A 144,179-nucleotide genomic window follows, 5' to 3' on the forward strand; every position below is an offset into this window, starting at 1 on the left:
ACAAATGGGCACAAACGTAGCAATAACCAATCCACCTAGTCTTGAAATTTGTGCCGCCAATGTTCTGCTAACTTCACGGACCCAGCAATTATTTATCAACAACCAATAACACCGAAATATTTAACATAAATAGTGGTTGACGCTTGTAGATCGCCACTTGAAAGTTTAGATCTTAAAATGGGTAGCATGATTTAGTGCTTTGTGGAGATTTGTGTTGGTAATTGTTTTAAAGTTACGGACATATTAAAAATTTAAAATGGCGCCTCGATTTCATACTTAGTGCATTTTAAGCTAATCAAATTGTTCCTTGATCTACCATGAACTTCTTCTTAATGCCTGTCAAGTAAGTCAAGTTTTCCTAAAGTTCTCGTCAAGTTCCTCTCCAGTTTTTGCTCAAGTTACTTACGTTTCCCCACGTTTCCCCAAAGCTTTCAACTTCCTCTTAAGTTCCCCTATAGTTTCTACCAAACTTTTTTAAGGTCTCCTCACCACTGGAATATTCGCTTCGAAAAATTTACCCCCGAAAGATTCTCCCCCGGAGAATTTGCATCGAGAATGTTAGTTTAGGAAAACGCGCCCCTGAAAATTCGTGCAAGAAAGATTCACTCTCGGAAGATTTGTCCTCGGAAGATTCGCTCCTAGAAAATTTGCTTATAGTCCATCCGTTATTACTATTCCTATATGTAATTAACCCCACTAAATGCAGAGTTAACTTTTTTTTACTTCACGTCGTCGATTTAATATAAATAATTCTCTCAAACAAATTGCAACGCGTTATTGTTGACGTGCAGAATAAGAATTAACAAAGTAAGATACCGCAACGGTTAAGCGATTCTAGCTCGTATCGCTTACGTTAAAGAATGTTTATTGAAGTGAATTTCGCTTGCATGGCATGGCATCAAGTAGGCGTAAACAACATTTCTGTAAACCAAAACTGGATGCAAGCGAAATTCAGTTCAATTAATATTATTTGACGTAAGCAATACGATCTAGAATCGATTAACCGTTGCGGTACTTTACTTTGTTTATTATGTACGTCAACAATAACGCGTTGCAGTTTGAGAATTGTTTATGTTTAAATCGACGACGGGAGGTAGAAAAAGTTAAAGCTGCATTTAGTGGGGTTAATTACATATCGGAACAGTAATAACGATACACTCTCATCGGAAAGATACGCACTGAAAAGTATTCGCCATCAAATTATTTGCCCTCAGAGTATTCTCACATGGACAATTTACTCCCGCCGGAATATTCTCGCGACAAGAACTTAGGGCTGCCCGTAAAAATATACCCTCCCCAAATAAAATCCAAAGTGAAAACGCCCTTTGAGTATAAAGGATCGAAACCGCTGCAAATTTTCTGGGACCACGTACTCCAGGATTCATTTTTCTTGGAGGCCGGGCGAGTGTTTTCTGGGAACCAAACCTTCCTCGCGAATAATGTTCTCCGCGCACATATTCCGGGGCCGAACTTTCCGGGGGCGAATATTTTGCGAACGAATCTGACAAAGTTTCCATGAGCACATTTTTTGGGGCGCATTTCATTTCCTGAGGGCGAATATATTCCGGGGCGAGGGGGGTTGGGCAGAATGATCGCACACGTTTCAAATTCCTCTCAATTCGCTTCGACCTTTCGCGTCAGGTCAACTCTTTAAGTTCATATTAAATATTATAAGTTTCCATAAAACTCATTTCTCCTCTCAAGTTGATCCTCATGTTTTCTCCCAGTTCCCCTTCCTGTTTTTAACTTTCCCTTAAATTCCCACTAAAAAACTTAAACTCAATCCATAGTCCTATAAGCTTCTCTCATTTTCCTCGCGAGCCATCCTCAATGTGCACTAAAAAAAGGATCCTTAAGTTTCCCTCAAGATCTCAAGTTCTTTTTAGCGCATTTTTGCAAATTTATTTGTAAAATGTAGCTTTTAATCTCACTTTGGCTGGCTGACTGGCCACGGTGAGTGATTGTATGTTTTAGACAGTACATCGTAGGAGGATTAGGGGTGCATGTCGGTGAGTTGGGTTAAAAAGTGCACAACATTTACAATACGTTTCATTTGTTACACTAGTAGCAAATGGACAAATGGGGACTAAAATTTAACAAAATAGTGTGAGTGACTGAGGCAAGTTTGCTGATAGCACTGTCAAGTGATAATGTCACTCATGCTGGAAGAAAATTCAGAACCGATCTGAACTTGTGAGAAAATTTCCCCAAAGGTCTCGTATACCTACGTTTCGACTAACAACGTTGTTTGGAACTTGCCAGTCTATTCGTGCCTTTAGAGTTTAGACAGTACTTTAAGCCTCTTGAAGTTCTAACAATGAAACCTTCATAAGCCGTTTCCGCTGTAAAGTTGACCATTATGGTGTAGATTCGGAAAGTTAGCATTTGAGATAAAGCAAAAAAACTACCCCTGCGGTTAAAAAAAATTTGACGCCGCGAGGGGGAGTATCCTCCTAATACAAGGTACCTGTGAGAGCCTTTTTACTTAATGAACGAGACGGATACACAAAACCCCCTGGAAGTAGTCACCATCGGAGAGGTTCCTGTACCTTATGCTGCGTCATTTGAGAAAGGACCTTATTATTCCGCCATTAAAGCATATAATGCTACCACTGCCACTTAAAAAAATAATACCAACGCATCGTTTTAAAAATGAGTTGAAACTTTATTTAACACGATTAACCCTATACAACGCACATTTCGTATATTGTTAAATGTTAAAATTACCAATCTTTATTTTTTCTCTCCTACTCTGACAATGCTGTTTACAAAATGTAAAACTTATGGCAATAAATTATTATTATTATTATATTATTATTATTACCTTTTGGTAATAACCGAATTTTTCCTTTGTGCAATCCCCTAGCTATGTTTAGTCAATACCTTCTCTAGCTGTGGTTATTCTTTACCTTGGTTTCTACGACAGGACACGGAGGTGTAGCTTTTTGGAAAAAGTCCTGTTTTTGAAGATTTGTCACGGCTTAACCGCAATGGCGCTAGCTTTAATTCAAGTGGCGCAATTGAGCGCATAACCAAGAGTATCAGGAGACCTACTTACAAGCGACAAAATACGTCCGGGGGCGGGGGCTACGTTCACTTGCCCCCCCCCCCAATGTTTTTTCGGATTTCTAAAAAACGATAATGGCGCAAGAGCAATTATCAGTGGCGCATATGGGCGCATAACGAGCGCATTCATTTGAAAATAATACGACTATCAAATCTAACAGGGGGGGGGGGAGGGCAAGGTAACGGACCCATGAATAGGATAGGACAAAGGGGCGAAGTTACTTGTTAAAAGTTGTGTCCGACCTTCAGCGTGATTAGGATCAATATCTGCACTTGTTCCTGATGGCGAACGGTTCTGCGGTACAGGAAACTACCGGACAGAGCCCAGTTTCCGTGTTGTTTGGTAGGGAACTCCGGTTATCGTGTGATTTAAAATTTGCCACAAGATCCGGCCACGAAGAAACTGTGGGGAACGAGCCCGAGGAACATCCAGGAGCAGAGAAAGTGATGCAAGTGAGAACTGATGAAAGAAATAATGAGTCTTCAATATGTAAATCATGAAGTATATTGGAAAAGAGCCAACTGTAGAGTAGTCTTCAAACAAAGGATACCTGTTATCAAGAGCATCGACTTCTCCATTCCTCAATTTATATTCCTCTCTAACTGTAGGTTGAAGCCATACTTCGTAATGAATTAACTGGGGAGTGGACGTTCGATCATTGTAGAGAAAACTGTGTAGACCGACTCCGCTTTCGATTACTCTAGAAACCCTTCACCGCGTTTATAATGGTTTGCAGATCTTTCATAAATTTCCTTTTAACTAAATCCCTTCTAGAGTAAGAAAAGCGTATACGGACATGAAATCTATCTAGAAGGCGCGTATAATGTCCATGAAAGATTTAACTGGCCCCTACGACCTTTTGAAAAGCATTTTGAAGAATTTCTAAAACTTTCCCGTGACCTTTAAATCACGTTGAGTCATCTTGTCCTTTTAGCGCGTTTGAGGGTCAATAGAGGGCATATAGATCTTTGGTCTAGTCACTAGGAAGCTCTGGCGTAGTCTGGAAAGGCTCCGGAGGGACCTGACACATCCTGCAAATGCTTAGCTATAAAATTTTAAGAAGGGCTGTAGAATCTTTGCCGTTCGACTTTTAACTTAATCTATTTATAATAAATAAAACTTAATTAGCGTAGCACTTCATGCTTGTTTAATTTTTCACTTGCTAAATGATAAATACATTGTGACTACTTTAATGTTTATTAGCACTACCAATACAGCAATTGTTATATACCGGGTAGGTGCTGAGCGATTTGAGTGTTTGGTAATCAGTTTCATAAAGACAAAAGGGAACTGCGCAAGTACCTATTTACCGCATTTAACGTCACTGAGCATTTGTTAACTTACCTAAGATCGCTACCCCAATAAGGCCTTATTCCGTTAGCCGTCCAATTTTAATTGTCGAGCGTCAGACTGCAAATCACTTGTGTGAGATTTGTATTTCAAACTATATCCTTGCGAGGTTGTTACCCTATAAGTTACTAACTATTTTGCATCCCCTACTCAAGCCGTGATGTCCCTCCTGTACCTAATTATAAAAAAAATGTCAAAGCCTGTGACTATTGCCTAACTTTAATATACGAACCGTTTAGTGTGACTGGTTAGTTTATTGCTCCAGCCGAGTACCCACGACCCCTGCCTCCTATATTCGAGCTGCCTCCTTTGGCAATTTGTGCCGTTGTTGCACGAGGCAACGTAGGTCACAAGCCGTAACATCTTTTAATACTGCTTGGGTACTTCTCGAAAGGGTTTAGACAGTCAAAAAAGACCTTCTGACGGTTTGTGGAGAAGCTAAAAGGTTCCACACAATTGCTCTGGAGGGCCACCTCAGAACGTCATTTCGAGAGATGGACAATTCGCCACAAAGCTATTTAGATGTAATGTATAACTCTCGCCAGGAAAGATTGCCGGTCACAGCACACCTTGTGTCAATTTACAATCTAAGTTTTTTTAAGATGCGAGCGACTTCCGGAATAGGATCGTGCCAATGTTGAACAAAAAGGCTTTTCGTTCAACATTAGCACGATCTTATCCCGGAAGTCGCTGACATCTTTAGAAAAACACAAATTGTAGACCGGGATCAGGTGTTCTGTGACCGGAAATCTTTCCTGGCGAGAGGTTTATGACATTTAACACGTGAAGAACAATGAAAGTACAATATTGTAATCATTGATTACGGCGCTCTGAAAAATTGAAACACGTTGTTGTGTAGTGTCGTAGTGTCATGCAATTTCACGTAGCTACAACCGTCATTAGCATGTTATGATTAATACTCCAACAATTATTTCAATTGGTTATCGATTACGAATTAATCGACGTAGTTGCTCGTCAAGTGCACTTTTGTAAATATTTCACCGGCTAATATTTAACGCTTACCTTGTCGTTGTGTAAACTGTTTAAATCGCATATATTATTAACAAGTACGAACCAACTTGAACAAAGTACTTCTTCCTTTATAAAGCTAAAATTAATCAGCGTTGTTTAATCCTAGATCACCGCCGCAGTTCAGTTTGGATTAGCAAAGAGGATTAAGTAACTTGCTTCCTTAGTTTACTTCCTTTCAACTCTTGAGATCATAAAATGTTACTCACTCAAAATATTTATTATATCCGCGTAAGATTTAAAATAAGCCATCGTCTGAACAATCTAATTTCCAGCGGTTCCCTTTTTTCATTGTTCGGAGGGTGTCCGCGTGCTTAATTAATTTCTAATTTCTGACGTGGTAGTTTTAAAAGCAGATAACATTTTTAATTCTCGCTTTAAGTGACTCATAAGGCCGTAAAGTATAGTTCTTAGTGCTTTTAAGAGGGTGGTCCCATATGCACGAGAGTTTTTAATGCCTTTTACCTTCATTTCAGAATGTGCTTCCATAAATAGAGCAATCCTAAATTACATTTTATAATTAGCGAATAAATAAAATTTCGGGAGCGTTATTTTATTCGCGCGCGTTAATGCTGTCGGGGTCGGGGGAAAAAACAATACTTGTCCACTTTTGTCTCCTGACAGTGTGACAGGTGGATTCATATATTATGCATATCCGCAACCCCCGAGTCAATCAGTGTCTGGTGACGGATACCCTAGATACTGTGAACTATGACCCTAACGTCTATCTGAACGTAAACCTTTATCAAAACGCAAATTTCATGGAAGCGATCAAAGTAAAAATAATTAGTTCAATAAGGCATTAACATGGAACCACGGGGGAGAGGTCACGGATTATTGGCATTAAAATGTAACGGGTCGAGTTTACTATTTAATCCGTGACAAGTGTTTTTAAAATGTCTTCTCGTGCCCAAATTAATTTTTCACCTGCGATCGACGTGCAATAATGATTGGTTTATAAGATCGCACCTTTTATTATTAAAAAAATCGAGATAGGTTAAAATGCACGATACACAATCCAAAAATTGTTATTCAAGTTCTCCCTTGATTTTTTGTGACAGGAACATTGCGGGTGTCATGTACACTGCTGATTTTTCAGTAAAACAAGCATTTCCGTCTCTGATCACTTTTAACACTTTTATAAAGTACCTAAATATTGAATTGTACTTGATTGGGCTGTTGTAAGTCCCTTAATGTTGTATGTTGGGTGCAAAGCCCGAAAACGGTCAATAGTCGTTTTTTTCCCAATATTAGGATGGGACTATTTAAAATGACTAAAGCTCGAATTGTAATTTAATTTCGAGATTTGGTCGTCTCCAAACAGCCAAATCTAGGATCGTGCAAATATTAAACGACCAAACCAAAGCTTCATAATTTCGGTTCGGCAACACTGTTAGTATTGGCAAAACGTTTTGGTTAGAATCCCAGATGTAGACAGAGGGTGTGTTGAACCAAGAAACCTCTAATCAGATCAGTTATAGGAACACCATCAGGTGTACTTGAACAAGTTTACGCTAGAAACGAATTCCAAGTAGTTGATCACAGTGGCGTAACTTCATTTTCAGGGCCCGTCTTTAAAAATATTTAGGGGCCCTTTGCCTTACGCTTAATTTAGCCACTTGGATTTCTAATGACAGCCATCTTAAAAATACATAATTTTACTAGAAATACACCCCAGAAGATTCGGATTCTTTAATAAAGATATCACTCTCATTTCGATCTTCTGACGTTACTCGACTCTGAGCTTAAAAAAAAACTTGATGTTTAGGGCTAGCTGCAGGTATTGCTTGTGAAGGCTTTAAGGAATTTTAGCTAATTTATTGTTTCGCTGTTCAGTGTTTTTTTTTGCTTTTCTCTTGGAGGTTCCACTATGGTATTTTCGTCCATTCTGAGCTGTCTGATTTCAAAATTTCAAACGACAAATACCGTTGGCGTATCTACAGACGCCGCTGGAGATACATTTACTACATTATACATCTGCTTTTTTTGAACGTCTTTAACTATTTCTTCCATGCAGAGGAAAATGGAGTGTTAAAATTACTTAGCGACATTCACCTCGAAATACGAGGATTGTTCAATAGAAACACGTTTAGAGGCTGTACAACATTTTTTATTCAACGATTTCAAAAGAAGTCTCCATTAACATTAAGGCATGAATCCCACTGTTATACTAATCTGTAAATTCTGTGCTGGTAAAATTCTTGAGGCTGCTTAGGGAACCATTCTCTAACCGCAAACTCCTACCTCAGCGTCCGATTTGAACCGCCGTCCTTTTAGTAATTGCTTTATTAATGGCCCAAAAACATGGTAATCGCAAGGTGACAGGTCGGGACTGTAAGGCGGATGTTGTAAGACCTCCCACTTCATGCGACTAAGCAGTTCTTGAATCGGCTGGGCTACATGTGGTCGGGCATTATCATGCAGAAGATTGACACCATCTGTGAGCTTCCCGGGACGTTTATTCTTGATGCTGACCCGTAAGCGTTTTAGAGTGTCTGTATATCGCATATACAGCTTTTATTCTCGTATAAATTTTCGTTGTCTGACGTCCTTCAGCGGCCAAAAATTAAATAACCGCACGCAAGTTGTCTTTGGATGGATTTTCTACCATGGATGCCATTTTCAAACGCAGTCCCAACGCTTAAAAAAGAGCAAACTGCAAATAGTTTTGTCAGACGCTTTACTAGTATGTAAGCAAACAATTTAAACAAATTAATTCGGTTGCAATGACGACCAGGTCATGGCTGCATATATCAAACGTGTTTCTATTGAACAATCCTCGTACATTCAGTCTAAGGTTACCGTATCCAGGACCTTCAGATGCCTTCTGGACTGCAGAAGGTCCCGCTAATTAATAAAGTATTCCATGCACTATAATATATACAGGGTGAGTTTTTTTTCATTTTAAGCATTAGGATCTCGGAAACCGTAAGACATAGAGATTCGGTTAAATGAGGAAAGAGTTGTAGTTTTAATAGTTTATCCAAGATATGCTTTTGTTTTTTTAAAAAAATCCACAGTTTACTAGATATGAGCAAAAAACAGATTTAGTGATTTTTCATTTAACTGTTGTAGAATCGTTAGTATTAGAAATACAGAAATATGCAAAGAACAAAAAGTGTAGATTTTTTTCCGCTTAATAAGATACATTTATTAATATTTATTCTTTTTTTATAATTTTCGAGTTATAACGCAAACTTACATTTTTTTAAATGGTAATCATGACTGTGACATTTTTAAAAAGTGCATGTTTTTCTGTTTACAATGATATTAGGTTCATTATACTTACTTTGACAAATAAACATGATACACAACTGTTTGCATTATTAAGAGTAGTAAAAACAGAGTTTGTCTTGGGAAACATTTTTGTTCTCTTAATTACTGTCTATTATAATATTTAACTTGCAGTTAGTTGTGTGGCGGAGCACCGTTGTGTTGAAACCAGCGTAAATTACGTCGTGTTTCCAAATCTAACCCATCCTACATATCTTGAAATTCATTTGGTAGCAAATGAAGATAACATTGGCCTGTCCAATTTTCGTCGTAAATGGAAGGTACCTATCTCACTAGATATTGTTTTCCATGGCCAATTCTGTTTACTTACCTCTCAATAATACGAAAATTACTGCAGGGCGTTTATTTATTAAAGTACATTTAGCAAGCCTTATATCGTTATAAAGAGAAAAATTTGTCCTTTTTAAAAATGTCAAAGCCAACTATGACTACCATTTAAAAAAAATTAAAGTTTGTATTATAACTCAAAAATTGTAACATCTAAAAATAAATTAGTATGTTCATCATTCGTGTCATTTGTCATTTTGTTGTATTTCTAATAATAACGATTCTACAACAGTTAAATGACACTAAATCTGTTTTTTGCTCATATCTAGTGAACTGTGGATTTTTTTCAAAAAACAAAAGCATATCTAAAATAAGCTCTTAAAACGACAACTCTTTTCTCATTTAACCGAATCCGTATGTCTTATAGTTTCCGAGATCCCAATGCTTAAAATGAAAAAAAACTCACCCTGTATATAAGAGACTTCGGATTGATATTTTTCACCAATGGGAAATGAGGTGAGTTTCTTTTTAATCTATTTGAAATGGCTACTTTTGAGCATATCAAATTTTAAGGTCAGATTTAAATTATTAAAATTCAAGAGTTACTTCCTATGATTGTTAATTTTTGTATATTGTGGATATTGCTTCAGATTTTTCACCCTCTGTGAAAAATGATTCGGAATTTTCTTCGACTGAGTTCTAAGGGAACACGGATTTAAATCCATTCTGTCTAAATTTGTAGGAACTCTTTCGGCCTTTTTGATTCATTTTTCACTTTTGATCAATTATTCAAACTTTTTCTTGTTTTTCCAATTCACTAAGTGTGTTATTTGCGTTTTACCTTACCGATAGTAAGCTTGGGTACGAATGAACGCGACCTACGAGTACATAATGAATAAAAGCATAACATTGAAGGAGTTCGAGAAATTTTCAATTTCTTTCAGATTTTTTAATAAATGAATTAAATTTTTGTCGGGGCCCGTCCTCATTACGCACATTTGAGACATTGCAGTTACGCCACTGCACTGACTGATCATAGATTCATAGACATAAAGGATAGTTCCAGAAACAAAGTTAACACTAAGAACTGTCGCTGTTAAAGACTCTCAATGAAAGCAAGGTTTTGTGAGACGTAGTTGTAAAGAAGATGCAATTGTTTAAAGAAAGAAGTGAGATGCAAATCAAAATTCCATTCATTATCGGTGACCTCTCCATACAATATTGCCAAATTTATGCCAAAAAATTTCTCCGGAACTATACTTTATAATTATTTCTTTAAATGAAATCAAAATTTAAAAAATTGTGCACTACTTTTTGCACATAAAGGGAGGGTTGGTTTTTAAAGTGTTAATGCAATTTTAGTAGGGGGTTGGCAAAAGTGTTACATATAGGGGAAGGGGGGATCAAAAATTCGAAATAATTGCGTTACGTTATTTATGGGTTGCTCCTCATATCCACCGGTTAGATTCGTTCCGCAGATTTTTCTGCTGCACAAAAATATTTTTTTAATTCAGGTTTCAAAAAGGAGGCAAATTTGTCAAGAGCTTTTAGGTCCATTTTAAATAATGAAGCAGCATACTCTGCGAGAGGTTTCTAGGCCATTTGCAGATATATATGGGCCACTAATTACAGAGTTTTAGGAGTCGTCTTCCGGAATTTCTGACCGAAAGATAACTAGAAAGGCCTTCAAACATTCTCAAAATAGTGTCTGGAAAGCGATTAAGCGCCAGAGGCTTATGTTTCGTGCCCACTTCCAAACTGTAATATTGTTTAATAAAGGCAGGACACTTCACTTATACTTTAAAAACATGTTTTTTTCTGAAATCGCAGTCGAAGTCGAGTGATTTACGTCTTTCAACGATTTTTAAAGGTTGCCAAAAGTAGTGCGGACAGTTTGAATTTCCCGCAAAACAACAAATTTTTAATTCTTTTAAGTTAAGATAATGAAATAATGAAAACAAATAAAGATGTTATCGTTTCTATTACCAAACAGTATATATCGTATACTCTTTGGTTATATCTACCAGCCTGATTCAATAGTTTGCGAATCGATTTCTCAGGGTCAGGATCAATCGGATCTTATGTAGGTGCTGTTCTGTAGTTTTATGCAAACGTTTTCTGTGGCACAGTTATTGATTGGTAAGTACTCTTTAAATGCGCAACTTTTCCGTAATTTGACCATCTTCGTATATTCTATGGTTTCCGAGATCCCCATGATAGAGATCCTTATCTTGGACGCAGTGTACATTATTTGTGTACAATTTATTCTATGTATTTCAAAGGTTATAGCATTATGATCACTATCTACTTCCACTTACAAACATTTCATTAAATTTTGACTTGTGCATGTTACGCTGATGTTCGTTAGACCATTTCCGATGTGAGTGTGGGCGTTTCCTGGTTTGTTAGAAAACACTGTGTCTGAGATAAGCATGCACACTTGCACAACATAGCGAAATCGGAGATAAACAGTCGGTTAAATTAGAAAAAAGTTACCTACGTATTTTAGGGCTTAGTCAAATGATGTTTTAAAAATTCGGAAATTCCGATCAATGAATTATTTTAACATCTTGTTAACGCCTACTACACCAAAAAGATTTAATAACAAGCCTTTTTTCTAACTTAAATAATTAACAATTTTTAAAATTTTGGTAAAACTTCATTTTACTAAGCCCTAAAATATACAACTTTTTTCTTATCTTTTATGGTTTCCGATTGGTTTTATTCTACAAACATGGTACTCTAATGAAACGTCTCGATGAAAGGAATTAATTTCTACCAACCATACTTCTGTTCCTCCACCCCTTATCGTGATCGGTTATAATTCCTTATATTTGAAAAGCGGATTGTCGGAGGAGGTTACTCACAAAGGTTGATTGGGACGTTTACAAAAATATTTCCATTAGTGATGTCAAAATTTTAAAAGCGAATATCTCGAAAACGGTTTGTCGGAGAAGAGTACCCAAAAAGGCGAAATTAATCGTCTGGACGAGAAATATCTATTGGTGAAGTCGAACCGAATACCTGTCGGAACAGGGCACACATAAAGAGCAAGTGGAACGTTTGGACGAGACATATCTACTATTACTAGTGATGTTCAAATTTTAGTGCAAATATCTGCAGAACGGGGTGTCGGAGGAGGTACTCGCAAAGGGCGGAAGGATCGTCTAAACGAGCGAATCTACTGACTATTTCGGTTTAAAAATGCGCTTTATCTACCTGCACGAGATTTGGGCTTGTTTTCCTTTTTATTGGTTGTTTCGCTGTTCCAAATAGTATTCTTAGTATTTCTGTCCATTCTAATAAATTTTAACCGCGTGGTCTGTGCAGAATTGTTTTAATCTTATAATTAATAAGATATATGACAAGAAATCGTGACTAAATCTTAAGCTTAAATTAGGATTGTAGCTCAAATTCGTTTTCAGTCTACTTTCATTTTTTACGGCACCCTCTTGTGCCTAATTAACATACCTCCTCCCCCTGGATCGAGAAAATAGGTAAATGTGTGTTCACCTCGAAAAAACAGCCTCAATAGCTGAAGATGAAATTAAAGCAACATCGAATCTTATTGAAAATGACACCAATAAGGATTGAAGTTAATGTTATTGTATAGGATCAATATTGTAATAAGAAACAAATCGGTATCAAAATGCAATTACGTCACATGTCAACATCTAAAACTATACACGAGCCTCTATTGTGATTCATGAATTCAGCTATTTGTAGATTAATTTTTAATGACATTAGATCAGATGGTATGTTTAAAATTAGTATAAATCAAAGGGCACGCCAGTGTCTCGCGAGACAAGTTTATACCCAAGAGACAGCCGGTGCATTATCAAATTACCACCACCCGCCCCCTGGTTTTCGTTAATCTGTTTTCAATGAACTCGATGTTTTGAACACATGATACTATATGTATACGTTGAAGCACCCTAAATAATACTAGTATAATTTTAGGGATCGTGAGGGTACGTATCTGGGGCGTTCGATGGAGATGAGCGGGTTAAATGCATTCACATTTTTATTCCACCTCATTCGCTGATTTTTTTGTCATACAATGTAAATCTGACCCTCACTACATTATTTTTATTTTTGGTCAGCATTGACAAGAGGCGTTTACAGAGCAGAAGCATTGCTTTCTCAGCTTTGTTGTCTATTCGTTTCCTTTGCGCTTATTGTTCTAGATAGAGAAAAAATGAGCATACAACAAGTTTAAATTGTAACTTGAATTGAAACGCAGTTAAGCAATCCATCAATCACCCGCATACAACTGTACGGCCCCAGACCTCCAAACCCCATCACCAAAACCCCATTCTTGTCTTGCATGATGATCCAAGTGGATTCCGATTACGATTAATAAAATCCCGCAAGCCACCAACCATCTCAAAGGCATCCGCGCCGTGCTCCATTTCTCCCCTGTTTCCCACCGACCCAGCTCTTTCGTCCGTTTCACAAATCACCAATCCACCATTGACATCCCCTTTCCAAGGATGTTTTCCTACTCGCAAAGGTCTACAACTGAGAACTTCCCTGCACCCTACTTCCCGTTGGCAAGTACTGTTCCACTTGCGCGTCGGTGAGTCACACTTTTGAAACCTGCTCTTCCCGAACTCCCGTATCCATCTCGCCTCCCAATGCACATCAAGCGCAACAATTACTTTGGTTCCCAACCGACTTAATACTTCGACTGCCTCCAACGCCGCCAACTACCCAAAATCACTGGATCTTCTCCACCATGCAGCTGCGACAAACTAGGAATCCTCCGGTTCCGATTTTATCGAAATCGAAAAGATCATTTCTGTTGACGAATTCCTTACTCCTCAACACATTTGTGACGCATCCTCAAATATCCGAGCCATGGATCTGAATTCTCAATAGTGTAATGAAAATTATTCAAATCCGAGTACCTATTCGAATCAGAGCATTCGATTCTTTTTTTGAGATTACGACTGCATAATTCTTTTCGATTTCAAACTTGAAGGCCATATAGGGAGCCTGTCACTTCCAACCATCCGCTTTTTGTCGTTAAAACCTCCTTCCGCAACCCACCCGCCTCATTCGAAAAGGTCACAAAAACTTCGCCTAGGGATGCATTCGTTGAACACAGTTCACAATCTTCCTCCAAATTCCCCTAGAAACCCGAATTCGTCCGCCTCTCAGATCTTAACGGTGATCAAACGCTGTCGCAATCCCGGACAAAACCATACTTTTATGCTGTAAATTTCATCATCCACGAATCAATAATTCGTCACGAAATGAGTAAATTAGACGAGAAACCAACCGGTTTACCGACTAAAAATGGATACGGGCGACCTCCAAACTGCATTTCCATCCTCATCAAATGTCCCCCACCCACTTCTATACTCATTAGATCCCCAATCCCAAATTATTTCCATCGGCCAAGAGAAAGTAAACCCTTTTGGTCTGCATTTACAAAATACTTTCGTCTAATCCCCTAATTCCCTATCGACAACCCCTAGGGGGAAACAAGTACCATTTTTGGTGTACACCAAAAATTCAAATTCAAATTAATTCACGTTAATTCAAAATAATTCACGTAAATTCATGTTAATTAAAGTTTATTCAAATTAATTCATGTAAATTCAAATTAATTCACGTAAATTCAAATTAATTTATGTTAATTCAAATTAATTTACGTTAATTCAAATTAATTTACGTTAATTCAAATTGAATCACGTTAATTGACATTAATTCTCGTTAATTCTAATTAATTCCCGTCAGTTCAAATTAACACAGATGGGTGTACACTAAACATTCAAAGGTGTTTCCATCTAGAATTTTTCCAAGGCAAATTTTTACCAGGACTAGAGTTATCGAGTAAAATATTTCAACGGCGGATTTTTCCTGGGGACTACCAGGGAAAAATTTTCCAAGAGCATTTTTATCAACCTTAAATTTTCAAGACGAGAATTTTTCCATAGAGAATTTCACCAGGGCGAATTTTTCGGAGCCGAGATTTTAAGTGCCAAATATTCCAAGGCCTGTTTTGTTGGAGGCTAAATTTTCCGCATACGAATTTTTTTTCCACGACAAATATTCCCAAGACGAATTTTGAGGGGGAAATTTTTGTGGGTCAAATATTTCAAGGGCGATTTTTTTACGTTTCTGGAGACAAGTTTTCCACGCAAGTTTCCGGGGCGAGTTCTTTAAGTGAGTATTCCAGGGCATAAACTTCCAACGCAAACTTTTCTTTGACGATTTTTTGGGGACCAAATATTCGAAATATGATTTTTTCATTTTCTGTAGATGAATTTCCTTTTCTGGACGTTTCAATGGCAATTTTGGGAGCCTACATTTTCCATAGGTAAATTTTTCGGAAGCGAGTCAAATATTCCATGGACGACTTTATTCGGTAGGCGAATTTTTTAGGAAAGAAGTTTTCCAGGAAGAACCCCCCGAAAATTGTGGTGGTGAAATTTTCACGCAAATATTACGCGAGGAAAATTCGTAGAGGCGAATACTCTCTGTATGAATTTACGGGTTGCACGGAAGCATTTTAAAAGGGCGATTTTTTCATAGCGAATTTGTCTCGTATATTTTTTTCGGATGAAAAGTCTTTAGGGGTCAAATATTCCAGGGGCGATATTTAGAGCGCATCAAATTTTCTGCAATTAGTCACGCAAGTATCCTAGCGAAGGTAGATTTTTACGAGCCTTTTTTTATAAGAGCGATTTTTCGTAGCGAATTTTCAGGAGATTTCTAAGGGCGATTTTTTACAGGAATCGACGATTTTCGAGAAACGAATTTTCCAGGGCAATTTTTGTCAGGACAAGTGTTTCTGGGTAAAATATTCCAACTGGGGGCAAATTTTTCACGTATTTCAGGGAAAAGTTTTCCAGGAACAATTTTTTCGTGTTTTCTGAGGTGAATTTTCTGGGGATTTATAAGGGAAATTTTTTCAGAAATCGATGATTTTTCAGAAACGAATTTTTCTTATGGAGAACAAGTACCACTTTTGGTGTAGGTACACCAAACATTCAAATTCAAATTAATTTACGTTAATTCATGTTAATTCACCCTAATTCAAATTAATTCACAATAATTCAAATTAATTCAAGTTAATTGTAATTAATTCAAGTTAATTCTAATTAATTCAGAGGGGTGTACACCAAAAATTCAAAGTTGTTCCTCCCTAGCTAGGACAACCCTTTACTGACCTCCTTGACCTTGACGAAGGGAAATACTCTTCCTATCCCGACTGTTTAACATTATATGCTTCCATTATAATAATTCCGGAACCCAATGCTGCTCGCATCAACCCTTCCTCCTCGACCGACCATCCTTAAACCTAGGAAAATGTATCCTCGCGTATTCCTTGATATAAAATAAGCTTTCGACAACTTATCCACCAGAACCGCCAGCGCCATCTCGGATTCTTCAACGTCTTCACTAGACTTATCTTTTCTTAACTTCCCGATCAAAAACCAAAAAAATTCCAAAGCACCCACTACGCAGGTATTTGATCGTACAGCACACTATCAAACTTTCAAAATCAGGCATAAGGCCTTTCAACATTATATAAGGTTGCACATAGCTCTAGATTCTGAGTGTAGAAAAGCGCTTTTGGCGTCCTAACGCTATCTTCTGAACTATTCATTCGATTTCTAAAAATTGAGATATGATGAAATGTAATTACGATAAATAAGATTCAGAGTATAGAAGTGCCCTTTTGGCATCCTAACGCTACCTGCTATAGTACTGATTCTTATCCCCTTCACCAAGGTCAATGGTTCGTCGGGGAAATTCCACCATAAAACAAGGTCACGCCTTAGTTACGTAACCGGACAACCCTCCTCTGCACTCTCATTTCCTGGCGACGACTCTTAAAGGAAACCTCCACCCAGTTCGACTTCTTATCAAAGTCAGTTGAATCGGACAGCAAGCACGGAGACGATGATACTTGGGTTCAAGTCCGATCTACCGAGCGAATGCATGAACGCAAGGTACCAGGTAGCGTAAGTCCGGAGGGTTTTAACCCTACAAGGATTAACATCACCAGTAACACATTGGCAAAATAAAACTAATTATCAAATTAACAAGTTTGGAAAAATAATAATGAAACTAAAAAGGAAAGCTCTCGGTAAAATGAAAACAAAACGGAAAATAAATTAGGACTTCTGGTTTTCTAATCGGGATATGGAATCTGGCTCTGGTTCTGGGTTCTGGTCGGTTTAAGAGGTGAAGGAATTCTCTCTGGAAGTATTGACAATCCCACTTTTATATAGACAAGGAGAAGCACAAAACAAGTGGAGAAATGAAAAGAGATTTAAATACAAAGGATGGGGACGACAACAGGCGACATCTAACGGAGGAATCCTATAGCACATACTACAGGATGTTTCTAAATAAAACTTCTAAGTTACCTGCACTTTTATATTTTCCTACAAGACCCCTTGAATATATCTAACCTGAATAGTCTATTGTAACTGGAATGAACAGGTATTTAGGTCCCGTGGTTCATCTTGTTTTAATGCTTTAATGTTTTAATTAAAGGAAATTCGCTACTTTCGGTATCACGCCGATTAACAAAGATACTAATTTAGTTATCAGTTGAGTTGAGATAATTCTCAATTACTATTTACCAATCACAGGTTACCATATCGCCATATCGGAGTTTAATCTGTACACGCTACTGTCATTTCGTAACTAGTCATTTTTACATATAAAATGGGCATTTTTCTGAGATGAAAATGCATTTACCTCGAAAGGTAAGGATTCATGGTAAAAATCAAGCATTGTTTGTAATTTTGTTAAACAATTTCACTTTATATCCATTTGCTAACATAATGAGAGCCGAGAACACACGACTCCCTTTTGCACACAAGGTACTCTAATCAGTAGTTCATATTTGTATATAATTTGTTCATATAAAAGCGGCGATCCCCTCGTATCGTTTACAATGTGACAGGCAGCCCTGCGAGATTCTCGTCACAAAGGAACTCCCTGCAGCAACTTCGAACCGACGGGATCTAATGTTTATACAACCATATGTATATCGTACGCATGAATACTTTCAAAAAGGTTACTTATTTTTACATTCCGCCGGTTCTTTTCCTTTTTTCCACATTTTTTACGCGTCACCGACCTTTTTTGTCTGGCCGTGTTTCCTTTGACGTGTTTTCGAGTGGGGGCGTAATTGCCGCCATTGCCGGATAAAATGGGAAAGCGGCGTTTCCGATTGATATTTCCTCAACGGAAGCCGAAGTGTCACGCTATTGTGTATATTACGGAGGGTCTCGCGCATACGATTGAGATATTGTAATTTTACTAAAACTTTACGCATTTCAGCTTTCCCCCTGTGCGTAATGAGGTTCTCATTAGTAAGTTTTTAGGCGCTTGTCGTAAGAGGGAAGTTTTCGGGTGTGAATTTCTATTACTTTGTACCGGAAACGTTAGCAAAAGTTGTTCGATCCTTTTAAGAACCTTAATTCGTCCACCATGTCCTCTTTTCAACACCCTTAATATTCTTATTTGTGAAAGTTCGTTTTATGGTGTGCATTTGTGAGATTTTTATTGTTTAGGGTTTACCAAAGTGTCTGATTGAAATACTCAGAGGCGGACTGGCAACCCTAAAGCGGCCCGGGGCAAAATATTTACCGACCAATTTCGTGTGACTTGTTTCGCGGGTATACAAATAATACCCTTAATAGTGCAAATGGTCATAAAGAATGAAACCAATGTTATACAATATTATATACCGATTTGAAATCAGGATATACGGGGCTACTCAAAACTATCAAAATATACAAGGTGTCCCATTAAAGATATTAAATATGTATTTTGTTGGACACTCCCTGTATATTGAATTCGATCAGTTACCCTATTTTTAGCTGAATTAATGAAAATAATTGGGTGTCAAAATATACGGAGAACCACTGTAGACGTTAATCTTATACCTTCGCAGTCCACAAATAACACATGTATTTAATTCTCCGTCAGGAATTAAACCATGCTAAATGAATTAATAATGATAGGAGAAAAGGCAAGATGTACCAAAAAGGCTAGGGACTCCACCAAAGTGGAGTAGCTCGGCGGAATGTGCGGTTTTATGTGGCCTATTGTTAAATATACCAAGTGATTCATTAGAAGTGATGATCGCTTGAATTTCGCTCGTAAGATTCTAGTATTTTGCATTACTAAATTGATGGTTTGAATTTCGTTAGTAATTTTGTTCTGTCATAACTCTCATTTAAGAAACCAGTGTCTCCGTTAATTGTTGTGTGCCATTTCCGGTGGTTCATTACTTATTCCATTTTGAACAATTTTTACAGTCGATGCACTAAAATATGGAAGAAACGTGACTGTATCTACCTAGTGCTAATTTATAATTTGTGGTAAAACAGAAGCAGTATTTGTAGATTATAAATAAGTAAACAATTTACTGAATGCATGATGATACACCAACTGCAATTATATAAATGATCATAGGTTAGTACCAACTTCAAAATTTTTTTGATTTGCGGGAAATTCAAATGATCATCACTTCTAAAGAATCACCCGTTGGTTTTTAAGTATAAGTATGCTATGCGTAAAAGTTCCGACACATGCTTCTTACTAAGATAGTAAGGGAGGTATTGCAATAGGGTAAAAATCACCTTTTTGACGGAAATTGCCTGTAGGTCTGTCTGTCAGTACTTCCATTTCCGGCTGAACTGATTGGCTCAGTTGTAGAGGAAATTGGAACAGCAGGTAGATTACCTAAATAAACTTGTGCATATCTTGAAACCTGCGATTATAAGGAGGATTGTATAATAAAAATCGTGATTAACTGTATGTTATGGTCACAAACTTTATTAAAAGTATTCATTTCTTAAAAACGTCCATAATTTCCCAATTAAAAATTCGACTTATTTTCGAAAAGCTAAATGGACGGTACCTATTATCATATTTTGCCCGATTTTTACAAACACTCACATTGCCTGTAATAAAAAAACCAGAAATACTCTGTGAGACATCCTACATCAACGATCTAGCTTAATGTAGAAATGCTACGACATAAAAAATTTAAAAAAATTCTGAATCGGTTGGGAATCGAACCCCAGCCGCCCGCGGGGCAGCTGACGTCGTTTAGACGACATTACTAGAAATACCTGCCCCTATGGACGCAGTTAGGCGAAATGTAGAAATGCTAAATAATATATAAAATTTAAAAAAATCTGCATGGATCGGGAATCGAACTGGGGCCTCCCGCGTGGTAGCTACAACGATTAGAGTTAGACGACGGCGACGACTAGCATCAGAGAACTAATGACAGAAACTGTTAAATCAACTTACCAACTGTCAAATTAAAAATTATCAAATTAAAACGTGATAGGTGTAGGGTATTTTACAACCAATCTTCAACATATGTTCTGAAACGACAGTTCTTAATACATAAGTTTTCAAAGAATTTAAAATGTGCCCATTGTCATAATATCAAGGACTACTATACCCGGCACGTAAGAAGGCGAAATATCACGTATATTCATATTTTAATGATTGCACATATTGGTGCGCCACAGAGCCAGTTGGATCCTCCTGCAGACTCTAATTAGTCATCTGCGCATAGTCCGCTTCTTACGTGTCGGTACCAGTACAAAATTAAGTACTTACGTTAACCCACAATACTTTCAAATATTTAAAATGTGCACAGTGTGATTTTGCAACACATCATCGCCATGTCCCGAAACGGCATTTCTTCTCACAAAACCTCGAAGGATTTAAAATGTGCACACTGCAATGGCATTATATGGAAATGTTAGGCAATGTCAAGGTAAATAGGTATATGCGAGGTTCTCCGGGATAGGCGATAAAACGTTCGTCGGGTCTGCTATTACCTAAATAAAAATGAATGTTTGTCTGTCTGTCTGTCTCTTATGCGTGTCTAAATCGTTCATCCGATTGCGGTGAAACGTTGGGGAATAGTTGGACGAATGCCCGCAGAAGTTTTTGAGTAAAATGCTATTCTAAATTCAGACGCAAACGGGAACACAAAAAAACAGGATTTTATGTTTTACAGTAGGAAAGAGACTTGAGATTTAGAACATAGGTTTCTTCGAAGGGGTGAAGGTGTACTCCGCAATAACGGCGAACACAGAAACGGGGTACGGGATTTCCCAAATGTCGTATGACTATTGGCAATAAATAAACCTAGTTTTTTCATTGGTTTAATTTTATTTTGGTAATCGTTAACCTTTTCCCAGTGGTTCCACTGAGGAAGGACAGCAAAGTGCGTCCGAAATATTTGGATTACCAAATAAAAATACTAAACGAAGTCTGACTTTTGAGCCTACTCACCCTACAAACTTTCACTTCAACACCACCTACGGCCGAAAGAAAAACCTTTTAATCAATAAACCTAGTGTTCCACATGTGCATACCAAATTTTAAGCGTTATCGAGTACACGTTTGCACTTACTGAAGTATTTATATTGCACACGCCCTCGGCCATTATTGCACAAAAATTGCACACATTACACAAATATTGCACACTTTACACAGTGATTTCATTCATGGCACATGCATTCCGCATATTGCACATGAATCGCACACACATTGCAATACTACCCGGCCACCTATTTTATACAGTGATTACCTACCCCCTTGCGTTCATCATATCCAAGGTGAGGATAATGTATAGAAGAGGCCCTAGAATAGATCCCTGAGGGACACCAAATACCGCCGGAGGGGTGTCAGAGGAATCGCCACCCAGCAGAACATATTGACTTCGGCTCGATATATAGTTTTTATTTAGTTTAAATATTTATGTCCCACCAAAAAAAAAGGCGGGGGTTAAGTATAGAACCCGTACGAATTGAGATCGCGAGCTGTTATTTTTGTTTGGAACACTGGAATAGAGATTCTTGATTGAACCGTCCGAGAAATCGTTCAATACACCTTCCAAGGGTGGCCTGATTTCCCCAGTCCCAATAACTATTGCAACTACGTCGGGGGAAAATTGTAGTAGAAACTGAGAGGTTCTGTCCCGTATGTATAACCGACGACGATGAACGCATTTTTGAGAGCTGGCAACCGCGCGACTTTTTAAGAGAAGGGGAAAGCCGCTGGTGGAGTCTGGAGAGCACGAATGGTTCTTACGTTACGGCGATCTTGGTTTGAGTTGTCGTTGAGAAAGGATCGTGTAGTGTAGGTTTGCAGTTTTTTGTGTTATTTAATGCCGAAGTAACCTTTAGATTTCTGTGCATGGAAAATTCTGCTTTTATGGTTTGAATTTTTTGTGTAGATAAATGTTTGCTCAATGCAAAATTGTATTTGGCCAATCGCTCAAATTTGTCGATAATTGTTCAATTGCGTCATGTTTGTATGGGCTTGTATGTAAACTAGCACTTTTCGGCGGTAAGAGACAATCCCAGGGAGGGGAATAGTAACCAAATTAGTTATGACGCTGGTACATTTCTAATCTCAACAGTAGCCTTGCATTTTTCGCACGAGGGACAAGTTACAAGTACAGGGGGTGGAACCCTGCTAATAAAAAAAATTTCGTTTTTTAATGGATTATTGAATCGCAACTCATATCGCAATTTGCACGTGCATGTAATAAAAGGGTTATTGCATCAGAGATGAGTCACATATTGTAGGTTTTGTGTTCGTGCTGCTGCTACTTTTAGGGGAATGGTCCTAGAGTCCTGCCATTTTTTGCAATAGGGAACCTATACCTTGAAAGTATGCCAAACGGCCATCAAATTTCGCTGCCTTAAAGGGGGGGGGGGCATGTATTATTTCCCGAGTTGCTATTGATGATGAGTGCATAATTTTTGCATGTAACAACCAATTGGTCTCACATTCTGCATACGCATGCTTTTAGTGGTGCCAAGTAAAACTCCTGAAAATAGGGGGGGGGGGGCGTTATTCTAAACAAAAGGAACACTTAGGTATCTACCAACTACCGCCCTCCTGTCTGACCCCTTGTTTTAAGAGGGGGTAGGGGGGACTGGTTTTATCCTTTGTGGTACTCTAATAAAAGGTTTCATTAATTTCTGACAATGCTATGACGATATACATCGATAAATATAGAGCAACCACAACATACTGTTACAGTTTTGGCATACCGACGCTCTTACGAGATCACCTGAAAATAACAGTAGTATTTATGTCCCACTAGCATTGTTTATGCAAAACCTATTGGGCGTCAACGTCTTGTTAGGGTAATCAAATGGGTGGCGAATAAAACAGTTTAGTTATAAACGAATGTTTATTATTCTTTTACCTTTATTACATGATTGGAAAATGATGTACATAAGGGCATTCAGTATTGAAATTAAACAAATAGACAACTTCAGAGTAACTAAAAGGGTTTGAGCTTAACGTATCGCGGTTACCTTTGTACTTTTTAAATTCTTTACATTTAAGCAACTTCTGAATGAAGAAATAACAAAGAAAATAAATAATATAACAAACGAGGCAACGAAAAGGACTTCTGCTTTATTTATGTACACCTTCTGTAGGAGAAATAAACTTATCCTACCGTAAATTGATATGTATGCGATAGTTTGTTTTCTGTTTCTCTCTAGATCTATTTAAGTGATATGTCCTCTTACCCTGTTCTATGCTTCTTTTTGAAACGTTTCTTGTTTTCACATGTATTTGCACTTGTTATTGCTCACTTTACATATAACTGTAAAACAAAGTAGAAAACTTCTTATGTACATATTAAAAATGTACAAACAAATAAAAACATAATATTGCCTAAAATATATATTGCACTTTTAAATAATTTCTTTATATACTACAAATAAATTGATATATCACTTGAGATCGTTTAGTTGTCGAAAATACTGTTCATTTCATCTTAATACTGCTGTGCTATGGGCCATCAATATTGACTATACAATGACTAGAACGTTGCTCACTTACTACATTTAGTATTTACACGTTTTGTTACTTTTTACATCGACTAGGAGACAGTTATGTGATTAAAATTGTATAAAAGTTGTACTAATTAGTATTTACAGAGGATTAATTAGCATCGATCGCACAAATTGAAGCAAAAAACGCTGAAATTTGGCGAACGCGCTTTTCTCTTAGAACTTAGGAAGTGATCACAATTTTATCATGTTATATTTTATATATAGTGCTTTGAGCAAAATAATGACGATGGAATGCAAAATGGTCCTTTCATTTAAAACTAATTTGTACACGTCCCCCACACATCATTTACAAAAGGCTTTCTAATTGATGGGAAATCCCGAAAAATTCACGTCATGTCAGTGTTGCGCGGCAAATTTCATTCTTTTCTGCTTTTGTCGTTGATTACAAAACCATACGCGCACCACATTCTTTTTTAAGTCTAACTTTTCGGCGATCGCCGCGATTTTTTCTCCGGAAGGTCGCGGCTGCACCGCGAAGTACGCCTCCAGGCTTCGCTTTTCGGGCGCCGCTATCGACGTTCGTTTCCTCTTCTTTTCTCCGGCTGGAAGCACACTGGGAGCGTCCGGATCTCTTCGCTTGTTCTTCGCCTGCGCCTCCGCCTCCTCCAGCCACGCTTGCAGGATCGGCTTTAACGCTATCATGTTGTTATGCGATAACGTCAGCGATTCGAAGCGACAAATCGTCGACTGCGATAACGCACCGACACCCGGTAACTTTAAATTAGCTAACGCCTTCCCAACGTCCGCCTGCGTCACACCTAACTTTATTCTTCTTTGTTTAAACCTTTCCGCGAACGCCTCTAACTCCCTAGGGTCCGTGTCTGCGTCGGGATGCAAGCCCGCGACCGCCGCCGCGGCGGCAGCCATTGCAGGATGATGGGGTCCGGGATGACCGGTGTGATGACCCGGATGGTGACCTGGTCCGCCGTGGCCGGAAAGTGGGCCGCCGTGGTGATGGTGGTGATTCATTACGTGGTTCATGCCGTACGAATGCATGTGGGTTGGAGTTTCGGACATCGGGGTTAACGTTGTCATCGATGAGGTGGATATAGGGTCGAGCATCTCTAATCCATCCATGTGCCCCATCTATAAAAAATTTACGATATAGTTGAGAGATTTATAAAATATAAGTTCATAATAGTAGCGTACGTGCTGGGTACAAACGTTTCTATCTAAATTGTTTTTGAGTCATTTTTATTGGTTTTATATCAAGAAATTCAAGGCAGTTTTCAACCAATCCTATCTATACTAATTTAAAAAATTAAAAGAATAAAAAAAACAGTTTTCGTCAATAGAAGACCACAGAATCAAAAATAAAATTTTCGGTGAAATGTCCCCACGGGCATGTAAACGACCTTTTGGTTTCATTTTGTGCATGGTTTAGCTTTATAGTTTTTCTTCTTTACATGTTACAAGTTTTGAAACGTACTTTCAAATATCTTCTGAAACTTAAAAACCTAAAAAATTGTAACGTTATTTTCTTACCAAATGATATTACCGATTTATAATTCCGCTTAAGTGACTATTTGAATTGAACTCTTATTTACAGTCTATGTTCTTTGTTTCGCCGACCGAGGTCGAGCAGTGTTTGCCATGGTATTTTTGGTTATCCTTCCTTTTTATCCTTATTTATCTTGCTCGCACAGTTGTATTTTTTTACCCCTTAGTGTTGGTTCTGCTTTCGCATTGATTAGATGCAAATGTTTTCTTTTTGTTTTTTTTTTTTTGGTTGATATTAGTACCGTTGTTTTACGCCCGAAACCGATATCTACAATTTTTTGTTACGTTGTTCGTTTACTTCGAAAAATTTGCTCATATTAGCTTTGTTTACATTTTGAATTAATTAGATTGGATTGCTTTTAACTCGTGGTTAATCCAAATTTTGTTTTTGCTAGAGTACAGTTATTCGAATTATTGATTCTATTTTAATAGCCCGATTGCTTCCCTGTCAGACGTTAGACATTTCTTACGCAATATTTTATGTGCAGCGCGATTCATTATCCCTTTTATTTGTTGGTTGTGTTATTGTCTGTTACAGATTTGCAGAACGCGCCCTTCTGATTTCAGACGGCCACTACGACCAGAATTCAAAGGTAAATTTTGTTATTTTCAAGGACCGTTTGATTTAACATTTGATTATATACTGGTTTTCAATACAATCGAATTGCATATATTACATTGTTGATATTCACTTAATCATTATAACTCCGTTGTTTTCCGCGGAAATCTATTTTGATATTAATCTTTTTTTTGATGTTTTTGTGTTGATCCCTCTTTTATTAATTTGAATTCAAATAATTTATATTCAAATATTATATATATCCCCCCCCCCCCATTTTTGGTAAGCGTTCCCCCCTCTTTTGACATTGAGAGTGCATTAAATTCCAATAACTGGAAAAAAGGTTATACGTCGGGTAAGTACAGAGATTTCATTGTTGAACGCTTTGCCTTGCTTTTATTCGCACTAATCCATGGAACTAACACTCGCATAAGTATCTTTTTTTTCTTTAGTCAATTTCAAATGAATAATGTGTCATTTTTTTAAGAGCAACATTGCCGATTTGGCAAACTAACGCTATTAAAGTATTCTTCCGATTTTGAAAAAATTTAAGATAATTATGTTGAATTGAAATTAAGTTAAATGAGATTCTGAGTGCAGAAAAACCCTTTTAGCATCTTAACTCCTGAAGTACTTATTCGTGGGGGAAAATTCCAGATTACGACCTTGCTCTGCAAAACAAGTTACGCAACTGGAAAGTCTCAAGTCACGACCTTGTAACGTCATACAAAGTGGTAGAGATGAGACCGAACTTCAGAAAGATCATTTTTGTACGAAAAGACGTAAAAATTTTTTCTTTTTGCTGCCATATTAAATCGTAATATAACTAATAAATGGCGCAAAAGCGAGGTCTACTACGACTCTACGATAGGCAAAAAATAGACAGTCATAGACAGTATGCCCCCAAAGGGGGCTGATGTAGTAAAACACCTTCCGAAATTCCCACGGAAACGGGAACAGGAAAAACAAGATTTTATGTTTTACAGTCGAAAAAAGACTTGACATTTAGAACGAGGTACGGGAAAAAACGGGATTTTCCAAAGGCGGTACGAAGTTCGCCGAGACTACTAGTTACGGATAACAAAGGATATAAAAATTGGAGCACTATGTATTTTTATCCTGATCGTTTTATGCTGTTTAGTTAAGTGCGTATTAATTATTTCTGATTCACTGCATTTATTGTTTGAGATTCGCTGGCATATCTAAATTTTAACTGTCATTGTGTTATGGCGTCACCTGTCGGTGGATTTTTTCACACAGGCACTCCAGGCTTTTCGGGACGTTAAGTAGTGTAGGGTGAAAAAGGTTCTTAATCTATAATTTATTAAGGATCCTCAGATCCTTTATAGTTTTGTATTGTCGTCCGTCCGTCCGTGTGCGCTCTAACTCTTTTTAAAAGTGGCCGATTGTGTTGAAATTTGGTGTACGGGTACTTTGGACATTAAGGACGGACGCTATTGATTTTCAGGAAGCTGGTTCAACAGGAACAAAAGTTATAGGGCTTCGAGTGAATCGAGAACAGGAAAATCTGAGGGCTCAATATAATAGAAATCAACATATTTCATTCCCTAGGTCATGTATCGAGTTCGGACTTTCGCTATATTATTCCCTGACTCTTAAGATGTGTAATAATTCGATATAACTCTTCTCTGTGATATAGGTCAAAAGTTTTAGAGCAAAATGTACCCAAAATTATTCTTTACACATAAATTTGGAGTTGTAAAAGCTTTCAAACGCATTATCTTGATGCTGAAAGAGTACATCATCCACATTTGATAACCGCATGTGTGTGATTCAAAGATGTTAAATTATTTTTTTGAGGCCACATGGATTTTGACCAAAATATATCAAAATCGTTATTTATGCACCATGATCGTTGCGAAAAAGACTAGGGGCATTATCTCAATGCCCAAGACATGAATGTGATGCATTTTTGGCAACCACGTGGACTTTGATCAAACATGTCAAAATCGTTATTTATGCACCAAGATCGTTGGGAAAAAGACCAAGAGAATTATCTCAATGACCAAGACATGAATTTGATGCATTTTTGTGATTGTAATACTGAGGGTCCTTCGATATGTCGTTGTATCGGTTTATTATTCTGGCGATTGAACTTAATTTTGTGCATCGCCGATTCAGTTTAGACCTTTTGCGGAGGATATTTTCGGTTTCACTAATTACGGGAGTACGACCATTTTGTTTTATCCGCCTGGTTAATGTATGCATTCTTTTTGGGTTTTGCTATTGAAGTTGAACAGATCACGTGCCAGTCGTTGTTGTAATTTCATTGTTTTATAAGTAATCCTGTTATTGGTTTGAGGGTTAGAGGGGATAATGTTGTTACATGTTTTTTTTTTAATTTATAGTGCAAGCTATAGTGTCAGTTTTGGGTTCGAGTTTAAATTTTTGTTCCATGTACTCTTACATTGCGATGTTTCTTATCAAGACCTGCAGATCAGATAGCGACCATTTTGTTTGGAGGTTAATCTCGATCTTTGGACATAGAACGGAACTAGGGCAGTGGGTCAAACTGAATAAACTGCTAGAATTAAAAAGAGTCGTAATTCTTGGATAACTTCCTCTTCAAGGAATCTGATAGCGATTACTTACGTAGGTATTTAGATCATTGTTTAATTGCAATTCATAATTGGGTCACCTCTTTTTTAATTTTTGATTTGAATTGGTGCTGAATAAAAATATATCAATATTTCTTTATGGATTTTATTGGTACTTCGCCAGTATCTTCCCAGTTTTATTCAGGGCGAGTTAAAAATTTAAAGAAGCTGGGTGGTGCTCAACTCTGTGGTAAGTAGCAAGGACCTTACGAGATTTATGCCCAACAGAAATGAAGAATTTCACGACTTTTTTCTTTTACAGCTCCGAGCTAGCTAACCGTTTATGCGGCGGGTTTGAGTTAATGCAGCGCCATCTTAACCTACCGTTATAAAATATTCAAATTTGTTCTGCTCTGGTACTAATGCTGGGATATTTTATGCGACATCGTTATGGATATTCCTAATTGTGAGATCAAATTAATACGCGATTTTTCAAAGTGAAGATTCTGTATGTTTGCATACTCTTTCTTACTATTTCCGCTTCAAATCTGTTTCAAGCTTTAGACTTTAACTACAAAAGCAGCATTTCATAAGAACGTTTGGCTGTTTTTTTCAAATATGGCGGATTGACTATAATTAAAGAGGGGCCGTAATGCATTATTGGGTGTATGTACTTCGAAGATCTTGAAGGAATTAAGGTTCTTGGTATCTAAATTATTTCAATTCCATTGGTAACTGTGAATTCGTATCTTTGTAAAAGCTGAGAGTGTTATTTTCAATTTACCAACAAATTAACAGTAGGTAAACGAACATTAAAGAAAGAGCGTCCTTTTTTTTACAACTTATCCGTTGCGAATTTTGCTCCCCATTTACAACAATAAAGTAAATATAATATATCGAGTAGATCAGAAGGGGCCATATGCGATCACATTTCAAGTGAACCCTAATCCTCAACGGTGTGCTAAATTAGACCATGAAATTTTGGTATTATAACAAAAAGTCGTTTGATGCTATATTAACATGAGGGGTGTACGTATCGCATTTGCAGCTTTATGTCATATTAGTTATAGATATAATAAGGATCACGTCCACCCCACGCATCCTTTTTATTTTAGAAAGGCACTTATGCATTTTATTATACATATTTTTACATTCTCGTCATAAAGATGTATATCCATTATGCATTTTAATATTATGCATTTATTCGCTGTTATTGGCAAGTAATGCGCCTCTATCATAAATGCCTTTCGCCGTAGCTTTGTGGTTGCACTTGATATGAATGCGATCCTTTGAGATGCGTAACAAACGCACGTATGCTTCTTCAAGAACACATTTTAGTCGACTTTTCCAGAATCATTGGGTGGTCTGTGTCGATTTCATTTCCCCTCGCGTTGCACGCACTGATTTTTACCCTCTCCTGGTTCATATAATTTAAAAAGAAGTTTGTTAACGTACATTACTAAGACTAATACTCATCCCCCCCCCTCCACCTCTGACTCAAAATGTGATTGCGTTTGTGTTACCATTGGCAAATACCGTGCCTTATTATTGATGGAACACTGCCATGGGAAAAGAGTACAGAATATGCTGAAAACCGCCCATATAATACTCTCAAAAATATGGTGTTTTGATCAAAATAAAAAAGCAAAAAATGGCTACATGCATATTTTGAACCGTGCTAACTGTTAGATAGAGTATTCCTATAGCAGTACATAATCACATGGTATTTTAGAACCGATTTAATGCCCGTTTGCATCGACAAAACTAAGCGGAGCTTAGCTTAAGCGTAGCTTAAAATCCATGGCAACCATTGTCTCAACAATCATTGCCATGGATTTTAAGGGACGCTTAAGCTAAGCTCCGCTTAAATTTGACGGTGCAAACGGGCATAAGACAATACTATTGTAAAGTTTTTAGTTCAAACAGAAATTCCAGTGTTGTCTTTTATTAACCAAGCTGTACTATGGAAGTGCAGCTTTAGACTATGACGTTTCGGAACATCATATGTATTGTGTAAGGAGGAGGAAGATACATAGCACTTACATCTGAGGGAGGACATTACTTTTGACCACGATTGTACATACCATTCTTCTGTGTACTTCTAACCGGATCACACCAAAGCATTTGCGAGTTTAGCAAAAAAATTATTTCCAGCGTAGCATTATTTGTAAACACAACAAAATATTCGGAAAAGAGGAAAATTGTTGCTGTTTGATTGGTACAACGAACTGGGTAGTCACTTAAGAAATGTACGTGACTATTATTATATATTTTATTGCTAAGTAAATAGTACCTATAGCGTTTGCCAGCATTCCACTGTAAAGGATATCAAGGCGCCATCGAGTCGATAAAGTTTTAATCACCTCACCAGTGATAAGAAATGAAGGCGGATGTGAGTGATTCATTCCAATTTCATTTAAAAAGTGTAAACTATAACAATTGGTTTCCAAACGTTACAAATTATATATGAGTACCCAAAAGCAAAATTTTAATTGAAAAGTACTTTATAAAAAGGGATCAACTCGTAGTACGAAAATACTTATCTGGAATATACGTTCGTAGGAATAACCGAGTTATAATTTTTAAATGACTGTTTCAAAATATTTATTTACATAAAAGTCCGGAAAATGATACATTACTGAATACTGGCGATGAAATATTGAAGAACGAGTACTTAATTTCCGAGTCAAGTAGTGTCATTTTAGTGACGAGTTTTGTATCAAATTTTACCCGAAATCGTATTTTAATATAACATTTCAATTTTTATATAGAACTTTTGATTAGGTAATGTCAATCTGGTAGTGATGACAGGAGTCATTATAGACATTTGGAAATGTCCAAAATGCGGCCGGTAAAGTGACGATGCGGCCGGTAAAGTGACAAGTGCGCCCATTAAAGTGACAGGTGCGGCCAGTAAAGTGACAAGCGGTAGGAAACGTAGTCTGCTCTGCCTCTGTCATGGAAACTAAACTTTCCTGACAGAAAGCAGGCATGAAAATGAAGGTGTCAGGACGATTTTGGCTAAAATATATTAATCACAATTCGGACATATCGTTAACCAAGATGCAATCGTTAAGCTCACGGAGCTTCGACGATATTAAAATATTACTTTTGAAACGCGGCCACAACCGTCTGAATTCAGAAGGGTGCTTACTGCCAATAATCTGCAACCAGATAAAACACAACAGAAGACAAGAAGGGGTCGTGATAGCGCGGCATATAAAATGCGAGGGAAATTAACGTTTGTTACGTCGGATAATTCGGAAACAAAAATCGTAACAAGGTGCAAAAGCAAATTGACCCGACTCGGTACACCTCAATAATATATATCATATATATAATTGTTACCACCAAGGCGTAGCGTCTGGTACGAGATCATCATCTTCATCACCATCAAAGAGGTAGGCCTAGAAATCCTACAATATATTTGTGAACGGGTTCTTGCGCACCACCTTTTCTGACTGAGTGACTCTATACTAACCTCGCGTCTGTATATTTTTTTCTTCTGCCGTTCTTGTTCGTTTTTTGTAGGGTTCAGGGTGTCCTTCTTTGTAAATTATATTGTAGCGTTAGGTATACATATATTGCTAGTAATATACGTAAATCGAATTAGATAGTTGTTCTTAATTATTACTTATTAGCCCACTGGTCCTGAGAGAAAGAGATATCCGCTCGTGCAGAGCTAGTACTCCGGCGCATTACAGTAGGTACTTTACCGCCCAAATAATTAGAGTCAATTAAAAAAGCGACACACCAAGATTCAGGGTGTTGCACATGGGAGCATAATCTTCTCTGAAAAGGAACAAGTACAGCTTGTACGCAAGTCAGGATTAAAAAAAGGATAGAAGGATAGCGTGACCTCCAGCGGAAGAATCAGGAACTACAAAATAAAAACTCTAGCCGATCTTGCTCATTACAGACCTTTTCAAAAGCGAACGTCACTTAGGTTCAGTGGATGCCGCCCGCGGCATCTTGGTTAGCGTCGAGTTTTTAAGGCGGCTCTGCAGTGAATTAAGGTTTAGATCGTGCGCCTAGATACAAAAATTTGTAGGCAACTAACAATACAAATTATTGATGTTTTCTAATGTAGATTCTAAAACACTGCAGGCTATAGGTGCTATTCATTCACAAACATAGCAATTAGCACCTAAATAAATATGAATTGAAATACCCCTTATCTCTTTTCTTTCTTTGGTAATTTTTTGAGTTGGATTTATTTTGAAATGACTACATTAGTCGTAGACAAATACCGTTACCGCTACCTAGAAGTATTCAATTTAAATCTGAACATACCGACATACTTTTTTATGATCTATCGAAAGAAAATATTATCATGATTTATTCACTTCCGGTTCTACCGGATGTCGATAGCAACTTTCTTATTTTAAATAGAACATCCTATATTTTATTACATTTTCGAAATCTACATGAAAATCTATGTCGTTTGATACCATATTTTCCTATACCCAGCATCAGAGGTTTTAAAGTTATTCAAGATTTTTCAAAATTCAAAAATGGACAGTACTGACTTGATTAGTTGATTCTCCATGACAATGATTTAGATTTTGATCGCCCTTCTACAGGGTGTTTTAAAACTAATGGTCAACTTTATTAACTTCAACAACAAATTTTACATCAATCTAGTATTGCATTCCGTGTACCTATCTGTTATGCTTTACGTTTTATTTTAGATTTTCTAAAATTGTGACCCTTATGCATAATTTTCCTAGGATGCCTTGAAATAAATGCTTTAGAAGACCTGTCCGACCTTTTTATAGTTATAGTTGATAATATAATGACAGATAATAAAAAGTTAAATAAAGATGACTTAATAAACAGAAACAGGTAATAATAACAAACGACAAAATAAAAAAAGCCATCAATTTAGGTTTTGTTCTACGTGGCCACCGTTTTTTTTTCAATACATAATAGGATCCTTCGATTAATCCCGTTGGTAGTCACCTCTTTAATGTCTACTACATCCATTTTACTGAAAGCTCTTCTCAGCCTAACTTCCAGTTCTGCACGTAAAGCAACTGGTGTGAAGTAAGCATCCATCATGGATATAATGAGCCGGCGCTCCGTCATGTTGAAATCAGTTTATTTGAAGGCCCCCTAAGAAAATTATGCATAACGGACGGTCACAATTTTTAGAAAATCTATAATAAATAGGAAAGCATAATAATAAGTAAATGTAATTCTAAATCGATGTAGAATTTTTTTAATTGGAAAGTCCAAAAAAATAAAGCACTATTAGCTTTGAAACACTCTGGAGAGGAGCGATCAAAATTTAAATCATTGTCACGCAGAATCAAGTGAGTACTGTCGATTTTGGAATACTTTTTGAAATTCAAGTCAACGGAGTCATAAATACAGCTCAAAAGAATAGCAATCAAACATCAAAAAATTTGAAAAGTCTTGAACAACTTGAAAACCTTCTGGGTATAGGGAAATTGGTATCAAACGGCGTAGATTTTCATGTAGATTTTGAAAATGCAATAAAATACAGAGTGTTCTATTTAAAATAAGAAGTTGCTATCAACATGCGGTAGAACCGGAAGTGAAACGATCATGGTAATGTTTTCTTTCGATAGGCCAAGAAAAACTATGTTGGTATGCACATTTTCAGATTTAATAGATCAATGAAAGCTTGAATACTTAACGGTTTGCGTGAAACAGTAATACTTGGTGTAATTACGGAAAGAGGTATCCACAAGAATCTCATCATTACAAACTTCTAATCAATGAAACCAGCAAAGAAATAAATTAAATTACATTATTAGCTAATTATACGAAGGTGTTAATGACGCCGGACAAAGCCCGAAGAGGTGAATTTTATTACAGATAACAATGAATAACCTAATCTCTAATGCTATTGTTAGAAAAATAAATAGGATTAATTCGAAATTGCCAGTTAATGACAATTTTGCCGGGAGGCGTATGGTGTAATTTAAGTTGCCTAACTGTGTTTTTAATTGGTGGAATACTTTACGATGTCATCAAAATATTTTCACAAATTTTTTTTCTTAATTTAAGGGATGAAAAAGATATACCTATGTACAATCATACAATTTTGTTATAGCTGGTTACAAATCCCCAAAACCCATATCTGTATGTTCACAAATTCAGCACAATATTTTGGACATGTAACAAATTGGGATGCCGATTTAGTCCACCCTGTGAAAGGATCTAAGTTTCAGAGATACCTATTTGTATTTGCCATGTATGTAAGTAACTGTATACTTATCTGCAATTAACAATATTTTCGAGACATATTTGTTATTCTTCTATTAAGCATATTTTAGTTTTTGCACACACTTATTGTATACTCGTATCCCATACTGTTTGACAACTTAAGGAAAGTGATTTACATTCGAAACGCCACATGCAGCCAAAAGGTTAATCGTACTTTGGTTATTTGTACTTCGATGAAATATGTCCCCTGAATCTGAAACAATTGTTATTCCAAAAAGTTATTGCTTAGCAAACAACTCTAGACATGTTGATGTTTTCCTTTCCTTAATAGAATTAAGCTAGAGCAAAGTGACAAATGATATACGAATATGTGTGTCATGGCTAGTCGATCGATATAACGCGGGGTAAAAAAAATAAATTTTTCCCCCGTTCCGATGGTCTTCGGAGAAGCTGTCATTATAAGAAGTGCGCGCGGTGGCCGTTCCTTCGTCATTTATGTGCCAACTATAGATTCCAATGATTCAACGCGTCCCAGACGTAAAATATTTTATCATTAGGCCTCACATTGCTGTAAAGTGGTCATTTGACGTGTAGTACATGAGCTAGGGGTGCCCGAAGTAGGGGCACGGACACGGCACCCACGGGAAATGTTATATGTGACCTGGGGCCGCACTTGTCGCATGTTTGCCAACTACACGGCTGCCGTTTGTCAAACGTTACACAATATATACATTTGTTTTTCAAGTATTTGTTTTGTTTTCAAGTCTATTGTCCCTTTGTTTTATATTTTTGGAAGATAATAATCGCTGTAGATTAGAAATTGTGTTTGCGTACGTTCTTGTTTGTTCGTACTAGCCGAAGGGTTTTTAGCTATTGTAAAAAATCAATAACGCCATTTCACGCAAATGTTTTTACTTCATTATATTAAAGTCATTTTTTTTCTGTGTGTGGTAATAGAAAAAAGTTACCACAGATTGTCGTGTTTATGCGGTTGTTATTATAATTAACATTAACGTTCCACTAGAATTACGATTGCCTCTAATTTCATGTGTGCATGTCGTAACAATGTTTGTAACAGAATTTTATATTACTTCGCTATTTTCTGTATGTGCCACATTGTCGATTGTGACAAATAAAATCTATACACTGACATTATGGTAAATGCACGACGCAAATGGCTTTCAATTTACCAGTTCGCTTAAAGCTACGGAAAAGTGAACCGCAAGCTCTCATTAATAGAGCTTTATTTTCAGTTATGCAATTCGATGCTTTTTATTGCCGGTGGTTGTAAATTACTAAATTATTAGGCGCCCTTGAAAAGCACAATAATGCAACGTTCGTTGTCTCGGAAAACTCCCCCGAGAGAATAATCGAAACAAAAAGAGTTTATAAATTATAAATGCTGTGGCGTAGGAGAGTTCAATTTCTCCCAACGTCTTTTAGTGCATTACCACGTTTCTGGCAAATTTTTTTTGTAAGTAGGTAAAAATTGTAAATATTCCGATGTGTTATTACTGTAATGTAAACAGATGTAAAAATATCGCTCTCCTTTACACGAATCAAAAAAGGACATCATTTCGCTTTATCGGAAATAATCAATCACATCAGATAGCTGATCACATATGACGAATGTAAATATTTAATAAGCTGCGTTATTCATTGGTAATTGCCGAGGGAACACACGCATTTTGATTGAACAGTACCGTCTGGTCTACCTATCTGCCCAGTTATTTTTATTATTTGGTTTAATATTGCATGGTGCTAGCACAGAGTTTCTATTTCCTAGGTATGAATGGAGGCCACCTGGCTTCGTTGTTTAATTACTATTATTGGAATTACGAGTACCTGTTCATCCAGGGCAGTCATAGTTTACAATGAATATGCAGGAGTACGTACAACAAGAATAGGTACTAAATTATATCTTCCGCTTTAATAGTACGAAAAATGTTTTCGGGGCAAGTCTCGAATGAAACACAACTTTTTCTCAATCCCTTTCACATATTTCGTAAGATCTACGCAACTTACCTCTAAAACTTGATGACCACAGTTTGTTTTCTGTTTGACAGTTCATTTTATTGGGGTAACCTCTTTAGGTACGTGTTTAAAGTAAATGTCACAAATATCGAGACAAATATATATATTTATTTGAACGAATGAAATGTGTTTATTTAAAAAAGAATAGGTACGAAATATCACACATTCGGCAAGGTAAATTAAGGAAATGTTTTTTGTTCTAAAATTTTCTCAAGTATAGGTAGACAAATCCGAAAGCCCTACGAACCTGCATCAACTTCCCCATCTACAATTACAGAAATATCTTGGATTGCACTTATCCAATAATAGTACAGTAAACATAGCAGCTTCTTGAAATAGATTTTGTTTTGTTTTTTTTAATTCATCGTAGCCTGATTAAAATATAAAAACCGTTGATAACTGGTATCTTATTTTCAATCTTATGCTATGATAGCTCGTTGAAAAGAGAATTAAAAAATATATCAAATAATCTAAAAATCCAATATGGCGCCTATTTAACTTTAGGAAGTTGGTAAATGTTCCTCAAAGGTAGCCATCTTGAATTTTGTTTTGACATCAATTTCTAAATAGGCGTATCAATAAGACAGACTTTTTTGTATATCTCTTATACTTTAGACATTATAGACATTAAAGGAAATGACCAATTTTAGTTTTTTTGAATTTACGTCGAACCTATTCGACATTTTAAATTTTTACAAGGAAATTTTAAATAAGCATCTAAAACTGCAAAACATTGTCCATTTAACCAATTCTCTATCTTTAATAATAAGAAAGTTACCCATCTGGGACCCTCTGTATACAGTCTGTTTCAAATTAAGTCGGCACAATTGCTAACTTTCTTAGTTGTAGAGTTAGAAAGACCATTAAATTGCCAAAGTTGTGTATTTTTTAATACTACTTCAAATCTGTAACTAAAAAAAACAAAACAGCTTGGCATTTTTCAATAATAACAAAAATGCGACTTTTTTATATGGAATACACCTCGGAATACACTATTATATTATTCCCTCATTGAACAGCTTATTAAATTCTCCAAAAAAGTTCTGAATGCATCATAGCCAAAATACATCAAATAACTAAGATTTTCCAATTATCTTAATTTCGATCTAGTTATCCATGAAAATGATAAAAATACATAATAGTATTTAACTGTGATGGAGAAATAAGTAGGTTAATTTATTGTGACTGGAGATGATGAATTGATTGGAAGGAGATGAGCAAAATGAATCGAGGAATGAATAAGTAGAAACGTAAAAATTAAATATAATTAATAGGAAATAAAGTTAAGTTATTAAATTTTGGTTACATTATTTCGTACAGGAGACATTATAGGACAATAACTGGTAATAGAACTTATTGATACAGTAGATTGTTTACAATACAAGAATAAACGTACTGATTAAATTTTAATTTTTCTTGTAGCTATTTTTCTCGTAGCGATCGATTTCGGGGTGTGACCCCCATCTTCAGGCTTAACGGAAATTGTATTATATGCAAAATGTGTACAGAAGTGAATAAAACATTTACTGTCAATGAAATTTACAATTATATAGCGATGGGGAGAGTGGTGGTGAAATGACACCTTATGTATTTTTTGTCTCCATCAAATCATTACTAGGATGTGCTATAAGTAGCCTAATTTAGACTGAAATGAATTGAAAATGATTATTACCGCGATATTAATCTGTTTAATTATAATTTTTCTTTACATCTACTAAGGTAGTTTAAATTAACAAGCAGTTTAAATTAACAATTAAGATTGTTAATTTAAACTGAGTGGATATGGAGGTACATAAATTTCATATAAAATATAATCTGTACCAAAAGCGCCGTCCACGTTCAACTGAAGTTCTCCTCCAATTCCCCTCGATGCCCCAAACCTCCAATCAAATTCTTCTTAAGTTTTAATCAATTCTTATTCCTATCCTATTAAATATACACACCTCTGAATGCTAAACAAAATTTTAATCGAATTTTAAAGGAACTGAAATTAAATGAAAATTCTCAATTAATGAAACAAAATAACCAACAGTTCTTTGTTTGGATTCGATTCTTATCAATGAATACAGTAAATCTGCTTCATGCAAATAATTTTCATGGGTCGGTTCTTTTAGGAATGTTAAAATTAGTTCAAACAAAATCATTTCTGCAAGTTCCCAAAAATAACCGACCATTACTTTACACAAATCAAAAAATTTAATAGTATACTGTTTACCAAGGATGAGGTGAGTTTTCGCTAACAAGTGGGAAGTTCTATGTACGAGGCGCCTAATTTTTTTAATAGTATGCTGGAACTTCTTGTATATAAACGGCTAGTCAACACAAATTTAGAAATCAAAAGAGAAGCGGAAAAGAGGTAAAGAATTGGACTTTCTCTGCCTCTTTTCCGCTACTTTGCTCCCAGTAACGAAACACTACTTTGAATATGATCGGCGAAATGAAACACTAGCTTGTACCAATAAAAAAAATCACAGATTTCGCAATCCTTGCAACCATCGGAGACATTGGAAATGACAACCGTATAACCTATAAAGCCATAAATAACCGTTATTCACACGGAATAATCTTCCTCTACTCGCTCGCAACCTCGCTCGTGTCGCAAACGTAAACTTTCTGAATAATAAGCGGCGTAACATGCTTGTAATACTATCACGGGCGATGTGCATGAATTTTAAATTCGAATTAACAAAACCCCTGCGCACTGTTAAGTAAGTACCGTATCGACAGTATCCGCGACTTTTCCTGAATCTACCGATTGCAGTCGAGTACGGTACAATCAACACTAGACGCGACACCACTGTCTAAGGAATAGAATGCCAATGTTCCGCTGTGTATTTATTTCGCCCAATTTACGCCCAATTTATTGATTAGGTCTAGTTGCAGGTAAAATTCATCGATTAACTGTCTTTAAATTCCCTGCCGTATGCCGTTGTATACTAAATTTTATTTATCGCACAAGGCGCTATTCAAAGACGTCACTCAACTTTAAGTTACTGATAACGATCCGAAAAAAACTTTTTTTTCTTATCACAATGAGTTTAGTGTCAGTTTTTATCTGAAAGCGGTTCTCCGATTAGAAAATGTTCCTTCGCGTATATTTTACCACTCTTAATAAAAAGGCCGCTAACAAGTTTTTTTGTCGTTGTTTAAGATTTCAACAACCTCCCACGAAAACTTGTATTTTTGTACCAAAACCGGTATTGTAAGAGTACCTAAAGGGACAGGTAAATAGACCAGAAGCGTATTGCTACTCAAGGTAAGCAGTCGTGTTTGCCACAGTATCGCGTCTACAGTCCACTACTAATAAATATAGTTTAACTTCTATATATTCGTTTTATTCAACGTCAGTAAAAAATAACCAACATAATTTTGGTCCAATCGAACCGTATCGTAACCATCACGCGGAAATTAAATTCATTATTATCAAACTTCGGTATTCGTTATTTAATTATTGTGACAAGGCATTGGAAGATCACCACTCGTTCAGGAGTACACAAGCAGGTACCTGAAAACAATTACTCATCGAATTCCTACCTATTGTATGGACCGGTATGCAGCTCTCGAGGTCAAATATTTTTGGAAATCCCGTCCTGGAATGCACAAACAACAACCATAATTGCAAGTAAGTCATCCTTTAAATATTTCCATTTATCCATTATTCTTTCGATTTTTTTGCGCAGTACTGTTGTTTGTTTGTATTTATTTTATTTGCATTACCTGTTCATAATTCATTATGGCAACTCCGGAATCGCAGGAGGAATTAAAAACACAAAGAAAAAATCGTACAAATTTGAAATCCGCATTGACCCGTTTTCAATCATTTTTATCGGATTTTAATGGTTCATCAAATATTTTTGAATTAAAAAATCGCCTATAGCTAAAACAGAACCATTATTACAAGAATTTGCAAGGGTTCAAAATCTAATTGAGCGTTTGGAAAATTCGGAAGATTACGAACAATTAGAGGAATTTGAAAATAATTATTTTAGAATCACGTCGAAGGCTCAAGAAATTTTAGAGCAGCACCAAACAAATGTCTCTTCCACGACTCCAAACATTAATCAAAGCCATTTATTGCAATCACAAGGTATTATTAAATTGCCTACTATTCACCTGCCGGAATTTGACGGTAGCTATTATAAGTGGTTGAGTTTTTATGATGCATTTGATGCTCTCGTGAACAAAAACGATTCGTTAAGCAGTGTTCAGCGTTTTTACTATTTAAAATCGGCCTTAAAGGGTGAAGCCGCTCATTTATTAAATTCATTAGAGGTAACGACGGCAAATTACGTAATAGCTTGGAATCTATTAAAGGAACGTTATGAAAATAAAAAATTGATAATCAGTACGCATATTAAGGGCATTTTTGAATTACCTTTAGTGGTCAAAGAATCTCATAAATCGTTACGTTCATTGATTGACAGCTTTAACAAACATTTAAGGTCATTAACAAGTTTGAACTTACCCACGAACCAGTGGGATATTTTATTAATTTACATAATTACAACCAAACTTGATAGTGCTACTAAACACGAATTCCAAATACTTGAAAAATATTCTAGCTTAACCAAGTTGCAACGAGTGGTTGCATATTTATTGCGCTTCCTACAAAATACGAGCACACACAAGGGGGAAAAATTAAGCGGCGAATTAACCAATAAAGAGATTAACAACGCAATGCGCAAATTAATTGTATTAGTGTGTTGAGAAATGACACATTTTCTTTTGTACACAGTATTTTTATTTTCTGTATTTGAGATCCAGTTTTGTTATCATATTTCGTTCACGGTCAAGTTGGATAGAAAATTGTAACAACAGTTGTTGACGTAGAGTGTGTGCGATTCAGCTTTCAATTTTATTTTCGTTTTGTTTGTTTTTGTTAATAAATTCCGCCGTAATTCATGTTAGTTTTTTGTCACTCACCTTTATTACAGTCCATTAAGCTTCCCTGACATAGTGCAAGGACAATATTTTAGCCAAGACTTAGAACAAATAAAAACATCAAAAACACTAAGCAAAACTTCAAAAATTTTATCCCTTCATCGGCACAAATGGCATACTTCATGTGGGGGGAAGATTGTCAAAATCATTATTACACTCTGATCACAAGCATCCCATTATTTTACCCTCCAATTGTACATTCACTAATTTAATCATCGATTTCGAGCACAAACGAAATATGCATAGTGGAGTTGAAGGCACGTTAGCTCTTATCCGTACCAGATTCTGGCCGATTCATGGTCGTAGCACGGTAAAAAAGGTAATTCACAAATGCGTAAAATGTGCTAGGTTTAGATACATTTCGGAAGCACCCTTTATGGGGGACTTACCACATGAACGGGTTCAGCCAACAAGGCCATTTTTGCACACAGCTGTTGATTACGCCGGCCCTTTCCTGATTAAAGACGGGAAAACGCGTAATCGCAAAATTGTAAAGGCGTACTTGTGTTTATTTTTATGTTTTGCTACCAAAGCTGTTCACTTGGAGGTAGCTAGCAATTTATCCACGTCTGCGTTTCTAAACGCATTTAAAAGATTCGTCGGTAGAAGAGGCATTTGTAGGTCGTTATATTCAGATAATGGCACAAACTTTGTAGGTGCCAACAGAGAATTAAAACAAGTAATCCAACTATTATCAGACAATGAATTTTCCGATTTTTTTAAGCTCAATTCGATCGAGTGGATATTTATACCAAGCCGTTCTCCTCATTTTGGAGGTTTTTACGAAGCGGCCATTAAATCCGCAAAATCGATTATGAAACGGATCGTAGGTAATGCTCATCTAACTTTTGAACAATTGACAACAGTATTTGTGCAAATTGAATCTGTCCTCAACTCTCGTCCTATTACACCCATTTCCAGCGATCTTAACGACTTGCTTGCATTAACACCGGGACACTTCCTAATTGGAGACGTACTCAATTGCATCCCTCAAGAACACGTAATCGACACACCGGAGAACCGATTGAACCACTACAAGAGGCTGAATCAAATGTTCCAGCAGTTCTGGAAAAGATGGACGAGTGAATACACCCATACTCTACAAGCCAGGGGCAAATGGAACAAACAGCGACCCGACATAAAAATTGGAGCGATGGTGTTGTTAAAAGGCGAGTCAACACCTCCGTTGTTGTGGCCGTTGGGCAGAGTTGTCGAGCTACATCCCGGCTCCGACAAAGTAACCAGAGTTGTGACAGTGAAAACCGGAAGTGGGCTTGTGAAAAGAGCCGTTGCAAAATTGTGCATTCTTCCCATTAATGTGGAATAGTATTAAGACGTGTAATTAGTTAACCCAATTAATGACAATTAGTATTTTTGTAACAATTCATCATTGTATATAGTAGTTATATTGAAATTTAAATTAGCTCTTCATTTGAATGGAATTGTTTGCATTGTAATTAAAATCAAATCATTAGTTTATCTTTAAGCTACACTATTATGTATCATTGTATATATTGTTAACGTTAAGTATAATATGTATTGTATCTTATCATAATCATTTGTTATTGAAGGACACATCCTTTCAATGGGGGGTGTATGTTTAAGATTTCAACAACCCCCCACGAAACCTTGTATTTTTGTACCAAAACCGGTATTGTAAGAGTACCTAAAGGGACAGGTAAATAGACCAGAAGCGTATTGCTACTCAAGGTAAGCAGTCGTGTTTGCCACAGTATCGCGTCTACAGTCCACTACTAATAAATATAGTTTAAATTCTATATATTCGTTTTATTCAACGTCAGTAAAAAATAACCAACAGTCGTCCCGTAATCTATTGTAATTCATCTATTCGCACACATATAACATTGCAGGTAAGTAACTCGCAATGTGTCACAACTCCGAATTTTTTTTAATGTTTCTCTTAATTCATATGTAATACTTTTGCTCATGTGTAAATTTTCCTGTGATTAACAAAATACAAATTCAAACTCAAATTTTTGAAACGGCAAAGCGGCCACTTGTTACAAGGTTGATCAACATCTTAGATCTTAGTTTACTGGAAAATTATTGCCCATTCAACTTGATGAACCAACTCTGACTTCAATAATTAATCAATAAAAAAAAATAAAAAGTTAAAACACATTTAACTGGAAAAGAACCTTTTTTTATTTAACCTATATTTTTGAGTGGGCGGGGTGCTCTACTAACCCCGTACCGCAGTCAAGCTTCAACTCTCGCCACAAAGATCGGTTATCTGACAAAGAACTTAACTATATTTGGTTTAAGTAAAAATTAATTAATTAATTAATTAAGTAAAAAAAAAGAAGACCAGAAGGAGGCTTTCACGGTCAGAGGCACATTAATACGATCCTACCTCGGAAGTCGCTCGCATCTTAAGCAGTCCAGAACTTTCGGATTAATTTTATGACAGCTTCCGAACTTCAATTTTCTTTAACACACAAAACTTGTTGACAAAAAACATTAATTATCAATATATAAATATATGACCAATAAATGACGATTTGCCAATGGCTGTTCAGACGGTACAATCTTTTAACCTTTAAAAACAAGAGAACAGAGGCAGAAGGCCTCACGGAGCATTAACTTCATGCTTTTTTCAAACTTGACAGACTGTTTCCATAAAACGGGGAGATTGCTTTAAACTTTTCAACAACTTTACTTAACTTGCATCTCCTCAAAATTATATAATAATGCCCGAACAAAATAACGTAAACAAACATACAGGCTTTCCAACCGTCGCGAACCAGCGAGCTAGCAGCAGCTTAGCTTATACGTTGAGTCGCAGTATTTAACGAAACACCACTTCCACAATAAAATAATCCCTTTCTTCAAAATCTTTCAAAACACCGCCAACAATCATTAGACTTCATAACGCCGTCTAGGAAGGATTGCGTCAAAAGTCCCCACTTACACCGAACTCATGCGCACATCGTATATAGATGTATATTTTGGTTGAAATTTTTTAAATTTCGCCTCATCAAAATATCAAGACCTTATGGCAAACGCTAAAGCAAACTTTTTATAAAATAAGCAAATTTTTAGTAGACCAGATTCTTACTGTCTAAAATGAATAAATTGCACAATCACAAACAATTTTAAAATGGAAAAACAACTACGGAAAAATAAAGTAAAATAAAATAAACCAATCCTGTGCTTATTCGCCCCCCATATTATATTATATTATACTATATTTTATTATATTATATATTATATTATATTATACGGCAAGCGTTCCTTGTTATGCTTTGCCTATAACTGTGATTCGCATATGTTGTAATTGTAATCACTGTTATTACTAACACTAACACTGAATTCAACTGAACATATATGCATTCCCTGGATATTGTAACAGTTTTAAATAAAAAGTTTCTGGAAGCGGCAAATAACGCAAAATTATAAATAATTTTTTGAAAGAGCAAGAGGTAACACAGTTAGAAATTACCATATCAACTAATGTTCAACATTGACTTTCATTGAAGAGAAAAAAGATCGGTATTTGTAATTTATAGGGTCTAACGATTTACATTTAAAATAGGGGATGTCAAAACATCGAGATTAAAATGTCTCATTAGGCACTCAATAAATTAGTGACGGTGCTTCGAAAATTAATTTCGCGTGTAAAACTATACCTAAATCATTTCCTGGAGCTTAAAGTCCTGACAAAAGAAGTGCGTTTCCCCTTTCAGACCCGATAAGCACGCACGCTACCGATACTCCATCGCACTTCACAGAAGCTATTGACTTACCTGCGGTCGGCTAACAGGTGGAGGCGCTCCCATGCCATGATGGTACATCATGTCGTGTTTCAATTGTGGAAGTCCTGCAGGGCCGCCGGTACCTTGATGTTTTATGTCTACGGCGGCGAGGGCTTCCGCCCTACTAATCAGTCCATCGTTGAGTCCGGAGAATAAATCGCCCTGAAAACCAATTACATAATTTCTGTAATGAATTTCGTAAAGGGTGTCACACATATTAAATCACACACATGCATTTGTAATACGTGGGGGATGGAAAGAGGTTTAGAAAAAATCGCGGCCGACGCGACTAGGTGCGTTTATAAGAACCGCTCAAACCTTACATCCACACCTACTTCAAAATTTATGTGTTGAAATTATGATAAAATGATTCGTTAAATTATTTATGATTTTTCCACTAACTTTTGCAACGTTCGCCGATTATTCATGTTGTTTTTGTAAATAGAATCTTTAAGTGATCCTCTGACGGTTTGTTACATTAAATATTCATTGTAATGGATGTACCTACAAGTTATTTCTTGATTTTCTTTAAACGGACACATAAGTTTACTTTGTTATTATTGTTGTTAACACTAGGTTAGGCTCATTTACTGCTTTATTTATTCAGTATAAATACGAAATGTTTTAACGTGCGCGACAATGGACTTTATTGTATTCATTCAACGATTCAACACATCGTGCGATAAAATGTGCCAATCACATACAAATAAGTATAGTTCAATTCATTTACAAGCTTTCTTTGGTCCAAAAGACTGATCCAAAGCAAAGTGTGCAACTACTTGATACTTTTTCGCACAATTATTTTTTTATTTTCGTCGATTTTGATATTAATGTCTGTTATAACTTATAATACTCAGTGGCGGCTTGTGGGTTCGATGGTGATGGGCACAAGTAAAATCTTACCTACTATTTTTTGTACATAAAATTCATTCTTTTATTTTTGAGGTCGCAAAAGACGCTAATGGCTGTTGCCAAAATTCGGGATAGACTCGACGAACTTCTTCCTTTCTACTGATAGGACCGCCAATGGCAGTGGACCATAGCGAGTTAAAATACCCCCCTGATAGATTTTCTTTGGTAAACCTAAAAATAATCTTATATAATGTAAGAACCATATTTTAGGGTAGTCCTTGATAACGAAAAAGTAAAATGTCAACGCAACCCCTATTTGATAAATGTGGCAAGCTGACTGGTCAAGTATGCGCGATTCTGCACATATGGGTGCAAGGGTCTTAAGGGATCGTGTTAACTGTTAAGGCAGTTAAGTTGCGTACGCGCTCTGGTCACGATCGTATAAGGGATGCTAGGTAGAGCATCGGACGTTAGTGAGTTTGGTGTAATAGCTCTTTATTGTGAGTGTCTCCCACGCGTAGGTGGTGAGTGTCTCCCACGTGTAGGTGGTGAGTGTCTCCCACGTGTAGGTGGTGAGTGTATTGTGCAGGCCATCGTGCTGGTCGTGCATTGTTGTTGGGCTATGGTAAAACCCCTGGCAGATATCCGGATATATTCCTAGGCTTTTAGAGTGCATTATGTGCATGTGCCTATGACGCGGTCCCGCGGGTAGCTCCCGTTGATTATACCGCTGAGTGATCTACTCGCTCGAGTAGATCATGGTGTCGACCCAATACGAAACATAAAGGCCTCATTGTTAACACAAACAGTTCGGGGGTGAACTCGACCTGGATGTCGTTCCCAGGTAGGGCAATGAGTGACATAGATCGACGTTACTGATCTATTGGCCGAGGGTCCTAGTCAGAGGGCCAAGGCGGGATGTGTATCCTAAATAATACACGTGCGCGCGGCGTAACCCTTTCCCAAATAGGTATGAGCTCCATCTTAACCCTTCAGGAAGCCATCTCCAACGACGCATTCAACCCCAATCACCAACAGGAGTGTTCGGAAGTTCCAGGAGAGCTTAGTGACAGTTCGGGGCTAACGCCCCCCGGTGAGTTACCTAATTGATTAGCGAGGATCGCGGTTAAGCAGTCGCGATGTTTGTTTACATGACCCTTTGGTGCGGAAGACGACCAGTCAGACTGAATGCTGCCATGCCAACCCCTTACGCGTAGATTACAGAGGGACGTTTCTAATGAAAGGTGAGTTTACAGTAGATTTGTCGCATCTTAATAATGAGTTCTGACCAACAATTAGCTCCAATTTAATTACCGATTTCCCTTGTTGATATATAAATAGACCCCCCCCCCCCTTTACAATAAATATATTATAAATGGGACCAGACCATGCTGTAAGTGGGGCTCAGCCCCACCTGGCCGCCCACTTGCCTGCCCGGAAATCCGGAGGTGATAAACTGGAAGTAATATGTACTTATAGAGAACGCACTGTAGCGGCTATATTGTTGCAGATAACAAGAGTAGCGTTCTGATGAAATATGTTAGAAATAATCAGATCTACATATTGATAAAACATGACCCTTAAAATAATCGGAGGTAATGCAGTTTTGTTAAAAATTCGTTCATTGTCGGGGATAACGAGATGTTAGTATAATAAAAAAATATAAATATGATTAGTACTACATATAATCAAATATAGGTAGGTAAGTATTCTAAAAAGTTCAACAATTCAACAGTAAAAGTAGCAAATCAGCCGATAGGATGTGTATATTCACAAAATTCGAAAAAAAGTTTAGGTACCGATAAAATTTCAATTGATCATAACAGAAATATTTATTAAGAAATGTGATTTGTAGGCAGCCACGTGCAACGTGGGACACCGATCCCCAGGTTTTTAATAACAATTTCGTCATTAGGTAGAAACCCCTTGATCCGTCATCGTACTAGCCCGTCATGCATATAGTAATATGTTGGTATCCCTGGTTGAGGAATTCCAATAATACTTAAATGCACTTTGAGCGTAATATCCTTTCGCTTCTTCTTTACTTGTTAGTGGAAAAATTCATCAGTCGTTAAATCCTATACTACATTCGTTATAACTTATAAGAAGGTACTTAGATGACCCTGTGTTTAAAGATAAGAAGACACAGAAAAATACTGACTTGTGTTTCAACCAATCACAGTAAAGATCAAAGCTTCCCTATGTTTTTTTTACCGCTACTTTCTTAAAGTGAATAGGGTATAGTTGACAACCGGATATTAGAGTTTAATCCTGGCTCACCGTTTATTCTGGTATCATACGATCTGTCTGTTATGTTCTTAAATTCCAACACTTGTATGTTTATGTATATTTTGTTGAATGATCCTCGTATCAGTTGTAACCTGGGAATTTTCAAACGCGTAGTTTCCTACGACCCCGGCGCTGCGCTGCGAATTGTCCTTGTCGATTTCATTTCTCTCTTTCGTTCACCAGACGTGGTAGAGTTCACTTCATTAAACAACTGAAGCATTAGTGAGAACGCATGGGATTATAATTGCCGCCACCCATATGTATTAATTATTTAGCGATTAAATTCGGTTAATTGGGGATTCCGCGTCTATTTCTACATGGAATTTCAACCCTTAACTCAGATACAAGGAGGATATATTTACGTTACCAGTTTAATAGACTACCTATGAATTTGGGGAACCTGCTGACCTTGACTAGTTTACCTGCAAGTGCCAACGCTTGCTGACAGATGAGCCAACGCCTACTGATACGCGCAGCCATTTTATGAATCACGAGATCATGCAACAGCTTTGAAATCAATGATTCCACTGACAACCACGACAACACTTCCGTAAATGTGGCACGTAATGATTGCACCGTAGTTTGCCCATTAGGAACATAATATATCGCATTCAATTTATTTGTTAATTTCAGTAAAGACTTACTTATTATTTATGCGAGGTTGGTGCGCGGATGCGATGGTAGTCTGCCCTTCCTTCTGAAGCGGGTTTGACGTTTAATGATCGTACTTGTAATCGAGCATACTACAAGTAATCGAAGCCCTTCTGGTTCTGGCATTGTCATTTCAGGGTATTCCGAGCTCTGCAGTTTTTGTTTTGTTTTCAGATTTATGGGAAAATCCGGAATCTGAGCTCACACCTCTGGAAGGAATCAATTTAAAGCAAGGCAAGCGTTGCCCTTTTAAGTTTGCTTGTATTTGGCATACACGTGCGAATTGTTGCCGGAATTTAATTTTTTTGTGGAAACTTGAGTTCCTAAGTCAAGTAGTCAGTAGAATCGATCTGTTAAATCGGAATAAGATTCAAATTGTCCATTCAAGTTATTCAGTTTTGTATGTGTAATGTAATGTTACGCGATATCCCCTTGGGGAGTTTATTTTTTGATTTCATATTTAATTACAATAAACTAGATCGGAATGGAGCTCGCTGCGCTCGCCCTCACCGATCACGGCGTTTCGTGTGCAACGCCGTTTTGGTATCCCCCGCCGAAATCGGCACACACATTTGTGTGTCGTATTCTAAAAGGCAAAAAGCGAAAATATTTGATTCGGCTCAAAAAGGACCAATATATTGGTGAGCTCCTCTTCATCCTCCCATTCCCGGAGCTTTTATCTTTGTTCCGAAATTGCGACTCTCGCGTCGCTTAGGTTATGTCGAGAGCTCTCCAAAGATACCCAGAAACATCCATCTACGACGCACCGTTCTCGAGATATCCCGTTTTAAGTGTTTTCGGTGGTGTCAAATTACAAGTCGCTATATCTCCGTTGTTTACCGTCCGATCTCGTCCAAATTTGGTATTCGGAGGTTTGGGGACTCGGTGCATTCGATCCCGCCTTTCTTAGCTTCTACCTCCCAACAGTTAGGTTAGGTCGAGACCTTTCTAAAGACACCTATAAACCCATACCTACGACGTTCCGTTCTCGAGATATAGCGGTTTAAGTGTTTTATCAAAAATGGAACTACTGTTTTTGTGTAGATCGTCTTGAAATGTCACAAAACGCGTGATTCCGAAGTATCGAGGCTGTAGGTCGAAAGACAACAGAGATGCATCGATAACTCGGAAATGATGAGGCATGAAAAAATGTAAAAATCCCGTTTCGAGCCCCCGACCGGCCGCAGCTACAGTTAAAATTTGATACGAATCGGCCTGTAAATAAGGGAGATATTAAGGGATGCGCGGTTCTTTAAAATGCATCCGTGGAGAAATTTGAAGAAAAAAGCGAGAGTATATCGATGGCCCGAATCAAGACGAACATAGGAAGACTAACAAGCATTGGATGCCACATTCCCTCGGACAAAAGACGGCTGGCGGAACTCAGACAGCTAAGTGAAACAAAAGTGCGGAAAGAATCCGGGTATCGTACTAGGCGACTTCAATGCGCAACTAGGCAGACTGGACGAAAGAGAAAAAGAGGAACATAGTATAGCAAAGCTATCAAGCACGAGTATGACAACGGGAACAGAAGTGAGGTTAGGAACATGGTACACCTACATGAACTGAGATTGGAAAACATATTCAGCAAGTCCTAACGGTACTGACAACATGGCGGAGGGGAAACTCTGAATCGCAGATTGACCACATAATGACGAAATCAAAGGAAATAAACATCACGAACACAGTAGGCATATGGGCAAACTCAGTAGGATCGAACCACAAAATTGTAAAGGGGAAAGTAAAGAGGGGGAAGGGGGAGAGGAGTGGGTGGGATGAAAAGGGAGGAATACAGAAAGGAGCAGATAGAGATCAGAAGCAAGCATCTTGGACGCCTATGTCACAGAACAGGAAGCGAGCCATGGATAATCACAGCAGAGCAATCAAAAGGTTTGGAAAAACCCACACAAACCTGAAACAAAGGAGGAGGTAAGGGAAGCCAAGGAGGAGAAAAACAGAGCCTTTGAGCAAATCAAGGAATTCGACGAATTCGTGGAAAACATCGCCAAGCTCAGACCAATGGAGAGGAATGCGCACATAAAAAAACAGAGGGAGGAAATAAGGGGGAAACAGAAGATATATACCAATGAAAGCGTGGGCGATGCTGGGACTGCTCAAATTCCTAATCATCAGAATCATAAACGCCTAAGGGAGTATACTAGTACACAATGGTTTGGGAAGAAGACCGAGCACCAAAAAAAAACCAGGGGAATCAAACAAGGATGTTCATTTTTCGCTTTCCCCAAGACTCTTGGCGATAGCACTTGATCACGCTATAGAACAAACAAGGATGGTGGTGAGGAACTTCAGCACAGGCGGCCAATTACAACTACCGAAATTACTGGCGTACGCGGACGACCTACTCGTAATCGTGGATAATTTATAAGACATTGAGGACTTCATCTAAGCCTGCTGGAAATGGTAGAGCTACAAATAAACAATGAAAAGAGCTACATGATGATAAAAGACCCAAGAAGCAACACCCAGTACAAAGAAGGAGAGAAGATCGCAATAGTCGGGAAGGAGCTAACCATGAAGCACAAGATTAAATATCTGGGAGCGTATACATAAGCAGCAACATTCAGTAGGCACAATAAGACAGAATAACCAACACATTCAGAATCACACATGAAATTCGGAACTTCATACGAGAGAAGAAAATACCGGACCGCTTGAAAATGATAATTTACAAAACGATCATAGCACCGACAATCCTATACGGAGTTAAGTTAGCCACTTCAGTTCTAACAAGGAGCCACAAACGAACATTGAGGGCGGAGCGGAAGGCACTCAGGATACTGATGGAAAACAGCAACCTCACAAGAAAGCAGTAGCAAGAGAAGGAGGAAGAGGGGACAGAAAGTAACGCAGGGAGAGGACAGCAATAAAAAGGAGAGGAACACGGGGGAAAACATGGAAGGGGGAGCGAGACCAAAGGATAGGAACATCGGAAACCAATGAATGCCCGGAGTAGAAGGTATCACCAGAAAGCAGAGTTTCCTCTAAGGCAGATATACCAGTGGCGAAGCTGTGCCCCCCCCCCCACACCACCACCCAATCCACAAAATCCACCCAATCCACAAAATCCACCACATTATTTGACATATGTCGCGGCCCAGCATGATGCCAACAAAAGTAGTGGTGAAACGCCTCTGATAGTGCCTACCAGGGACGCATCCCCACGGCAGTTGACTAAATCCTGGGAGAGGCGGCGACGCCAGGCATAAGTATCAAGTATCAATTAATTGATCACTAGTAGTCGTTGATGTAATGAGTATCCTACCCACAATACAACCCTGTCTGCATGGCTGCCTACATACGTATTCTCTTCGATTGATTGTATGATGCTATGTAAACATACTTAGTGATGACCTCATAGTACACTGATGACGTGCGCGTAAACTAGGGTAAATCCTGCTATATACAGGGTGATTCCTATAGTACCTGCCACCGTTTGGGAGCGTGTAGGTGGTGCGTAGGGGAGTATTTTGATATAGGACACTTGGGGTCGGAAATCTAAAAGAAGGGTGCCAGAGCCAAATTTACCTTCTGGAATTTCGCGCCTGTAGGTAGGCAACCCAACCGGCCGGCGGTGCACACGGAGCGATCTCAGCCGGCGATGTGTGGCTGACACTTGATCAGAATTTTGTTTAAACCCACGAAATCCCGTCTGCAACGACGCGTATCAAGTGAATAAACACTATGGCAATAGTATAATAATAGTTGGCTATATGTAGGAAGTGCATTGAGAACAACGGTGGCCACGTTGAACACTTGTAAACGTTATTGCTTTTGACTGTCGTTTTCCCTCCTTCCCTCCCATGTCGCTTCCTCGCGCTAACTCGCTCTGCATCGCTCCGGGCGAAACGTCGGTCGGTTGGGTTGCCTACATACAGGCGTGAAATTCCAGAAGATAAATTTGGTTCTGGCGCCCTTATTTTAGATTTCCGACCCCAAGTGTCCTATATCAAAATACTCCCCTAGGCACCCCCTATACGCTCCCGAACGGTGGCAGGTACTATAGGAATCACCCTGTATACAAATATACAGTGCTATTCATTATGAAGTAGACATAGTGATTTATGTGTACTGTTTTTCCCTATGTCTACGTTTAAATGACAAAATATCTTCTGAAGGGCGCCTAATTTTATGCAGCCAAAATAACTTCATAAAACAAATAAAAGATCTGGTTGTCACATTAATTAATTTGAATATTAGTGCTTTGGGTTCCGTAACTGAAGAAAAAGTTGATGGTGTCAATTGATATAGTGCCGGAAACAGTTTAAGGAGCGTAAAATATTTCTTTTCTGTTAATCCAAAGCAACAATATTCAAATTAATTACTATGACAGCCAGATGTTTATTTGTTTTAAAAAGTTATTTTAGATGCATAAAATTAGGCGCCCCTCAGACGCGATTTTGTCTTTTGAAAGTAGTCTGCGTCTTAACAAATGTCACCTAGCGACGCGACGGAGGCCAATGTATTCGTCTTTCTTGCACATTTTACCACAATTTCGAAAACTTATACGTCGTTACGTCCTTCACAACTAACGAAATAATTGATTTCAATAGCCATTGTCCGTTACAATAAGCGATTCTGTACAAAAAACGCTAATAGACCGCTATTGATTGGCAGTTTTTAGAAATGTTGCGTCTATAACGTATTCCTTAAATCGGAAAAGATATAATTATATACATCATATTATAAGAAGCTTTTATACCATACATCCCCCATCAATTAGAGATCAAAGGTTTTATTTTGAGTAGTATGCGTAGATCACAAAGGTAATGTATGTTATGTAAGTAACCCCTACTTTCTTTTCGTTTCAATTCGTATAACTTTTGTCTTTGCATATCAAAATATTCGTTCGATGTTTCTATGAAAAGCTCAATACAGTACAACGTACAACACAGAAAGTTTACTTTAAATCTATTAAATTTCTTTCAAGTTAAAGCATCTGTTTGGATATTACTTTTAAGATCATTCTCTAAAAAGAGTCAAAAATTAATTGACTTTGATATGTGGGAACCGGCAGATTTTTTTAATGCAAATGAAATGAGACAATTAGTGTATTTCAGCCTATATCGATTATAAATTTGCTCACAAAGTCACTTCCACCAGTTGAATTCGAGAGATATTCAAGTTTCAAAAGCAACTCAAGGCCGCTTAGAACTCCCATCTTTAACTCATACGATGACCGCTATTACCTTGAAAAGTTCGGAGGTGAAAACGCCTAGAGAAACTTAGAAAACGGCCCAAACTGTATTGAGTGTCACGCATCCAAACCGCCAACAAAGTGTTAGGGGTACGGGGTATCGCACCGAAAGTATAGGAACAGGCAAAGGTAGTAAAACGAACTAAAACATCTTTTTTAGTAACGGACATTTCACCTTCAAGCAAGATATTTCATAAATAAGGGGTTACTTGCTCCGAGTTGGTCTCATCAAAGCAAACCTGTGAAGCAAGCACATACAAATCGAGGTGTGGATGCATCTTGCACTTAGTACGACAACGGTCGGCTAATCCCCAAGGTTCTGTTGCAAAGGGATTGTTCGTCGGGGCATGCTTTTCTGTTTATTATGAACCCTTGGCTCTCGGAATGAAACTGTAAATCTAAGAAATAGCGCCTACAATACTATAGTGGTGATAAGCGAAATGAAGGCAAGAACTGCATGGAAAGGGTAACAAAATAGCAAAAGAGAAAAATTGAAAACACTCACCTGATCTCTATTATACATGTGAATCTGTAAGAAGAAACTAATTTGAAGCAACAGTACTTTTTCGCTAACAAGTAAAAGATCATTTTATCAAAACTAGCATTTCTGTAATTTCATATACCTCGAGGGCGATATAATACAGCACGACATTTATAAACGTCAACCTTACTAAGTGTACAGGTAGTCGACTCCTATTTACTGACCTTCCACAGAAAAAAAGAATTAAAGTTGTGACATATAGAGAAACAGCGCAGTATAACGACAGTTTTAAGATAGGCTCGAATGGGCTGTGCAAATACTTGACAGAACAGCTCGAGGCAAAGCGCTCTCGAGTTTGGACCGTGTAGGTGGGTAAGCTTCACGTCATTTTCCTGACAGTTTACATGTTACGTATCGCACCGATGCGATACACATTTCAAATGTTAAAACGGATGAATTCTAAAGTAGTGTTTGCGAAAATGCGGCGCTCGTGTAGATGAAGAGTTACAGTTGAAAAGACAAGTGATAATCTCCTTAATTTCATTGTTGTTTCCCGTTTGTGGGGGAGACCGTGTAAATTTATCATGGCTAGCAACTCATTTAGAGGTTAGGTCCCCATTCGTCTTTTCTCCGTTTATAAATTACCCCATTCGGCTAAGTTACGAGTATTATATTAACAAACTGTTTAGTCATTTCTGTAAAGTGCCGCCTTAGGGAGTGATATATATTAGAACCGACGCCCCAAATTGTGGAACAGAAAACTTAATTAAATATCTGTTTACAAAGTCTCGCTTCCATTTAAACTTTTCAATTATTTTTAAGAACCGTTTATAGCCATTTTGGTAAAGCGCTGTGGTAAGTACTCAATTTTATTACTCTTAAAGCCATTTTGTGGGCAATGACGGTCATTTGGAAGCTCAAGGGTGATGATCAGCACTAACCAATAAAAGCTTTTTAGTAGGTTATCACTAAATTATCTCAGGCCCAATAAACATGAATTCTAGTTTTCACTTTTAGTACGCGAACAAGTATGTGTAGCATATGCGTCTGAGTTTTGCATGTTGAAATTATTGAGAAGAAACATGTAACCACCACCGTACAGATTAGTGTAGTTAATGTGGGAATGCATCGCCCGTCCATACACGTTGGTTACATCAATAAGTCATCACCGTTTTGAATGCCACAATCTGACATCTTGTTAAGGTGCAGAAAATTCTATAAACACTATTTCTCATAGGAAGTGGTGCTTAGTGAATAACCTAGACATTCTATTACAATGCTGGACCCTACTACTGCACAAGCCTACAAAGCGTATAAAGATTGCACCACGAAATTAATCATTTGGCCGTTAACGTTAGACACAGTGTATAAAAAACGTCAGTTTCGTGGCGCAATTTCTACAATACTGTAAGTACATACCTTATTCATTCCTTCGTATAACTGGAAAACAAAACGAGTATTTAGTTTATCAATTGGAATATCTTAATAATTATTTATCATTATAAATGTACAAGTAACATACGCTACAGTTAAGTAAGGATAAGATCTCCGATTATGATCTATATTTTGTGCTGTTTTAGCCAGAGTTTGCTTTTTTATGGTCATTTTATGAATAATTGGATATATCTTGTTTTTGTTAAGTTATCTAATAGTGAGAATTTATGCTATTTTCTAATTTCCATAAGCTGAACGCTTCATAATTGAGTTTTGGCTAATCAAGGATTAAAATGAAACAAGCGTATAGGATTTATAATAAACTGCAAAAAGTTGAAAATTATAACGAATTACTTTGCGAAAAAAGCAATACCTCATAAAATAAAGATCTTGCAGGAACACTGCTGTGGAGACGGGCACACGAAAAAAGTGATAAAATAACCCATTTTTTAATTTTGTGAAAATGTGCCAAGAACAATGAAAATAAAAAAAGAATTGACATGTTTCACAGGGTGCATTAAATAAGAAGTGGAAATGTGTGTGAAGTTGGCCCGAAATACCCTTCCGAAATTTTGAGTTTTTTGAGCGAATGGTGTCTGAGTACAGTCCTGTCGAGTGAAATGCTAGCGGCGCTAGGAAGTGGCGAGAGATAGCGAAATTAATTAGAATTACGTGACGATCCTGCTGAGCAAGATCCGCTCATTATCAAGCAACTTGAGTGGGAATTCTCAGTGAACGTGCAGCAGCTTTGTATACGTCAATTCGGTGTCTAGGGATTCGATTTTCCTAGCAAAAATGAGTTCTATTGGTAGAGAAGGTTGTACGTCCCAGAATGGATGTGAATGGAAATTTTGAATCGTGCGAAATTGGTCGTAGGTGGTAAGCCGTAGGGAAATACGCGTCAAGTCGCGATAGCATTCGTAAGTTTGCGCGGGATGGTTACATAGTTAGTGAAAGATTAAGCCTAAGCTACGAAAGAGGTCGCGTTGAAGCGAAAGAAAGAAACTTCGGTTTAAGCGTTCGTGTCAAGGGTCCTTAGAACGGTTGCGTCGGTATCGCGAGAAGTTAAATCCATCATCCTATAAATTACTGGGGATCGTTTTGGATTGTAGAAAAATTACGTGAGTAATTGTGTCAGACCTTTTTGTGGTGAACCACGCGCGAACAGCTTCTTCGTGACTTTCAATGTAAGTAAGGACTTACGTGCGATCAAAGTGATTTAAAGGATGAATTGCGAAAGAGGAAACTAATTGCGAAATAATGATAGCGGAATTTTGAAGAAGCCCGAAATTGAACCCAGTGATCTTGAAAACAGAACACTGGGATATAGTTGGATGGGTCCGTTAGTTTACTGCAAAAATAGGGTAACTACATTTTTTGGATTTTTGTGTTCGGTTAAAAAATTGCTCTCACGTCAATTTTGTAGCAATGGAAAACTCGTAAATGTCGTGTAGATGTTATTTCGGTCTAAACACAAAAAATAAATTTAGTAAGCAAATCTGGTCGGTTATTTACGAATAAACACAAAGTTGTTGTAATTGAATTTGTAATTCCGTATTTGTTTTTCTTTATAGTAACTTTTCGTTTTAATTTTATCGCTTTTGTAAATTATTCAATTTAGATAAGGAGTTAGAAGTAAGACACATCTGGTCAAGTTTGCGTACTTTATAAAATGTAATTTATTCGTATGCGATAAGGAGTCAAAGTTAACTAATTTCAAGGAAACGCACATCCGGTGCTGATAACGAGGACGCAGGTGGTTCGAAGAATTGCGCGGTTCATATTGAAGAAGGTCGCGTTCCGTCGTGATTGGCGATTTATTTGAAAATTCGGTGGTGTTCCCTTAAATACTGGAAATAACGAGAAAACGAAGCTGATGCTGGTTTTTCGATGGTGTCATCATATTCATCAAGTCAGTTTTGTTTGTCATCTAATTCTGTGTTATAAAACAAAGAGAAGTTTTGAAGCTGCCAGCATTTGTGTGCGCCTAATATCGAAAACCTTATACCTTATTTGGATTATTAAGAATGATTTTGAGATTTCTTATTTTATCTGTCGACCGCCTGCGTGCGGGGTAATATGACCAAACAAGTTTTTCTTTCTTTCAGAGATTTTCCCCCTGCTTTCCGGCATAAATTCTTGTCTGTGTCCATTAATTAACTGTGTTTAATCGAACCCATTGTGCGACCCGCATAGAGTTTTCATGTCAGATTTTTCTGTTTGTACCCAAGAATTATTTCAGGTGTGAATCAAAATTTGTGTTAAAAAATTGTTTGGAATTTTCGGCCACCGAGTTTCTCAAATTGAGAAATGTAAAGTCAACATTGAGATTTTTCATTGCGCCAGGGGCCGAATGTCTACGAGGGATAGCGTAGTGAACGCATGCCATTGCACACAGCTTTGGATCTATCTAGTAGAAGCAATTGAAACTTTGCATCTAACAGTCAATAAGGGAAATCCGTCAGCTGGGTTTAAAATATTGCAAGTTAGATAAAAGGTGGTCACTTAATTAACTGTTCACTTTATTACTAGATTTTTAAATAGAATTGACATAGGTATTTTGTTATTAATATGGAGGCACTCATTTGCTTATACCGGAATTTATGAACACACCGTACATAGATGGCCACTACCAGATTTATCGAACACCCGGTATCTAGAGGCGCTTTGTTACTAAAAGTGTTGTTCCGGAACTATTTATTTCTTTTAGGAGTTGGGGACACAATGTAGAAGTTCAGCTTTAATTTCTAGCGCCGTCTTAGCCACCGATAAGCAAACCAGTTGCCGACAGTCGTCGGCATGGGGAAGCAAGGGAATTTAGAATTTCAGCCCCGTTAAGTAATTATTAGAGAATTTTGGTTTCCTATGTTAATTTAAAATAAAACGAGAATTAAAGCTGCAAGGTTGTGAAGCTTATTTCATTTGCGATTGACCCGAAATTTCAGGTAATAATGGGAATTTGGAAATTTTAATCCGGTAATGAAATGAGTTGCTGTCAATCGCATCCGAGCCAGTCGTGAGATGTATCTTTTTGCCTTTGGTGTTTTAACGAAAACGTAAGATCACTTTTTGGCAATTGTTTGCTGTACTCGCGTACGTTTTGTTATTTTATCCGTCACGATAAAATTAAAGGTAAGCGTTTGCTATTTTTCTTCCCTTAATTATAAGGGAGGCATTGTTTTGCTGTTCCCTAGGCTGTTCCCGTTTGATTTTCCGTAGCAACAGCTAATTAATTTATTCTTTGTCGCTTGCGTCCCCGTTAGGGTAATCGCTACCGTTTCCGTGTACCATAATGCTGTTTTAGTTGCTTTCCTGGATGTAACCGCCTGCCTAATTCTTCAACTGATTGTCTGTGGCTATCGATTGTGCCAAACCTTCGAGGCCGTTCCGAAACCGCCTTGGCCAGAAGCAAGGCTTCATGACTTCTGGTGGCGCTCGAGTTCGTCCGTCCGTTCGTTCCGCCGATATCACATCCAGACTGCCGTCGATTTCCGCCACTTTAGCCCGATGGTGTGATTGAATTTGTCATTTGGAAATTTATTTATTTATTTTTTATTATTGATTCAGATAACAATATTGTCCAAAACGGGCGTCTTCTATTTAATAATGTAACGTGAATTATAATTTCGGGTTCGATTTATATCAATATTTATTAAACAAAACTAAAACACTATAAAATCCGTACAATTTATATCGATTATTTATATCACACACTTCGAAATTTATATCTGCTTTTCGCGCTCTATGTTTCGTCCGTACTCGATCTCGTTCGATAGTAGACTGCCGCGATGTTCGGTCCGCAACCATTTATACACGCAAGCAATGTAAGTCCAGTACATTCTCGAATACGCGTAGAAAATTCCAGAGTGCCAAAGGCGACGTCATGTCTGCAGCATTTCCGTTACAATAATTAGTTTCGATACATTCGTTTAAGCGTTTACCTAACGAAAACTTAAAGTTTAACGATTCAGCAAAAAAAATGAGCGCAGAGGTCTAGGTGCGAAATAATCAGCCCGAGTATAAAGGCTTGCTTCAGGAAAGTGACTGGATTTGATAATTACTTTTTCAACAAGTAACGATCTTTGTTTGAGTTACAGGCAGTAAAATAAGAGAGAATATTACATTTAATTGTGCAGTTTTGCCAAAAGCACGTTTCAAATCAAAGATATTATTATTGACCCAGTTATTTCAAACTAAGGTGCAGAGGAGATTTATGGCCGAACGCAGAAAGATATATTGGGGATGATCTTAGCATTTCTTTGTAAAAAGGAAATGTTGAGTGTTTTCAGGTTGCAAGGGTAGAATCGGGGTCTACCACTACTGTTGTATTGCTGTTTTCAGCTAAAGTGTGATTCTTAGGTTAAATTATTTTTCATAATATAAATGCGATGTGGTCAAGTTGTCTTTATCAAAATGTCTTTATGACATGCTTTCACAGTATCATCTGGATCAATGGTTCTGATGCAATTTAAATCGTAGGTATTTTTAATCACATGGCCCTAATGTTTGGTTTATTGTAATTGTGGCGCGCTTCATGCAAACACGCTATGAATTATTGATTTTGGACAAATTCAATGTTTTTCGAAACTATCCCTCATCACAGTGTCATTTTCGATTTTCCCTTTTACAAATTCCTCTCTTCGTTCGGGTACGAATTACTACCGAATCAAAATCGAGAAAACTCGCATATATTACAAGAAATTTCAATTACGCGAAACGAATTTGATATCAATTAGCGCGCATAACCCGTCACTTAATAAAAGCTGGCCGGAAGTGCTAGTGTTGTACCGGAAACGAGAGCGGAATGGGCGAGGGGGCGAAACTCTAACAAGTAGGGCCGTCCTGAATTATAAATGAAGAGTAAGAACTAACTTACGCAGCCCCTCTGTTTTTATACTTCCTCCCTCCTAAAGCGAAATTCTGAATTTTAAGCTTGATATTTGATGGTAATGCGAAATAGTGAATCGATTATTAAGGAACAACTTTGAGATACTCCGCTGCAGAGTTTAATACTCCGTTATTACCGTCAGTCGCTAAAAGGTAGGGGGCACCGAATACGGTTTTGCTCGTGTCATTTAAAAGGTGCTAATTTAAAATGGATCCCGTGACATTAGCATGTTTTCATTTGAATGGTCCCTAATTCCAATTCGTGGCACAATTTAGGTATCTACTCGAAATCATCGATCTATTTTTACGGTTAATAACTTAAAGCTAAAATTTTCGAGAGCACTTAGTCACGGAAGCACATCAGTCAGCACAAAAAATGAAGAAAATACGCATCACTTTTTTGTGAAAAAGACTATTGTAACTAGTATCCCATGTATCGGGGCGCCATCAAATCGATAAAGATTAGTCGCGTGAAAGCAGATGCAACGCATATTTTCCTTAAAATATGATACGCCTTCCAGATTCTTCGAGAGTATTACAGGATCTTTTCTACAAACTTTCCGTTTGCACATTGCAAACTGAAGAGTGTTTAATAGAAGTTGCAACATCGACGTCGAATTGATGCGTAGGGATGTTACGCTCATTTGTTATAAATCTACATGATATGAGTGAGAGATAAATAATAATTATCTGTTATAAATCAAACTATTTGAGGACAGTTATAAATTAATTGTTAATTAACGATAAATAAATAAATAACGTAATTAAATTTAGGTTCTATTATATTCAAATGCAGTTTAAGCTTGTCAGAATAGAGTCGTGGATGGGTATTGGCTACAAATCTTCCAATGTGAATGGAAACTAGCAGAGGAACGTAGAGGTCATAATGTAATTGAAAAACTGAAAACTAGTGGTTGTAAAAATCTAAGACGTATCAAGCAAGGGATCAATCGCACAAACTTTTAGAAAATGAAAAATTTTACGGAAAGATTACACATAATGAACCAATGCTTGAAGATAAACAAATGACGGGCAAGATGATCGTGAACAATGTAACAATCGCAAAAGTACAACGCCACAGAAGGGGCATACTGGTTCCTTGTTCCGATAAAGAGATATGAATTGGTATCTTTGAACGTCAAGCACTTAAGAGCGGTTTGTAAACGTGGAATTTATTGCGTCATAATTAATTTTGTGCTTGCAAACCCGAAATTAATTATATCGGAATTAATTCCCTGTTTTCAAATACGGAATTAATTACGTTATAATCAGTTGCGTACTTCAAAACTCACGACTCACACATGCTGAATTAACTATGCACGCGTAAATACGGAATTAGCCCCCAAGCGTTAATTATTACCTATGACAATTAATTCCACGTTTGCAAACACGAATTAGTTCTGATCTATGTAATTTCGTAACTACAAACGCGGAATTAATTCGCTTCTATTCACAAAATTAAGTATGACAATTAATTTCGCGTTTAAAACCTGAAATTTAATTATGCTGTAATTAATTGTGCCTTTACAAAGAAACCAAATCACACAGCCTTATCGGAAAAAGGAACAAGTATGACCCTTTTGCGCCTTTGTAGTATGGCAATATGCATATTCTTGCATCTTAATATCAGAAATTGAATAGAAAATTATAGCATTTTCTTGTACAGTTTTTAATATGTCTACTGTGTTTTTTCGTGTTAGAAATTATATTCTTTATATATTTTAATTATATTCTTTAATAACAAGCTCACGGTGTTGGTGTTGTTGGATTATTCTAAAGCATTCGACACAATAGATCACTCATTGCTCTTATCTATCTTGCACTATTTAGGGTTCCAAGCCACTGCTATAGATTTGATAAAACACTATCTCTTGAATAGATTACAGGTGGTCAAATATCTATCTAATATCTCCACTACAAAACCAGTATTAAGAGGCGTACCACAAGGTTCTATTGTGGGTCCCCTTATGTACTCATTATATACTTGTAACATTATTAACTGTTTAAGGCACTGCAAGTATCACATGTATGCTGACGACACGCAAATATATTTTTCATTTATTCCTTCTCAATTACAAACAGCATTGTGCTACGTGAACGAAGATATAGAGTGCATAGTGAATTTAAGTAAACGACATAGTTTACAAATTAATTCGTCTAAATCCTCCGTAATGCTTTTTGGGAATACCAAAGAACGTAATAAAGTCGGCGCTATGATTGAAATTAAAGTGGATAATTTTAGGTTGCCTCTGAAGAATGTTTGTAAAAACTTAGGTGTATATCTTGACAACGATCTTCGTTTTGATTTTCATATTTCCAAATGTATTCAGAAAGCATATTTAAATTTGAAATTGTTATTCGCCAATTGTTATTGTCTTTCTAGGGATATGAAAATCTTACTTTGCGATTCCTTAGTATTGTCCGATTTCAATTATTGTGACACACTTTACGATTCTTGTATAACTGCACATACTAGAATGAGAATTCAACGAACACAAAATTCTTGCTTAAGATTCATATTCGGTATTCGTAGATATGATAACATCTCTCACACAATAAAGGAAACGAACTGGCTTAACATGTCTAATAGAAGAAAATTACATACAGCAGTTTTTTATTTCAAGATAATTGAATCAAAAACCCCATCCTATTTGTTTGAGAAAGTATCTTTTAGAAGTGATATGCATAACAGAAATCTTCGATCATCTACATCCCTCAGTATTCCTTTTCATAAAACTACATTCTTCAAAAGGTCATTTTCCTACAACATCGCAAATTATTACAATAAAAAAGTACCCATCTCGTTTCGAAGTTTGTCCATTTCGAGTTTGAAATATAAGTTTAAAACCATGCTTCGCTTAAGTCAATAGGTAAACACACCATTATCAATCACATTTGTCATTAATTATTTTAATTTATTTTTCCATCTTTCATTTTGTTGTCCTTATAGTAATTACTTGAGAACACTCAATTCTAATTTTTACTAAATGTTAATAATAATAGGCATCGATATTGGGTCTGGTGGAAGACCAGTGAACCTACACGGTAAACTGAAACAGATCCGTTTTCCGGTTTCCATAAATACGTTATGTAATTTATCTATATGTCCTATGGAAATAAAAGTATTATTATTATTATTATTATTATTATATCTTTCTGACGCCATATACCAATAGCAGTCGTTGATATTGCAGTTTTAGCAATACGTTAAAGAAATCACCCAATACCGTGCGTAATCACAAAATGGGCTCACTCCTTCAACGTTCTAAGAATTGGTGGGCCGAATCAAAAATTTTGGTGGGAGATATTATGAATAAAAAATTTTATATGGCTAACACAGATACCACCCGCGCATCTACGCATATGCGTTCTGCAAAAAAGCTTTTCGGCCCTTTCTTTTATGTCTAAGAATATGTGTACCAAATTTGATACCAATCGGTTCAGCTGTTTAGCCGGAAATGAAAGAACAGGTGGATTGACAGACCGATATCATCGAGATTTTGTTTGTATCAGATTTTTGGTGATTCAAAACGTGTATTTCTGTCAAAAAAGTGGTGGGTAATTTTTTCCCAATGCAATATACCACCCTTAGTGCGGGTGGTAAAAAATGTAACGGAATCCCGATCACGCATTTTATTTGATTCAATTTTACTAAATTTTTTCGATTTTTTTATGTGGGCGAATGAGTTTTGAGTACAGTCCTGTCGAGTTAACTACGTGTGAAAGTTGTCGGCTCCAGTAAGTCGTGACACGGGACGAAATTAACTAGAATAACGTCACGACCTTTCTGATTCCAGATCCGCTCGGTATCAGTATGGCGTAGGTTTAAGGTCTAAGGGTCCTTAGTCAACGTGAATTTGATAAGAACTTCCAATTTGGGTGTTTCGAGATTTCATTGGTTGAGAAGAAGCTGGCTAATTGGTACTATGCTCGATGGGTGTATTAAGAAGTGAATTTGGTGGAAGGTTGATGGAGAATAATAAATAAATAAAATAAGACTAAGGCACGAGCGAATGCGCGTTTAGCCACGAGAGCGTTTACGTAAATCCGCCCGAAACGGTTAAGCGAATCATCCTATAAATTATCACAGGGTGGTTGAGAGTTAGTGAGATAATCTACGTCAATATTTGTGGTTAAAGAATATGCGGTAATTCGAGTGCAATCAAATTTTGGCGATCTCCAAGGTCAAGGGTGAAATACGGTAAATCATAACGGTACGTGCAAAGTAAAGTTTGAATCTAAGTTTGGTGAGTTACAGTTCAAACGATAAATTACGAGAAACAACCACGATAAATCAGGACTATACGTGTGAAAAATTTGCTGTGGGTAACACAAATACCACCTTCGCTTATTCAGATTCGTCGCATTCTTCAGATTTCGGAGCTGTTTAGTTTGTTTAGATACTTTGGACCTTCCACGGAACGCGTCGTATTAGATTTTGGTCATTGGAATAATTTTATTGGTGGTTTCCTTACATTTTAAGTTGAAGTACTTGTTATTACGAGATACACATGGTGGTTCCTTTAGAGAGCTGGTTACTCCAAAATTTTGTTACATTAATTTTCATAGGTCAATGATTTGAATGCGACACTAGCCGTTTAATTGTCTGAGAAAGGTTGGTGGAGCCCGTCTGGCGCGAGATACCGCTAGATTAATGACTTTTACGTGACCGTTATCAGGGAACGACGCGTGAGAATCGCTAATGACACATCTTGCAAACATTTTTTCTAAATCCCTATAGCTTGGTTTACGCCAAGCGACTAACGGTAATTATATTTGGTTCAAATTATAAAACATATTATGCTTTGAAGGTTAGGTAAGTAATACTCACATTATATTTAGGCGACCACGAATTACACATAATTGAAGCATCCTCTAGTATTCGACTCTGAAAGAAAGAATAGGTGGTTAAAAGGTTACTCAAAAGAACGGTTACTATGATACAAGTTATAGTCACAAGAAAATGATGCCACACACTTTTTTACACTCAAGTCTGCTGCTTTGTGCGTAAATTGCTACGACCTCCGTAGCTCGGGTCGTTTATTAACAATATATGCCCATGTTTGGTAGATACCCTTTAAAATAAAGCCTCCCCTTTCCCAATACTCCATTCAATATCCGCTAAAAAGTATAAGACCAAAATGGAACAAACACACTCAATTTAGTCATCATAAATTTAGGGTAGAACCTGCGAAATCGGTAGCGCTGTTGTAATTCAATGTTTGTATGTGCATCTGCAATTTGGCAGTGTGTATTAAATAATAATTGGTAAGTGTTTCTTAAAATCTTCAAAGTTAGAGTGAAGTACACGCTGGAGCCAATTGTGTTAATTCAGTGGATATTTTTTGATAAGATGTAACGGAGAAGGGCAATAGTTTGTAGAAAACTGTTCCTTTCGTTGAGATGTTTTGTTAGAATACCATGAACGATCAAACTAATTATTTCTACCCCCTCCCCTTATCTCAAACTCCTTACCTCGACAAGGAGTCACGGAGGAAAGTTGGTACAAACCAATTCCTTTCGATGAGATCGTCATTATAGCTCAGTGGTATAGAGCGTTGGGGTATAAATCCGGAGGTCGGGAGTTCGAACCTGGTTTGAGGTGAATTTTTCATCTGTGGCAGAGATGGGAATTTCCTTAGATCAGTTTCGAGCATTTTGCCGGCTACTCCGTTTCCTGCAGTTTTCGTAATTCGTAAGGTAAATACCGGAGTGGTATAGAACAACTTAAGACCTTCTGCAGGGGCACCTCTAAAAAGCATTATGCGGGTCACTCTGTAATTGGGCTACCTATTGCAAAGTATTCCAGGGCTCTGAGAACAATAGTTTCCTAGGAGTGGTTTAAAACCGCACATGGGAAGCCGGACAGATGGACGGACGGACATAATGGAAACAATAGCTTAATATTATTATATCCAAATAAACAGCGCACTGTTGTAAAAATTCCAGTGTATTGTTTTTCTTGGTCTGTACTTTGCTTTCAAATTCTGGCTTTTTGTTTATGAATAAGGCCTGGGATTATTTGGAAGAAAATCGAGACGTTTTAGATTTGGTGGATTCTTCAGAATGAACAGTAAGCATTTTCAGATCTTGTTCTTGTTTAGTACAAAATTTAATTAACTGGCCAGTAGGAATATTTTTCAGCTTAGTAAGGGTGCTTTTAGAGGTATTGCAAGAGCGATTTCGTTATTTAATCATAGTAATTAAGGTTGAAATAATTTCCTAGAATTTGTATCATAGTGTCAACTCACATCTAAAGGGACTAAAGAAAGATTTCATTTCAGAAGCACTCTAACACTGAAGTTACGTAATCTGTCCGGATATGCTCGAGTATTCAAATTAATGTAGTGAATAATTCGCCAATAAAATTGAGGGAGTATTTGGTGAAATATTGGTTACGAATTTTTATGTATTTAACCAGACTATAGTGAAGGCAAAAATCAATTGAATTATTTCCTCTATTTAATCACTTTTGTGAGCTAGCCTTGGAAGTAAATACGGAAGTTACATCCCAACGTACTAACCACGAAGAGAAAACATTAAAATGAGTTCTTGTAATAGCTTGGTAACTTACCGGCGGACCTAGGTAAAACAAAGCGAAATATGTTGGCACTTGGCAATGTTAAATGAAGGAAGTCCTATTTGTCTCTGTGAAATTGTGCACAAGAAGTATATTTTCCATTTATGAGAGCGCAACAAATATCGATCAAATGGTACATTAACTCAATGAAAATTTTAAATTAAATTACGCAATTGAGGGTGTCCCAAATTATATGGGCCATTGATCTACATGTTGCACGCGGCAGACACGTGGCGGTCTTATCGAATTTCGCATTACTTGTACAAGACCACTTCACCCTCACGACCGATTGTCGGTAAAATATAATTTTCAATTCTATCGCCGATATTTTTTATCGGAACGGGTCAATTTGATTGTCGGAAACGTGCGGAAATGGAAGGAAAAAGTAAACTTGTTAAGTGGAAAAGTACAGAAGGACGACATTACTCATTCATGTCTTCAATTAGCACATAAAAGCTTATGATAATATGTATGAATATATACATATTTTGTAACAAGCTAGTGTTCATAAATTCCCTTTCAGTCTAATGAAGAGTCAGCTAATTGTTATTAGAGAATTGAAATAAAGTTAACGCGACGGAAATAGTACTCACTCGACTAATTTGTTGTAGGGATTAATGGCACATTCCTATACCATGTTTTAGAAGTGCAGGAGTTGTTTTGATTGAAATTTATAAGTGTAAATTGCAGTTGAGGTCTCAATTTCTTTTTTATTAATTTCACACTTTGAAGGATAAAACCTTATAGAAATGTCACTGGGCGACATACGAGTATATTAGTTTCTGGTTCATTACACTCAAAAGATTCGTCTCTTGAATATATTTGCTTCCGAAACACCAAGGGTAAATCGCCTCTAGAAATGTTCACTCGGAAGGTTAGCTCATTGAAGTCTGCTGTAGGAATGTTTGTAACGTGACATGTATCTATGATCTATGACATTCCGTTACCGAGATCTCGATCGATTTATAAAAGGCGCCCGAACGAACGAATGATCGGTCGATCGATAATTGTGAAACTAAAGCGTTTTTTTTAAAATTAAAAATTCGATAAAAAGACAAAAAATGTTTTTACAATTAGAAACATTGTAAATAATTATGGACTTCATCTTGCTAAGTAATCTATGCAGGAATAACTCGATAATACGAACCTAATGCTGAAAACCCCATGATCAAGATCTCGATCAATTTAAGGAGACATTTCAAGAAAACTATTGACTTCAGGAATGGTTTTCAGCTTTCTGACTATGGGAGGCGGAAATAGTAAGAAGGGCGAATATAATGCTGAAAATCCGAAAGTTCCTTTGGCGAGAACTCGATCGATTTATACAATTTTTACAATAAAAAATGCGCTCTAACGGTTAACATATCATAAATTAGCTGATACATATTGTTGACCAGTATTGCTACCAATTACTTTGAAGCGTTAATTATTCTGCCTGCAGGAGGAGCTACGAAAGTTCGAAGATTTACAGCCACAGTCAACCAAACACACTACAGAAGCACTCAGGTGCACTTACTGCAACATTCCCGGAAATACGAGACTGAAGCTCCAAAACCGCCAACAACTGCAACCACCGCGCCCAGCCCCCTAGCGTGTTTCGGGTGTGGAAAACCTGGCGTGAAACGAGTTTTCCTCCTGTAAAATGAATCTCATACTGTCTGAAGGGGAGATCACACTCGCAAGCTGTCCTTGTGGTCAACGTGCCAGTGGTCCTAAAAGGACGCACGATTCGAACGGAGATTTTGATACCCCCGGTGCCGAAAATCGCACCCTTCTTGAGATGGAGTTGATCGAGGGCGCGAAGATTACCACAAATCTTACCGAACGATGTTGGGCTTCTCACACTAAGGAAATCTCACGTCGCCAAAACTCGCCCACGCAGGGATTCTCAGTGGACTCTTCGGGAGGAGCCCGACACCGCCCACTCGTTCCCCACCAGCATGACCCAACCCACGGATATCGCCTCCGAGCCATATAGTATTTTCTCGGACGCCCTACTTGATACGCCCGTGGTGCCTCTACCGGCTTTACCTAGGGCCTTACCGTCACCATCGATTTTCTCCCCTCCCCCTCCAGAAGAGACTCCAGAACGTTGCCCTCTGCGTAGTAGAAATCTAGGTGGTGAGTGTACAACCGGACGAAGACATCACCATGTCCCCTATCGAGAGGGATGACCTACTCCTACAAGCGTACATGAGCACGTTCACTCCAAACTGAGGATTGACGCCTTACGCCGTCCACACCATACGAATGGTCATTATCGAGGAATGCGAGTCGTCGTAGGTCGTACCGGTAGTCATAGTACAAAAACCATACGGATTCACCAGAGGACACGACTACCGGAAGCTAAATTCGAACACTACCCCTGACACGTACCATTTCCCAAGGATCGACGATCTTCTGCACACCGCACGAGTCTCCATAGTGACAACGATCGACGTGCAGCCCTGTTAGTGGCAGATCGCCATGGTCCCTCAGAACCGAGATAAAACAGCCTTCTATTCTCCCCTCGGCCAATAGAAATGCAAACGATTACCCTTTGCCCTAAAGAACGCGCCCTCGACCTTTCAGCGCTTGATCGATCGCTCTAAACTTTACTCATCGGTGTCACGATCTTAGCCTATCCTGATGACATTGTCCGTCAATTTCGAGGGCTACCCTCGCGATTAGCCATCGTCTTCGACAAGCTTCGCCACTACAAACTAAAGACTCGCCACACGAAGTGCCACTTTGCTCGATAATCAGTCCGTTATCTTGAACACATCGTCACTCCTTTAGGACTAAGCACTGACCCAAAGAAATCACTACCACCGCAAAACTTGCCCGAGCCGAGGAACCTTAAACCTTCTTGCAGACATATGCATGATATCGATGGTTCGTGCCCCAGTTGCAACCCTAAGCGACAGCTCACTACCACAGCAAGCCGACCCGACGCTCTCGTTCCACATAAAAACGGACGCCAGCCAGTAAGCCGAGGAAAAAAATTCTACGGGTACGTCGTGGGTGAGTGTCAACAGACCGCCAACTCCTGAAGTGGCTCTTACCACTAAAATCCACACGGGGACGACTGTCCGATGGGCACTCGCCATACAGGCCCATGATATAGTATACCAATACATACCAGGAAGGCAAAAGTAGTCGCCGGCACCCTCTCTTGACCACTCGGCTCCCCAGAAATACGGGAAGAATGCCCCGTATGCATAGTTACGGTCGTCGGCTTCCCTAAACGACATCCGCCATGAGGTACGAAAAATTATATAAAGGTTTGAAGGGTCGTACTCGGACACAACGGACCACCATCACATTATTTTCCTTGTTTTTTTTTAAAGTGTAATTATTTCTCGTACTAATCATTTCTTTAAATTTCATGTCGCAATTTGCTATTATTTACATTTTGTGTTAAATGCAGATATTTGTTTATTAAACCATGGCGCGTTGTTTTTTGTGTACCGTCATATCCATCATTCGTCGATGATGTACAGGCGGTTATACCTTTAAATTATTTTATAAATAATTTATTTATGTATTCGTGGAAGAGGAGATTGCCTTGTGTTATATGGTCCTATATGATCCTTTTAACCGTTTATATCATGGAAAAAGCACCTAATACAGTTCCGATTCTTAGCTGTATCTGTTTCTTTCTCATCTCGTACGGCTCCTTTGTCTTGGTAATACGAGAAGAGGGGTCCCCTAATTAACATTTCGTCTGTTTAGTAGGTATGTGTGTTTTTTTGTGTGATAATTGACTTCATCTTGAATACTGCATTCTCATCTGCACTTTTTCATGTTAAATTAATAGTAGTCGATGTCATGACTGACCATTGGCATCTCCGTAACGGTGAGAGAATGAATGTAGGTCAAAATGGGGAAAATTGGTCCCTTTTGTGACTCTACAAAGACGCATTTGAAATTTTTGAAAAATCTTTGAATGAACAATTGAAAACGTCAAGTTTCGTTTTCATTTCGTTAGAAACGGAAATGGACGCTTCCCGTAAGCACTTTCTTTAGTACTTTTCTTTCGGAGAATCTAAATCTGTTATCAAAATTACCATAGCACGGTAGATGCAGACACTACCGACTACTACTTTCTTATTTGTTATGGACACTATATTGGATTTTTACGGAATGACGTGTCAGGCTCTGTTCTTCTGAATAAATTTACAAGAAAAATTTATAAATTCTACATTCATTTCTCAACAGAAAATTTACAGGTAACCAGATTTTGCTGAATTAACATAGCTATGATCTAGATTCTCTTCTCTTGCATTTTTAAAGAATTTAAACAATATGCTATTGTCTGCGGTTTGCCCGTCCGCCTGCCCGTCCGTCCGTTCGTCCAGATCCACTTTTGTCGCGTTGAACTACTTTTCGTGGTGGTGCCAAGCAAAAATTTTGAAAATGGAGAGGGAGGCGGAGCGGGGGCCGAACACACGTTCTACCCTTCATGGTATTCTAATGAAAGGTCTCATCGAAATGAATTGGTGTGTACAACTATAACTTTCCCGCGCGACTCCGTGGAGGGGGGAGGGAATAGAAATTAATTTTATTTTTCATTGTATTCTAATTAAAGGTTTCAACAAAAGGAACTGTTCTACCAAGCATCGCCTTTCTTACTGGCGCCATATCAAAAGAAATAGAGGGAGGGGGGACTAGTTTTTGTTCTTTATGGTACTTTAATGAAAGATATAAACGAAAGGAATTAATTTCTACCAACCATAGTCATCCTCGACCCCTGATAGTGATCGGATATAATTCCTTATATCTCAAGAGCGGATTGGCGGACGAAACACCTATTAGTGAAGTGGAAGCGAATATCTTGAAAACTAGTTGTCAGAAGAGGGCACTCATTAAAGGAAAGTGGAACGTCAGGACGAGACATATCTAATTGGTGATGTCAACACTTATTTGCCAATAGGTATCTCGAAAATGTTGACATGAAGTGCATCAACCATTTAAATTACAAACAATGTAAAGAACACTGGAACGATATTAATTTCAAAAATATATTCAAACAAATAAATTTATATAAGTACAAATGACCGGCTAAAGATTGCAGTGGTATTTATTTCGAAATGTTAGAACCAGCTTTCAGATACCGGAATTTTCGTTTTAAACCCTTAGATACCAAATTTGGTGGAGATAATAATTTATTCCCACACCCTTATTGTCTAAAAATTTTTTAGAAAAAATGTTATAAAATCGAAAAGCCACCCGACCTAACTCTGATGGTTGTTGGGGAAAAATTAAAATAGGAATGCAACTTTCCTCCACTTTTCTCAGGGTAGTTCCCATTCACAACACGTCGAGCCCTCGGTTTATTTGTTTTTGCTCCTTCATCATGTTACATCATGTGTAAGCATACTTACGGTATATTGAATTGTTAGATCTACATATGAATTACCTATGCCTGGATAAAGTATATACACTTTGCACATACATCGGGCATTCAATCAATCAATCAATCTTTATTTGTCCACATACCATAAATAGGTTTTGACACGTCAGTAAATATAGTAAATAATAAATTAGTACAATGCACATATAAAAAGAATAATATAAACAGTTTAAAATTTCAAATAAATAAAAGCTAGACAAACCATGTGGCTAAAACAGAATAATATACAAAACAATTTAAAATTTTAGTTAAAGAGACAAAACAGAAATAAAATATTAACAAGTAAAGGTAAAAATGACTAAAGAGAATACTACTACACAGGTACACAAAAGTAAAGAAAACAAACAATGAAATAAATAAATATCATTAAAATTATTGGATAATTCTCCAAGGCGTTAGTAAATATTCAGTAACGTTATAAAAAAAAAGACTTAATAAGTGGCCTTCACGACTCATATAAATTTTAAAAAATTGTAAGGTTTACATTTGCAGCATTTTTCCTGCATTCTAATCATATGCAAAGTTCTCCGAGAATGTGCATGCCAAGCATATTGAAAGTATACAGTGTTATTAATTTAGAAGTAGACATAGAGATTTCCTATGTCTACTTTTAAATGGCAAAAACTCTTCTGAAAGACGCCTAACTTTATGCAGCCAAAATAACACTCACACACATTCTGCACTGTCATTCTGGATTTTAATAAAACCGACAGTAAATAGTATGCTTTTAGGTTATGATAATTGATAAAGAGATATTAAATTCGGCCGCTATTTCCCTTAAGTTTCTTATGGGATTCTCTTCCATAAAAATTAAAATGTTTCATATCCTCCGTTAAAACTGAAGGTTGTGCCCGTTGTCTTATGTGCATCCCATGTAAACAAGTACCACTAATTTTAAAGAAATCAACATAGAAAATAAGTCTCTTACGCTCCTTAAACTGTTATTGGCACCATACCAATTGACAATATCAACCGTTTCTTCAGTTGAATACATCGCACACGAACGAAAATAAAAATACGGACGCCAAAGCAACAATATTCAAATTAGTTAATATGATGGCCAGATCTTCATTTGTTTTCAAAAGTCGCATAAAATTAGGCGTCCTTTGAAGGTTTTTGTCACTCAAAAGTAGACATAGGGAACACAGTAGGTACACACAAATTCCTAGACTTACTCCTAAATGAATATCACTGTATGGTTTCGTTACGTGGGGCGCAATAATTGTGAAGTGTTTTGTCCATTACGGATTAACTAATATTGTGGTTACGAATTTATAACATTGGAACACATTGGTAGCGATTAGCTGAAACAAGAAACCCCGGTCCTTACTCCTTAGTGTGATGAATTACGTGTAAGATTTAAACTACCCTAAAAACATACACTTTCCGCTCTTGCAATCGTATAGGTACATTTCATTTATTTGCTTATCCACATGCAATTCAGAATACCCTAGCTGACCGTTTTGGTATGGGGAATATACAAAAATGTACTCTTCCACCATACATGAACAAATTAATACAACACACTTTGATGATAACCTAACTAATCCCTGAAACTCACAATGGGATTTCTGTCTTTGTACTCTCTAAGCTTGGGGTTCCATCTAAGCACTTACAATGAAATTCGCACACCTTTATGAAAGGCGATATCTCCTTACACTGTTTTTTTTTATCCGTCGGGAGTAGACATCGATTTCACATCATAGCTTCACAGGTATTCTAGATAATTACCATCTCAATCTGCTAATTAAGACCTGTAAGTACTCAAGTCTCTCCTTATTTATACAAAATTTTCCATTCTTGGAGGAAAATTTTCAGCCATATTGTACCTACCCACGACTCGACTGTCCGCTTCATTTTCTGTACAGCTGTTTTTCGTTGGGTCGTTAATAATAAATGAGTCTATATTTTTATGGCCAGAATTCTTGTTATTTCACGAACGTTCCATTGTACTTATATCGTGTAGCACATTCTCACCCCGATCGTAATTGTTCAATTATTTTATTAAATTGAAATCCGGAAGTCTACACATTGACGGTTTTATTCGAGACATCCCCTTCAACTTTTGGAAAAATATAATCTCTGACAATTTATAAGGATATCGACATTCACCTGTTCGAGGACAAAAAGCTTAAATCTGTAAAAACATCTACATTGTGCTTTGCAGTTTATGGAAAGGGGTGAGCTTTCGGACTAGAGGGAGGAAAATGGCGGCTTGAGTGGGAGAAAGAGTGACATTGCGATCGATAAAGCTCAGGCCGTGATTGGTGCATCGGCCGCTTTGGGTGGAGCGAGCTTTTATAGCACAATTTTACTATCTGTGATTTCAATGGTATATCTTGATGTAAATTTTTATGAAATCCGTTTATTATTGTCGCGTTTGTATTAGATCTATGATAGTGATGATTTATACGTGCAAAAAATGATATGCTATTAAATACATTTTCTTTCTTTTTCATTCATGGATTGCAGTAGACCACATGGCGCATCGTCATGCTTTAAGGAACTGTCAGATTTCCGTTCTCATTAAATAAAAATTAACAGGTTCTCCTTTAGGGGACGAAGTCCCCTAATTTTATCAGGCAGGTATGTCACACACAGGTGTCTCTACCGCACCATATGTTATGTCTGCTTGATTTAATCCCGAATTTCCATATGTTCAATTTTAATTAAATTGCAAGGCGATTTGGCAACGACAAAAATCACAATCCACATTTTATAGCCATCTGCCCACGCTCGAAGAAAAGCGAAAATTATGATATAACGGCTTGCGTGCCCACAAGTAACATCACGCACGATAATGAAATATCGAGTAATTAGCCGTAATGCAATAATGGCCATATGTTAATAATCCATGGCGAGCCTGACCGCGACAAAGCCGTGATGACACGACATTTGCCGTTGGATTTAAACCGTCCTCTTCGGAACATGCCAATTAAAAAGAATTTCTTATAAATAATTTATTCAGGCATTAAAGCGTTCAAAATTTCTCATGTCTTTAGAATAAAGTTCCTCTTCCGACCACAAAACTTCGAATTAGAGGAGATCTCTCATACAACCTTCTTAACATCTATGAATAAATAATGACCCAATTCCTTTCATTAAAATTCTAAATAAAATTACTTTCACCCGTAAGCAGAGAAAAATGTAGCATTATTTATACGTATTTAGGTCATACTCGTCCTCTCTCTCTTTTTTGAATGTATTTTAAAAATAATATTAGGAAGTAGGCAATATAATCAAAAAAATATATACCGGGTGATTCAAAATGACTGCAGACAGTTTAAATTTGGCGCTTCAAATTTTAGTGTTCTCTTACGTCAGGCGTTCTTGGTCATGGGTGTCCACTACACAATACACAGTATCTAACAACAATCCATTGGCGTCGGTTTTTTACACGTGTTTTTATTTCCTCGTCTCTTTACCACGAACAATGCATTTTAAAACAAATAGTTCTTTTCAGAGATCCTGAAAGTGCAACATTTTGCAAAGGTACGTACTAAAAGGAAACACATTGGATTTTAGGATTATATCACCCCAGTTTTTAGTTAGAATCGAGAATGGCTTTTACCCCTGAACATGATGCGTTTGTATTATTGGCGCACTATAGTAGGGCAACACGTTTAGTAAATGGTACATGCGGTCATATTCCACTAGGTCCTGCTTTCAGCAATTTAACGTTGCATATTCTGACCACCAGACTATATACAGTTTTTATTAGAAAGACAGTAACTACCTACTACATTATATTTCTAAAATAAGACGACAGATTTTATTTTTTATTTTAAGCAATTGTTGAATTTTACACAGTAGTCGCTGTAAAACTGGTCCTCATCTTTCAATATTGAAAGTTTTGTCACTTAAAATCCAATATATTGCGGCCAGGATCAAAGATCAAAGATCAACCACAATGGAGGCAAGCAGCAGTAGTGCAGCTATTTATTTTTAGATGTCGCTAAGGTATAACTTAAAATTGTCGCGCGTTTAAATAGTTCTGTAAAAAATATTACCTATATGAAACTGCTTCATCCGATTACGATTGAATGGTTATTTGTCTAAAGACGAGTACATAAACGTGCTCTATGTCAACATTCCTTTCTCTTTTACTAAGATAAAATAACATTTGAATGTGCGTGGGTGAACTCCGAAAAAGAAGACAGGTTGTTAAAACATAGTTTGAACATTTTACACGATCCTACGACGAGCATTTCCTAAAAAATCATAGGGGTGCAAAAATGAATTTGCTATCTATTGCTTAAGAATTATAAACATAATATACAGGGTGTTTCGAAATTCGCGCAGACGGACTATGGGATGGTGTTATACGACAAAAACTGAACAATAAGTTCCTCTTCCAGTTTTCTATCAGATCGCTATTTTTCGAGCTACCGTGGTTTTAATTTCCGCCCCCCTACGCTGCGCCACTGGTTTAACTTAATAATAACACAATTTTAAAAACACGTTGTGGTACCGCAACATTACCGTTGAACAGAATTCGGTCTTCTGATCTTCTAAAAACGTTAGCATCTGGTAGCCGTCGCAGAGGATGTCGTAACTCATATAAACGCACCGCTTGCCCTGCCGTGTGCGCGAATTTCGAAACACCCTGTATACGAAAAGCCGGAAAAATCGATTAGAAATTGCTACTCGGGGGTTTTGGTGGGCGTAGAGTCCAGATCTACTCTAGAAATTCCCCGGGTATGCTCAAGGGTCGCGATCGTGGGAGGGAGGGGTGAATTTTCAGTAAAAAAATACGAATTGTCCCTCGGCACGGTTAATTGTTTACTTCACTGCATCCCCGTAGCGGCGGCCCTGAGCATCCTCTGTCAATTACGAGGGCAGATATGGACTCTGCGCCCGCGATAACCACCGAGTAAGATTTCTCCAGCTTGTCATATACCGGGCGATCAAAAAAAGATTGACAAGCGAGTCGTCTTTTGAAGTTCTAGTTAAATATGGTTTTTCTGGTAGCCAAAAATTCTAAAAGTGACTTAACAACCCTTTTTTGATCGCGTAGTAGGAAGTATTACTGAAGAAAATGATGATTACAATTGTAGGTATGAGAAAATGAACAAAAATAAACAGTTTTTTTTTCTAAATAAAGCAAATTCCCCTATGTATTCTTGCTCTGCAACTGCTTTTAAATAACTGATATTTGGCGTGTTACCAACTTTAAAATTGTTTTTGTTTTGCGGGAAATTCAAACTGTCCGTACTACTTTTGGATCAGCCACGGTATTGGGCATTCCAAAAATTAACAAATATTAGCATACTTTTTCTAAGCAAAAATTGTCAACGATGGAGCTATTATGGCGTATACGGTTGGAAGTGTAAATCATTCTGGAATATTCACACGCCGCCCATTTGTCGTACATAATAAACTCAACTCGGCAAACGATGACAACTCCTTCAATGGGCCCTGAAGAGTCCTGCAACACGGAGTAAGCTGTTCATAGGACTTATGAATGTATGAATATTATATAGTGTCCCTCTGCCTGTCCATTTGCCCATGTCTTCGGCTACTTTTTAGTGCATTTTTTAAGAATTAAAAAAAAGTGCAATTGTTTGCGTTTTGTACGTGCGTTCTTTCGAACCCACTTCTGCGGTTTTGAACTTCTTCTAGGAGAATTGTCCTAGAGTCATGGAATTTCTTGCAATAAGTATCCTTGAAGGTGTGCCATCAATTTTGGTTGCGTGGGGGGGGGGGGGGAGGGGGTTACACACTTACGTTCTACCCTGCATGGTGTTCTAGTTAACAAGTTTTCAACGAAAGGGACCGTTTTCTTCCAACAATCGCGCTTATACCTCTCGGGGGTGGAAGGGAGGTGTCGCGTCGGAAGGGGACGGGAAGGGACGTCTGGAAGAACATATCCATTAGTGATATCAACACTTAAACAGCGAATACCTCGAAAACGGTTTGTCGGAGAAGGCAAAGAGGTGTCAGAAAAAAGTACTCATAAAGGGCAATTGGAACGTCAGGACTTGACATATCTACTGCTGATGTCAAAACTTTCATTGCAAATATCTGCAGAACGGAGTGTCGGAGGGGTACTCTGGACTTAAAGATCGGTTAGAAGAGGCATCTACTGGCGATGTAAAAACTGAATTGTGTGTGAATATCTTAAAAATATTGGAGGAGGGCTTGATTCTTCAAATGCCAGTTCTCGCCACCATGTATACTCAACCTCTTAATTCTTTTGTGCATCCAACCAGTCAGGCATTCTTTGCATCCGCATACCGTGAAGATCATACAGCTGTTTAAAAAATAAGTGATATTCTATTTTCTTGTACTGTTTTTGATGAACACTATGTTTTAGCTAGATTTAATTTAGTGTTGAGAAAAGTTAAGGTTTAATTAATTTGGGTGTTAGGTGTTTGTAATTGTTTTTAATAATCTTATTTTTACAACTCAACTGCGGTATTCGACCGAACAGTGCGGTAGCCTTAAGGTACAGAAGCTCGAGCGCCACCAGGAGTTTGTCGATCCTTGCTCATTATCAACCAAAATTTCACGAAGTCAAAACGGAAAAGATTTCCCAGCGAACATATCTCAAAGTCTATATTAACTAGGCGCGCCTCTAATAATAAATACACTAGCAACAATCTAATTAGCTCCAACACAATTATGTAACTACTGTTAATTATACTCACTTAATTGGTCGGATTGAGATTTCCAAATTCGGTAGCCCCGTGATGCTCATTGTTACATGGATTTTCGGGTTAATCGCAAATAGTCTGCGATACTAACAACCTTGCAGGTTTAACACGCTTTTTCGCTGAATATTGGATAACTAAAATCGGTTATTAAAGAACAGATCCAACTGAAATAATTTTCTCTCGTCTTCTAAAGGACGAGAGCTTCTCGAGGCTCCAAGAATGATTAAAATATCTTTACGGGGACAATTACAAAACTGAACTGTTCAACTGTATCAGACTACTTACACCCTTTCATTTAGATGTATGTACCAATATATAACCAACGATATTATCCTTTTTGTACGACAAAATCGGGAACCAATCAGATTCAGATATCTAATAATAATGCAAATTGAACCTTGAGTAATTAGTTTTATGTTGTAATGTTTTTAATTTATTTTCACTAATGATAGCAATGATGTTATATTACCTATTCACTGTGTTGCCTTGCCAAATTTTAGCGCACGCGGATGTTTTAGATGGCGATTCTGATGCAGGTATAAAACAAGTATAAATTGTGCACAACTCTTGTGCAGATAAACCGCATTTTTTAACCGAAATAGCTTTTGTTTTGACATCACCAATGGATATATTTCTTGCAGACGTCTAAATCTCTCTTTGTGAGTACCTTCTTCCGACAATGCGTTCTTGAGGTATAAGGGAATATCCTTGATCACGATAAGAAGTCGAGGAGGAGGGCTATGGTTGGTAGAAATTAATTCTTTTCGTTGAGACCTTTCATTAGAGTACCATGAAGGATAAAAGTAGTTCCACTCGCTAGACAGCGAAATTTGATGGCCGTCTGGCACACCTTCACGGTATAGGCTACCTACTGCAAAAAATTCCAGGACTCTAGGGCCATTCCCCTAGAAGTAGTTCGAAACGGCAGAAGTGGGTTCTGACGGACGGACGGACAAAACGCAAACAATAGCACATTTTTTTAATTCTAAAAAATGCGCTAAAAAATAAAATTAAACCTATACGCTTCAGTAATCTCAGCAAAGATATTAATGGACAAGTTCGCACTTGCGATGTCGATGAACTTTCTTAAATATGCGCGCTGCTTCGGAGAGTTTATCGCGATTTTATTTACATGGTTATTTTGTCCTTTTAATACTGCAATTGCCTATATTATTTCGCGTATGCCAAAAACCGCCTCAACTTCCTTTGAATTTATTGATCTCAGTTACCAAAGAATTTAATTTACTGTAATTGACATTTATGTAGGAAATTCCGATACCATGCGAAGAATAATTAGTGTGCACCAAAATAAATACGATTCACGTGCTTAGACAAATTTTTTCGCGCGTTCCACCCACACGATTAAATGTTAATTCCTCGTCACAACCTTAGCACGTCATTTTGTCAAACGATCGATTTGTTTATTATACCTGAACAACAATCTGCGTTTTGCACACTCAAGTACATGTGATATAATTGGGCCTGCAAAACACTATGATAGGTACAAGCGAAAGAAATCTTTTTCATTTTTTCTAAAGAAATCTGTGGCTTGTACCTGTCCTTTGTTTGAAGCTTCCACAAACGCGTGTATGCTGCCAAATCTGTTCCATTTCTTAATCGCACCATTGCTAGACGTTCTGAATGAATGCACCAAAAGGATAGAAGATTTAAATAGCGTTGATATTTTGTTCATATATGCCAGTATTACCGCTTCATTTAAGACTTTGTTCGTAAGATGCTTCTTGTTCATCCTTCGCCAACAGCTTTTCATATTCTTTGCGCAATGGGCTTTACTGGATTTTGTAGGTACCTGGCAACTTTTCTTCTGCTTCTGCAACAAACCACTCAATAGACGGTCTATTATAGTTTTTAATTAAATTCATTTTATTTTTAAAGATGGTGATTTTAATAAACAAACTTCAAGTTGCATTTCCATAGCAATCGTGGAATTTCGAAATTATAAATGTAGAAAAAGTAGAAAGTCGTTATGATTTTATTTTATTTCCCTTATTTTTAAATTATATTGCAGGTGTCTTTGAAACACTTCTAACGTTTGAAGTTAAACTATTTAAAGACATGACTATACACTTGCTTTGTAATATACTAGTTCATTACATTCAACACAATGATTATACGGCGCTTAATTATCGAGACTTGGCATACGCAAATAAATTCTTTAGGCGTTCTTTATATATACTTAAGCGGTGACTGCGCCTACGACCACTTTTTAAATTTGTGACGCGACTAAAAATTCTCACGTGTCTCTTTTACTTATTGTTTTTTACGCTAAACTCGGTGTATATCGAAATTGAAAATTATTTAGCGGGTGACCCATACGCTACGACGACCGATGCGCGTCTCTCTTCTTATATTGCTGTAGGTACTGCTATGCCAAAACGGAACCACCGCAACTTTCACGACGAGCGTCCTCTTTTCACCAATCGCAACCCATCATACTTATGTAATCTGTTAGAAAGTGGATAGTTTACCGCTACTTCATCTCAAGATCTACGCATTCTTAACGCGCCTACTATTAGTATGTAGCGGTACATCTATATATGGTATTTTACATGTTTATACAAAGGAGTACAACTTAAAAACCCGAATTTATTCATAAAAATTAAGCGTTTATTTAAAAATCAAAATGAATTGACACATTATTCAAAATATTGTCCATCACTGGCGACTACTCTTTCCCATCTTTGTGACATTAATCGGATACCATCACGAAAAAAATGATGTGACTTTTGATGCGAACCACCAATCTATCCAATTTTGATTTCTTAGAAATAACCGAAGCGTTGCTCACCTAAACGGTGTGCCATCAATCGGAACGGGTGGTATTCAGAAGGAGCAAAGTCTAGGCTATAAGGGGGGTGGGTAAAACCTCCCGTTTTAGCGGTTCCAAATAGGTTTCAACCGGTTTTGTAACATGTGGCCTAGAGTTGTCATGATGTCATTACTTTGCCGTGTCTCTGGGCGTATTGCGGCCGTTTTTCTTGTCCTGTGCCCGGCTCAAATGCATCGACTGTAGACGGTAGCAAACTCCTGTGGTACGAGGCGTTGTCTATTACAATCACAGATTGTTCGTCTAAGTGGCTTAGTTTTCAAATACTGCGTTGGTAATTTCTTCGTAATAGTCCACCGTTTTCTTTGATTCAATGCACAACAAACTTCAACGATCCTCAGACCCTATGTACAGGACTATAAGTCGACTTCCCTTGTCCGATGGATCTTTCAATATCGTTCCTTCGACGAATCCTTGTCTTGGGTTGAGAATTGTGACATCCTTCCATACTTTGCTTACAGTATGACCAGCATTCACCCAAGTTCAATACAACTTCATTCCTTCTTTCCTGTTTTTATTATTTCTCGCAAGAAATGACGCCTCCAAGTAATGATCTCATCCTTTTCCCTAAGAATACTATTGCGCGACTTTTCACTCATCTATAATGGCAAGCAAAATAAGTATACAATATTACACGTGTACTCACTGAAAACCAATTTGCTTTATCAATGTCCACAATGTGGGGTCCGCTTCAATGAAGGCAACTATTAATCTTCATGTAACGCTGCTAAAATTTTATTCACTGTTAGCGGTTCATTTCTCTCAAAAAATGAATAGATCAAACGTCTGAGAACACTTTTAGATCCAAGATCGATGTTGTCCAAAATTGCCCTCGGTCTGTGATATATTTGAGGTGCGTGAAGTTCGTGAAAATACCTACTGCATTTGCGGTAAACTCTACGTTTTCTGTTATCGAGTTTTCTGGGTTGTCTTGAGAATAAGCTTTGAAGATATTCAAAATGCTCCTTTCCTATTAGCAGATTCTTAACGTAAGTATATTTGATTTGATTCACATTCATTTGTGTAATGTTATCTACGAAAACATATAGCAAAGCAGGTAATTGCAGTGTCATTCTTTTAATATCCTATGTTTGTAGATCAGAGAGGTAGATTCGAACTCGCGGCTTCTCACGTTTGATTAAGGTAACTATTTTTATATGTTTTATTTACTGGTTTGTGTCGAGTCGCTTGCGGCATGCTCCATCCAAAACTATTTCATCACTTCCTACAGCGGTTAGCACGTTCCTTATTTATTTCAGTAGATTTCATTTGGCTACAGCAACAAAAACCATGTACGAGTTATGAAGTTTAGAAGGTGAGGAAGGTTTTTGGGCCACATAGAGTATGTCACTCAAGCTGATTTCATTAATAATGACAGTACTATTGCCGTTAGGAAACTTAAACGTATTCAAACAACCCTTCAAGATGCGTGCAAGTGAAGTTTGCTAACGAAACGTACAGTTATGTCGTGTATTTTAGAAGTTAGATCGTCCTAATAAACAAATACCATAAATTATTGAAAGCCAAATCAAAAATGTATAAATTTCGTCACAGCTGTTAAAAACCTAAAAGTTACTAAACTTATTATTATAACTCTTGTGGGGGTAATATCGCTTGAACGGTCTATATAATGACACCTCTCAGACAACTCGTCCAATATTGATTATCAATTACTCATATTTCAGCCCTGGTCTTCAGTCTAACCCCTCAACTTCAGAATTATTTGATTGATATTTGCGTTATTTGTCATCGGAAAATACTGTTATTCTAATTAAAAGTAACAGTTTAATGGTAGACGTCGTAACGTATTACAAACTTACCTAAATCTATCATTACGCGAGGTCTACGAAATTTACTTACTTTTTACGGTACACGTAAGCCTTCGCGAAAAAAAAGGGGAAAAAACTACTTATACGTAAAATGTGAATTACTGAAATAGTGGCGTGTACATTGTAGTCTCTAATAACAGTAGAGTACGTTGCGGTGAGTTTAAGTGACGTATAATCAGGTGGTGGCACTTGCGAATTTCCCACGCTATTCTAGTATTACTAACCTATTATTAATATACTGTTAGAGGATAATTATTTCCCTTCTAGTTATTTCATCTCTATCATTATTCTATTTATCTCGAAGGAAGGGTTTCGTTTTTCAATAATCGCCGAGTATCGAAACGGCGGAGAATTGAATTCGGGGTTACGTTCCTTGTGCGAGGGTAGGTACGGTTTTAAATATTTTAAGGGTTAATGGCAATTTAATACTAAATTAATCAACCTTTAACTTACGTACCTAGGTGATTACTTTCAATTTCCACCTTCTATTGTGGCAGAATACCGAACATAATAACGACCAAGTGGTATTCAGCACAATATATTTTAATAACCAGTGCTAATAAATTGTGCCATTGTTACCTATTCACAAGAAGCGGCCTAAGCGCAAGTGTATGCAACCCGCCGGGTTCGTATTACTATTTAGTTTTATTGTGTGAGATGCAAAAAAGATGTTCATTCAATCTAGACGATTTCATTACGAATATTAGTGTATTTAATAAGAATTTTTAATTTTATATTAGTTCTTTAATTGTATAATTTTCTGCTTCAATCGTACTATTCGTGTAAATTTGATTATTTAAATTGTGAGATGTGAAAATTGCGTTATTTAAAATTAAGGAACACTCAGTCGAGTGCTATCTGGCCGTATGCGATAAGAACGTTGTTATACCGAAAGTTTAATGATTTCAAGACGCACGTGTATTTGGCGCTGATACCAGGGTGCAGGTGCAAGATTGCTTTTGCGCGTAATTTTGTTATGGAAGAGTTCCTTATTGGCGTTACATTTGAAATTGGCGGAAGTAGGAGTATGATGGATTAGTGGAAGTGGTGTTCTTTTAAATAGGAAAAATGTGGAAGAGACGAAACTTGCGTGTAGGATGCTTAAAAGAAACATCCTGTGTAATCTCTGTCTCTGCCAGGGATTTATTTTAAGTTTGTTTTATGTCTTGTGTAATAAATTTTTGTATTGGTCATTATTAATTAATTGTGTGTTAATTCGAATCCATTGTACGACCCAGATAAGAGTTTTCATGACAGATTTTTATTTTCGCTTCCAAGATTTATTCCCGGAATTTAGGGAAGTCGATACCACTGAGTCTTTAAAATTAGCAATTCAAGTCAATATTGGGATTTTGCTCTGTAGCGGATGCCTGAAGTATACGAGGAGAGATCAACAAAATTTGTTTCAGATAGTTGGACAGGTGTGTTGCGTTATTGACCGTACGCCCTTTCACGCAGTATTGTTTATTTGGCGCCCAACATGAGGCCACAGCAATTTTTTCCACTGGCTACAAGTAAATGTACTCCCAGTATATTCTCACTAGGGTCATGCACGGTAAATTCTCTACTGGAATATTTATACCTGTTTAATTAGTTTCCCCTAAAAATTCGACTCCTCGTCTTTGAAGATTCTTTTCCAACGAGATATTCATCCTCCCAAAAAACTCTCTCCAAGAAATCTACACATTCAGAAAGCCAACACACTGCCTGCAAGTAATTTTTCTTGGTAAAAAACCGAATGTAATCGGGGTGCATTCGCTGGAGGAAGACTAGCTTCTTTAAAGCAGTGACCCTCAAACTCACAGCTCCATCGGCGTTTCCAATCAGAAACTCCTAAGTGTCTTTTCGACTTGAAGAAAAGATAGTATTTGTAGGGTATTAAATTCGGAATGGATGTCTACATTCCTAGAAGCCACATTCCTAGTTAACTTTCTGAACCTTGGGCACCCTCCAATTGTCGTCCTGTTTTATAGGCAAAATTTTGAGGTATTTTCTCTCACGAGGCAGCTTTAAGGCTTTTATAACTTATAACTTCGCCCTTAATTATTGCAGTTCCCTTTTTAGTATACTAAATTAATAGAATCCCTCCCAATCGTAGAAAACCATTACACAATTTTTACAACAATTTATCGATATTTTGTTTTAATGCATTCGAATCTTCCTGGAAAATTTCTCAACTGGCAAGTTTCTGTTATGATCGAGTCTGAGAATCCATCTCGGGCATACTATATTCAAGTACGTGGTATTATTTCAAATTACTAAGTGTAAATTTGGGGCACTGTTTACAAAATAAGCATAAAGTTTGCTCGTTGCAGTTAAAGTTGTATTTTGACGTTTGATTTTTCATTTTGGAATTGTTTGAAATTGCGTGTTAAAATGCAGGGACATATCTGGTCTTTTGCGATAAGAAGTTTTGTTTTTAGGACGAAATTTAATTAACACGCGTATTTTAATCGTTGTTAGATAACGCAGATGCAGATGCTACGATGTACGCGTTAGTTCGGCGTAAGTCGGATCGCGTTCCTTCAAAGCTAACGTTATCAGGTCTAATTGTGATTGGCATTTTTTTTAAATCCTAAAGAGGGAGATTTTTTATAGTGGGAGTGACGTTCTTTTAAATACTGAAAACAGATTAAAACGAAGCTATCGCAAACCCTTTACAATGATATAATTTGGATTATTGAAAAGAAAACTGTAAGCAATTTTTTAATTATCTACTGCCTGCGTGCGGAGTATTATACCCAAACAAGCTTTGTAAGCTTATCTTTCTTTCGGGGATCTTGTTTTAACTGTTTCAGGTGTTTCACAATACATTTTTATCATTGTCGATCAATTAATTATGTTTTTTTCCGTTTGTGCTACCTAGATAGAGTTTTATGTCAGATTTTTTTTATTCGTGTCCAAGATTTATTTTAGGGGTGAATCAGGTGTATACGAGGAGAAATTGTAGAAGTTTTAATTTTGATTTGTTTTGAGTTAGCTGGACAGGTGTTTTCAGCAGACGCACTCCGAAATATATAGCGTTTTTCTCGATAAATGTAATTCGCGGATTCCCATAAAAAAACGCATTTGTATTTTCTGCGTTCATTCTTCATAAAATAAATGGTCATCTAATTTCCACGTTGCGTACGTTCTATCATTTGTAATTTGAATAAAATGCTTGAGTATCTGCATTAACACGCCATTTGTTAATTAATTAATTTCCGCATCGCATATTATTTAGAATTTGAAAATGCACGTTTCACAGTTAACGCTTATCCCACTTTTACACGTTAAACTGTAGTCGCTCGACCTCTAGTTATTCAATTTTACGCTAATTCTGCTTGTGTAACCATTAATAACGCGCTGACGAGATTTCATAGACGCTATACATCTCTCTCGTTCACTGTGCGCCTCGCTATTTATATTAAGCCAGAATGGAACCAACGAAATTTCTGAGAATTGCCGTCCCCTTTAAACCAGCAAGATGCAGATTTATTCATTTTATATTTAACTGCGCCACTTACTTCATTAAGCAACAACATAGAAGGACCTCAACAAAGTACAGCCGTTCCAGAAAGGCGCTTAGAGGTAGTTTTGACTTCTGATATTCAATTCATATAATTTATGCATCATAATTCTAAAAGAAAAGAAATTATGGCTTAAATAAAAGTGAAAAAAGCCGCCTTGCTGGGTGACATAAGTATCTATTGGATTATTTAAGTGTTGATGACCATACATCTTTAATAAGTTCCCTAACGATAATTATAGGACAAATTTTCAACAAATTATCGGTTGGTAATTTGTGAAGGTTTATTAAATACAGTGCCTACGTGGCATCGAGGACGATTTAATCATTGTAATTATTCCAGTGCGCGATTCGTTCTCAATAAATTATGCTAAACGTCCAGTTGCAAAATTGTTGTGTGGGTGCAGTACAGACACTTAGTATTTTTGTCATTGGCTGTCGAGTATTTCTATGATTTTCTTGTACGAGTCTAAAAAATAAATAATAAAAAATGAGGCTGGGGATTGCTAAGCACCCATATTTTTTCACAAACACAAAATATGGATCAAAGGCGTACGCATAGATAGGGAAAATGGGAGTCGGCGACGAGACACGTCGGTCGGTGGGGTTAAAATTTTAAATGCGAATATCTCGAAATCGAATTGTCGGAGGAGGGTACTCGAAAAGGAAAAATGGACGCTTTTGACGAGTCACAGTACTGTCCTTCACCTAATAGTATCACCAGCAACGGAGAGAAAGAAGCTTCGAAGGTGGGTACCGACAAATGGGTCAACGATAGAGAGTAGAGCTCGGTAAAGTTCCCACTTCATTCGCTTCAACGAACGGCGAGCTTCGGTATGCAAAAAAAGGCGTCATTAGTAAAGGAGTCGCATGTTCATGTTTGATCGGTATTGACCTCTCTCTATAAATTCTGGGACTAGAAAGAAAAGAGCAAACGGTTTTGCTCTTGTACGTAGTTTCACTGCTCATGACGCTGGAACCGGCATCACCACGATCCATTCGGAATTATGACTAAGCTTCTTACAATACCAAAAACGGCAGTTGTGGGAGTGAAAATGTGCCATGCATAAAGTTGTGTAATCATGTAAAACTATCTGCTTTAATTCAGGTAGAAAGTTTCTTCTAGTGTACAGGTTTAGACTAGGTCCAAATAAACACATGAGCTGCTGGCTAATGAACTTATGTTTAAGGGCCATAAAAAAAAAGTTTCCTCTATTTTCCAACCTAATTTGAAATAAAGTTCTCAAAAGTAGATTTTGAACGTATTTTTGAATTCATTTTGTTAAATAAACATATACAGTGTTATTCATTTAGAAGTAGACATAGGGATTTCCTATGTTTACTTTTGAAAGACAAAAACCCTTCTGAACGCGTACCGTTCTTATCTTACTATGCACGGAGCTATATGAGAACACAATTCACCTAGGAATGACAGCGTTACTGTTCACGAATGCACTGCATTTGAACTTGCGTCATTTAGCGCAAGATTGGTGTTTCCTCTAAATAGAGGTTAGCAACCCTAGTAACGATTTCTGAAAGAAAAATTTTACATCCTCCGGACCAAACAGTGTGGACAAAATTTGCAGATCCACCGAGTTGCGAACAAGAACAAGGGAAAAGTGAAGTGTAAATTAATATAACACCAACCGTATATTCTGGATTTTGCCCATGTGATATAAAGAAGCTGCAACTACCAAGAACGCTGATCTTACCCTAGGGTAAAGTATTTATTACACAGGAATTTATTTCTTTTAGTTTTACGTTTAAAGCCTTTTGGACTGTTAAAAAGCGATCTTGGCGCCTCCACTCCATTAGAAGGGTTGGGTTCCACAGCGAAAATATAGTTAGCCGTAAACTTTGGTAATGCTCGGATTGGGTCAAAAGTTCCCTGTGTACATCGGCTCAAACGCGTCATACATGTCTCTCTTTCATATTGTCATTATAGTAATCAAAATTGTATCTGAAATATCCAATTGCGCAAATGGCTTTAGAAATAACCATTAACGTGTTATAGTAACAATGATAATAATTATTATCGTTATCGTCTTAATGTACCAATCCAACAAACTCCGCCCAGCGCAGTTAAAAAAATAAACATAGCATAGATAATTATCGGCAGTTCTTCGTTTAATGCCACAATTTCCCGCAGTACAGATACTTTACGAAATTAGAAGTAATTTAAATTAATACGCTTATTAAAGTTTGGAAATTAAGTTCGCTATGTATTCGTGTTCTTTTTGTCTTTTACCATTGTAGTATTGATTAGTAGTTATTTACGGAAAATGAAGGTATAAGGTGCTTAGTATATTTACCGTATTTCTCAACAAACTATTACAGTCTACAGTTTTCAATATATTTAGTTGGTTCTTTTTGTATTCAGTAGCGTAGTGTGGTGCGTTTTAAAGGAAATTAATAGCGAAGGTAGCGTACTAATATTTATTTCCGCAAAGATTGTCCAACATAATCCTTTACAAAGGGTAATCGCATTGTAAGGATTTACCCACAATTTCGCCACTCCATCGTTTTCTAAGTGAATGGTTTCCGGATACGGCACTGGTCGATTAATAGCGTGGAAAAAATTGGTCGAGCCAGTCTGCCGGGGATAAGGTAAAATTAATGGGTTATACATGTCAGGGATCCATTTTGTGGCTTAGACCGAGAGTTCTGGAAGAACTTGCAGAAGAATGCTAACGCCGTGCTTGATGACTAATTGCTTTTATCCATGTGGGATAGGTAAACGAAGACTATACTTATTAGCTGAACGAATAAATATGGCCGCTTAAACCGATTAGTAGTCCTTTTGAAGGCGTGTTTGTAAACATGGGGATTAAAAAGAGAAAGGGGGAGAGGTTTTCGGAGAGCGACGGTGCGAAGTTCGTAAGCGCGATGCCAAAAAAATTCGGTGATAGATCGAGTCGAAAAGATAGCTCACGTCAAGTCAAGAAAACGCGAAATCGTAACACAATGGGTAGCAGCAATTACCTTTGTCAACCTCCAAATCTAATGTTAATATTATTTGGCACAACTTGAGTACATGTTATTTAGCAGAGTGTAATAAATTAAGAGTAATGTACTTTTTGCATCGGTATAAACGTCGACAATAGGTCCACTTCATTATAGACATGTGTAACGATTTATTTTCTTCATTACAAACACGTTCGCGGTGTATTTACTTGTTGAAAGATTCTCGTAACTGTTCAATAGATGGTTCCACCTATTGTTGGAATTTTAACGACGCCATATTCCGCGCAGATTGCCGACGCCGTGATTTTTGATTTTCGATTGTCGACATTTATCTTCGTTCTTTTCTGTCGAGAACCGTTACAGGTTACACTTAGTTAAAACCAACAGCTGAGGCGTAAGTTAGAACGCATGGAATTTTAATTGCCACCATCCATATTTTATTAATCTCAGGCAATTGGATTCACTAAATTGGGGATTCTGGAATAATTAGTAAACGGATTCACCTTTAACTCCGTAGTGAGGATATAATTGCGTTTGTTCTAAATGTATACATAACATAATTTTGAGTATTTGGGAGTATTTTGTATTGTGTGTGTTAGAATACCCCATTGTGGAAAGAATTTTTGTTTTTGCCATTTGTTTGAATAAATCACTATTTGTTTTGCTACCTAAATTGGTGTTTACTGTTATTACTACCCTCGTATCTTCTCAATTTCATACCGGGAAAGTTAAGTTAAAAATTGAGTGGCGCTCAACCATTGGTAAGTACAACGAAGGACGAAGATCAAATGCCCAGAACGAACTACCATTGTGACAGATCTCAAGTTTGTATTTTCTTGTTTAACTCTGAAGTAGTTGGCAGGTTATGCGTCAGGTTTGAGGAAACGCAGTGCCAACGCTACCAACCGTTATGGTGTACTACAATTATTTGAGAAAGTGAATTCAATTTAATTTTTTGTGTCTTTAACATAAGGAATCCGATGGATATAAAATATTGAAGAATTCAAAACATTCAGGAAATCCTAGGAAAGTGAAAGAGACGAACCGGACAAACCCGAAATAAAGAAAACCAGCCAAAGTAATTTAAGAGTGAATCTGAAGAAATGGACTCTAAATAGAACTATAAGAATCAAAAATCCTTGAAGGATACAATTGAAATCCTGAAAAATCGAAGAATTTGGTGTAGCCGCAGGTTCTTGAGAGTCTGGCGTATCGAAAGAATTTGAAAAAATGGAAAACCCTAAACATTTGTTGTATCGGAGGACTAGAAGACAACGGAAAATTTAAAAAATGAGGATTTGAGTTTTTTTTTCATTTTCACTATGAGGATCTCATAAACCGCAGTTATGCACAATTTTATGCTGATCAACTTTCCCATTCAAAGTTTTTTTGTAGTTCCACAAATAGGAAAATTATAACGAGAAAACCGAAAAATGTCATTTTCGAAAATGCACTGGAAAAATTCCATATGGCGTCCAGAAGAAATAAGAAAGTCGATGTGATTTACTCAAAACCCACAAGCGATAAACATTTTATTTTAACACCATCAGAAAGCTGAGAAAATATCACTAAGGGTTTCATTACATAAATTATATTATGACATGTTACCGCTTCCCCCCACTCTTGACAAGTTAATACACTCCCAGAAACGCTTTGTCACATTGCCTTGCACCCTTTTTTTGCAGTATAGAAGATATGAGCGCAAGATTTAGGGTTGAGGTACGCGGAAATGTAAAAAGGAATTTTATTGTGCCTCCCCATGTTAATTTTTTGGGTTTTAAAATGCTAAAAAGACTATTAAAGACGTTTAAAAAGACTATTTTTATCGCATTTTAGATGTTGTCGCTGAGTTCGTAAGACTATGCCACTCCAATTAACCCATATTCCCCTAACTAAATAAGTATTAACTGTGTGGAGGAAACATAAGTTAACAATAAGTACTATAAATGGAAAAAACTGAGTCTCCTCGTGAAGAGCTAAAGAGAAACGATAAAGCTCGACGTATAGGTTTTTATTAGAGCTGAGAAACATTCGTTTTCAGTGGACGGTCAGAATGAATAAAAAGTATTAATGACCTTCGTCGTGTGTTGTCTCGTTTTACTTCAACGGGCTGCATTTTAGAGGCCATTATAAAATATGTAAGTCACTTAGGAGGTATTCATTAAAATGTAGACACTACGGTTTACATTCCCTAACGATTTAATAAAAATAAACAAAGTGTCCACCAACTATTTTTACCTTTATCTTTACAGTCATTCACATGAATATTCAAAGTTTTCCTTCTCGTCACCGACCAAGTTACCTTATATATTAACATCGATTAGTAATTTATTTATGGGCAATAATCGAATAAAATCGACAGCTTTCGGATGTCCATATTACTCTTTTAAAATACGATGTCGTATGCTTGCACGGAAAAGGTTATAAACTACGCAATAACTTTAGCAATGACCACTGTCCGACATCGAGCTGCTATAAATTAATTTAACAACTTTAGGGCGTCTTAACGCTAGCCACAATTTACAGGGCCGCTGGGAATACGCTCAATTTATACCCGTAATGTGCAACTTTTAGGTTAAAAAATATACACATTTTAGCGTAGTTCGTGAGAAGTAGTAAAAAAAATTTCGCCTCATTAAAAATATATCGTGCGCGTATCCAGTAATCGCATTCACCTAAATTGGTGTATGCGGATTTGCTTTGTTAGAAAAAAAAACGATTCAACCACACACAGAGAGAGCCGAGGCGGGATGTGTATACTAAATTAATTAAACAAATATAGCAAACTCCTGGGTATGGCTAAAGCTATGCTCATTTTGAATTTCATGCAATTCGATGCATAGCTAACGGATATGTCAAAAGGGCCTTCTGTATTTTTTGGCTTACATTGCCAATTCACGAACTCCGATCTACAAATTTGGTACAGAATCCACCTGAAAAATTTCATCGTAATCGTTCCATTCGTTTTTGAGATATCGTGCTAACGGACGGGCAGACGGACAGACGCCGCAAAATTATATACTCGCTAGGAGCTCGTTAATAATACACGTGCGCGCGGCGTAACCATGTCTCAAGTCGCGACGTTTGTTTACATTACCCTCGAGCGCCAAAGACGACCAGTCCGATCGGATGCTGCCATGTCACCTCTTATGACCGTACGCGCAAATTAGACAGGCACGTTTTTAACGAAAGGTGAGTTTACAGTAGATTTTTCGCATCTTAATAATGAGTTCTGACCAACAATTCGCCCCATTTAATTAGCTACTTTATTGGACGACGAGTAGATTATACATGGTCCAGGGCTCCCTTTGCCAATTCCCAAAACCATCACCTCCCTTGAGGTTGATTTTTCCAACAGTGTGTAAGACACCAGCCTATTTTTGCAATTCTGCACCATCGGCTCCTCGAGGAAATTCTGCGGTCAGACGGCAAAGCTTTGGAAGCAGACATCCATGGAGAACCTCAAGATATACAGCTTCCCATAGTGGTGGACAGGTGCCAACCACTTTCTTCAGTCACTGCAGACAGTGACTAGAGCTACAAAAGTTGCCCGTGTGCTCTAACCGTTGAAAGTGAGTGCCGAGGTTCCATCGGTAACGGCGAAAAGTTGTTGCTTAAGAAACTTGTCCAGGTAAGGTTGCGGTGTATCCGCCGGGATGGCTACGAGTTTACGCAGTGGATCACTAATGTTTATAGTAGCAGTGTAAATTGTCGATGCACATACATTCACAAGTTGATAGGTGGTGCTAAACATCGGTATCGTACTTTCAGAAAATTTAGTTCTCCAATCCATATAACGCAATAAAGTGATACAAGGGGAGAAAGAAAGATGGAAAGAATAATAGCCATATCCACTGCTTGCGGTCGGTCACAGCAGAACCCACGGTACGGTTTATGAAATATTGTCACTATAACCGCCATTAGTTTTTATGTCCTCGGTATAGTATCACCCCAATAATGAGAAAAGGGCTCTCCGATGACCGAGGAAGCTAAGGGGAAATACGGCAAACACAAAATAAACGAAAGTAGATGGTTTTAATTCGCTTTGTACTTTCAAATAGCTACCTACCGCCCAAATAACACAAGTACGTACATTGCAAATACATAGTACATACAGCGCTGGATTTACGAACGTACATTTCACGTACACTTACGGTTCATATACGTACATTTCAGGAACATGGTAAATGGTATGGTACGTACTATGCAGTTCGTACATTAGACGTACTGTTATGTATGTATAATGTACTTACTCTTGCTTCCGTACATAGTACGTACGGCAAAGTACGTATGTACAAAGTGGTGCAAAAATAACGTACCATGTACGTGAAATGTACCTACATAAAACGTAAGTGTACCTGAAATGTACGTCCGTAAATCAAGGGCTATAAGTACTATGTAGTTGTGTTATTTGGAAAGTAGCCGTTCGGTTCAGTTAACTACTGCGCGGATGGATATCCTTTTGCGCTTGCATTACGATTACAGTGAAGTTGCCCTTTTGCAACTATGCAAAAAATGTATTCGGTGGAATAACTTATACACTATAAATGCAATGCTGTAAAGTTTACGGGTGTTCAAAGTAGAACAATACAATAAAACGAGTTGGATGCGTATATGCGACTGTGTTAAAAATAACCGCGTTATTTTGTTTACCATGTAGAATTTTTGTCGATGCTATGCGATCGTAGCGATACGGTTTATGACGGTTGTAAATTTCTCCATTACATTGTAAAATTAATAGTTTCAAATTCTAACGATTGCGGTGAGATGGTCACCGGCCGCCACAGAGCGCGATATATCTCCAAAATAATGAACTTCAACAATAGCACATCCGGACATTCATCAAATTCACAAATAAATGACAAAATATCAGTTGACCGAAATTGCCGGCGTACCATGTACGTACTTGGTACGTTATAGTTATAGTTTGTGATCGTACATCAGGCGTACATATTTGTCACATGGACGTATGCACGTAAAATGGAACAAAAATGTACGTATAGTGGACAATTCGTGTTATATGAGCGTTTTGTTAAATAAATAAATAAATTTGTTTTTGTGCAGATAATTGCAGGAGATTAATGACAAAAAGGTGAATGAAATTTGCAATATAGTATTAAATAAAGATAATAATTTCTTTTCTTACTTGAATGTAAACTTGCAGATCGGCCTGAAGATGACCAAATAGTCGAAATCGAAAATAAAATAATTTTTGAGTCTCAATTCTTACTTAATCATGTTTTTTTTTGTAAACTTGAACTTGAACTTAAATCTGAAGACTACTCTTTTTTGTATAGGAGATAGTAGGTTACTTTGTTGTTTTTATTTTGTATATTTCATGAATTTCAATGTGCAAAGGGAATTATTTTGATTATTTATTATAGTGGAACCCATAGATAGAGTTTTTTTTTCTTGCACCGTCGACAAGCTCATTTTCATAACGTTGCAAGACATTTACCTTCTTCAAATTTACAGGGTGAATATTTCACGAGAAGTAGAAGAAATCATAGTTGGGGTAGCCTTGATTGAATAAAAAAACTTAACTCTAGGGTTATTTCCCTGTAAAAAGTGACGCATCACAAACATTCGTTCAGTAAGCACTGAAAAAAGAACAATTATTTAGTTTCGAGTGAAAATAGACCCATTATTTCGTCGAGTATAATTCAAAAGTTCAAGACAAGCTAAATATAAACTTACCATATTCGCGAAGGAACACTTTCTATTAATTAAAAATAAGTTGGTACGATAGTGAGAAGTGATAACCCCTAAGGAAAACCCCAACGGTTCGTTTGCCTAAACATTTTCCCAGGAGTCTCCAATTTCAAGGCGATTTGAAGACAGTAGTCGTTTCTCAATCCTCGATCCAATCGACGTTGGATAATGATAAGCCATAATCTATTGTACAGTAAAACTGAGTTGATGAAGGAGTCAGTACGGGATAGTAAACATGGCGACGGATTTAATATTAGATAGAAAGGGTTGGGTTTGGAGAAGTTCAATTGAGTTAATCTTAAGGAGAAAATTTGTGAGAGACTGGAACTGGGTTAAGTTTGATTTTATTTTGTCAATATATTTATATAAAAATTACGTTGGCCTCGTTATTGTTTAACGCCCGGGGGAGAGACCATCATCAGGAAGCAGAGTTCCTCTAATGCAGATATTCCAGTGACGAAGCTGTGGCCGTACCTTTCGGCCCCCCCCTCCCAACCTCCCCAATCGACAACATCCACCACACTGTTTAGCATATGACGCGTCCCAGCACAATGGCAACAAAGTGGTGGATATGCACCCCTGTTAGTTCCTACCAGGGACACATCTCCACGCCAGTTGACTAAATTTTGGGAGAGGCGGCTACGCCAAGCATATGCCAAAGAAGGTTGCAACCAGAACTGGGTCGAGCGTTCTAAAAAACCGCTCGAACGGCGAGCGCTCTAATTTTCTCAAAAATGCTCTCGAGCATGAGTTATTTTGCAAAGCGAAACTGCTTGGGAGTTCCGAGCACTCCTAAAAGTGCTCGGAAAGAGCGGAAAAAACCGCTCGGGAGTTGGAAAAAACCCTCGCGAGCGGCGCTTAATCCCTATGCGCTTGAGGGCGGTTAAAAGCGCTCACGAGCGAAAAAGAACTTGCGAAGCGCTCGACCGCCGAGCTCTTTAAGTAAAAGCTCCAAGCGGCCGCTCCGAAAAGTGCTCGCGAGCGGATTGCTCGCAAGCGCTTTTCCCGCTTGGAGCGCTTTTTGGAGCGAAACGCTCGCGAGCAGTACCCAGCTCTGGTTGCAACCAAACCAAAATTAAAGCTATAAGTAAAAAAGGGAGAGGGTCCGTTTCTCTATTATTACATTAATGAACCTAATTTCATTTCATGCTAGCCGACAACTATTTGAATTTTTATTAAGAAAATACTAAAATGTAACGTAAATTTAATGATGTGATGTATTTGTTTACAATTAACTCACAATTGTCTTGAAATGTATTAATTCCTAACAGTAATTATTATTTATCACTTAGCATGTATAACATACCACGAGCAGGAGATAAATGCTTCACTTGGCATCGATGCTAGAATTAACATACAACATAATTCGATTTGCTTATATAGCAACCAACAATATATTTAGAATGTTCTCGATTGCTCCCGAATGCTTCCAAATGTTCTAGAACAAACACGTAATATTTCCCGGCAAGAATGCGTCACATCCACCTTAGTTTCTTATGGCCCACGACTAATTTTTCATGACACCCCGATGTCTAACGGCATTTCTAGAATATTCCCTACAATAATGAAGAAGAAGTTAAGGTAAACCTATTTCAAACAATTTCTTTAAAATGTGTCAAAATGTGAGTTGAATCGACAAGCTCAATCGAATAGACATCGTCCGAACTTACCTATACATAGTATGTGTCTAGGTCACTTTTTACATCTAACCTGACTTTAACTTTGATTTAATTATATCGAAATTTTTATACAAAGCATCAATTACTTACTTAAATGGAAATGAGTTCACCAATCTGAAGCCCTGATATGACGATATATTTATTAACAATCAAGTTCGTTCCAAGAATTAAAGATTTTTTATTATTAACGCGATCTCTTCTGCAGCTCGATATACTTCCGCAACCCTAACACGTAATCCAACGTCACAAACCCCACTGTAGTTTTCACGCTGGCGCTAATACCTCCCGTGACTTCATCCATATTTTTCTCATTTTTTTAAAAACACGCTCCCAAAATGGTTGCTAATCGGCCATTTTTACTTGTTTAACCAATAAACTTTAACTTATTTACCAATCCAACGCATTTTTTGTAATCTTTGTCATACGCGATTCCCATGCTGCGGTAGAAAACGGATCCAACTCATCGAAAACGGACATGGATAACCCATTAACTCTGCCTAATGTCCCTCCAAACTGCCCCTATTTACTGCTCTATAATGAAACCACTCTGTGTACCTTATAATAATCAACTCCGAAAACCGCAAAACCATAAACTTTTAATTTGGGAAAACACCCTTAAAACCGTTCCAACTACCAAAATCTAATTTTAAATCGCACTCACACTCATGAGTCCCAAATACTAATCTTAAAAAGAACTAAAGTACGCCAGCGGACCCTCGTTACAATTTTAAACTAACCTAACCATTTCATACATGTTACATAGTGAAGCCATCAAGGTAATATTGTGTGCGAACTTTCACAATTTGCCACTAAATTGGCCCTATCGGAAACAAGGACTAAGCTTTCAAAATAGAAAACCTAAAATGGGTAGTTTCTACCGTTCAATCTCATAAGTAAGTGTTCAACATCTTTTAAACAACTTTTGTTAATGTAAAATTAAACAGGTTTTCTTTATATCGAGCTCATTTAATGTCTTGTAACTCGTATCAGCTTCAAACGAGAGCCTTCATACTTTTTGCGCCTGTAGTGGTTTCTAATTTGGGAAAAAGGGAATGCTCCCTGGAGTTGAACTATTGGAGCGAAGGGGGCACCAAATTCCCCGGTGGTATCCTTCGACCATGTTAATAATAAAACATGTTCCGCCGCCTCTGGAAGCTCTCAAAATTGAAATGTGCTAACAAACTTAGAATTTCGAAATAAGTACCCATAGACGTAGCAATAAGCTTGGAAAGGTAATCGACGACTACCTTTATTTAATAAACGTTTACACGGAGCTTTCCTTTCTATTAACAATCGGTCTACTCTGACACAAGTTAGTGGAGTAGGTGAGAATCACCCCCTCAAATACCTTATTAAACATGGAGCTCACAATTTCATTCTCTCTTACCCTATCGTAACTACCGGCCTCTGCAATTAATAAAAGGCAAATCATTAGTTAACTAGAAGAAAGCTAATTGAGAGCTTTTATTTAAAGACCCAGATAAAAATAAACTAATAACGGTAGCAATCTGAGCTTTCCCGGTAAAAGCTCACAAACAAGCAATGCCGGCTAACTAGATCTAGTGAGTAATGCATGAGACCGCGATCGCAGCGCTCAGGTAAGCCCATCAATGATGCAAAGCGTCACCCTAGTGTTGTTGACAAACATTCCGCCAAGTTTAACATTATCAGTTTTCTTTATGCGCGATCCTTCTTCTTCGCCAAAAACTGTATTGTTCGTAAAACCACGTATTTGTTCTAATATATTTATCGATGAGGTACAGGATGAGTGAACTAGTTTTTCTAGTAGCTGTAGATACGCTATTGATTGACGTAAATTTTTAATGTGCCCGTTGTATTCAGCGTACTGAAAATCATAAGTTGGTGTTATTAGTTTTTACATTCGTATAATGTTAGAGGACATATCCGTTTTTCAGGATTTATTTGCAATTCGTGTAGGTATGTAATTTCAATGTCTAGCTATATGTAAAGTACAAGATTTATTTTCGTAGTTTCATAAAAATAAATGGCGATCAGCCCTCTTCCTTATTCGAATTCTATTAGGTAACTATGCAATGGAAATATTTACCTTGACCCATGTTGTTCATAAAGGCATAGCGCTACAGCCGATTTTACTTTGCACTGATGTCAAGTTCAAGGAGTTTTTGGTCGAGCTGAAACGAATACCGCGTGTATAGACGAAATTTTATTAAAATCTTAATACCAGGCAGTGGATTTAAAGGAGTCGAATGGTAAAATTGTTAAGAAGAGGGTCCATGTCCATTTTGGTTGAGCAGCAACAGCAAAATACTAAGAGATAGCAATTTAACAGTGGAAACAGTTGGAAAATTGCAACTACTAACGGTTGTTTAAAGAAGCAGAGTTTTGTTTTCATTGTCGTTTTTTGTTCTCATTGATTTGTTACGGGTGTTCGCGTTTGTTAAGAAAAAGGACTTGCTATTTTTATGAAAATTGGGGCATTTGGTGTGTTTCTCAGAATTATATTATAAACTTCTTGGAAGTTTACCGCCTCTCGGAGGAGAGGGGGAGTGTAACAGTTTTTAAATAATATTAACATTTCTGTCCATATTTCAATTCCCACCTGTATATTTTCTAAATTCTCTCAAGTCATTGAATGCGACCAATTTCTAGTTACTTTTGCATTTCTGTGTTTGCCTCTTCAATTTAACTTGTCTTCTTGTGGTTAGAGGACATTTAGATTGTTTTGTTTTTTTTATGTTAACCACTCGTAACCATTACATTACCTTATAATATGGTCATGTATCAAATACGTAGGGTATTCGTTAGAGATAACTATCCGTAGCTTTGGCTTGGGTAAAATTTCGAAACTTGTGGCGTCTTTTAGCAACTTGCAATAGAATCGGCCGTGTTAAATTCCCGAATTTGGGTGTTTGATATATTTTCCAATGGTCGAATTGATTTAATACTTAGCGGAAGCATTTTTAATCAATCGATTACCCGTTGTGCCGACAATTTGTTTTTGGACGTTCGGTTACAATCTTTTCCGAAATGGACTTTTAATACGGAAAACTCAAGCATTCCAAATCGTAAGTGTTTTCTTGTGCACGAATTGAGGTTACCCATGTTCTTTTTTCTATTCTAGGGGAACAAATACCGACCATATAGTAAATTTTGAAGTCATTTGGGACGATTCCAGTTCTTTTCTTTTGTGTACTCTCTGAATAAGAGGTTACCATTATTGTGGGTTATAACGTAGTCATAATTAGGTTACGTTTTAGAGTCTTTGCAAGGGGGTTAATATTCAGCTGAATATGGGGAAATAATCGGCCTATTGCAGATAAGTGTGCTGTAAAACATCCCGTAGAAACATTAAGATTGCCGAACGTAGATTGTGAGAGAAATATATCTGGAGCACAAGCTTTGTTACCTCCGTAGGAATTATTTTTGGTTACACCAGGAACCTGTGGAAGTGCCGATACAATTTATCGTTAGCGGTGACGTACCTTCAACCTTTTTTTTTCTTTTGTTAAGACCTAAATATCAATGAACAGGTTATTTGACCCACATTATGTAAGTGGAAATTTTTACGTGTAATTAGTATGCTTGATCTTTAGAACTGTTTAACTATCAAATACGAATTACTCTAGAGAAGTAATCACTTGTAAGGTAAAGAGCTCGTTACTACGATTAACTTCAACACCTCAAGCTACGGATTATAGTACATCATTTCGATTTTAAATTCTAGTAATTATACTTGTCGTTGCTTAGCGGTACGAGGTGTCACATAACTTCAGGGGTTGTTGGTGGGTTAATTTTTGTATGAATAGTTCATGGGAAGATTTCCTTTTTTTTGTATTTTGCATACTCTTTGGTTAATAAACAATAATTTTTCTTGTGGGTCAATTGTTGACTTTTTTTATACTGAAGCTACCTTTCCTAATTCCGGTGGCTGCAGATAAAATTGTAATTGGAATTAGGTGGCACCCGAAAGACTTGCATCGCAGCACCAGTAAGTATTAGTGGCGGAGATTGACTTGGAACCTTTATAATAATTTGTGGTCAAAGTTTTTAATTCACTTACCTACTACCCTGAGTAAGATCATACCTCTCTACGCTGTTAACTATTTGGCTAACGGAGCTAGCTGGCCGATGAGCCGCGTGTGTTGATTTCAAATTGCACATGGTATTTTATAGTGCCCTGCATTCTAAGCTTGCGCGTTATAAATATATATTATAAATCTGCGTTAATTTTATTTGGAAAGAAGTAAGCAGCACGATACCGGCGGCATAAAATCACGAACCATTTTTATGAGTATTAGTGCATCTTTTAATAAATTATTTCGCTTTTATTTGTTAAATTATTTTCTAGAATAAAATTAATTATCTTTCCAGTGAGCATATTCTTTTTAAGATTAATTGGGGACTAAGTTCTTTTAAACTGTCATTTACATATTTGGTTTCATTTCATGCCTATACAGGATGTCACCAGCTGGTGGACTGTACAAGAGGGACAAAACGGCTTTGTGTAGTCAGTGTAGTCCGAGGGCACATTGCATTATACTGGATTTGCGATTTTTAAACCATTCATTACATAAAAACCAAAGAAGCAGAACGATTGTTTTAACCCTCCATTTTCCGAACTATACCACAATGACAGTTTTATACTTTCCACCATGGCAGATTCGTGGTGTTTGTAGAAATATTTATGAGAATGAACTGAAGTTTTAGATTCAAAGGTTTCGAAGAAATTCATGGTAGACATCAAATCAAAATTTTGGAATTAAAAACAATTTCAAATGAAACTACATCCTTGTCTTCGCCAACATTGTTTCTCAAGGTCACCTATTCACTTCAGAATCCCAACTTTTTTTAACACATAGAATTTTATTAAGAAGATGGAAGTGTCATCTTGTATAGCAAAATACTTCAAATTTCATTCACGTATTGTTATAGTACTAAATTCCGCCACTAGGGGCGACAGTAACAAACAAACCTAAAATGGCAGATTTCATAAGAGTCTGAACGTACTCGTTGCGTGTTTTGGAACAAGAGTTCGACATAAATTTCGTACCGAGTATGAAAAGGAACCTCCTTGTACTTAGGCCTACAATATACTCTTGGTACTCCTGGCATACGAATTTCCTTCGAAGTGGTTGTAGCATTACTCATAAGAAATCTCCAGGTCGCCCTCGTGTTTCTGAGGCTGTCGATGAGCGACTCAGAGAGAGTTTTGTTCGCAGTCCCAAGAAATGAACATATCCTGCATCGCAAGAGCTTGGTATTTCTCAACCTACCGCCTGAAATCTACGACAAGTTCTACTTTTTCACGCCCCTGAAAAATTTATCTTTACTGCAAAAAATTATGGTAGACGTGTGCGAGCATTTTTTTAAGACCCAGCACCTAATTTTTTAACGAATTTGTTCCATTAGCCGCTCACTGTCAACCAGTTATCCCCTTGTATAAGAACCGTAGTCGTAAAATTCCGATTATTAGACCTATTGACCAGTCAATTCAGCCCTATGATGTATCAGAAACGTCAAACTTAATGTGCAGGTTATCTGTCAAAAAAACGCCTTGTTAATTAGTATCGGCAAAATAGAAAAATAAATTAAAAAAATTAACACTACATTTATAATACAAAAAACTTTTATTCATTCGGATCACTTGCTCCACTCATTTGCAAGGTCGCTCTTGTTGCAAATGATACCCTTCTGATTAATAAGCGTCGTAGCATGCATGTAATACTATCACCGGAGATGTCCGAGAATTTTAGATTGGAATTAACAAAACTATTGAGCGCTATTAAGCACGGTACAATCGAAAGATCCGCGATTTTTCCTCCACCTTCCGAGTACGGTACAATCGTCACTTGATGAGACGCCGTTGTTTTTTCTGCTTGAACGAAACTCGTACCTTTCTACAGGAAAAAAAAACCTAAACATTTCCAATGTTAAAATTTACTTGTGCCCTCTTTCAGGACTCACGAGTCGCCACTGAGGGTATTTACGGTAAATGTGGATCATTGCGTGGAAACCTTTTATCCTGTTTCTCTTGAATCTTGTTCACTATAGGCAAAGTCCCTTTAAAGTAAAGTTAATATCTTTATTTACAAATGCTACAGATTGGCCGCCTAGAAGAATATAACAATCTATACTACGAGTAGAAATGGAACTTCCGAATACCACTCAATCTCACATAATTTCAAAAAGACCTGAATACAGTGCACATTTTAACAATTATAAAAAAAACGTCTATGTCTACGCAAAAATACGGCCACCCCTAGAAAAGAAAGGATCGCAGAATAATAAAAATAAAACGAAATGGGTTCGATCCAAGCTTTTACAAGCGATTCCCGGTTTATTGAGTCGCTCTGCGGTTTGAAAGCTCACCACTTTTGCTGAAAGAACTTTTATATGGCAACGTAGTGTGTAGTTACACCCCTTTGATTGAGACCGAAAAGCTTTTATAGTGACATGCTAGCGAGCGAGAAATTTTGAAACTAGTTGTATTTCCGCATTATATAAAATGGATGCGTACTAAAAATGACCATTTAAATATACGCCAATTGAAGCGAAGGCCGCAATTTAATTTCGTCGCGCATTGTGAAATTGTAGTGTCATCCAAGCAGACCTGCATTTTATCGATTACTATAAAATCTTTCAAGTGTTCGTGCATTGGCAGTGTATGCCAAAAAATAAAGAAGGTTCTTTGGACATCTCCGTTTGTTATGAACCGACATGTAATACATATAACACCCTCGTTTGCAATATTTTTTTACACATTTATTATTGAAATTAAAACCACTTGTTCCTTTTAAAAAAACTCGCCGCTAAACCCAACGCGTGCGTAAAAAGCTTGTCTTACGATACTTGTGTTTTAATGTACTCTAGAATGTACTATTAACTTTTTACGTTTTATCTGCGTTCGATTCCCGGTCGATGCTTAATTTTTTAAATTTTATATATTTAGTATTTCACCAAACTAATGCTGATTGCTGACGTAGGATGCCACACAGGCCCGTAGGGGCTGGTATTTTTAGTTATATAGTATTAATAATTAATTTATATTAAAGGCATTTGCCATGACAAAATACAAACAGAATTAATTTTTTATTAATTAACTACAAAATACAAGCAAGTAACAATAAAATAATATTATATCTTATGAAGTGTATGACATTTTCAAACATGGCGGTGATTCGTGTGACGTCATTGGGATAAATACGTCATCTGCGCGAACTTGACGAAGTTGAGTTCCTTTATAGCCATGTCTTGTCTTATTGTCATAGTACAAATGGGGATTGGGGATTATAGCCGTTGTCATTACAATTAAATGCACTTAATACTTGATTACTCGAAGTACCGGAGCTACCAACGTGTAGGTAAAGAAGTATCTTTGCCGATTCTTGCCATTGTCGTGACGAATTGTTCTGCAATTGATTACTTGAAATACAGGAACTTATGAAGTGTAATTAACTGTAAAACACCTTCGATTATCTCTTGCCCTTGTCTTTAATACTAACGAGCGGTAATGTAAATTAATTTATCTTTCTTTCTGTAAAAAAAAAGGTTGGGTTAAGTTTGCAAACTGTCCTGAGAATCTGCATCTTATTCCATTTTTAGATTGTATTTTAACCTGCCTAGCTCGAGCACTCTAAACACTTTCTTTTTCTGTGTATATATAACCTACAAAAATTATACTAGGTTTTATTACAAAAAAAACGGAAAAAGAATGTCAAAGTAAACTAAAATTTTTTTCGTAAACTACTGATACCAATAACAAAAATCAAAACAAAACAAAATTATCTATCAGTCCTCTTGAATAATTACTAAGTGACTAATAATACCAAAAGTTTAATTAATTATAATTGATTACACGACAAACAATGTTCAATGAAAATATTAAAACTTGAAAGTCTATTTTCCTGTATAATTTAGTGTTTATTAATTAACAATTATCAGTAAATTAATGACTTTTGGCAGTGTACATTAGGCATAAAGAATTTTTTGAAATTTTAACCACAGATGTGTCCACTAAAGACAAGCATATCTCATATTGTAAAAATCAGACGTGCGCATGCTCAGACTGCGCAATGTGAACTTTCTTATTTAAACAAACATTTTTTTTTAATTTTAACCAAAGATTCTTCTAATAAAGACAAGGATATCGCATATTGTAAACATCAAATGTGCGCATGCACAGTTTCATAGCGTATTATTAAGACGCATTTCCAATAGCATAACAATTAACATTGCATTAATTAATGAATACGCTTGTTTTCGGTTAACATTTTGGAAAATGCTTTCAGGAAATTAGAATAGTGGCACATATAAATAAGATCTACACGTAACATGTTTGTATACAAAATCGGCTATCTTAACTTTTGTAAAATGTAAATAAATAAAAACCATTCAGTATAGATCGTAGGTTTCTTACTTCTTGTATTGTCTTGCGCAAGACAAGTGACTACATAAAAATCAGGAAAATTTATCATTAATGGCGAAGAAATATTGAAGTACGAGAGAGTACTTTAATTTCCGAGTGAAATTGTTTAACTTTACTGACAGGTTTTCTACTACATTTTTCCCAAAATCGTCTTTATTAATATAAAATTTCAATTTTCATACAGGGTGCCATACGACAATGTAAAGGCATTGAGTTATTTAAAGTGGGCCATAGGGAAATTTACATTGGCCCAATTGTTCGCAAATCTAGGCCTTGCGCTGAGTTATTTCACTGACATTCTCAATCTGATCCTTCAAAATGCATCAACGAAGCAGCAACATGTATTCCGCTTCTCGAAAAGGTGTTCATGTAGTACAATTTGTACAAGAATGGGCATAGTAACATGAGTGGTATGCGAGCTATTCAGTGCCGAGTATCGGACATTGTTTGTTTGCCGGTGGAAAACAATTCGAGCACCGATTGTAATTTTATACGTTTATATCTCATTTGAATAAATTTATTGTTTTATTGTTTTAGAAACAATTGATGCAATGTAAATTTCCCTCTGACCCACTTTAAATAACTCAACGCCTGTACATTGTCGTATGGCCCATCTTAAAAAAAACAAGTGGTATTTGTAAGAAGTAGACGTAGGGATTTTTTGTGTGTTGTTTTCTCCATGTCTACTTTTAAGTGACAACATCCTTCTGAAGAACGCCTAGTTTTATGCAACCAAAATAACTAAAGATCTGGCTATCATATTAACCAATTTGAATATTGTTGCTGCAGCTTCCGTATTTTTATTTGCTTTCGTGTGCGATCTATTCAACTGAAGAAAAGTTGATATTGTCAACTGGTATAGTGCCGGTAACAGTTTAAGAGCGTAAAAGATTTATTTTCTGTGAAGCTAAAGCAAAAATATTGAAATTAATCCATATCACATCTTTATTTGTTTTAGCAACTTATTTTGGATGCATACAATTAGACGCCCCTCTAGAGTGTAGAACATTTCAGTTATACCATTGTGTCAGAGATGACATTTAAACTAAATCACATTACAGGTGCGAGGAAAATGAGTCTGATAAAGCGACAGGCGGCAGGAAAAGTAGTCTGGTAAAATGTTACTGCCATTATCAGGGACACGGAAAACTTCCTGAAATGAAGTAGGCATGAAAATGAAGGTTTCATGACAATTTTGGGAACATGATTGACTATGGATCATACTTCAGTCTACCTATATCTGAAAGTGCGGCGTCCTGGAAAATAGTGTAAGCATTTAAAGGATGAGCTTACGTTAGGAGCTCTAACTTTGGCTACAAGGGTCCTGGGTTCGAATCCCAGGTAAGGCATGGCTGTTTGTGATTGTATAGTGGGTTGAGTGGGAAGAGTAGCTAATTAGCTAACACTCCGCGCACTATAAAATAAAGGCAATTAAAAAAGCATAATATTTTGCAAAATGAAAGGTAAAGGTTGACATCTTAACTGCTGTATAAACTAACTCAAAAAATTTACGGGTGTTTTGAATTTCAAAGCAAATGGTGATATTCACATTAATCCGATATTCAGCGTTTTTAATAAAATATTTAAACAATTTTTGAAATTTTTTACTTTAAATAAAGAATTAGTGGCAAATAATGGCGAAGAGGTTGTTTGGCCTACATGACTAATATATGCGTAAGTTCCCATACCAAGGAGTCATACACCGCAAAACTTGCAATAAATTTCCAAGATAAGACAAAATACAAGACAAGAAGTCTCTTGACAGAAATAAATTTGCAAGAAGTTACAAGAAACAAGAAAAGACAAGTCTTGTCTTGTCTTGCAAGAATCACTACACTACTTATCCCTTGAAGAATGACTTTTTGTCGTAAAATGAAAAATAAAGATTTTTTCCCTATTGCCTATTCCCTTTCCATCCGTGGACACACAGATTTTACCTACACCGAAAAACTGAAGATTCAAACGTAAAATACCCCATTTTTTGCAGTATTTGTGCGAAATAAGCCCGCCCTAGCGGAGTCTTAAAATGCGAGGATTTTTACTAACCGATAAGCTATAGCTAAGATTTATTAAAAAAGGGAGTATCAAGATATTGGTCCTATTTTTGAGACGAATCAAATTTATTTTCGCTTTGTTTTACCCTTTAGAGCAGGGATTTCCAAAGTGGACGACATCGAGCCCTCGGGGTCGAATTGGTTTCCTAGGGATCGACCTAAACGAAAACTGATTTTGTGGGCCGAAGAGGCCCAAACATCGACCCCTATTTCAACACAAGTTCTTATTTGAACGTATCAGTTCGTTTTTCTCTGGCCCAAACTAGTTTGGGAATCTTTGTTTGAGAATATTCAAGCTACATTTAAACCAAAACTATACTTTTTAAAAAAGGCCAATCAAAAATTACCCATTAACGGTAAACCAATAAAATGCGGCGTTTGGTACTATAACGTCGGCGACACTCTACTTTAACGGCAATAAAGAAAAAAACATTGCAACCAATTATATCACCAAATTGAAAATTATACATTAATAACAATATTACATTCAAATTCCTCTTGAAATAAAGTGTTCTGGTAATGTAGTAGACTAAGGTGTACATTTTAATTGTTTTGTTGTGAAATAGATTATTCCAAAAAATGCAAAAACCGAGATTCTTTTTTTATTCTACATAATATTAGTCGAATTTAACATTTCCCGAATTCAACCAACTCTTTAAATTCCAGTGCTGAGTGCGAAAAATGGATAAGCTGTATACTTCAATTTTGATTTCGGAGTAATAACGAGAACACTCTATTGCTGTTGGTTATTGTAAACCATTGGCATTAGTAGTTACCTTTTTTCCCAGTGAACCACAGCCAACCATCTTGTAACAAAGTCTAGTACCTATGTGATAGGTATGGTTCGAGTTATGTAACCAAAATCACGGCCACAAAATTTCACCACTGCTTGATTTGCACAAAACCAGCACAAATTACATGTTAATGTTCGAATACACTCATCCGTAGTATTAATTTGTTATTTTAATGATGTGCAAAATGACCTGACGGAAAGAGGTGGATTGGAAAAACAGATTTGAAAGGAATAAAAATTACTGTGATATCATAAAGGTGTTCACAGTTAAATATGCTTTTAGTACGAATATTATTTCATTCTGGAGGAAGGCTCTGTTTTCTTTGCAGATAGCAGATAACAATCTCTACTAACGTTGCCAGAAAATCAAGCAAGATAAAATGAACTATATAGCAGTTTAAACTTTTGGAATTAATATTAATACTTGCAAATAGGCTGGAAGGGGTGTAGTAGAACATACATTGACCAAAGAGGGCACTTTGTTATCCTAAGTTAATTTTATTCTACCACAGATCAAATAAATTCGCGGATAAATTCTATAACAGCAAAGCGTTAAAATCTTTTTCGGGATTCTCCATTAAAATGGACGGTTGACTAACATTTTTTGGAGTCTAACTATCAACTCCATGACTATTGGATCATTATACATCGCCGAAATAATGGTATTTTTTTATGCGCCATTCACAATTTGGTAGATCAAAGTAATAATGTTAAAGCAATAACATTTGTCAATCTCTAGGTTCACGATAAAACACTCAAACGGCAATGTAAAGAAACAATTGGAAAAAGTAATAAAAAGAACAAATTTGGCTAATACCGCCGGAACAACTGAAAGCAATCACCAAAAAATGGCAATCAACGTTTTCCCCTCCAACCGGTATTATTAAACCATTTATTCAAAAAAGTTTACGCGAGTCGGGACGCTTAAATAATGAGTACTATCTCTTAAATCTAATTATTTTCATCAACGCAGGTTACGAGTATTGCAATCCCCGTCTTTAACATCCCCTTTGTGTTCCCTTAAGTAACTTCCAAGGTATTACCTCCATTAAAAAGATTTCGATTTAAATGTCAGTGAGCCGATTTCGTTATGAAATTTTGATCTAACGCATACATGTAAGTTATAAATAATTAATGACGTAAACTTACCGACGGATTGGGCATACATCGCCTTCCCATAGGTTCCGGACTTCTATAGGTCGGTGAGTATCTGCCCGGAAAACAGGCTCCCGTCGTCGTAATCGGTCCATGTAATCCAGTAGGGCCCTTCGAGCCCATCATTTTGTCCGGCGAGTACATAACGGTTCAAAAAAAGTTTATTCTCGGTACATGATAAGGGTGAACATGGAAAATTATTATTGCTGTCCTTTGTTCGCGTCAACAACGATCACTAATTGTGGAAAACGAAAACGTCGTTTAATCATATTTATTGCTTTAAACTAACATTGGAAGAGTTGCACAGGATTTTAAACATTACATGTTTTACGCTTGTTTAACTTCAGTAGGGAAAGCCATTGTGTATTTAGGTATTAATAATTAATTAACTTCGGGTGCACATTTAAAACACCCAGTTAATAAGAAATTTAGGTAATGTTTTGCTTATATTCAACACTTAAGGATATAGATTATATAGATGCACCCCTGTTCTCGAGGGTTGACTGAAATGTACACTGAGTATCTGCCATTGGAGTCCTAACGCCACATTTGGAATGCCTGTCCTTTGCGCAGGACGTAGCGTCGTGACGCCCGCCCTCGCCACCCTATCTGATGCCGCATTCGCCTTCAACAAATTAGTGGCGTTTTGATGGTATAGATTTTTGAATTGCAATCGAAATTGTGTTAGAGTTGTAGTGGCACTCGTGTTTGGCATTTTGAACTGTAATTGTTATACCCTTTTAATTGTTTTTTATCGTCCTCAATAATTGAGTTGAAAACTCATTTTATTTACGTAACTGAATTTAAGTTAATAGAATATATAGTTTCGTTAATTTGATTAGCGGATAACATTTTGTTTTAAACTTAAATAATGGGAATTATTAATGGGCCCATTTAAATACACCCCTTTCTTCGACGAATAAATAAAATTCGTTATTATTCCCGCGCCTGCTTGGTGCTTAAATTTCCATCATCAGTCATAATTACTATCAAGAATATTAGAAGAAACTTCAAAGTAAATACGTAATTACTAACAAAAAACTCCGTCGGCTGTAATTTATTGGCAGATGTATTAATTAAAAGTTTTAATTTACTTAAAAATCAGGAAATTATATTAATATAACGCGATGTAAAACGTAATCTAACTTTTATATAATCCCAATCCCGTTTTCCGATATCTATATTAACGCAAAAATCCCATTTTAATGGTATTTATACTGTTATGGAATTAAAAATCGAAATTTACATGACCTTGTTAGTGACTGTTTCAGTAATAGATCGTTTTTTTTTATTCCAAACTAGCGACTACTTAAAAAAAATCGTTCTATAATGCCCAAAGAGAGTTGTTTTTAATACTTTACTAACAATGCCATTGAAACTCTATAGCGAAGCCAAGATATTTACAACAATTAAGTTCGTTTGTATTGTGATTTTTTTGAAATTATAAATGGGCCGATTTTTACAATGTTATAACGGGTGGCGCAATGGGTATTGATGGTTTTAGGCGTGTTATTACTATACTAATTAAACGACTAATGTCAGAAACATATATTTTTATTAAACATATAATGCAGCTTTACAACAAATATTATTTTTTAAAAATAATGTCTTTCGCGTGGCCACCACGTTTGTCTAAACATTCCTGCAGTAGGGAATGAAAAAAAAACTCTTTGTAACTCGTAGTAGCATCTCCTGGTTTATGGCTCTGATTTCGCAAGTAATGTTGCTTTTTAAAGCTTCTAGCGTTTGAGGTCTATTTTCGAAAACCCTAGCCTTCAAACATCCTCATAATAAATAGTCGTGGCTGGTTAAATCTGGTTCGCGCCGAAACTGTCGCTGGACCTCAATAACAGACTCCGATCGGTGATACGCTCTAACGCAAAAGCTGCGTTGGTCACTGGACAGTTAACCATGGCTACTAAACTGCATTGCATGCGGAATATTTTAAGCGGTTCATTACCCCCTCCACTTTACTCATATTCGGACAGTGGCGTCTCAGAAATCGTCAATACCCATTGCGCCACCCTGTATAATAACAGGTCACTTGCCTGCACTATGTATAAATACTCTACCCCACAGTTTTCGAATTTCTCGCAAAAATACGTAAAGTGGATTTTTTCTGGTTGTAGAATTATGAAAGTGAAATTATTTTTTTCCAGACAAATATTGTTCTTGGTGTAACGTACATGTTTTGAATTTATTAACGACCTTTAAAATAGTGCGAGTTTGGTAGTAAAAAAGACATTAACCATCAATAAACAAGTGGGTGTTGATAATTCACCATTTTGGGCGTGATTAAGAGGGAGGATGATTTTCCGAGAGCTTTTGGGAGATTCGTGTTTTAGTATTCAAGGCGACCAGTACGGTCCTCAGAGTTTCGCGTTTTAGCTTTCAAAGTTACCGTCTGGTCCCAAAGATAGATTAAGGGCATTCGCGTGTTGATTGTTGGGGTGACCAGAGCGTTCTCCAGTTGTATCAGAAGTGACTGATTTAAGGTCCTTTTTTCAAAAAGTTTAACCGTTTTCTCTGTTCTCTGCTTAGTTTATGCTAACCTCAAACCGCGTCCTCCACGCACTTTCCAAAATGATCAATTATATGAAAATTGGTTAACCAAAACGAAGTTACATTTTATTTCTTGAAGAGATGTTCCTCTTCTCTGACCCCTCATATTTTATGAGCTAGAGCAATATATTGTACTGCATCAAAATGATGCTAAATTCATACAAGATAGAGATGCATGTATTTTTTATGCATGTTTGTTGAGTATATTTTAGGAAAAAGATCATGCTGCTACTTTACCGTGAATCGTACGTTCTCTGGCGGCATTCCTAGGCACTGGTAAATAATTTCCAGCGATTAACGGTTCCATGGATTTGGTCTGTAATCTTTATTAATAGTACCTACACCCTGTACATGCGTTTATATAAAGGCCCATGGACAAAGAGCTAATTTTTTTCCTATGTCATTTTCTTATAAACTTAATTTGTTTTCATTGAATAAAAGCTTCCTTGCGGAAAGGTCAGTGGTGATAATGGTTCATTGCTAGAAAGTAAACAGGATTAGGAATCAGAAAGGGCCGGAAAACGTGATCACGGATTTAAGTTTTTGAAAAAAAAAGGGTTAAATTTGGAGAGGTTTAATCGAGTTAACTTTAAGGAGAAAATTTGGAGCTGGATTGAGTTTGATCTTATCATTAATCATTATATAGGTACTTACGTTAATATCACGTTGGAATTGTTATTATTTAGTATCGAGAAAGTTGCAACGAAACCAATTTTAAAGATTCATATAAAAAATGAAAGGAACAAAAACGAACGAAATGTTCATGAAATGAGATGAAACCTTGCGCTATTAGAAAAGTCTCTGCAAGATTTGTCGATCTTTACCCTCGTCTTTACCTACCTATTTAACACGAATACAAGATATAGAGGAAAATCAAAATGAAACACAGAGGTAATGAGTAAGCTACAATTAAAACTATAATATAATAATAATATCACTGAAATAAGAAGAATTGGAGGAGGAATAAACAACGAAAGACAATATTAATAGAATTGAAGTCATGGAACAGATGGATGGATATATTAGAAAAAACAAAAACAAATTAAAAAGAACAGAGGTTTGTATTTAGAAGAAGATATAATGAAGTACGTGTCCAAAGGAAGCAACTTATAAAATACATGATGATGATGGCGCAAAGGCAAGGAGATACAGCACAACTCGTGTTATAATAAACTGAAAATGAATGACGAACTTTGAAAAATTAGGAACAAAGCAAAAGGACAGAGTTGTAAAATAATTAGTGCGACGACCTCCGGTAGTGACTAAAAAAACTAGCGAAAGTAAGAGGTGAAGACTAGAAGGACGACTCAAGCAACGATAACGACTGAGACAGATTGGAAAAGAATGTACACAGAAAATAAAACTTGTCAAAGAAATAAACTAGGAAAAATCAGGCTAATAATAAAGCGAAAAAGGTCGACTAGTAAATGATATAAAACATCCGAAATCAAAAAGACATGTAATAAAAATAGGTACCTGGAACGCAAAGAAAAGGAACTACTAGAAGAGATAATGTTACATCAATTGGATGATCTTCGGATAACGGACACAAAATGGAAGGCAATGGAACTGGGGAACTAAGAGGTTCATGCTATGGTAGGTAGTGGAATTTACGGAATGGGAACTCGTCGGAGTATGGCTAGTAGTAAGTCCAGAAAATCTGAACAATGCCGAAAAAGAAGAAAACATGTTTTAAAGACTAATGGTGCTAGAAGTAAATTAATTAGAATTCAAAAAGAACAGGAAATAAAAAAGTACCATTGCAATAACATATGGACAAGATGACAACGTGAAGAAAGAAAGGAAAGAGGAATTTTTCAAATGATTCAAAAAAGGAATTGACGACGTAACAGGCATAACATTGGTTTTAGGAGAAATGAACGGAAAAACAAGTAAGTAACGACAATATCAACATTCAAAGGTATAATATGGAAAAACATGGAGGACACCCAAGAAGTGATAATAGTATGTGAGAGAGGACACTTTAGAAGGGAAAAATCGAGGAATGATTACTTCATAGCACGCAGAGTAGTAGGGACAGGACTTACATGCATGAAAACGCGTCAAAAATGCACATAGGTATACTTATATGCACAAAAAATATGGCAAAAGAGCATGAAGATTATGCATGAAAAATTAAATAATGCACAAAAAACCATTGAAATTTCCTTAATTCAACATTTTCCCCAGCCACTATTCGCCATCTCATTTGTTGAACTTGAAAATGTGCTTGCATTATAAATTAATGCTGAATTGAACACTGCCGACGTTTTATAATTTGACAAACTTGGGCGCCATATTTTTTTGTAGTTCATTTCTTTTTTTTATTCTTTGCTTCTTCTTTTTGTTTTTTTTTTCTATTTTTATTGTTTTCTTTTGTTCTGTTTCTATTTTATAATTTATAAATAAAAATATAATTGTTGCAATTACTACCACTGGAAACTTGTTTTGTAATAAAAATGGTTTAAAAAGTTAATAAGATGCACAAAAACCCTAAAAATTATAAATATGCACTATTTTCTTTGCGCCAATGTGATTCATTTTCTTAGTTCGTATAAATTATTGATTTATTTTGAGCTGCGTACAATATTTACCTACCTACCTAATGCATAAAAGCATAAAATCCGGTCTCTAGTAATCAGTGTGGCGCAACGGTGTAAAACTCGGACTCTAACCTTTAGTGGTACCATGGCCTAATAAGAGTAATTAGGCCATGAGTGGTACAGAAGATCTCCTAACTGCCATGCTTCGGAGGGCGTGTAAAGTTGGCTGTCCCGGCAGCCGTGGTATGGACTGTACATACATATCATGCAGAGAGGGCTGGAAACTAATAAATTACGGATATAACGAGACATGTGGAAATATGTAGTGACCATTACTTGGCACCTACAGATGGTAGCTCTAAACGTACCAATTGAAGAACTCAAAAAACGTATAGGAATAGAAGATAAATGGGGATAATTCCAAGTTAATATCGTAAGAGCAGTTAAAGAAATCAGACGAACGAAAAGCAAGTGGTAGTAATCGGAAATACAAGGGAAGGTAAAAGAAAAGAAATAAAATGAAAGGAATTATTGCTACAAACTAAACTCGAAGACGACATTAGAAAGTATCAAACGATTAAGGATAAGACCAAACACTTAGTAACAGAACCAAAGAAAATGAAAGAAAACTAATAGTACTGTGAAAAGGTTTAAGCGAGGAAGGATTCCAAGGTTACAAAACATAAAGGCCAACAGATGAAACAGAGATTATGGATCTATGGAGACAATAGTCCAAAGAACTAATAGAAGAAATAATAAACTGAGAAGAAGGATATTCGGCAATAGTAGATGAAAATGCTATTCGCCCGATATCAGAAGAAGAATTGATGGCAGCAATGTGAAAATTAAAGCAAGGAAAAACGCCAGTACAAGACCATATCACAGCAAAAATGGTAAAATGTCGAGACAAGCGTTCAGAGAACTACAAAACGGCATAATACGAGCAAAAGAGATAACAACTGACTGGAACATTGTGCCAATAATTCCATTGGTTAAAAAAGGAGACGCCGAAGACTGCCACGAATATAGGAGAATGACCGTAACTTAAGTATACCAGCAAAGGTGTTAACTAGAACTATCGGGAACAGATTGAGATACTACTATAGGAAAGTCACAACCTGGGCTTCGAAAAAGTAGAGGCACACAAGACCTAATATTTGCTATGGGACAACTACTGAGTAAAAACAAAACACATACATCTATACTTCTCCATCCATCGTTCCTCGAAATGGGGGTTGAAATATATTATGTTATCAAAAATCTCTAAACCTTCCCCATATAGTTTTATTCGTTGAAGTTTTTAAAAATAACAGCGACTATAGTTTCGGCGTACAGCCATCATCAGGCGACTAGAAGTGTATCACAATATAGCAAATTTGAAAACATTAAGAGCTAGTACTTACTGTGAAAGTTAACAGGAAAACGGTAAATTACAAACGTTGAAGACGAATAAGACAACATGTTCGTCAAGTTTTTTCATGCCGATCTAAATTCATTTCGTACTCGAGATGTTCGTTTAAGAGACTTATGTGTGGTAACGTTACTTTATTATCAATTATAGTACCACTACTCCAGTCTATTTCCAGGTCTAATATATGTTTTCAGGTATGTGGAATGAACATAGCTAGGATTGTTGCTCTGTATTTAAATTTCATTTTCAATTACTTACTGGTGCACTGGTTGGTACAATTAAAGCTTTCGCTTATTGTATTATTATTATTGTACCTACTGTTAGGTAGCGGTAGATAGCGACGCCGCCCCCGCCACTTTTCTTTTGATCAATTTGATATTATAGCTTACAGGCTTACACAGAGTAGATAGCTGACACCAACTCAAACAGAGGTTTGTAGGTACTTTTATTTCATGCCTAAGTTATCGAAAAGCGATTCTCGCATCAAATATTATGCGGCACAAACCGGAGCAAAACACAGCGGAAGTGTCTTTATATGGCTCAATTTGGTGCGTAAAATGTCCATAGGTTTTATGGATGATCATGTAAGGCAACACGTCACGAAAATACATGGTTTGTGCCTTTAATGTGCTGAGGATTTTTCCGTTTGGCGTTTGTTGGGTCATCAATCATCATGCAAACGTTTCAAAGTGAAAAGAATAATAAAAAGAACTATCGCATAATATCTAAGGCAATAAACTTAAAGTATCGGTTGATGAATCAAAACAATTTAAACTCGAATTCGTGACAATAACTATCGTAATAACGAGAGACCCTTGAAATGTGGGTGTGTGGGGTTTACGGTCGTGAAGATGTCATGCAATGCTAAGTTCTGACAACCATCGGAAAAATAGACCGCACGTCACTTCACGAACCGACAAATAGCCAGTATGATTATCTTTAAACACGCAACTAATGTAAAAAGTACATCCTTAACCTTAGGGTGTAATTTTTTTGTTATATTACAATAATATTTAAAAAGGGCTGTTACAACGACCTACTAAACCTGCACGTGTCTCGCCCAAGGTGGAACAAATAGAGCCCCCTACGCGCAACTAACGCAACACAACACCGACACGCGGGGCCGCTCTCGAGTAATGCATTAATTCTATCAAATGATTATCCGAATACAATTAGATACATATAATTGTAGAGCTGTTGAGGATCACGTGGCCGACACGTGCCGTAATGCGTAATTTGATTGCGTATTTCCGTCGCTGCGGCTTTGCGCTTTTAGTTTTGCGTCGTCGTGAGATTCCTCTCAAAACCTGGTGCACTTTAAATCGCATGACTTGCATCAAAATTGATTTGATTTGCTGACGTCACTTCCGGAATAGAGGAAGTGGTCAGCGGGTTGTCGAGGGTTGCTTTGAAAAAAAACCCTTTTTATGTAATCAAGTCGTTTCGAGTACGGAAAATTGACAGTCTAATTAGTTGACAAAACGGAGGTGTGCGAAATGAGCAACGGATTTGAACCAGAAGCGATTTTCCCAACAAGTTTGGTCAGTGCGGAAACTCAGGCGGTAATTCTTTCCGGTTTCTGCTGTGTGGGCGCGTGGACGATCTTCAGATGGGTTATACAGGTGATAAAGCAGTACTATTTCTCTTGATCTTGAATTTTAATTAAATTTAGATGTTCTTCTCAGTCTTGTGGCCCTTTTTTATCGCTTGCGGGCTGATGATATCCCTACCTTGGTTGCGTAGGGTTATTACTAATGAATACGTGCCCAAGTATTTTGACGCGATGAAGTGTGTGACGAGACGTCTTTGGGTTGCATGGAACTCGACAAAAACTAATTAGATTGTAGTTCGGTGCACCAATAATAAGAATGCGAACCACTATTATGTACTATATTATATTGTAATAAATTTAACATTTAACATTTCTAGCAGAAAAGTATCTCCTGTACCTATCTCTTGCGAAAACCCTATGAAAAAAAATTGTATCTGGACTCCCCCCCAATGCCTCCAGAAGTAAAAGTTTACCGGTTGAACGCCAAGACTGTATAATGGTACAATTCAGTTATTCTCACAAAGTTTACCACTTACCAAACTACCCGACTAAAATATATGTAAAACAAATTTGGTGTGACCAGCACAGTTACCACCTGCACACCAGCACTAGCGCGAGTATGTCCAAAACCTTTTGAGCGCTTCTCTGTGTCTTAGAATATGTGTAGATGCCAAATTTTGTTTCAATACTTCTTCTGGTCGATTAAATTAAGGGTGGTTCGTGTCATGTAATTATATTGATATGCCGCGGCTACTCATCGGTCAGTGTGGGACTGAAATTGGCTCCCCAGCTGGACTTCGCACGGACCGCGAATAGAATACTTTCGTCGTCTTCTGTTGTGGAAATTTTCGAATACTTGGTGCTCAAATTGTTGGTGGAAACCCGTCCGGGCGCTGCTACGGGCTCTATGGAGGTGATATTTGGTTCTCTGTATACTTTTCGTTTTTCTATATATCGCCGGGAAGACGATTCGCTCGATAACCCACTATTTGGTTGTGCGAAACAAACTAACGTAGGTTCCTCGCCTGAGACACCCGTGAAAACACTTTTTTCGAGCACGAATGTACTTGTATTTATACCCTCTCTCCTCTGGCGATAACAAGCGATAACAAGAAACGTATTTGGGAAAGCAAACGCGGTTGCCATGATCTCTTCGGATCTAAAAGTTGCGTTTATTATATTTGATCCGGACGAAAAAGCCGAAATACGGGTTTTCTATTAGTTATTAGAGTACGCTAGTCGAGGTCATTGCGTTCAGAATAGAAGGTCCGTTTCGGTTTTTCTAGCGGGCAAGATTAAAATAGCGAGAAAAGTGGGAGCACGAGCATTCTATTGATTGGAGCGAGCATGTACTAAATTGTACCCAATTTAGTACATGCTAATTATTAATATTCTTGGTTTATTTGAAGTAAAAACTAAAGGTTTTCGTTTAAAGGCGCATTTAGACGTACCAATAAATGCCGCCAGTAGCTGCCAACCCCGTACCCCGTACACCCGCGCCAGTGTTGCAGGCACCGTCTGAACACGTTGGTGCCAGTGAATGTCTCGCTGTCATTTCCTACGAAGGCTGATTATTGGGGTATTGTTTATTTTGTTCATAAAATGGCTCGTAAATTCGCTGAAAAAGAAACTTATTTTTCCGTACAAATATCGGTGTGCAAAAAAATTGATTTGCGGTCGACATCGACATTTTTAACTACGTTGCGGATAATATCCTGGCATTCCGCGACGAAGAAAATCTGTTTATCAGCCTGCTTTTTAAGTAGAAACGGGAATCACGAAGATAAGGTTGCCAATTTACATAAGGAATCGAAGTAGTTTTAATACTCCTAAAAGAATCGACCCATGAACATTATTTGCATGAAGCAGATTTTGTATTATATTGATTGATAAGAAGCGAATTTGGATTGTTTGGACAAAGAATTTTTGTATATTTGGCTTCACTGATTAGTTTCACATTTAGATTCAACGATACTGTTCCTTTGGCTGCATTAAAATTTTAGAGATTTAGAGAAATTTTCAGAGATGTGTGTATATTTTGAACAGGAAATTATACCTGGAATTTATTATATATAAACAAATGACGGCTTAGATAAGGATCAAATTTAGCACGGTACCCTTTTGTATTTCTTTTTATTACAACCAGTTGTGAAAAGTAAAATATTTCGCAACTGGTGATGAAAAGTATCACTTTTAATGTCACAATTAGAAAACATATTGTGTCCAACACGTTGGGAAACACTACTATTCGTAACTCGCTCGCTCGTTACGAACATAGTGCTTTTCCCAACTGGTTGCACAAATAAGTATTAAACGTCCTTTGTCAGACTGGTATCTCATCCACCCCGATTGCCTTTCCACTCTTCATTTCCCTCATTATCAATCTTACCTTCTTCCTAATTAAACTGAGACCTTTGTTGTCGGTGTCAACTTCTTCCTCTACGTCAACTCTAAGATTTTGTCGTTTGTCCTTTGTTTTATACAGATCTTTTTCATCCCTCAGCATTTTTAACGCATTTTTTAGGAATGAAAAAAAATGTGCTATTGTTTGCGTTTTGTCCGTCCGTCCGTCCGCACCCACGTCTGCCATTTTGAACTACTTCTAGAGGAATGGTCCTAGAGTCCTGGAATTTTTTGCAATGGACAGCCTATACGGCCATCAAATTTCGTTGGGGGGGGGGGGGGCATGAATTACTTCCTGAGATGCTGTTTTTGAAAGTAAAACGTGCGTAACTTTGACATACGATAACCAATTGGTCACAGATTTTCATGGTATTCTAATGAAAGGTCTCATCGAAATAAATCGGTTTGTACAAACTATAACTTTCCCGCGCAACACTCTTTCGAAAACAGTAGGCGACGGGGCCTGAAGGGGGGGGATTAGAAATTAATTTTATCTTTCATGGTATTCTAATTAAAAATCTCAACCAAAGGAATCGTTTTCTACCAACTACTGCCCTTCTTTCTGTCCTTTTACCAACAGACGAGGTTGGAGTGGCAAGGGGGGGGGGGGGGGGCACTGGTTTTATCCTTCATGGTGCTCTAATGAAAGGTCTCAACGAAAGGAATTAATTTCTACCAACCATAGTTCTCCTCCTCGACCCCTTATCGTGATCGGATATATTCCCTTATATCTCCCGAACGGATTGTTACAAGAGGGCACTTACAAGTAATACAGGCCATTTGTGCTCAAACGGGCATCTAGCGGGAAAGTTGTGGGGTAGTTTTGATTTCTTTGATTCTATATGTTTTTTGGGGTGCTGAATCCGAATCTGAGGTTTGCCAACAAAATTTCATGACGCAACATTGAAAAAAATACAAAAGAAGTTGAAAAAGATATTTTTTTGGCAGTTTTGTGCTTACAACTTGAAAACTATCAACTTTTCGAAAATAACCTTCCTATTCAAAATGAAAGTACTTAAAATTTCCTACAGACCCCACTATTTAGTTTTTTTCCTCGATGAACCGTTCGGGCTCGAGCGCCAGTTGAAAATTGGCGTATTTCGGCTGTATCCGCAAATACTCATCATTTATTATTATTTTATTATTATGCTGTTAGTCCAGGGAATAGAGGGTTTTAACTTGCAAAATGAGAAGTAGTTCCAATTTCTTTTGCATGTTGTAGACAGTCATCTGGTGGTTAAGAATCTAAGTTTTCGACCTCCCACCCCTTGTGCTTCCCCCGTACCACCCCCAAAACTCCTGAAATTTGGTTGGTTTCTTAGTTTTTCAATCATATCATTTTAATGGTTCACTGTAGAAAGAAATATTGTTATCAGAAATTGTAGACCATAAAATTCTACACAACTTTGATATACATTAGTTTTTTGTGAAATGTTTATTAAAAAAGATATAGAGCTTGAGAGTTGGTTAATATTTTTAAAAATTCTGAAATTTCTATGTAGATGTTTTAACCAAATTTCATACTTTATCTGTATAATTAAGAGTTTTATGAGAAAATATCTTGAATTTATCGTGGTATAATGGTATAAATCCCTCTACCCTGCACCCTTACCAAAGGGGATGCATAATAATGAAACTTGCAACCCTTGCTAGTGAGGATATTTGAATCACTGTGAGATTGTAGCGCTTTCTAATTATATACGTTTGAAATTAAAAAAATGTCTCACGTCAGTTTAGTTTCGCTTTTAAACGCTTTTGTGGCGCGATTGTGAAATTAGTCAGAGAGTACAACGCTTATTATTATAACATATATTTTCTATTCCTCTTTCATATCTATTCCTACCGCGGTTGGGGGGAGGGGGGGAGGATGATGAAGGATGAAGCTGAACTGAAGTGAGTTAATTTTTTTGTTTCAAACGTATATTAGAAAGCCCTACAATCTCACAGTGATTCAAATATCCCCACTAGCAAGGGTTGAAAGTTGAATTGTTATGCATTCCCTTTGGTAAGGGTGCAGCGTAGGGGGATGTATACCACGATAAGTTCAAGATATTTTCTCATAAAACTCATAATTATAGAGATAAAGTATAAAATTTGGTTAAACATCTACATACAAATTTTAGAATTCTTAAAAATATAAGCAACTCTGAAGCTCCATATCGTTTTTAATAAAATTTCACAAAAAACTAGTGTATATCAAAGTTCTGTAGAATTTTATAGTCTACAATTTCTGATAACAATATTTTTTTGTAAAATGAATCTATAAAAAGATATGATTGAAAAACTAAAAAACCAACCAAATTTCTTTGGTTTTAAGGGTGGTACGGGGGAAGCACAGGGGGTGGGAGGTCGAAAACTTGGATTCTTAACCACCAGATATTCTTTTATGACATGCAAAAAAATTGGAACTACTTCTCGTTTTGCAGGAAATGGTCCATTTTCAGTCTCTATTTCCTGGACTATGTGCAAATAATATAAATCCGTACTTTTCATTGTCTACCGGTCTCCTCAAAAGATTTTATAACTGTTCCGTCTGGTATAAAACTCTCCCACTCCTTCACAGATGAGCCAAGGCCCATTACGTCCCCGTGTACCTACGTTTGCAGTCTCGAGGCCCTCCTCCCATACACAACACATACATACACAAGCGCACAAAGTTACACAGATGGACGGACGGACAGTCCAAAATCATGAACTCGCTTTTTGTCGCTGGTTAACATGTAAACAGAAAAGAAATAAATCGGGTTCCGTTGTTAGCAGACAAATTTAAGCTGGGGTAACCTGCGTTACCCCACCCCGAGGAGTACCTGATTCTTCAGAACACCGGAGCAAGAGGGATAATGCCGTTGAATAGGAAATCAATATACCCCTTTTGCCATTTGAATTTTTTGAATTAATAATGACCACAGCGCCACTTTTCCAAATTCAACAATAATTATCCAAACATGCTACGGTAGAGTTTTGTGATTTCTTTATCTGCTTCGGAAGAGAGTGGGAATAATTTTAGATCGCACAGTATAAGTATTATATTGAACTCGAAAAACTGTCGACCTAAAAATGTACATATATTATAAGTAATATAATAATATGATATACTGTTGTTCGTTAGAAATTAACTTTTCATGCAATTCTGGACTACAATAAACACCTTGAACGTTATGAAAATGAGAAAAAACCACCCTTACATATAAAATTCAAATAATAGTAGGTAAATGCAAGGAATTCACTTATTGACAACGCTTAATATTAATTTAGGGTTTTAGTGCGAAAAAACTATGTTTTGTGGAGACAGCCGAAATACGCCAATTTTCAACTGGCGCTTGAGCCCGAACGGTTTATCAAGGAAAAAAACTAAATAGTGGAATCTGTAGGAAATTTTATGTACTTTAATTTTGATTAAGAAGGTTATTTTCGAAAAGTTGATAGTTTTTCAGTTGTAAGCACAAAACTGCCAAAAAAATATCTTTTTCAACTTCTTTTGTATTTTTTTCAATGTTGCGTCATGAAATTTTGTTAGCAAACCTCAGATTCGGATTCAGCACCCTAAAAAACATATAGAATCAAAGAAATCAAAACTACCCCACAACTTTCCTGGAAAAATACAATTTAACTGGATCGAAGGGCGATTGGGACGTATGGTCATGTCAAAACTTTAAGAACGAATATCTCGAAAACGGTTTGTCGGAGGAAAGTACTTTCAAAGGCAAAATCTTCAGAATGGAGTGTCGGAAGATTTTGAATATAGGTATGCCAGGCGGTCTTTAAATGTTGGTGTGTAAAGAGCCTCCTCCCTTTACGTAAGGGAAGTTTTGCTATTTCACTTTCTACATAATATTAGTATTAGGTTCCACAAAATCCGTTTACTGAATTTGCGATATGTTCATCAGAGATATCTTTCTACAGACAAATCACACTAGACGACTCTGGTTCTCACGCGAAACAATCAACCCAAAAGGGTTGCTTAGTGTGAATACCCGTGCTGATCTTTTTACCACCCGCACGTCAGTAAGGGAGGTATTGCATTGGAATAAAAAACGAGCCCCCACTTTTTTTGACAGAAATGCACTTTTTGAAGCACCAGGAATCCGAATCGAATAAAATCTCGATGATATCTGTCGGCCTGTCTGTCTGTCGGTCTGTTTGTCAGTTTGTCGGTTTGCCGGTCTATCTGACTCTTATTTCCGACTGAACCGATTGGAACCAAATTTGGTATACATATTCTTAGACATAAAAGGGCAAAATCGCGCATGCGCAGGGGTGCGAGTGGTATCTGTGCTAGCCACAGAAAATTGTTTCAACCTGCAACCTTTGCAGTCAGTTCCAACATATATACGCTATATGTGAAAGTAATATGCAACTTTTGCAGCCGATGGAGAAAAACTAAGCAGAAAAAGTAGCTTTGCGTAGAATTACCTTTAAAGCCAGACGACAGGAGATTAAATTTATTACTCCGACACTAAGTGAGATGTGAAATCTGTTAGAAAGTAGTCGTATTTTAAAAGTACCTACTTTAACTCGTATTAGTGATTTTAATAAAGTCCCTAAATCTGTAACTTTCGACTTTAAACCATCGGCGCCATCTATCAACTCCAGTATTTAACGTGTCGTTATGGTGCTCATTATCGAAGAAATCGAGTTATAAGAGAAAAAATATATCTACCTATGTATGTGATAAAATGCTTATAAAATATTTCGGTTATACTTAGGGTAGTTAAGGGGCGACATCAAAAGCTGTAAGGTTCGTGTATTGTTGAAAAGTTAAAGTCGGAACTCCCGCTGCGAGTACACGTAGAGTGGGGTTAGCCTTCGGGACTTCCAGATGGAAGCAGACCCCCAGGACCCGAACAGAATATTCTTTATATTCACTGCTTAGTGTCGAACAGCTTGTGTCGATACGCAGCTTTAAAGTCTGTAGTTCCCGATAGATTCGACAATTCTCATTTATTTATTCGGCTCCCGCCGAGGAAAAAGAACGAATTTCGCAAGTGCTCGCGTCGGAAGTGGTTAGAAGATGAGCAATAATTTATTGTTAATAAGCAGAAGGATAGGCGGGTAGGTGTGATGAGTGGCGCGACTCCCCGGTGGTGTTATAATCAATCCGGCGGCTAGGTGTCAAGTTCTCGTTTACAGAAGCTAAGGTATTGAATAAAAGAACAGCCAGTTGCCGTGTTAAAAGCCACGCGGCTCAATTATTAACTCCATGCTTGACCCAGCCAGCAACACCCTCTCAAATATTTAATTGTTCAGCCACTCACACTGATTTGTTATGCCTCTCGTTTATTTCTATTGCCGCTTTAGTTTTTCACGTACGACCAAAAGGCTACTAATAGATAGTAAATCTATTAACCTCGATAATTTATTTACACCCTTTCCCACATACCCCCGCCGCTTGAGCTTTAGTTTAATTTCCTAACGCTCCTTTCCATATTATACCGTTCTCAAACTGATGTTAATGTGTTTTCATAGTCACTTTCGAGGAGGCATCTGAAGCTTTATATAAAACATATGTAAAGATATAAAGCAGAGGGCTGTTCTAGTAACTCCCCGAAGTAAGGGGATCAAAGAGGCTCCCCCCGTATATTTATTTTATTGTCATGTAGGTACACTTGTGCTAAGATTGCCAAACATGGGGGAAACGTGCCTCCTATAAAAATAACAATTTATCAATAAGTATACGCCATAAGAAGTTTTATGTTGATTGTATTGCACAAAGTGTATGATTGCAAACGGTGCAATAAAATTCAATTTTTATTATGCTTTACGTATCTACAATTAAGCGACAACGTATGAATAATTTTGAATGTATTAAAGCCAAGCAACTGCTGATACATTGAAGTTTAGGGGTGGTAATTTCACTAAGAGATGGTTTGTACAAGATTTCTCAGCTTCTGTCAACCTAAATGTGGATTTATTTGCTTGTATTAGATTACACATACCCGGAGTCGCTCGAGCAAGCCAATAAATAAACGGGATCCTCAATTAGGATTTTTTCCGGGAAGATGTAAGGAAAGGAAATGTAAAAAAATACGCGAGACGAAAACTGCGTCCGATTTTTTAAGCTTTCCTCTCACCTACCGCAGTTGAAGGCCGCAATTAAAAATAAATGATGCACCCCAAAAACGAATTAAGGCATTTAACTGGTTGTTGACTGAGAAACTCTTTCAATTTTCTATTTTTCCTTTGGCGGGCGTCATTCCTTTATTAGGGAATAGAAAAGCTTAATTTCTCTCGTGTTTTTTTTTTGTTTTTTCGTCGAATTTAGTAAATGAAACGTTCTCCGTTTTCTTACTTTTGTCAGTCTTTTCTTTTGTCATCGACTGTAGGTACCGTGGAGGGTGTAAAAATTAAATAAATCAACATATTGCAAAAAGTGTGGTAGTCTAAAAATATGCGATTTTATAAAGATCCATTCGGAGCTACTGGGTAGAAATAGCCACTCAACATTTTACAAGCCAGGGCTGGACTTGAAGGTGAGATACCGGTGAAATTCCCACAGGCCCCTTCTCTATATGGGCTCCACCTCAAGTACCCTTGCAATAATATAACCAAATCAAGTGAAATAATGCAGTCGAATTGAAGAACACCATCATTTTGTGTTGAGATTAAGTACCCACAGGAGGAATTAATTTATTACTAATTTAAAGTGTCTGCTCGGCCCTCGATGTATACAGGGGTGTACTATACAGCGTGGCCCGACGAAAACGAAACAGACTGAATAATTCGTAAACAAGTCTTTGAAACAAACGCAAAAACTCATCGATTTTGGTCGGAAGGGGGACATCTTTTACTTCAAAATTTACACTCCCTCTGCTGTCAACCTCCTAAGCCTTGAAGCTACGCTGATTGATGACGGATTCAATTCCTCGGAGTATTCCTCGAATGGAAAATTTCGCACATTTCTAGAAGAATCGTTCCATAAAAGAGTTATCGTGGAAAACTTGTCGGGGGTGATAAGATGACTCGTAGATCTCGTCGAGATCTACAAACGCGCAATTGTACGTTTCGTTGTAACTCTAACGGTTTGGCCGGTAGAAGGCCTCAAAGTTGGAAAATACGAAAATCGCCTTCTTCGCAGACCGACACTCCGGGTCGCGCAGTTCCCAAACGAAACCATAGAGCTTAATCGCACCCCGGCACAAATACGCTCCTCCACGTCGGCCAAGATCTCAGAAAACCCCAATAGGTTCTTTGGCTTAGTTTTAGAGTTACGAATTTTTTTCTAAAATTTTCGATTTTTTCGTTTCTTACGGCAGCTACCCCGTAGGTTGCCCCGGGAATTTTCTTACCCTTACCAAAAGTTGCGCCAATCATCTAATCTCCCCGAACCGGCGTCCCGACGTCCTAACCCCAACCGTATGGAAACGGCGAATTTTTATCGGCGCCCGCGCACCTCGACGCCAAACGAAATCTCCCAGGTCCCAAATTCTCGGAATCGATGCGAAACCGCCTAAAGAACGTTCGATAAAATTTACACAAAATCGGTAGTACTATTAACGAAATTAAAAATGAAAATCGAGTTGTTGCCTGAGTTTACCTGAGTCTACCTGGACGACATGGCATCCGGAAAGCTATTTATTCAGCAGTGCCGGCGCCTAAAATATTGACGTTAGCCCGAGCCTTCGAAGTAGAAACATCGCAAGCCACACGATTAAGGCCCAGTTGTACAATGTCAGTTTAAACTTTAGTTTATAGTTAAATTGTGGGTTAAAGAATTTGATTGGCTAATATTTCACAAGTTGACCAATCGTGTCTCTGAAATCTGTCAGTTAAACTAAACTGAAATTTAAACTGTACAACCGGGTCTAAGAAAAGCAGTAGCGTTGGAGCTGTAAAAGAGGAGAACACCATTCAAAACAAATTGTTGACACTATTGACTGCTGAAGTTCAAGCTGCCAAAGCTATGAAGACGAAGACCGTTGTTGGAATTGCGGTGAAATTGGGCATTTACAGAATTGATGTGGAAAAGCTCGTGGGAGACCTGTAGAGTGGTGTCAACAACAGTAGGAAAACTAGAAAAAGGTCGATGAATGGGGGTGCACATCGACCTGCTACGTTAATGCTCCAGAAGTCCCTGTCTCTGCACTCAATACTCACAGTTTGATTTGTGTTTAGTGGATGGAAAACAAGTGCCCATACTTGTAGATACCGGCACGACAAGAACGATAATGGCGCCCCGTATTTGGTTAAAACAATTATCAGCCACTGATTGGAAGCTAAGGACACTGACTAAAGCTGCTGTTTAGATTCACGGTGAAACGTCTGTGTGGATTACGTTTGGAGGTTTCTGGTATGGCAGAAACTGTTTTGGTAACCGATATTGAAAACCGTTGAAAACTATGTTATTCTGAGTATGGACGAAATACGGGTTCAAGATGGAGTTAAATGGAGTTATTCATCTCAGCAATAAGTATAACGGTTGGCAGAGTTGGCGCTGCGTTACCTCAAACCCACCGCATAAACGGCCAACTACCTCCAGGTTGGAAAACAAAATAAGAGCTTGAGATCTTCCACAACGGCAGTTCGTTGCACTTACTAATAGTTGAGCGCCAAAATTCTTTTTTAACTCTCCCCGTATGAAATTGAGAAGATACGAAGGTAGGTAGTAATCACAGATTTCTAATTTAAATTCCCCAGTTCAACAAACTCCCAATCCAGAAAGATCGATCGATCGATCTAATCATAAAACAACTTTCCACAAATTAATAAATTGATATCTGGTCAAAAATTCGCACGTATAGGGTCAGGTACAAGTTAAACTATTACCTTTAACATTAGATGTTAACGTCAGTTCTCGCATCCAAAACCTGAAATCAATCAAAAGAAACCTCACAAGCCGCATGGCTCGGTAAATAAATTAATTGAATAGTGCCTGAAGGACCTCGCTCTACTCGCAACCTGCTTCTATGCCAGGCGCTACAGAAGAAACTGGTGATCTCCAACAACATTCGCGTTTCAAACTCGATCATAACTTAACCGAGACGGCCAAGATAATGAATAGGTATTGACGTTCACAAATTATTTAAATGATATCGCATATAACCCTGAAGGGGCAAAATAATGAATTAATACGTTAAAGGGTTACGGAACTTTTTCCTTTGTTAAGGATCGAATCCTGATATTAAATCTTAAAATAAAATGTTCTTCATGAACCGTTGACCCACTTCACAGTAAAATGGCCGCTCGTTATCAGCAAGTGAAAAGATCGGTATCGGTGATTTTAATCCAAGGTTACCAAACTTGTATGTCGAACAAGAATTTTAGGTACAGTAAAACGTTAAAACTTATAAATTTGAACTAGGTAGTACTTAAAATTAAAATTGAACTTGTCTTTAAACTGGTACTAAAAATTAAAACCCTAAAAGAAATCAAAGGTAACCCCCTTCCTTGAAAACCTAAAATTTACATACCTCTTAAATAAGGGGGCTAATTGTAGATGAAGCAGCCATTGTCGATGGAAATTGAGGTACACAAATATCGGCCGAAACCTAAAGAAAAGTACACTCCAAATAAACGAAATGCAAATGGTACGATAAAAAGGAAAAACGCAAATGATATCCTCACTGTAGGAGTTATATAGGTGAAATCCGTCCAATAATACTTTGGAATCCCCAAATTATGAATCCAATCGCGGGAGATCAATATACAGGCTGATTCAAATTCGAGAGCCGCTTAACAAAATGCAGTTTTGAAACTGAAAAAATGCCGACGACTTTCGGAGATATCCGAGGGGTTACCTTTGATATCCGACGTTTCGTCTCCAGTGGCCCTCGAATTTGAATCAGCCTGTATACAGGGTATACAAACGGTTTACGCACCATAGGGATTTCAATGGTAATTTCTTTATATCGAAATATTTTCTGCCCTAATTAATTTGGATTAAAGTTGTAAATAGGTTTCTTGTAGCTTGAAAAATTCTGCGTCTATTATCAATTGTAATTTTTAGGTGTGGGAAATCGGAAAACTTAAGGAAATTATGTTATAATTCCAACTATAAATCAAATTTTGGTTTCAATAATTTCACGACACGAGTATTTGTAGTAAAAATCACTCTTACCGTGAAATTTATTGAAACAAAAATTCGATTTGTGTGCAAATACTAAGTTGTAATTTATTTAATTATTTCAGTTTCCGGAATTGAAAAATAATAAATGAGGACATGTAGTAGACGCAGAAGTTTTTAAACCACATGAAACCTATTTAGAACTTTGCTCTAAATTAATTAGGGGAGAACATATTTCTATGTAAAGAAGTTAGCATTGAAATTCCTATGGTGCGTAAACCATTTCTATACCTTGTATGGATGACGGCAATTAAAATTCCATGCGTTTCAGCTGTTTGTCCAGTAAAACGAAGTGCTACTCCATATGGTTTACGAAAGAAAAGAATGTGAAAATCGACACGGCAAGAAAACGCCTGAAAATGGCGTTGTCACATTCCAGCAATAGGTGGAGCCATCAATTAAATTTCTTTAAATGTTACGGGAATCTTTCAGCAAGTAATAAACCGCAAACAATAACAATGCTTTGTAATAATAATAATAATAATCGTTTATTGATCAACAGAAGAAAAACTTCCAATAACAGATCAAATCCTTGAGAATTAAAATGAACATTAGAAAAAAAAAGTGTAAAATTATAGCTATGTTAAACTAGAACAGCCTAAACAAAAATAAAAATGCCAATTAAAAAATGTCTAAGATATCTTTCATATGAGAGTTATGTATGTCACATTTGTCACAAATACTATTAAATACGCTACACATGTTGTAAATAGGAGAATTGATAAGAATATTAGAGTTAGGTGTAGTATGATAAAAAGTGGAGGACGATCGAGATGAAAAATGTGGAACATGAAACTGCAGTTCTTGAAGCAGACACGCACAGTCAATTAGTTGATGGATGATCTTGAATAGGAATGTCACGCTGGTTCTGGTTCTTCTTTTATCAAGGTCTTCCATATTGAATTTTGCCAACAACGCATTTTGACAGCAACCTCTTTCGGGGTATACTCCATTAACTTTGAAGCTGAGGTATTTAAGAAATTTCCTCTGAATGCGTTCCATTCTATCCCTTTGATATTGATAGGACGGCGACCAAACCAAATTGCAGTATTCTAATTTAGATCGCACTAAAGAAAAGAATAACGCCTTAAGAGCACCAACATTTGTGAATGATTTAGTGCTTCTGGATAAAATAAATCGTTACATGAGGAACTGGATGAATTATCCACTTGGGTGCGGTCCGTCGAGAGTGATTTTAAGCGAGGAGACTATGCTACAGCGGATCGAAGTAAAACCATTGTTATGTCACGATTGGAGGGCACATACAGTAAAGGCAGTATTTCGTTTTTGAAGATTGGGTCGAGGTATAGAAATATTCCGGGACAAAGAAACCGTCTCGGTGGTGAACTTTTATCCGTTAACTTTCGGGAAGGGACCGTTCTCGGGATGACACACCTGACACGCTATCCGACTTGGATTTAAAAAGCGGTTATTGAAAAGTAGAAATAGCTCCAGAAGATCCGCATTTACGATCTGATCGGGATTATGGCATTTTACACTTATGCCGTTTGGATTGTGTAACGCACCCGCAACGTTTGAACGAAAAATGTGCTAAAAGGCTTATCGTGAAAAATTTGTTTGATCTACCTGGACGACAACATTGTGGTGGAAATACCTTTGAAGACCACATAAAAAACCTGCGAAAGGTCTATAGTTACAAATTATCGAACAGTTTTTCAAAGCTCCTTTTGAAACTACGGTAATGCACATCAAAACTGCAAAGCAGCGAATTTGGCGCATTTTTCTGTTGCAGCATTTGTAGGTGAGATCTTTACAATTTCTGATTGATATACCTATGAATTTCACTAAGTCAGTATGATTACTGAATTTATTTACAAAAAGGTGGTAGAAACATTGAATAAACAATAAGTACAAATATAGGTAATAACTAAGATGATCTTTGGTGTAATTAATAAATTACTTTTTTCCTACGGCTCCTGCGACTCCACCGTAGCCTTGGGCGACAGGTAAAAACTGTACTGCTGCGTTCAATACCCGTTTCCCAGCTTCTTCCTAAAGAATCAAAAATTTAACTAATGCCCATTTAATGTTAGATCATACTTACAATTCTTCTCCATCTCCTCTTTTTAGCTTCTGCATTGTTTACAAATGCGGACAAGAGCACCAATGCGAATACAAAAATAACTGAGAATTTCATTTTGAAGAAAATGATGAACGTTTTTGACTTCCTTGTTTGCACAAGATGAAAGAAAGAACTGATGCGTTTCTATGGGATGGATTGCAATTTATACACGTCTACGAATAGCTACCAGGTGAACTACTATCGACCGCTAATCCACACATATGCCCGGCGTTTTTTGTTTCACACCCCTGGAGAAAGGGTACTACCCGTCTCAACCGCACTTTTTTTACAACTGATAACTGACGTAAATAACATATTGGGTAAACTATGCACAAAAGCACCAATTCCTTTACGGATTGCGAAAATATGGTCGTTTAATCACAGAATGTGTTTATATGTTTCTAATTATCAATACATCTATAAATAAATTACACTCTTTTTTTTACTTTTGTTTGTTTTTATCACTAATACTTTGTACCAATAAATTCATTTATTATCTAGTCAGTAAACAAACACAAAGCTCCTTATTCAATTCAATCGGCACGTAGGGGAGAGTGGTTGAAGATGACGCACCTAACAGGAATCGCTTACTGTTTTTTTATTTATTGCACGAACAATGCCAAATCCGTTAAATAACTATATGGCAGTGTTGGTAATTATTATATACCCACATAATTTTTTTTAGTCTCATAAAAACCTGGTAGGCATAACATTCTGAAAAAATTGCATTGCGTCGTCTTTTCCTTGGGGTTTGGGTAAGTTGACGCACTTATTAAAATGCACTATGGTGATAAAGGCTAACAAATTGACTCAAATAAAAATATATTATATAAAATTAAAATAAAACAAAACAACTAAAACCTTCATTTTACAAAGTAAAAGCTAAATTCAAGTAATAATGCCATTAAACACAGTAAAAACAAAACACTCAATTTTGGCATAAGTCACATACAAAACCTTTAGGAGAGTCAACACCGCTGCACTCACTGTGTGCCCAATAACCGCAAATAGTGCACCTATACCACATTTCATTTTTTGTTCCAGTGTCTCCACAAATAATACATTGGTCGTATTCAGAAGCATTGCTAATATCGTCCAGTTCATCGTCGTCACATATTTCTTTTTCGTCGACACTTATTTCACTGTCAGAGTCAGATTCCTTGTAAACTTTTCTCACAACTTTGCCTTTCTTCTTTGTTTTCACGGTTGCATTTATTTTCCCTGCTACTGCCATGGCTTTTCGGTTTCGTTTATTTTCTTTTTCCTCCAAATTCTGTTTGAAAGGGGTGCTAGTTAAGACTTCTGAATGCTGCTTTTTACGTACATTCTTCTCAATTTTCTTGGCCTGTGCTTTGGGTACAGGTAAAAGTGTTGAAATTGGAATTTGTTCCGGTATAAAATAAAGCTCTGTTGCTGACGGTACTGGTTGTTTGCTTGTTGATGGTAGCAAAGGCACTGATTGTGTGCTTGTAGATGGTTGTGGAGATAGTTCTTGAGGTAGATGTTTAGATGATGGTGATTGATGCAATTGAATTTCCTTTAAAGGTTGTTCACTCATAAAGCTATCGGCTGGTGCAAAATCTTCTTCTGAAAATTTTTCAGAATTAAGTGGATATATTCCAGCGGCGGCAAAACCTGAAACTCCTTTTTCCACATTTGCCACTTGCTCATATGCCACTTTAAAAATTTCGGCTACATCATGAGTTAATGTGTTTCCTTCTTGTGGGTTAGAAATTTTTCTCTTCAAAAATAGGTTACATTGTCTGCTGTATGCGTTTTTAAGTGGTCCAAAGAAAGTAAGGTCGAGGGGTTGCAAACTTATGTGATGTATGGGGCGGAATGCTAACCATAATTATTCCATGACTCTTACAGAATTCATAAATGGGCAATGAAATGTGGCTGGAATGATTATCCAATACAAACAATACTGGATTATCAACAGTAGAAGATACCTTTGCTTGAAAATGTTTCAGCCACATTACAAAAACTTGTTCGTTGCTCCATCCATTTTTTGTGCACGTATAAATAGAACCAGAAGGTCCATTTTTTTGGAGATGAGGACTCATCCTCAGTCGAGGAAAAATAAATAAGGGGGGCACAAAGTTTCCTGTGGCACTGACAGCGCAGATCACGGTAATGTTTTTCCCACGTTCCCAGGAACAAATAGTACCAAACTGTTTCACACCAGTTGGTGCCAGCCTTTTACCGACTTCTTTTGGTGTTGTAGACACCCCTGTTTCGTCTACATTATATATCCGATCCGGGCCAAATTTGTTTTTTGTTAATACTTGTTCTAGATTATCAAAAAATCTATCAACCTCCAGTTTGTTAAAGGCAGACACCCTACTTACACTGGTCCCTTCCGGTTTTCTCAGAGAAATATCAGAATTCCTCTTAAGAAAACTTCTAAACCAGTCTGGCCCTGCCATCGCTGTTTCCTTATTAAAACGATGCTTGATATGATTTATTTCGGCATATTTGTAAGCCACCTGTCGTAACTCAGTGGGCGTTATTCCAAAGAATAACCTTGCGAGAGATTTTACTTGTTCGGCAATTTCCCGTTCTTGTTCTTTAGAGAAAATTGGAGCGCGCCCTAGTGTCTCAGATTTCCTGTCCTTAATTTTTCTTTTAATTCCCAAATGACGTCGCAAAGTTGCCTCATGTATTCCAAAATCTCGAGCAACTGCCCGGATTTTACGACCTTTCTCTATAGCATCAAGCGCAGAGTCAAGGGAAGCTTGGCTGAAGTTCCTCCTTTCCGTTTTTCTCTGGTACTTTCCCATCTAGGACGAAAGCAATTGTTGTAAGTTCGGTAAAAAAAATTGCTGGCAAAGATAACGCAACGGTCCACTGTGCGTCATCTTTACCAATATGAAACGCGTCATCTTTGCCAATGCGTAGCCATGACAAAAAAAAATTATTTAGCAAATTCTTCTAATGTTTATGAGTGCCGCAATTACTTAAATTAACAAACATAACATGCAATTCAAGTACATACCATCCCCTAGTTCTGACAATGTTAACAAAGCTACTTTTTGGAAACAAACTTCTTGAACACTACAATAACAATCAACACACTATCACGTTGGCGTCATGTTTAACACTAAGCGGTAGTAGGATTCGGTTGAAACTTTGCACTGACAGTCCTGGCTACGTAAGCAATGAAATTTCCCGCGCAATTCGAAATTTAAACTATTAAATGAGGCAGTTATGAGGTGCGTCATCTTACCAACTGCGCCATCTTAACCCACTCTCCCCTAAGCATAAGAATGACATTTTACAACTTATCCCTTAACATGGCACTACACCCTCATTAAGTTGGCAATGACCTTTTTTTTGCCGGCGGTCTGGTGCAGCTGTTAATATAGATGTGTCAGGTTCTACTTTTCTTTACGGTATATTAACTCAGATTTCAGTGTTTAAATCTGTGATATGATATTAGTTAATCATTATAAAAACTGCAGTATACACGGTGTTTTTTTTAAAGATGGGTCATACGACAATGTAAAGGCGTTGAGTTATTTAAAATGGGCCATAGGGAAATTTACATTGCATCAATTGTTTCAGTCATAGCTTCCTCGCGAATCATCTGCCACAGTACTATAGAAATTGTTTCTAAATCAACAAATTTATTCAAAAGAGATATAAACGTATAAAATTACAATCGGTGCTCGAATTGTTTTCCACAGGCAACCAAACAATAGGTACCCGATACTCGGCACTGAATAGCTCGCATACCACTCAGCTACTGTGCCCACTCTTGTGCAAATTGTATGTAGGTACTACATGAACACCTTTTCGAGCGGCGGAATACATGTTGCTGCTTCGTTAATGCAGTTTGAAGGATCAGATTGAGAACTGTCAGTGAAATAACTCAGCGCAAGGCCTAGATTTGAGAACAATTGGCGCAATGTAAATTTCCCTATGGCCCATTTTAAATAACTCAACGCCTTTACATTGTCGTATGGTCCATCTTAAAAAAACACCCTGTATATACATGTACACAGATAATTTAACATAGGTATTGATATTTTACCTTAGTTCTTTGGATTAAAACCAAAAAGAATGCAACGAACGAACTTCTGCGATTGCTCATCGCTGATTGCATTTATAATGCCTAATGTGCATTCGCAAGATTTTAACGAAATCATAGTACCTAACCATTTTGGCGAAAAATTATTTTAGTTTTTTAATTTTGACATTTTTTTTCTCAGTTTTTTGTAATAAAACCTGGCACAATATTTGTAGGTTGTACACAGAAAAATAAGGTCTTTCGAATATCTTTTTAAAAATTTTAGGCTGCTATTCGAAAAAAAAAGTTCGATGCTGTTGCGGCGCTCCAAATTTTTTTTCAAATATCCGGCTCGTTATTTTTCGTTTCAGTATGCCTAATATACTCGTACCCACTACGTACGAACGTACACACATACATACAGACGGGAAAAAATTTTATTCTTTAAGAGTTGCTTAAAATGATCTCTGACTTGAAACTGGGTTGTTTTAACGATACCCGCAAGCTTACTGACCTCGCTAATATTACTGCCTAACCGCTTTCCTTTTCCGATACTTCTCCATACGGGTTCCCTAACCCAATCTTTAGCAACGCTTTGACGCCAATCCCGATCTTAATTCATTTAAATTTACATGATCATCACGACGCGACGGCTCAACCCGCTTCATTAAATTTCCTCTCTCTTAGAAACTGGATATTCCTTCATTAATTCCAAAATCACTCTTTACCATATGACTGAAATCGGGAGTCGTGATCCTCTCAGTCCTAATAAAACTTACTCCTTACACTGACATAGAAGTTTTGAATTTTTAAACTATTTAGTTTATTTTTCTAAATCTCTAAATTTGCATTTTTCTGTAAAAGTTAGCATCAGAGTGAAAAATGTTAATTACAAAAAAGATGTATCTTGATGAGATTTACAAAAAAGGCTTGTATACTTTGTGCGTCGGGTTCACAATAAAGGCGCTAGAGGGCATTTTCTAAATATGATCAAAGATAATTGCAATGACCTCGGCAATGAGTCCATTAAAAGTAGTCGGAAAGTCAAGCCAGGACGTTAGCATTAACGTTATACTTAGTTTCAATAACAGTATATATACCGCCAAAGGTATACAAGGTTTCCAGAACATCTAAAAATTGTGACAACCTTCAAAGACAATGGTTTGCTGGCATTTTACACGTATGCCGTTTGGATTGCGTAACGCACCCGCAACGTTTGAGCAAAAAATGAGCTAAAAGGCTTATCGTGGAAAATTTGTTCTACCTGGATGACAACATTGCGGTGGGAAATACCTTTGAAGACCACTTCTGCCAAAAGTCTGTAGTTATAAATTATCGAACAGTTTTTCAACGCTCCTTTTGAAACTACGGTAATGCACATCAAAACTGCAAAGCAGCGAATTTGGCGCATTTTTCTGTTGCAGTATTTGGAGGTGAGATCTTTACAATTTCTGATTGATATACCTATGAATTTCACTAGTCAGTGTGATTAATGAATTTATTTACAAAAAGGTGGTAGAAACATAAAATAATAAGTACAAATATAGGTAATAAATAAGATGATCTTGGGTGTAATTAATAAATTACTTTTTTCCTACGGCTCCTGCGACTCCAACGTAACCTTGGGCGACAGGTAAAAACTGTACTGCTGCGTTCAATACTCGTTTCCCAGCTTCTTCCTAAAGAATCAAAAATTAAGCTAATGCTCATTTAATGTTAGATCATACTTACAACACTGCAGTAGTAGTAAGTGCTAACGATGATGATGCTGCCACACACAAACTAAAATGTGTCATAAACGAATTTGTTTCTTGGTGCCAGGAAAATAAACTGTCCATTAGCTCTCGGAAAACCGTGATTATGAAAATGACCAAAAATAAAACACACGAAAATGCTGCTGTCGAATTTGACGTAGAGAACTCTGTGATCTCCTGTAGCTCGTCCACCATGTATCTAGGCATCAAAATTGATAATTGTTTATCGTGGTCAAATCATATAGAATATCTAATTGCTAAAATCAACAAATCATATTATTTGTTATCACGTTTGAAACAACAGTTTCACCAAGATTTGTTAATAAAGGTTTATTATGCCACAGTTTACTCGCATATAAATTATAACATTGTCTGCTGGGGGAGCAGTACGCACTTGCACAGACTATTTGTTGCGCAGAAACGAATAATTCGGTTAATATTTAATCTAAGTTCTCTCCAATCATGCAGAGGGTCATTTAAAACTTTTAAAATCTTACCCCTCCCCAGTATTTACATATTCAAATTGCTCTGTTACATACACAAAAATATAAACAGTTTTGGGGAAGTGGGAGATACCCACACCTACAATACGAGGAGTAAGGACAAAATTTCCACAAGGAAGCACCACCACTCTTTCTATAATAAATCCCCCTATATGATGGGTTCACAATTGTTTAACTTGTTGCCGTTAGAGTTCACCACCTGCAACCAACAATCATTTAAAAATAACATTAAAAATTTCCTACAGGATAACACGTTTTATTCTGTCAAGGAATTCACAGAGTTCATGACGGCTAGATTCACTTAAGCAATCCACTTGCTAATTTATTTATTATGTGTTCACTCAATGTTGTTCGTACCTGCACGTAAAGTTTGTTATTTTTTCACTCTGTATGACGTTTCAATGGCTGTGATGCACAGTTTCAAGAATAAAGGTCTTATTATTATTATTATTATTATTCTCCATCTCCTCCTTTTAGCTTCTGCATTGTTTACAAATGCGGACAAGAGCACCAATGCGAATACAAAAATAACTGAGAATTTCATATTGAAGAAAATGAGGAACGTTTTTGACTTCCTTGTTTGCACAAGATGAAAGAACGAACTGATGCGTTTGTATGGGATGGATTACAATTTATACACGTCGTGTGTGAGCTACCCGGGGAACTACTACCGACCGCTAATCCACACATGCCCGGCGTTTTTTCTTACTCACCCCTGGAGAAAGGGCACTGAGAAAAATTGGGAGTACAAAATTAGCAAAACAGATCTGCTACTTGATAAATGGTGGATGTAACCAAAATTAGGTACTGTCAACCTAAGGATATCGTGGCTAGTGCCGAGTGAGCTGTAATGGGTACAATTGATTTCTTGCTAAACGGTTTTTGGTAGCTTCTGCAGTGTATTCAGTACAAACGGCAAATAAAATGAATTAACAATTTCATTCGTAAGGACAGCAAATGAACAAAAACAGTAACAAAATTGTTTTGTTTTTACAACAGAAACAAATTAGGCCGGTAACAGTAAATACTGCAAATTCAAAACTGCAAATGCAGCCGGCTATCTGTTCCGGCTGCAACCCCGTCCTTATGGTAACTGCTGAACTGCAGAAAATCATATTGTTAAAAAGCCTGCAATATTGGCGAGTTTAGCAAACCATCTGCTGTAGACACAAATTTTGTATTGTAACTATAACCGAACTTCGTTTGTTGGCCGCTGAAGTAAGTGAAACGTTGGCGTTGTATAGCAACTCAGTGCATCCAAATCGCCATAGCTATAGGTATATTCGCGGTACCGCGCCATACTGCATGTGTTGCCGGTTTTTAGTTCAGTGTTCTTTATAATAGTGTCTTCCAAAAAATTATACGATGACTGACAAAGACGTTCAGGATTTTCTAACTGCATGGGGCGTGGAAGATTACATCGAGGTGCTTTTCAGGTTGTATTACAAGAGTCTGCTAACAACAAGCTTCGTACTACATTAATCACTAGTGTCTCCTATATTAATATTAATACTCCTATATTAATATTAATATAACCCCTAACGGGAATAAATATGTTACCATTCGAAATTCTAAATTTTAGTTTATTTTGTTTTGTAAATGTATGTCCAAGTAGGTAGTGGTTATTTGTGTATATAAGGTTTCTTGTGCGTCGTGTTTAATAAATTGTAAAAAAATACAAAATTTTAGTGTATTTTTCAAGTCCCGGTCATATATACTCTATAGGTATGTAGGTAAGTACCAAACGTACTACTGTAAATGCAACAAAATATTTGCGTGTATGTAACCGAAACGGATCGTACCTACTGGTAGCAGAACGTCTGGTATCAGCTCTATGAACGTTTTGTACTGTGCGCTAAACATTCTTTAAGTACAGCAAAACGAGTTTGTAAGTATACTGGTATACGCTACTGAAGTTTTGCACCTGATGCATATAGGAACGTCAGCGTAGCAGTATAGTCATGCTGTAGCACCAGCATGAGTTTGGGCGACAGCAAAGAGAGCGGTTGATACAACGGAGATCTTTATTTACACAGCAAAGTCAAATGTGCAAATAGCAAAGGATGTAGAATACATTACTGAACAATTTGCTTAGGACCGCATTTCTTATTTTGTAGTCGATACAATGTTTTGGTAGTAACATTAAAACATTTTTTGGTTTTAATTAACAACCGATTTATAACAACAGCAAAAACCGGTTAACCAAAAACGTTTTGTAACTCTAGCTAACCGTTCTGCCGTCGCTGGTGGAGCAAAACTTTACGGTTGTGTCTACCCAATTTCGGTAATAATAACAAAATATTTTTTTCAGTGGGGACTACCCGTCTCAATAGCGCTTTGTTTACAACTGATAACTGACGTAGGTAAATAACATATTGGGTAAACTATGCACAAAAGTACCAATTCCTTTACGGATTGCGAAAACATGGTCGTTTAATCACAGAATGTTTTTATATGCTTCTAATTATCAATACGAAAATTAAAATTATCTTGAAACTACTTTTATTGTTGCTTAATAATCTGTTTTCAATGATTATTAAAAACGTGATATTCTAATGGTGTAGTTGCTCGGATTTTGCAAGTGATAGGTCTTTGCCATATTGCACAATAGCGCGCAACGAAAGTTGGGTCAGTTTATGCACGATTCAAAAACTTGATTGGTCTTCATACCAACATCGTGCAGATTTTTCTCCTGAGGAGGATACGTAGAATAAATGTTAAAAAAACAGTTTAGTAAGATTTTAGCAGTTTATAGTTTTGACTGCGAAGTTTACGCCACTAGATAGGGCCGACCTACACTTCCTACTTTCCCAATGCAACTTTTTGTTAAGGAACTGGCACTGCCACTCGTATAGATTTCTTTGACTTGAATCTGGGTTGTTTTAACCTTTTCGCTGCTAAATTAAAAATTCGAGTGTCAACAGCCTGTGCTAAATTAAAATTGTACAAAACGTATATTTACGTATGTACGTCGCACTGAGAGAAATCGTCGCGCGTATACAGGGTGTAAAAAAAGTATGCTGCCAAACTGAAACCCTGGATAGTAAGCAACCAGCTGAGCAGAAAATACTTAATAACTGTTTGTCTAATCAGTACCGTTACGGAACTATGAACCCCTAAAGACGACCAATGAGCGCGCCGTATTACGAATACCGCAACACAGGGATGCCGATGCGATATGTAACCGACTCTTGCTGCGTTAGGTGAACGGTGGGGAGTGACAGATTGTGAACTGTCAGTCAACGCGCTGGTTAGTTATCTGAAGCCTGTGTTCAGAGTATCGTCTTCTTGGATATTTTTTGTGAAGTTTTATTTACCTTTAATTATTAATCTAACCATGGCCAATCGATTCGACTTTGTGGAGCGACGAGATATGCACTTTATTTACGGCTTAGCTGACGGTAATGCGCGAGAGGCAGTTCGTCTTTATGCCGAACGATATCCTAACCGTGTCCAGCCTAACCGCGCGCAATTTGTCAACATCCATCGAAATTTAGGTGAGCATGGCACGCTGGGTCGCAATCCTGATGTAACTGGCCGTCCACGGACTCGACGAACAGTGGAATTTGAAGAAGCTGTTTTAAATAGGATTGAAGAGAACCCTTCAACCAGTACTCGCGCAATAGCCCACGAATTGGATTGTTCAAACATGAGCGTCTGGCAGGTTTTGAACGACGAAGGAATGCACCCATTTCACTTACAAAAGGTTCAAGGCCTCTCTCATAATGACTACGCACCTCGAGTAGAGGCATGTCGATGGTTTTTGCAGCAGTGCCGGGCCGAGCCCGACTTTGCATCTCTGCTAATGCATACTCACGAATGCTGTTTTACGCGTGATAGTCTAATCCGACGCACCCATCTGTGCATTGACGTTCAAGGTGGTCACTTTGAGCACTTGCTTTAAAGAAAGCGAGAAAAAAAACGGCCCTTTTCAGGGCCACAAATAAAAATTATTAAAAAAAAATGCCCGAGGCGAGAATCGAACCCTGCGCCTAACGCAGTAAGAGTCGGTTACATATCGCATCGGCATCCCTGTGTTGCGGTATTCGTAATACGGCGCGCTCATTGGTCGTCTTTAGGGGTTCATAGTTCCGCAACGGTACTGATTAGACAACCAGTGATTCAGTATTTTCTGCTCAGCTGGTTGCCTACTATCCAGGGTTTCAGTTTGGCAGCATACTTTTTTACACCCTGTATATACGTCATCAGCAGATTGATTTGCAGCACCCAGCACGTGCATATACGTGCACAGCAAGGTTAGGAAGTAAAGCTCAATGTATTTTATGGGAGGGGCATGAAAATTTTTTTATTTATTTTTGATTGGATTTTTTTATTTTTTATTTAATTTATTTATTTTTTTTATATAAAAACAAAAAAATAAATAAAAAATAAAAATAATAAACCATAGCCTCCTGCTTCGTCAATCCAACGTATTCATCCCCATCT

General features: G+C 37.2%; 1 protein-coding gene, 2 long non-coding RNA genes and 1 pseudogene across 6 annotated transcripts; 1 reads left to right on the forward strand and 3 right to left on the reverse strand.

Moving 5' to 3' along the window:
• Positions 1-23,251: 23,251 nt before the first annotated feature.
• Positions 23,252-111,333, reverse strand: LOC116173114 (inhibitory POU protein). Of its 4 annotated transcripts, XM_031490397.1 has the most exons (6): positions 110,845-111,333; positions 66,102-66,158; positions 56,369-56,389; positions 54,974-54,997; positions 45,453-45,623; positions 23,252-24,984 (listed from the first exon to the last, which is right to left on the reverse strand). In XM_031490397.1, the coding sequence occupies exons 1-6, from the start codon at positions 110,992-110,994 to the stop codon at positions 24,235-24,237; spliced, it is 1,173 nt and encodes a 390-aa protein (XP_031346257.1). In that variant the 5' UTR covers positions 110,995-111,333; the 3' UTR covers positions 23,252-24,234. The 4 variants fall into 4 exon arrangements, with proteins under 4 accessions (XP_031346257.1, XP_031346258.1, XP_031346260.1 ...); XM_031490398.1 differs by lacking the exon at positions 56,369-56,389; XM_031490399.1 differs by lacking the exon at positions 54,974-54,997 and having other exon boundaries at positions 23,253-24,984.
• Positions 111,334-118,823: 7,490 nt separating this feature from the next.
• Positions 118,824-119,302, forward strand: LOC116173120. Its single transcript, XR_004145875.1, has 2 exons — positions 118,824-118,988; positions 119,039-119,302. It is a non-coding gene; the product is annotated as an uncharacterized LOC116173120 (long non-coding RNA).
• Positions 119,303-133,191: 13,889 nt separating this feature from the next.
• LOC116173119 lies at positions 133,192-133,815 on the reverse strand. The gene is made up of 2 exons (XR_004145874.1): positions 133,447-133,815; positions 133,192-133,394 (listed from the first exon to the last, which is right to left on the reverse strand). It is a non-coding gene; the product is annotated as an uncharacterized LOC116173119 (long non-coding RNA).
• A 577-nt stretch (positions 133,816-134,392) lies between these two features.
• On the reverse strand, positions 134,393-136,350 carry LOC116174522 (annotated as a pseudogene).
• Positions 136,351-144,179: the final 7,829 nt, after the last annotated feature.

Source organism: Photinus pyralis, unplaced genomic scaffold, assembly GCF_008802855.1.
Source record: "Photinus pyralis isolate 1611_PpyrPB1 unplaced genomic scaffold, Ppyr1.3 Ppyr1.4_LG6, whole genome shotgun sequence".
Classification (NCBI taxonomy): Eukaryota; Metazoa; Arthropoda; class Insecta; order Coleoptera; family Lampyridae; genus Photinus; species Photinus pyralis.

Bases quoted from the DNA above. Each gene is read 5' to 3' on its own strand.
- LOC116173114 (XM_031490397.1), bottom strand. From the start codon at position 110,994: ATGTACTCGCCGGACAAAATGATGGGCTCGAAGGGCCCTACTGGATTA. The intron at 66,159-110,844 runs GTAAGTTTACGT...TCTTTCTTTCAG, and splicing joins GATGTATGCCCAATCCGTCG to AGTCGAATACTAGAGGATGC. The intron at 54,998-56,368 runs GTATGTACTTAC...TTCTTCTTACAG, and splicing joins TATACGAAGGAATGAATAAG to ATTCACATGTATAATAGAGA.